The sequence below is a fragment of the Bos taurus genome, chromosome 10, assembly GCF_002263795.3.
Source record: "Bos taurus isolate L1 Dominette 01449 registration number 42190680 breed Hereford chromosome 10, ARS-UCD2.0, whole genome shotgun sequence".
NCBI classification, from domain to species: Eukaryota; Metazoa; Chordata; class Mammalia; order Artiodactyla; family Bovidae; genus Bos; species Bos taurus.
In genome coordinates this window covers 98920995-99065173 of record NC_037337.1, presented here as the reverse complement: position 1 = coordinate 99065173, position 144179 = coordinate 98920995, and positions in this window count along the sequence as shown.

Below are 144179 nucleotides of genomic sequence, written 5' to 3'. Positions count from 1 at the left end.
CCTAGACAGTATATTCAAAAGCAGAGACATTACTTGCCAACGAAGGTCCATCTAGTCAAGGCTATGGTTTTTCCAGTAGTTATGTATGGATGTGAGAGTTGGACTGTAAAGAAAGCTGAGCATCGAAGAATTGATGCTTTTGAACTGTGGTGTTGAAGAAGACTCTTGTGGTGTTGAAGAGTCCCTTGGACTGCAGAGAGATCCAACCAGTCCATCCTAAAGGAGATCAGTCCTGGGTGTTCATTGGAAGGACTGATGTTGAAGCTGAAACTCTAATACTTTGGCCACCTGATGCAGAGAGCTGACTCATTTGAAAAGACCCTGATGCTGGGAAAGATTGAGGGCAGGAGGAGAAGGGGACAACAGAAGATAACATGATTGGATGGCATCACTGACTCAATGGACATGGGTTTGGGTAAACTCTGGTAGTTGATGATGGACAGGGAGACCTGGCATGCTGTGGTTCATGGAGTCGCAAAGAGTCAGAAACGACTGAGCAACTGAACTGAACTGAACTGACACTTGTTGGGCTTCCCTCGTGACTCAGATGTAGAGAATCTGTGCCTGCAACGCAGGAGACCTGGGTTCATGACTCAGATGTAGAGAATCTGTGCCTGCAACGCAGGAGACCTGGGTTCATGACTCAGATGTAGAGACTCTGTGCCTGCAACGCAGGAGACCTGGGTTCATGACTCAGATGTAGAGACTCTGTGCCTGCAACACAGGAGACCTGGGTTCATGACTCAGATGTAGAGACTCTGTGCCTGCAATGCAGGAGACCTGGGTTCAATCCTGGGGTAGGGAAGATCCCCTGGAGAAAGAAATGACTACCTGCTCCAGTATTCTTGTTTGAAGAATCCCATGGACAGTGGAACCTGGTGAGCTACAGTCCATGGGCTCACAAAGAGTGGGACATGACTGAGAGACTAGCACACACACACACACACACACACACACACACACACAATAGCCTTGTTTTGTTCAAATAACACTTGAGTAACAACAACCAGCTGATTCAAGATGCCATTCAAGAAACATTCAAGATGTTTCTGTTTCCTCATTCAAAGGATCCTCTTATATATGTGTTTTGGGCATTTGAGGGTTGGGTCTGTCTCATATTTTTTCTTTTTGGCCTTTTTTTTTTTTTTTTTTTTAATAAAAATGTGTTTGGAACTTGGAAACATGTATTTGCCCCTCTGTGAACTTGTAACATACTTTAAACAAGAAACAAATGTCATTTTTTCAGAGAATTAAATGGGTCTGGATAGCAAAAACTTTATTCTGTAAAATTTTCATTGGTTCCTTAATTTTATCAGATGTGTAGAGAATCTCCTACTTTAGAGTCTTTAGGGAAGGCTGATATTCTTCCCTTTAGGGAAGAATGATAATTTTTGAAAAATGATATAAAATTTAAAAATAATGCAACACAAAATACACTAGAAAAAGTGCATGCACTATCTTGCTCTTAAAGGGGCAAGAAAAGAATTAACTTTGACTGTGTGGCTCACAACAAACTCTGGAAAATTCTTCGAGATGGGAATACCAGACCACCTGACCTGCCTCCTGAGAAATCTGTATACAGGTCAAGAAGCAACAGTTAGAACCAAACATGGAACAGCAGACTGGTTTCAAATTGGCAAAGTAGTACATCAGGGCTGTATATTGTCACCCTGCTTTTTTAACTTATATGCAGAGTATATCATGTGAAATCCTGGGTTGAATGAAGCACAAGCTGGAATCAAGGTTTACAGGAGAAACATCAATAACCTTAGATATGCAGATGACACCACCCTTATGGCGGAAGTGAAGAGGAACTAAAAAGCCTCTTGATGAAAGAGAAAGAGGAGGGTGAAAAAACTGGCTTAAAACTCAACATTCAGAAAACTAAGATCGTGGCATCCAGTCCCATCACTTCATGGCAAATAGATGGGGTAAAAATAGAAACATGGAGAGATTTTATTTTGGGGGGGCTCCAAAATCACTGCAGATGGTGACTGCAGCCGTGAAATAAAAAGATGCTTATTCCTTGGAAGAAAAGCTATGACCAACCTAGATAGCATATTGAAAAGCAGAGAGATTACTTTACCAACAGAGGTCCGTCTTGTCAAAGCTATGTTTTTCCAGTAGTCAGCACGGATGTGAGAGTTGGACTCTAAAGAAAGCTGAGCTCTGAAGAATTGATGCTTTTGAACTGTGGTGTTGGAGAAGAACTTGAGAGTCCCTTGGACTGCAAGCAGATCCAACCAGTCCATCCTAAAGGACATAAGTCCTGAATATTCAGTGGAAGGACTGATGCTGAAGCCGAACCTGCAATACTTTGGCCACCTGATGTGAAGAACTGAATCATTGGAAAAGACCCTGATGCTGGGAAAGATTGAAGGCAGGAGGAGAAGGGGATGACAGAGGATGAGCTGGTTGGATGGCATCACTAACTCGATGGACATCAGCTTGAGTAAGCTCTGGGAGTTGGTGGTGGACAGGGAATCCTGGCATGCTGCAGTCCAAGGGGTCAAGAGTTGGACATGACTGAGCAACTAAACTGAGCCTAAGAACTAAAATGAGGTGTAATGTGGTGGGTCTCACCCCTGTAGTACACTAGTCTAAGACAGTAGGGACACAATGTAGAGTTACCCTAAAGCCAACTTCTTTCTATCTGTACAGTTTCCTTCTGAAGCTACATCAGTCCTTGCAGCATTGTGGCATGTCAAGAAATCTATTTTTAGTGTAGGATTTTCAGTATATCACATATCCAAGTGTCCTTCCAAGATGACTCAACCAATCTGCTATCACATGTTAATAGTAGCTTAGAGATTTGAAATATTACTTCCATTCTACCAATATGAATCTTGCCATTAGTCTAATAGTAAAAACTGTTAAGGACTGAATAGAGACTGCTCGGAGAAGGCAATGGCACCCCACTCCAGTACTCTTGCCTGGAAAATCCCATGGATGGAGGATCCTGGTAGGCTGCAGTCCATGAAGTCGCGAAGAGTTGGACATGACTAAGCGACTTCACTTTCACTTTTTACTTTCATGCATTGGAGAAGGAAATGGCAACCCACTCCAGTGTTCTTGCCTGGAGAATCTCAGGGATGGGGGAGCCTGGTGGGCTGCCGTCTCTGGGGTCGCACAGAGTCGGACACGACTGAAGTGACTTAGCAGCAGCAGCAGCAGCAGCAGAGACTGCTAGTGACAAAGGCCTGAGGGAGGCTAGCTTAAACCAAAGGCTTTCCTGGTGGCTCAGACAGTAGAGAATCCACCTTCAATGCAGGAGACCTGGGTTCGATCTGGGTCTGGCTCCAAAAGATCCCCTGGAGAAGGGAATGGTAACCCACTCCAGTAGTCTGGCCTCAACTAAGCACTAAAGCGAAAGTGTTAGTGTCTCAGTTGTGTCGGACTCTTTGCGATCCCATAGATTGTAGCCTTCAAGGCTCTGTCCATGAAATTCCCCAGGCAAGAATATTGGAGTGGGTTGCCATTCCTTTCACCAAGGGATCTTCTTGATCCAGGGATTGAACCTGGGTGTCCCGCATTTGCAGGAGAATTCTTTCCTGTCTGACCCACCAAGAAAGCCCAAGGAATGACTAGCACTAAGCTAAAGCCAAACAAAGGAATTCATGGTTCCAAATATGCAAAGTTGTCTTCCAATAGAACTGGAGTTCTGAGTTTACTGTTTCCTTTGCTGTTCTTTGCTCTAGGTGGGCTGGGTAGGAACACTTTCTGCAGGATGTAGCAAAGCAGCCTCTGGAAACTCAGGCCTAGTGGCTTTTGCATCCAGGACCTAGAAGGAGAAAGGGCCTCTTTACTGATTGTTCAAACAATAGATTAGTAATTGGCTGATTGGCTAGACTTGGTTCAAACATGCACCCATGGGCCCCCAGATTTCAGTAGGGATGATGACTCAGGAGGTGAAATCATCCTTTGTTGCTGACCCTCAAGGTTACTGATGAGAAAAGTTGCCCCAAACAAAGAGAAGTTGTGTTACAGAAAGAATAGTAACAATGCAGCCAATAAATTACTACTAAGCCTTTACTTGATTCAGGATAAACAGTGTAATATACACTTGATGTTCATTATTTCACAAGGTCCCCAACACCGCAAACATGATTGATATTATCATTATTATTGCTAATATCTTCATTTTGCAAATAAGGGACCTGAAGCTAAGTGGGGTTAAGAAACTTAAGTTACTAAGTAGAAGAACTGGAAATTGATTTTATGTCTCTTTTGTTCCTGAGCTCAGATGAAGCTCTATGCTATATAAAATTGCTTGAGCTTTTAATTTCAAAAGTATATCTGGAATTTTTTTTTCACTTGCTTCTGAATCATGAGTTATTCCAAAGACCATTCATCTGGATCCTGCTATTTGTTCCTCTTTATCTTTCAAAAAATATTTTTCCAAGATCACTAGAAACCAAAAGTATAACTTAACATTTAATTACTATGAAATATCTTTTTCATTTACTTACTTTGATTTCTGGGATCTTGTAATAACTTCTATTTTACTTTCAGGCATAGGAATAAGCACTAGTTTGCTTTAATCCAAGGATCTCAAAAAGAGTTTGTCCCAGACTATTGGTTAACTTCCTCTACCAAGATTTTTCTCACTTAGCTGAGAAGACTTGTATAAAATTAAAACCTGCACATTCCACCTCTCCCTGAGCTTCATGAGTTTCTACAATTAAGTAGTTGTCTTAACACCTGAATAATATCACATAGTCTGCAACTGAAAACTAGTTATATAGACTATGAAGAAAAAAAATATAAAAGTTCATTGAACAGAATTTTTTAGGACATGAAACTACAATTATAAATAAATGGACTTAAAAGATTAAAATGTATTTTCCCCTGAGAATGGAGACCCGTTAAATGAGAGTTTCATGTGCCACTGGATTTTGTTAGAAAATTTGAATTGCTGGAATGACGTTCGGCCTTCTTCCCCCTAAATATGAAATGAAAACTGATATATTGAAATTTCTCTATTACTCTAGCCATTGACCTGTCAAAAATATTATAGGTTGGTTTACTTCAAAAATTGGCATTAATAGGAAAATGACAAGAAACTTGCTGCTCAAATGCTACTATTTCTGGAATTGTTAAAATTGCTTCAGCGTTTATTTCGGTTTCTAATTTAGAGTATCAGGGGAGAGAGGATTGAAATCAAACGCATCCTCTGGTTGGTAAATGGATTTGCATTCACACTGCTTGGTTCTGGGAGACGTGTGGACACCAGGGTGCCCGTTTCCAGCCTGTGTTATTTGCGTCTTGCGATTCTTCCAGGTGCTTCAGGTCCGTCTTGAGATATATTCTTAATAAGAGAATTACTGAGGTGATTTTCGTATTTCCTCAAACAACTATCATTATGTAGCTCATGATTATGCAATCATTGCATCTCCTAATTTTCTAGCCTTTGAGCAACGGCTTACTTAATAAAGTCCAGTAAAAGTAGCTCAAAAGCAATATTTTCCCAATCAGCATTTTGACAAAAAGAGAAGGAAAAGGGAGATCGATTTCCAGTTAACAAAGAAGAAAGGATGCTTTCCAATTTATGAAGGACTTTAGTGTATTTTATCCCATTTTCATATGAATCCTTCCAATATCTTCATGAGGTTGATGGTTACATTACTATCTACAGAGAGGGTTTTTTTTTTTTTTCAACTATAAAAGGAACGTGAAATACATTGGTTTTTCAATAAGTTTTAATTAGTAGTAGTACCATGCCAGTTTTTCAGAGAAGGAGACAGATTTTTCAGAAAAAAAAAAAAATTATCAAGGACATGCAGTCGGGAAGAGACAGAGATGGATCTCAAACGACCTCATGTGGGCCTCTGATTCCTCACATCCTTGCTGCTTTCCCTGTTAAAAGTGAATCCTGCCTCACAGTGTATAAAATGCTCAGTAGTTTTGTTACATTTAAACCTAGCCTCAGCTGGATGGTTTTTGTAACATCGGCTGTTTTGGAAACGTTGGGCGGTAGCTCTCAATTCTAAATACCCATGGGCCTTTGATTCCATACCACACAGTTTGCACAGGGCCACCCTAGATGCGTATTCAAATTCATTCTAGCCAGCTTACTTCCTTTGGCTTGGTCACATCCCTTCTGGTAAACTCTATGCTTTTATCGTATTCCTTCTTCATTCTCCCACAGTGCCGAGGAAAAAGTTAGCAAAATGTACAAAAATATGTGCTTTAATCCATGCTGCAGTAGCACATTTTATTTTACTGAAATCAAACCAACTATTAATATAATCCTAGAACGTAATTGTTTTCCTATTTGTAGAGAAAGAAAAAGCAAAAGTGTATTCACTGCTATTTCAAATGTTCTAGCAGTGTTCATCGGAAAAGGCAATGGCACCCCACTCCAGTACTCTTGCTTGGAAAATCCCATGGATGGAGGAGCCTGGTGGGCTGCAGTCCATGGGGTCACAAAGAGTCGGACACCTACTGAGCGACTTCACTTTCACTTTTCACTTTCATGCATTGGAGAAGGAAATGGCAACCCACTCCAGTGTTCTTGCCTGGAGAATCTCAGGGATGGCGGAGCCTGGTGGGCTGCCGTCTATGCGGTCGCACAGAGCTGGACACAACTAAAGCGACTTAGCAGCAGCAGCAGTGTTCATGATACCAAGTCCTAATTATTTTAAATGCAGCAACTGAAAATTCCTATGAAAAGATAGTACAGGTTAATAAAAATGCAACATAAATGTCTAACAGAAATAAATATTGCCCTAAAATGCAAACCATGTATTTCAAGCACAATTTAGTCAGAATAGTAAAACTTATATTGTTTTCAATAAAAAAAAAAATTATTGTCTCTTTGAAAGGCACCGTTCAGCTTCTAGTTAAAACGCACATTTACCTACATTTTAATATATCACCTTTTATGAATTTCTTTACTCTGTACAAATTCCAGAGCACTGGTCACAGCTGGCATTGAATTCAAACTCTACTTATCAGGCAGACCTGCTCATTGTACCCATTCCTGACGGCTTCCCTCTGTGCCCATCACAGTAAGAGTCTTGGAGGGAGATGCTCCATCAACTCTCACTTCCTCTTCCTGCTGTCTCTTCTTGTAGAAACATTACCTCCATTCAGGTCTGCGATAATAACAACCAGACACTGTACTTGAAAATCCTCTCTATCCCAAGCTATTAATGTTTCATTGTCACAGAGAGGGTAAATTGTTTTACAGACCTTTATGAGCTATGCAAATTTAAAGAATAAATTGGAAGATAATCTTTTGGTGATCCTCTGGACTACTGAGCAATAAGCCTCTCCAAGTTAAAGCAGGTTCAGATATGCATGTTTGTGAGTGTGTAATTAAATCTGCAGGATCAGATATCAAAATCAAAATAAAGTAACATCCTGACATTCCATGATGTAATAAAATTGGCATTCGATGTATACATGTCTCAGTGAGCTTCCCAGGTGGCGTCAGTGGTAAAGAATCAGCCTACAATGCAAGAGACATAAGAGACATGGGTTGGATCCTTGGGTCAGGCAGATCCCCTGGAGGAGGAAATGGCAACATGCTCCAGTATTCTTGCCAGGAATATCCCATGCACAGAGGAGCCTCTTGGGCTGCAATCTCCAAGGGGTCATATGACCTAGTGACTGAACACACATGTTAATTAAAAAAAAGAAAACAGAAAACCAAACAAAGACAAAAGCACCAAATAACAACTCTAAAAACACATAAGTAAAGTAATTAGCCTCTGATTAAAATAAATGAATTTAAATTAAAAAAAAAAAAAACACATAGGTAAATACTTTATTTGGAGAGCAGAAGAATTCCCAGAAGCAATGGATGAAATCCAACATGATTTATTTGTTGATAAAAACTTTTTCAGCACATAAAACATGTTGCAGATATATTAATTTGCAAACTTAGACAACTACTTGGGCTAAAGGATATTTCTTAAGTGAACAAATGAAGGATGGGCCATTCCAGTCCAGGCAGGAACAGGACACCGGGAAGGTGACCCCCAAAGAAGGAAGAGGATGAAAGACTGTGATCATCATAGTAGGAAAGGAATGGATTTTGTCTCTGAGACAAAATAGGGAAAGATACACATTTACCCCTTTCTATTTTTGAGGCAGCTTGCAGCCTGCCGGTATTATTTTCATTTTGCTTATGGTGAAAAGTATAGCTAACAGATGCCAGCAGGCTTTCCTGACCAGCAAGCTCCGAAGCCTTCTTTCTCTCCACTGTATAATCCTGCCTTTGCACTGATCACTGCCATGCTTGTATCAGTGGTAATTTTATTTGTAATAAATCTACCCCTGCTCAAGCACACATTTTATGCCTTTTAGAAAGTTTTGTCTCAAAGAACTCTTTGAATGATGCTGTAGATAAAAGTATGGAAAGAATGGATACCTTGATCTTTTCTGTCAGTGTTTATTCCCAAATGAGTTAAAGGAGCTGGCTGACAAAAGGGGGCTCCTGCAGAGCTTATTCCTGTCTGTGAGAGGTGGTGGCACAGGTGAACATTTTAATTTATTTTTAAAAGATTTGAGAGTGTCTGTGTGTGTGTGCTCAGTGGCTCAGTCTGTGTCAGACTCTTGGAGACCCTGTAGACTCTAGCCTACCAGGCTCCTCCATTCATGGGGTTTTTCAGGGAAGAATACTGGAGTGGGTTACCATTTCCTCCTCCAGGAGATCTTCCCAACCCAGAGATCGAATCTGTGTCTCCTGCATTGCCTTCATTGGTAGGCAGATTCTTTACCATTGTGCCACCCAGGAAGCCTCCACACTATGCTTCATCTTAGGCAAAAGGGTGAGAACTTATTTTTAAAAGACAGGAGTGGTAGCATGAGTCATTAACACTGTCTCCCCTCTATGTCTTGTCCCTTCACTATCATCCTGTTCCTCAAAATCCACATGCGGGGCTAAACCCAATCTCTCTGCTGCTTCTAGGAAATGTATTAGCTAGGTTATTAAGCCCCGTCACCTTAGAGATGGAGAACTCCAGATTATATACAGCCAGGAGACCCTCGTTTTATAGCTGAGTAACTGAGGCTGTGATTGGAAGAGAACAGTAAGACTAGATTCTAGACTCATTTGAAGGTAAGAATAAGTTATGCAGCCACTCTGGGGTGGCCCAGCTTCTGTGATTACTAAACACTCCTCTGGATGCCTCAAAATCCCCTGGGGAGCTGTGGAAAATGCAGATTTTCAGGAAACAACAGCTGGAGACTTTGGGGTGGTGTCTTGAAATCAGTTTTGAAAATAAACCAAACCAAAGCAACTCTCCAAATGACTGTGGTTCTTTCCAGGTAATGAACCACTTTCCTAAGGCAGCATGGTCACTTGGTTTAAAAAGTCACAACCAGACCAGCATTTTCCCACTGTGTCCTTACTTCTGAGTCCTCGATGTGGAAAGGTGTGCTGGACTCTGTTCCATGGGAGGCAGCCTGAAGGGCAAGTGTTGGCTCAGCTTGAGGGTAAGGGGCCTGCATGCAGGGCTGGGGCACCTTCTAGCTCTGTGACTTTAGCTCTGTGACTAAACACTTTAAGCCTTGGTTTCCTCATCTGTCTTCCCTGGTGGCTCAGATGGTAAAGTGTCTGCCTACAATGCGGGAGACCCGGGTTCAATCCCTGGGGTGGGAGGATCCCCTGGAGAAGGAAATGGCAACCCACTCCAGTACTCTTGCTTCGAAAATCCCATGGATAGAGGATCCTGGTAGGCTATAGTTCACGGGGTCACAAAGAGCTGGACATGACTAAGTGACTTCACTTTCACTTGCCTAATTTGTAATACAGGGCTGGTAATAATAACACCCATGTCTAGTCATTGTTAGGAGGGTTAAACATGTTTATTTTTATAAAATACTTACAAAGCTTATCAGCATATAATAAACACTACAGTGATATTTATTAGGAGCCTTCTTTGGTAGCTCAGTTGGTAAAGAGTCTGCCTGCAATGCAGGAGACCCAGGTTCAATTCCTGGGTTGGGAAGATGTGCTGGAGAAGGAAATGGCAACCCACTCCAGTAATCTTGCCTGGAAAATCCCATGGACAGAGGAGCTTCAGTCCATGGGGTTGAAAGAGTTGGACACAACTTACCTACTAAACTACCACCACCATAGTTATATTTATTAAAATGATTCCAGGCCTTTTAAGTCTCAGCTCTCAGGATGCAATAGATTCTTTTCTATCCATTCCACTTAAATTTTTTTTTTCTTTCATCTGACACTATGAATTTATAGTAGCTAAAGGTTTTGCATACGTGTGTGCTTAATCTCTTTAGTCATGTCCGCCTCTTTGGGACTTCATGGTCTGTAATCCGCTAGGCTCCTCTTTCCATGAGATTCTAGCTATAGGCTTTAGTTTTTATCAAAGAAGTAGGAATATGCCTCCTGTTTATATATTTGGATAGTGGTTGGACAGATTTGTGACCTGGGATTGCTCGTCTCTACTTCCTTCCTGGCTCAGATGGTAAAGAGTCTGCCTGCAGTGCAGGAGTCCTGGGTTTGATCCCTGGGTTGGTAATATCCTCTGGAAAAGGGCATGGCAACCCACTCCAGTCTTCTTGCCTGGAGAATCCCATGGACAGAGAAGCCTGATGGGCTATAGGCCATGGGGTTGCAAAGAGCTGGACACGACTGAGCGACTAACATTTCATTTCAGTTTTTCATTGAAGAGACATATTGCAGAGGTCCATCAGATACCTACCTCATCCAGTGGGCTTGTGGTTTGCATCGATCAAGTCTAGGGCCACACCCGTCACTGGAAGTTTTTCTGCTGTCTTATTAATGCCAGCTTTGTGATACTCTGGGAAATTGAATCAACAAAATGCTACCACATGAGGAATTTGATTGAGGTCTTAGATTTTGAACATAGGGTCTCCTTAATACTCTTGTCCCAGTGTAATAAGATGCTAATACTTAGAGAGGATTTGGCTGCATTTTTTTAGGGCCTCAAATGGTTTATCATTGATCTTCCATCAGTGACACACGTAAAGCCTCTGAAACAACGCCAGCTGGTCGGCTGAGCCCACCCAGTAGGAGACGGCCGTGTGCATCTCATACTTTTCTGCTCTGTGGAGGGTGTTTAAATGCAATCCGCTCATTCAGATTCACTGAGAAGAAATTAAAACCCCCAAATAAAATCAATACTTATCTTTTTTGTGCCTACTCAGTGACTGTAGGCTCTGGTTTTCATGGGTAATAGATTCAAGCACCGCTGCTACTGAATGCTGAAATTTATGGACTTCTCCATAGTCATTAATTAATTGTGTGCACACACACAAAAATAACCAGGCGGAACACTTAGAAATGAAATTTTTGCTGAAGCACTGACTACATCGTTTTTAAGTGGTCAGTCATGTGAATAAAATGAATAATTGAATATGCTTTACAAGCAGGCAGTAAGGACAAGCAACCCAACAGGGTTTTAATTCTCTCTGATGAACATGCGTCTTATACGGGATCTGTATCCCTGTATTTTACTCTTATCTACTTTCTAAGCCCTCTCTGCAGCTGCGCGTTCTCTGCAAGGGTTTAGAAGAGCCCTCTATCATTGTGTGCAGTTTCATAAAGTTTCTTTCAGCTGTCCTTTGCAGTATGTAGCTGGAGGTGTAAGTCTGGTCTGAAAATCTGCTTAGAACAAAAGAAGATGGGTTTAACCATGATGGAAAATATGTTGTATCTTAGCCTTCCTTATACATGTTGTAAAATAATTTCCATGGAGAACTTTTCTTTAAAAATGCATGTTTTGTGGGGAGTATTATCAGTTGGACCCTTATTGATTTCTGAGAATAATTCTTGAGGGTATTTTGTTCCATGTCTGAAACTATGGGAAAAAAGGGGGGGCTGGCCAGATGAAGGAGAGTTGGAATTATATTGCACTTTGAAACCAGCTTTGTCTCTGGCTTTCTTTAGTCTTTCCTCTATCAGCAAACTTCCTGTAAAGATCCAGTTAGCAAAGAGTTGTGGCTTGGCGGACCACGCAGCCCTAGTGTTCAACTACTCAACTCTGCCACTGTTGCTTGAAAACAGTCATCAGTTCAGTTCAGTCGCTCAGTCGTGTCCGACTCTTTGCAACCCCATGGACTGCAGCACGCCAGGCCTCCCTGTCCATCACCAACTCCTGGGGTCTACCCAAACTCGTGTCCATGGAGTTGGTGATGCCATCCAACCATCTCATCCTCTGTCGTCCCCTTCTCCTCTTGCCTTCAATCTTTCCCAGCATCAGGGTCTTTTCCACTGTCTATGAAACCAGTCACAGACAGGGTGTAAACAAATGCGTGTGGCTGTGTCCCAATAAAGCTTCATTTATAAAAATAAGTAGTGTGCTGGATTTGGTCCATGGGCTGTAGTTTGCTAGCCTCCAATCTCCAGGAGTTGGTGATGGACAGGGAAGCCTGGTGTGCTGCTGTCCACGGGGTCGCAAAGAGTCGGACATGACTGAGCAACTGAACTGAACTGAGCCTCTAATCTACAGGCTCCACAGCCTCAGTGAGGCACAGCCGAGGCTGGTAATGGTTGGCATGCTGGAAGAGCACAACTGAAGAGCTGATGAGGACCATGAAGAGTGAGCAGCGTTCTCCAGCTCTTCCTTTTCTATCCTCAGCGTGGTTGCTTTCTTCCAACTGTGCAGAGTTCAGCTTCAGGGCTGCACAGCTTGTGCTGCCCAGGGGAGGGCATTGGAGAGTCACTTTACATGGCTCGTCATTTGAATTGGGAAGTGCTTAGTCTAATTCAAGAGCTACAGAGGAACTCCCAATGGAGACGAAGCCAGAGCTCCTATTCCCCAACGTTTTGAAGGTGTTGTTTCTCTTTTATTTCCCTTAAAGTTCAAAATCATTAACTTCAAGACTGGACCCTGGGATGAAAAAGACTTAGTTGCCTAACTGCTTTTTGTCAAATCTCAAAGGAAAGATAGGGAGGAGGGGGGAGAAGGGCTGATATTCCCCAGGCAGAACCTGACAGGAACAGAAGGAAATGTTTTCTTCAGATGACGATCCAAGGATGTGGTAAGTCCAGATCCGAGGGTAGCTGAGAAAGCATGCCAGAGGCTGAAGCAGAGCGCCTCAGGATTGGACAGATTTGCCAGATCCAAAGCTAATTAGGACCAGACAGAAAGAAGCCTGGCATTCCACAGCCTGGCTAGTCCCCTTAAGGTAATACTTCTTTGAAATCTGAGAATACCCCGTTGTTTATTTAAGCTTCAGCTTTTTCCAAAGGAATTTGAAAGAGCTTAAGCATTAATCAAAATACAAACCAAGACTATTAGTAATGAGCCAAAGCCAAGCTTATCCAGATTTTAAAGCATGGAGTAAATGTTGCCAGAGGTAGAAGATAAGCCGATTGCTTCACTGGGTACCAGATTTGGTACAAGTGGGAAACTATTACCTGGCATGTTCCTAGATGAGGGCTGAATCCCAGAACACAGCTACCAGAAGACACTTGGCCAAATTCCAGCCTTGATCACCCTCTCCCCTACCCAGATTCAAATAAGCGTCCTTTCCAGGGACTGGTGATGGTAGGAAAGGCAGATATAACTCTGGATGGTGGATGTGAAAAGGGAGAGCCAGTCTTAAATCTCTGTCCTTAGTGAGACTTGGGACAGATAGATATTTAACGGGATGAGCTTTAGCAACTCCTTTCCACCCGGAAGTAGCAAAAAAGAGCACAGTAGCTTTCTTCTCTTCTGGGAGCCACCTCCCTCAGTCAGTGACTCCCCCAGTGGCCGCTGAGTTGATTCCAGCTCTGTGCTCCTCTGCTCCACCTTCACTTGCACAGGGTGCGAGGCATGCAATCTTTTTCACCCCACTGCAGGCATCGAGAAGGAGATCCTGGAGGGGTGTCATTTAGGACAGAAGAAAATGTGTACTGAATGTGTGTGTATGTGTTGAATGTTTGCAGATATTTCTAAACTTTGGTGCCAGATTTGGGCAATTTCTCAAGTCACTTTTCTCTTGGTTGTAGCCTTCAGGGGAAATTGGATGAGCAAATGCATTTCAAATACTATACACTGTGTGTGTATCCTGTCACTTCAGTCATGTCTGACTCTTTGTAACCCTATGAAGTGCAGTCTGCCAGGCTCCTCTGTCCATGGAATTCTCCAGACAAGAGTGCTGGAGTGGGTAGCCATTCCTTTCTCCAGAGTATCTTCTGGTCTCAGGGATCGAATCCTGGTCTCCTGAATTGCAGGCAGATTCTTTACCATCTGAGCCCCAGGGAAGCCCAAGTTTAAGAGGAAGGCAGCTAACTCATTGATCCGGATCAGATCATGAGACTGAACCAGGCTTTTAGAGTTGTTTATTACCAAACTAGAAAATCAGATGTCAAGGAAGAAGAAGTTTTCATCTACCTTCCTAGGTTCTTCCGGCTAGTCTAGGCTCCTCTGTCCACAGAACTCTCCAGGCAAGAATACTGGACTGGATTGCCATTACCTTCTCCAGAGGATCTTCCTGACCCAGAGATTGAACTTGGTTCTCTTGCATTGGCAGACTTTTTATCCTCTGAGCCACAAGGAAAGCCAAAGAATTAAGTTGATATGAGACAAATTAATTAAAGAAAATCAAAGTTTAAATATCATGTATACATGGGAGAGACCTAGGAAAATTGAGTAACTTTCCAAAATAGAACATCACCTTTAAAACAATCTTCCACTGCAGACAAAAGGGGATTTGGGGGTAGCGATTTGGGACTTCAAAGGGAAAGAAGGCAAGCACTCCCATCAATCCAGAGCTATTATACCATAAATTCTGCCTTAAAATCATCCAGTCTCAGCCCTTTTATAACATCTTCTCTTATTTTCCCTCTTGACCCTATCAAGGTAGTGCTTTTTTTCTTATTGCAACAAATCTGTAAACAGTTGAGGTCTTTAGGGAAGTCATTACACTGCAAAACAAAAAAAAAGTAAAACTGTTAGGGAATTCAGGTTCAGCTCCTGACTGCCCAGAAACCAATACTCAAGAGACAAGTGTTGGTAGAAAGGAAAGTTTGCTTTAATCAGAGGGCTGGCAATCTGGGGAGGATGGAGGCTCATGTCACCAAAACCAACTCTGAAGATCCTGCTCAGTCATGACAGTTTTCAAAGGGAAAAAGGGGAGAGCATCGCAGTGAGTCATTAAGGCGGGAGGTCAAACTCTGTGTCATTTACCGTCGTGTGCAGGCTGGAGGACTCCTCACAGTCTTTCTTCCAATGAGACCTGTCTGCTTTGTCTGCCTGCGGGATTGCTGAGGGAGACCCTTGGGGTAGAGAGCACCAGTCTTTTAACTGCTAGATTCTTTATTCCTTCTCTTCACCTAGGGAAAGAACAAACAGGCTAGGGAAAGTGCTATGGGCATTTAGTAGAATATAAGTCAAGAATTAGGTTAAATGCTCCCTAGTGACCTTATTTTTATAATGAATGTCTAGGAGGAACAGAAATAGGCAAACAGGAAGAAGGCAAAAGAGCTGCTTACACATCCCTAGTCTTAGACATCCTACTATTTCTATGTGATTAGCAACAAAGGTCCATCTTCTGTAGCTTCTTCATGCTGACATAGGGCACCTTACTCTTAGAGAGGAAGATGTCAACATGAGTCTTTAGGATCTCTTTGCTGATAATTTTGATTGCTTGCTTATATATAGGGACAGTCTTATCTGGTAAGTCATGTCAACTCTTTGCAATCCCATGGACTGAAGCCCACCAGGCTCTTCTGTCTGTGGGATTTCCCAGGCAAGTGTACAGGAGTGGATTTACATTCCCTTCTCCAGGGGATCTTCCTGACCCAGGGATGAAACCCACGTCTTCTGCTTTGGCAGGTGGATTTGTTCCCATTGAGCTGTTAGGGAAGCCCTAAAGGGACAGAGCAAGCTACACTTATTCTGATGCCCACAAAGATGTAGATTATTATGAGAAATAATGCGAATCCCATTCTCTGGAGGCTGGTTCCTGGAATTGTGCTTGTCATAGATCCAGTACTACTCAAGGTGCAGCAGCTTGTGCCATGGGTGCAGTCTGGTCTTCATGCAGTTAGCCTTTCCCCTCTGGTGTTGAAGTGTCTGGAAAACAACTCAGGAGCTTGCATCAGCCACTGAAAGATTCTGTGACTCTATCGTCCTAATCATTAACTACTTGAGCTGCTCTTTCATGACTTAGAGAGGCTTGGAAAATATCATAGTTTCTATAGATAAGAGTAGACATGGAAGGGCCTTGTACTGAGGGCTCCAGGCAGGATTCTGTTTGGCTTCAAAACCAGCCATTGTTTTGGATGTTTATATGGAAAGACGAAACACACTCAGGCCATAATTGAAAATTCTACCAGTTCTAGGCTTGTCAAATATATCAGTCATCTTGGGCTTTTCATAGGAAAAGTAAAAGAAAGTATAACTCTGGAAAAAGAACAAAAATATGTGATTATTAAGAACGAGTACTGCCATATTTGTATAACTAGGTAGTTAGCTTGAAATGTTTTAACCTAAAAAGGCAGAATGAGAACTCTGAAACAAGGATTTCTCCTTTAATGCTTTTAGTTGAAGAGCAAAGTTACCAACTGCGTATGTGATGAATCTGCCTCTTCCCTCTAAGGGAATCATTTGGTTAGCTATGTTTTCGCTCTACACTTATTTACATGCCTCTGCCTTCGTGCATTAAATTCAGCAATACAACCTGTGCAACTTCATTGTCGTATGCCTTATTACCTGAACTGCCAACTCTTTGGGGGCTGGAGAGATAACGGTGTTGACATCTGAACGGTGGTCATCATGTTTGGGGCAATAGCAGCTTTAGGGAAGACTACAGCCAGATGACCTGATTAGCAGGTAATGAGACTATCCAAAGCCTCTCACCTTCTTTTTCAACATGACCTTTTTAGAGGTGTGTGATAGAACACTGGCTTCATTTTAAAAATGGCTCCGACACTGCTATTTCCTGAATTGTTATGCTGCATTTATCATTTCAACCAGATGCACTGTGAGAATCCTTCCTGTATGTGCTCCTTATTAATGATAATTTTTGTGTTGCAGTTCCCACCTTCCCGTCTAACTAATGTCTAACTGTCAAAGTTCTGTTGTTAGGGAGGAAAAATGTTTTCCTATCCTTCCTGTTTCTTCTGGCTGGTCTAATAATCAAATCACCACATAACAGATTAACAGAAGAAAAAGAAAAGTTAAACCTTGTAGAAAAAAGGGCTCCATAAAGAGGCCCAAGACAGTTGAGCAGTTGAGGCTTAAATGCCATTCTGAGCCGAAAAGAAAATGGTAGGGGCCTTTCTATTAACTTGTGTATATCAATAAGGGACATAAACATTGGTCTGCAAAATATTCACTGTGTTTTTTTTTTTTTTCCCCCTGAACTCAAGTGAAGCTCACATGTATTATCTTTTTCTTTGCTTTGAGGGTTTTCTTTCTTTTTTAAATTTTACCTCAGAGTATAGTTGATTTATAATGTGCCAGGTGTACAACAAAGTGATTTAGTTATACATATATATATATATATATATATATCGGAGAAGGCAATGGCACCCCACTCCACTACTCTTGCCTGGAAAATCCCATGGACGGAGGAGCCTGGTAGGCTGCAGTCCATGGGGTCCCTGAGGGTCGGACATGACTGAGCGGCTTCACTTTCACTTTTCACTTTCATGCATTGGAGAAGGAAATGGCAACCCACTCCAGTGTTCTTGCCTGGAGAATCCCAGGGACGGGGGAGCCTGGTGGGCTGCCGTCTATAGGGTTGCACAGAGTCGGACACGACTGAAGCGACTTAGCAGCAGCAGCAGCAGCATATATATATATATATATATGTATTTTTTCAGATTCTTTCCCCATATAGGTTACTACAGAGTGTTGAGTGGAGTTCCATGTGCTGTACAGTAAGTCCTTGTTGATTATCTATTTTACATATAGTAGTTTGTGTATGTTAATTACAACCTCCTAATTTATCGCTCCCCTTTCACCTTTCCTCTTTGGTAACCATAAGTTTATATTTAAGTCTATGAGTCTGTTTCTTTTTTTTTTTCTGCTTTATAATTAAAAGCATTTGTGTCATTCTTTTAGATTCATATATAAGCAAATCGTATATTTATCTTTGTCTGACTGGTAATCTCTAGGTCCATTCATGTTGCGGCAAATGGCGTTACTTCATTGCTTCATATGGCTGTTATTCCATTGTATAAATGTACCACATCTTTATCCATTCTTCTGTCAATGGACATTTAGGTTACTTCCAGGTCTTAGTTATTGTAAAGTGTTACAATAAACATTGGGGTGCATGTATCTTTTTGAATTATGGCTTTCTCCAGATACATGCCCAGCAGCGGAATTGCTCGATCATATAATAGATTTATTTTTAGATTTTTGAAGAATCTCCATACTGGCTGTATCAATTTACATTCTTACCAACAGGGCAGAAAGGTTACCTTTTCTCCACACTCTCCCCATCATTCACAGTTTTCAGAGTTTTTGATAATGGCCATTCTGATCAATGTGAGGTGACACCTTAGTGATTTTTGACCATCCATGTGCCTCCCTTGGAGAAATGGCTATTTAGATCTTCTGCCTTTTTTTTTTTTTTCTTGATTGGGTTTCTTTTTTTGACATTTATCTCTAACATTGTACATAAAAACAAACTGAAAATGGATTAGCAATCTAAATGTAAGATCAGATACTATAAAACTCTTAGCATAAAACATAGGCAGAAGGTTCTTAGATATAAATCCCAGCAATATCTTTCTGGATCCACTTCCTAGAGTAATGAAAATAAAATTAGAAATGGAACAATTAAATATAAAGCTTTTGTACAGCAAAGAAAACCATAAACAGAACAGTACAATAACCTACAGATTGAGAGAGGATATTTGCAAATTACTCGACTGACAAAGGGTTGATGTTGTTCAGTGCTCAGTCATGTCCCAACTTTTTGTGACCCCATGGACTGCACCATGTCAGGGTTTCCTGTCCTTCACCGTCTCCCAGAGTTTGTTCAAACTCATCTCCATTGAGTCAGTGATGCCATCCAACCATCTCATCCTCTGTCATCCCTTCTCCTCCTGCCCTCAATCTTTCCCAGGATCAGAGTCTTTCCCATTGAGTCAGCTCTTCTTATCAAGTAGCCAAAGTATTGGAGCTTCAACTTAAGTATCAGTTCTTCCAATGAATATTCAGGGTTGATTTCCTTTAGGATTGACTGGTTTGATCTGTTTGATGTCAAAGGGACTCTCAAGCATTTCCTCCAAAAGCACAGTTCAAAAGCATCAATTCTTCAAACTTCTTTATGGCCCAACTCTCACATCCATACATGATTGCTGGAAAAACCATAGCTTTGACTATACCAACCTTTGTCGACAAAGTGATGTCTCTGCTCTTTAACATGCTGTCTAGGTTTGTTATAGCTTTTCTTCCAAGGAGCAAGTGTCTTAATTTCATGGCTGCAGTCACCATCCACCATGATTTTGGAACCCAAGGAAATAAAGCCTATTATTGTTTTCATTGTTTCTCCATCTATTTGCCATGAAGTGATGGGACCAGATGCCATGATCTTTGTTTTTTGAATGTTGAGTTTAAGCCAGCGTTTTCTTTCTCCTCTTTCACCTTCTTCAAGAGGCCCCTCAGTTCCTTTTTGCTTTCTTCCAGTAAGGTGGTGCCTCTGCATATCTGAGGTTATTGATATTTTCCCCAGAAATCTTGATTCCAGCTTGAGATTTATCCAGCCCAGCATTTTGCATGATGTACTCTGTATATATAAGTTAAATAAACAGGGTGACAATATACAACCTTAACAACTTATGCAGCTCAATGTCAAGATTTTTCTTAACAAAGTAGCATGCAGAAATAGGCGATGGTCCAAGGGGTATCATCTGAATGGAAGAGGGAAGTTGGGCAGTGGGGAGAAAGATCAAACAGTGGAACAATTTGTTTATCATTCAAGAAATATGTATTCATAGGTCAGTTTATCATTTCATTTTTCCATGATGAACATCTAGATATTTTATTGGTGATTATATTACTGTGTTTTGGTCACCAGCGTCTTCACTTTCTTCTATTCATGCCATGGATTCACTGATACCTGGCCCATAGAACATTTTGCTTTCTTCAAAGCAACGCTGTTAACAACAAGGAGGCTCAGGTGTTCTAGGAGCTGTAAAGGGGAGAGCTGGTCAATCAAAGAAGCAAGATGCTCCAGACAAGGGAGTGGGAGTGTCATCAAAGAAGTGACTGATGGCCCAGGGGCCAGCTCTCCCCTTGTAATTATTCTCTTTCCTCCTTATCATCTCCATCTTCAGCATATTTCTATATCAACACCTGCACAAACCATAGGATATTAACTGTGTGATGATAAGGTTTCTATTGTTGTAATATGTGCTGTGCTTGCTTAGTCATTCAGTCGTGTTTGACTCTTTGTGACCGTCCAGGCTCCTCTGTCTATGGGGACTCTCCAGGCAGGAATACTGGAGCTGGTTGTCATGACCTCCTCCAGAGGGTAATATGTGCTATATATGATCAATTTTATGAATGAATTTAAGTTGAAGGTTTTATTAGCTGTTTTATAATAATCCAGAGTAGACCCTATAGCTGTGGTTTCTGTGAAAGAAATGAACACATAGAAGAGGGCAGTACTCAGAGGTCATTTCAAATGGAATGAAATAAAGTAGAAGGCCAGTTTCTTCTGTTAAGCATCATTTGATGTGTTTGTTGGAGAAGGTAATGGCAACCCACTCCAGTGTTCTTGCCTGGGGAATTCCATAGCATAGGAGCCTGGCGGGCTATAGTCCATGGGGCCACACAGAGTCAGACACAACTGAGCGCCTGAACAACAGCAATTTGTTTGTATTTAATATTGCGTGTGTGAAAGCATGCAAACACTTAAGCATGACAGGTGGGGTGTAGACTGCAGTTAGTGATATGGGGAGATACTTGCTCTTTTAGTTAGGGCTTCATAACAAAGTACAATGGAAATTTATTCTCTTACAGCTCTGAAGTCTAGAATTCTGAAATCTAGGTGCTAGCAAACCCGTGCATGGCCTGACTGCTTGAGGGGATAATCTTCCCTTGCTTTCTGTAGCTTCAGGCGTTTGCCAGCCACCCTCAGCACTCCCTGGTGTGGACATTCATCACACCAGTCACGCGGCTGTTCCCTCCCTGTGTGTCTTCACCTGTGTGTGACTGTCTTTCTGTCCAAGCTTCTCGTTTTATAACACGAGTCATATTAGATTAGAGTTCACACTAATACCCTCATTTCTACTCTCTACAATCCATTATTCCAAATAAAGTCACATACTGAGGTACTGGCAATTAGAACTCCAATTTATTTTCAAGTGGACACAGATCAATCTATATCACTTGCATACTGCCTTTTGGAAAGGAAGTCTAGTCTAGAGATAAACTCCCAGTTTTACTGGTTTCACCACTCACTGTCATTTCTTTAGTACCAAATATGCATGCATGCATGCTATATTCTCAAATTCTGCCTGTTTTATTTCTCAGATGGCTGGCTGTAGCAATTTTAGGAAGTATAATAAGGGGCGGTATTATAGCCAAATTCTTTTCTTGTTTGAATTTTATAAATTTTCCACACAAAAAAGAGCCAGATAATTTTGAGGAATAAATTAGGGTGTCAGCCTGATATCTGCTGCCAAAATCATAGCAGGAGAACTTAAAAAAAAATCAGAATAGAAAACAGTAGGGTTTTTTTTTTTTTTTTCATATGAAAAGATTGATACCCTCTAAGGTTAAGTGACTAGATCAAGGTCACATACAGAGTCAGAGATAGAAAAAAAGAGAGATTAACGTAGATGAAGCAAATGCCATTGCTTGCAGCCTCCAAATACAGTTCAGTGACAGGATGCAGGCTCATTTAAAAAATCCTGTTTAAGCTAGACACTACACTCTCCTAAGTGCTGAGTTTAGAAGTCAAGCCCTTTTCCATCCACACTGTCTCACTGATCAAAGATTCTTCTCTTCCACTGTCCCTTTCAAACACCCTGTGCTTCCATTTTAAAACCAAAACCCACAGCAAAACAAAATACAAACAGAAGCCAGGAGCCTTACCAGGATCAAGAAATAGAAATATCAAAACATGGTTTGAGAAGCTTGCTGCTTTCATGTAAAGCATATTTCTTGGCAGATATTTGACTTGGGCTTCCACTAAAACTGGGAGCTCGGAGTAAATTCATGTGACGTGAACTACATTCAGTTGGAACATATGAAGTTATGTGGAAACCCGTGCATTTAAGACTTGCTTTGGCCTCATGCTACCTGTGTGATTTTGGAAACACTACTGAGCTCATCCAAGGTAAAATTAGGAAAAAAAAATTATCATCAACATAATGTGACATTCAGCAAGCATTCAGTAAATGTTTCTGTCTTAATTCATGTTTCTGGAAGTACTCCAAGAAATAATTATTTCATAATGATATTTCTCTATGTAGACAGTGTTCAAACAGAACATGGTTAAATTCCAGATTTTGTTGTTATTAGCTGTGTGACCCTAGGCATGTTTCTTTACTCTTTTCATGCCTTTTGGCCTGAAACAAATGGGAAGAAAAATAATCCCTACCTTGCAGGGATATTATAAATGTTATATGCAATAGTCCATGTAAGTGCTTGGTGTGAAATCCCACCATTTAGCATATGTTTCATTTGTGACAGTTACTGATTTCATTGTTATTCTTATCTACTAATAACACTATATTTAGGGCTTGTCTACTTAGATTTTAAATTTTTACTTGAGGTGTTATTTATTAAAGCTATGAATTATTCCAATCACTTTCTTATATTCCATTGACAAAAGACTGAAAGTAGAATCTTAAGAAGTTTCATGATTAAAATTCCAAATAGCTCCTGATTACTTTGAGAAATATTTTGCCTCTATCCTTTACCTTACTTATATTATCAGGCATCAAGCAGAAATTGGAGAGTGGATTTTTCGATGAGTGATGAAGTTTCTATGTTATGTGTATTATTATCCTTGACCTGAGGTGTCCATCTATAAATTACTATACTGAAGGTCCTCAGGGCCTCTCTTTTTCATCTTTAAAAGAATAAGAATAAAAAATAAAAAGGAGAAGGAGAAGAAAGAGATGAAGAAGTGAGAACTATTACTATTATCTTATAGGATAATTAAATAACGATTTTCTTGAAAATGAATCACTTACAGTGCAATAAAAACATTAACACTGAGTTGTCTATTAAAAGTACCAAAACTATACCTCCTTGGCTGGGTACCAGTATACCACAATTAGGACAGAGGAGAAATAAAAGAAAGGAGAAGACAATACACACACACACACACACACACACACACACATAAAGGTTTTTAAAAATGCTTCAGATACAGTACTTTTAATTATGTAAGTGTTTATTAGTCTGCATAACAGATATTGAGTGTTATGATTACTAACATTTCACACCTGGGCAAAATGAAGCATAGGTTAGGGAAAATCAGTGAAGATTACACTGCTGTTCAATAGAGGTTTGAGTCCTGTCTACTTCTTTCAAAATGGTAGGCTCAGCACAAAACTACTTCATCGCTTTCCCAACATGTCAAAAGCAAATTCAAGGTAAAAGTGAGATATCACTTTTTTGGTTTTCATATGTTGACAAAATAAAGGCATTTTCTTAGATTGTAGCTCAATATGTAGGTTTGAATGTGCAATTTGGTAATCATTATTAGAATTAAAATGTGTAAATTATTTGATCCAATAGTCTTACCTTTAGAATATCTATTTTAAAAACAACATTTATGAGCATATATTAATTTAGTTATTTTGATTATAACAAATTTAAGTGTGTATGACTTAATTATCTCTACTCTTTTTTTCTAATTCATTCTATCTCATTATCTATTTGATTATGGACTCTCCTGTGTCTCTCTACAATTTCTACAAATGAACCAATTAAGCTTAATAGTGAATTAATTATAACTTTCTTCATTTTAATCAAGGATCTTGTAAATTTAATTATCTCTTCAGGTTATTTTGTCTACCTGAGGCAAAAAATGTAGTTTTCTCCTAGTTTACCTGCAGTTTCTTTTCTTTTTTTAAAATATCATTGACATAAAGTATTATGTTAGTTTCAGGTGTACTATGTAATGGTTTAACATTTCCATACATTATAAAATAATCACCACAATAAATCTAGTTACTATCTGTCCCTGAAAGAGATGGGAATACCAGACCACCTGACCTGCCTCTTGAGAAATCTGTATGCAGGCCAGGAAGCAACAGTTAGAACTGGACATGGAACAACAGACTGGTTCCAAATAGGAAAAGGAGTACGTCAAGGCTGTATATTGTCACCCTGCTTATTTAACTTCTATGCAGAGTACATTATGAGAAACGCTGGACTGGAAGAAGCACAAGCTGAAATCAAGATTGCTGGGAGAAATATCAATAACCTCAGATATACAGATGGCAACACCCTTATGGCAGAAAGTGAAGAGGAACTCAAAAGCCTCTTGATGAAAGTGAAAGAGGAGAGTGAAAAAGTTGGCTTAAAGCTCAACATTCAGAAAACGAAGCTCATGGCATCTGGTCCCATCACTTCATGGGAAATAGATGGGGAAACAGTGGAAACAGTGTCAGACTTTATTTTTCTGGGCTCCAAAATCACTACAGATGGTGACTGCAGCCATGAAATTAAAAGACGCTTACTCCTTGGACCAACCTAGATAGCATATTCAAAAGCAGAGACATTACTTTGCCAACAAAGGTCCGTCTAGTCAAGGCTATGGTTTTTCCTGTGGTCATGTATGGATGTGAGAGTTGGACTCTGAAGAAGGCTGAGTGCCAAAGAATTGATGCTTTTGAACTGTGGTGTTGGAGAAGACTCTTGAGAGTCCCTTGGACTGCAAGGAGATCCAACGAGTCCATTTTGAAGGAGATCAGCCCTGGGATTTCTTTGGAAGGAATGATGCTAAAGCTGAAACTCCAGTACTTTGGCCACCTGATGCGAAGAGTTGACTCATTGGAAAAGACTCTGATGCTGGGAGGGATTGGGGGCAGAAGGAGAAGGGACAACAGAGGATGAGATGGCTGGATGGCCTCACTGACTTGATGGACGTGAGTCTGAGTGAACTCCGGGAGTTGGTGATGGACGGGGAGGCCTGGCATGCTGCGATTCATGGGATCACAAAGAGTCAGACATGACTGAGCGACTGAACTGAACTGATACCCACTTTGTTGAAAGCTTTTATAGTAAATGGATGTTGGATTTAGTCAAAAGCTTTTTCTGCATCTATTGAGATGATTGTACACTTTCAATTCTTCAGTTTGCTAATATAACATATCATGTTAATAGACATGTGGCTATTGAATCATCCTTGCGAAAGTTGGGCAATTCTTATTTGATCATGATGTAGGGTATAGTGGAATTCAGTGTGCTAATATTTTGTTGAGAATTTTTGCGTCTTTATTCATTAGTGCGACATTGGCCTGTTCTTTTCTGTGTTATCTTTGTCTGGTTTTGGTGGAGATGCAGGACACTTGGGTTCAATTCCTGAGTCAGGAGGATGCCCTGGAGGAGGAACTGACAACCTATTCCAGTATTCTTGCCTGGAAATTCCCATGGACAGAGGTGCCTGCTGGGTTACAGCCCATAGCATTGAAAGAGTCTTACATGTCTGAGCAACTAAGCACACACACACAGCTATATGTACACGTGTGTATTATATACATATGTGTAGTTTGTTTCAACGTGAGATTTATTTGAAGAAATGATCCCAGTGTTTTCTAAAAAATCTTTTTTTACAGAAATTTTCAAAACTATTTGAAAGTAGCAAAAATAATACAATGATTATTTTGTCTTTATTTTATCTCTCTTCTGATCATTTTTCTTTATAACATTTAATTACAGTTAATTTACAATGTTATGCCAATCTGTGCCATATAGCAAAATGACTTCATTATAGATACATATTTTTTTATTTTTTAGATTTATTTATTTATTTTTAAACTTTACAATATTGTATTGGTTTTGCCATATATCAAAATGAATCCACCACAGGTATACATGTGTTCCCCATCCTGAACCCTCCTCCCTCTTCCCTCCCTATACCATCCTTCTGGGTCATCCCAGTGCACCAGCCCCAAGCATTCAGCGTCATGCATCGAACCTGGACTGGCGATTTGTTTCACAAATGATATTATACAAGTATCAATGACATTCTCTCAAATCATCCTGCCCTCACCCTCTCTCACAGAGTCCAAGACTGTTCTATCCATCTGTGTCTCTTGCTGTCTTGTATACAGGGTTATTGTTACCATCTTTCTAAATTCCATATATATACGTTAGTATACTGTATTGGTGTTTTTCTTGTAAAATATTCTTTTTCATTACTGTTTATCTCAGGAGAGTGGATATAGTTTCCATGCTACAGTATGATCTGGTTGTTTATGCATTCTATTTTTTTTAATATAAATTTATTTATTTTAATTGGAGGCTAATTACTTTACAATATTGTATTGGTTTTGCCGTACATCAACATGAATCCGCCACGGGTGTACACGTGTTCCCCATTCTGAACCCCCTCTCACCTCCCTCTTCATACCATCCCTCTGGGTCGTCCCAGTGCACCAGCCCCAAGCATCCTCTATCCTGCATCAAACCTGGACTGGCGATTTGTTTCACAAACGATATTATACAAATTTCAATGACATTCTCTCAAATCATCCCGCCCTCACCCTCTCCCACAGAATCCAAGACTGTTCTATCCATCTGTGTCTCTTGCTGCCTTGCATACAGGATTGTTTACGCATTCTAAATGTGATAGTTTTCATCTGTGCCAAACCCTTCTATACCGAAACTTGACTTTCTTAGAAAAAATTCAAAACCTGGTGGCAGAAGCACCCTGAAACTTCATAAATAAAAGGGTATTACTTAGGGTTCTTGGTTTCAGTCAAAAATCAACTCTGATTTGAAAACAAGATGATTTATGAAAAAGTTACCAGGCACTTCATGAAATCAATATACCAAATTTGAGAGTGAAATCACACCATGATTCTTTAGCAAGAACTTGGAATCGGGAAACATAGCAACCTCTTATATCTGAAAGATCCTGGTCAATTGCTATAGCCAATCTGACATCAGCCTGCACTATAAGTGGCTCCCCAGGTGGCTCACTGGTAAAGATCTGCCTGTCAGTGCAGGAGACCCATGAGATGTGTGTTCAACCCCTAGGTTGCAAAGATCCTTTGGAGGAGGAAATGGCAAATCACTCCAGTATTCTTCCCTAGGAAATTCCATGGACAGAGGAGCCTGGAGGGCTACAACCTATGGGATCGCAAAGAGTCGGACACGACTGAGCACACACACTCTGCCTGGAACACCGGAGCATAAATGACTCCAGTCCTTGTTCCCTCCATCAGAGACTCAGGAATCAAATATCCCCAGAAAGCTGCCTGCTAGGCCAAGGTTAGGTCATGCCCTGACTGTCAACCTGTATTGGAAAGGAGTGGAAGTTCTGAACTTAGCGTCTGAAACTGGAATTTCCATCTCTCATACACAATGGGAAAGGGAACACTCTGCAGTAGAAATCAGCAGAGGAGAAAGAATGTTTGGTGTCAAAAAAAAAAAAAAAAAAAAACAGCAACTAAGCATGTAAAGCCTCTGCCAAGACTGAACAACCACAGTAAGGGCATTTGTCATCTGTCTCCTCAAATGACAGCTTTCCAGGTGGTGCTCGTGGTAAAGAACCTGTTTGCCAATACAGGTAATGTAAGAGACACGGGTTCCATCCCTGGGTCTGGAAGATCCCCTGGAGGAGAGCATGGCAGCCCACTCCAGTATTCTTGGATGGAGAATCTCATGAACAGAGGAGCCTGGCGGGCTACAGTGCATGGGGGTAACATGCCACTGAAGTGACAGAGCACCCAAGCATGCATGCATCCTCAGTTGAATCCTATGCTGCTGTAGCTGCTGACTTTTGAAACACATTGAAAGGAACTCAGAGGGGAGAATGAGGCACTCTTTGCTCTAGAGGAACTGATGGGAGAGGTCTTTAAAATAGTTGGATATTTTCAGGAACTGATGATGCTCTGAAAGTGCTGCACTCAATATGCCAGCAAATTTGGAAAACTCAGCAGTGGCCACAGGACTGGAAAAGGTCAGTTTTCATTCCAATCCCAAAGAAAGGCAATGCCAAAGAATGCTCAAACTACCACACAATTGCACTCATCTCACACGCTAGCAAAGAAACGCTCAAAATTCTTCACGTGAGGCTTCAACAGTATGTGAACCGTGAACTTCCAGATGTTCAAGCTGGATTTAGGAAAGGGAAAGGAACCAGAGATCAAATTGCCTACATCCGTTGGATCGTAGAAAACGAGAGTTTTAGAAAACCAACCACTTCTGCTTTATGGACTATGCCAAAGCCTTTGACTGTGTGGATCACAATAAACTGTGGGAAATTCTGAAAGAGATGGGAATACCAGACCACCTTACCTGCCTCCTGAGACATCTGTATGCAGGTCAAGAACTGTTAGAACCAGACGTGGAACAACGGACTGCATCCATATTGGGAAAGGAGTATGTCAAGGCTGTATATTGTCACCCTGCTTATTTACTTATATGCAGAATACATCATGCAAAATGCTGGCTGGATGAAGCACAAGATGGAATCAAGATTTCTGGGAGAAATATCAATAACCTCAGATATGCAGATGACACCACCCTTACTGCAGAAAGCGAAGAGGAACTGAGGAGTCTCTTGATGAAAGTGAAAGAGGAGACTGAAAAAACTGGCCTAAAAGTCAACATTCAAAAAACAAAGATTATGGCATCCAGTCCCATCAGGTCATGACAAATAGATGGGGAAACAATGGAAACAGCTAGAGACTTTATCTTCTTGGGCTCCAAAATCACTGCAGATGGTGACTGCAGCAATGAAATTAAAAGACGCTTGTTCCTTGGAATAAAAGTTATGACCAACCTAGACAGCATATTCAAAAGCAGAGGCATTACCTTGGCTACAAAGGTCCATCTAGTCAAAGCTACGGTTTTTCCAGTGGTCATGTATGGATGTGAGAGTTGGACCATAAAGAAAGCGGAGCACCAAAGAATTGATGCTTTTGAACTGTGGTGCTGGAGAAGACTCTTGAGAATCCCTTGGACAGCAAGGAGATGGAACCAGTTTATTCTAAAGGAAATCAGTCCTGGGTGTTCATTGGAAAGACTGATGCTGAGGCTGAAACTCCAATACTTTGGCCACCTGATGTGAAAACTGATTCATTGTAAAAGACCCTGATGTTGGGAAAGATTGAAGGTGGGAGGAGAAGGGGATGACAGAGGATGAGATGCTAGATTGCATCACCGACTCAATGGGCATGAGCTTGTGTAAGCTCTGGTAGTTGGTGATGGACAGAGAAGCCTGACATGCCGCAGTCCATGGGGTCTCAAAGAGTCGGACACGACGGCACAACTGAACTGAACTGAACTGCATCCTTGCACCTCCTCATATCTAGAAGAGCACTAAATCCCTTCATGATGACATCAGCTCCTGTGACTAGCAGTAAAATGAGTATTTGATTGCACTGGACTCCCCCTTCACCAAAATCTTATATATTGACCTTCTTCCAATACCTCTTTGAAGCAGTTTCTCAGAGCTACCTGAGGTGCTGTCTCCTGGGCTACAGTCGCCATGTTATCCTGAATAAAACTCAACTTGCAACTCTCATGTTATGCATTTTTTTTTAAAGTCAACACCCCATTATATTTTTCCCTTCCTTGATTTTCAATTTTCTTATCAACAAGAGACAACCCCCCACAGAACAGAGGGAGCAATCGCAACCTTGGGAACTGAAGCTCTATATCCATCCCTGAGAAGTCCACCTGAGTATAAGTCATCCTCTCTGTTAGAGTCTTTCTGTGTATCTGGTTTATGCTTTGCCTTCAGGAACTTAACTTTTCTCCCATCCCCTCCCTAAAAGCTCTATTTCAATCAATTGAGGAGAAGACTAGATTCAAAGCTTGTGATATTATCCCATACCGAGCCTTTCTGAATAACATCTCACTGCCTTTCTTGCACACATTTATAATCAATGTCACCTAGATTAGGGGTTTTTAGTTTGGAATGCATGAGTGGATTAAAAGAAGCCCGAAAAAAAAATTGGATAAGATTTTGTGTGCATATTCCTGTAGAGAGGATCCACAGTTCTAAAAAAGTTATATTCTCAAAGGGGCGTGTTATGAAAAACAAGGTTCAATGACAAATGAAACAAGGGCTATTAAATGCATTGCCAATTGCAAATTGCTTGTTAGTAGCAGAATCGAAACATCTAGTTCCCAATATAGTTCAGAAAATTATTTGATTTTTGTACCAATTACATGTGCATTTTTAAAAGCAAAAACCAAGTCCCATTTCTTTAATTAACCCATCCTTCATTCTGGCAGTCCCACAGCAAGTCTCCGTTTGACCCCAGTCTCCATGTTCTAGTGATCCTGGCAGAAAACCAATTGGCCAAGTAGATAACTGGGACCAAGCCTTCTCTGTGTGCTTACATACTATGTGGAAAGAGCCGTATATTCTTTCTAGTGTGTTAGCAACCGGTTTTCAGAAATGGTTGAAGGATTTAAAAGCTTTTACCTTTTAAACACCCTTCTAGATTTAAAACATGACTGGGAGTATATCTTGAAGTCTAACTGGTGGTGACTTTAACAAGGTTGTCTAGAAAACAGAACCTGAGGCAAGGATGAGTGGAGTAATGCTTTATTAGGGAAATGCAAACATAGGGCAGTCAAGTTCAAGAGGAAGGGAAGTGAGCCGCGAAGGGTGTGATGTAAAGTGAAACGCGGCCGTGCTGGCCACCACTTCATGGTAAGCTGTGATGAGGAACAGCAAGTCCTTCAGCAGGTGTGCTCTGGGCAGACTGGACTTCTCAAAGTATGCTCAAAGTACAAACCATGACACAGTCCATGGGTGAGAGGAACGTAGGAATGCATTTACCCAGGTCCATCCTAGCTCCTATTTCTCAGTGATTAAAGCATGCCACTCGGAGAGGTCGTGCCTCACACTGCCGTCTGGCCTTCCTGGCAGCTGCTCTCCAGATGACAGCCCCGAGCTCTGCATTCTGAAATGCAGCTTTCATCCCCACCTAGAAGCCATGGGAGGGAACAAACACGTGCTGTTGGCTGCGTCTTGGCCACACAGCCCGGGCCGGCAGGAGGCGATGGCATTCTCAGGGCCAGCCTGGAAGACTCACCCAGGCAGGAAAATGGCCAAGTCCAAGAGGCAATCACAGCTGAGGGGATCTGATGAGGTGCACTGTCGTGCTTGATAGGAGCAGAATTGGAAGGTGTGTTACTCCCCTGAGCTGTCTGTGGGATGTTGGGAAAGGCATTTATTCTCTCTGAGTCTCAGAATTATCTAAAAAATGAGAGACTGAAGGAAATCTTTATGGTTCAAAATTCTATGATTGCATACATCAACCATGAAACACTTTGAATTTGGGATTTATCACTCATCGAAAAACAAAGTTCCCAGGGTGGATCTGGTGGAAACAACCATTCAAATCTTCTGGATTAGACATTTATCTTTAATGCAACCCCTAATATTGGCCTTCTAATTATTAATGAAATGTTTTCACAACTTCAAGATTTAAAGAAAAAAAAAGCACAAAAACATTTAGAAGAGTTGGAATGAACATAGATGTTTCTTTGGCTGTGGAGAAAGATATGTAGTAGAATATTCAGCTCTTTAGAATACTCTGAGTCAGTTAAATAATTTTTTTAATATTTAGAGGAAGTACATCGAATCATATGTTGTTGAATGGAATCTGACATGTAGACAAAAATCGATGTCCCCATGGCTTGACATAATACATCCATGCCAAAGGGAACTCTGGGCATGAGGTGCTTAATCTTTACAAAAGTGATTGCTCATATCTTTTGATATTATCAGACACATATTTCCCGAGGGGCTTCCCTGGTGTCTCAGCAATAAAGAATCCGCCTCCAGTGCAGGAACCACAGGAGACATGGGTTTGATCCCTGGGTCAGGAAGATACCCTGGAAGAGGGCTTGGTGTCAACTACAAATTGGCACTTAAGAGCTTTGCCAGTGACTGAACATCAAAGGCATTTGCTGTCTGCCTCTATGGAGATTGAACCCCATGCTGCTATAGCTGTTGACCTTCAACAACCCCTGAGGGAGTTCAGGGTGGAGGGAGGTACTCTGTGCTCCAGAGAATCTGGTGGGACAGGTCTTTAGATAAATTGGATGTTTTTAGGAACAGATTTTATGATCTCAATCCTTGTATCTCCTTATATCTAGAGAAGCACTAAATCCCTTCCTGGTGACATCAGACCCTCATGACTAACAAAAAATCTTTTGTAAAATGAGTGCTTCAAGGTACTGAACTCCCCCTTCACCAAAACCTTATATACTGACCTTCCCCCACTGCCACTTTGTAACAGTCTCTCAGAGCTATTTGAGATGCTGCCTCCCAAGCTGCAGTCCTCATTTTGCCCCAAATAAAACTTAACTCACAACTCTCAAGTTGTACATCTTTTTTGAGTCCACAATGGCAACCCACTCCAGTATTTGGCATGGAGAATCCCCAATGGACAGAAGAGCCTGGAGGGCTACAGTCCAAAGGGTCACAAAGAGGTGGACAGGACTGAAGTGACTTAGCACGCGTGCATGTATTTCGTGAGAAATGGAAACCAGAGAGGTAACTTACAAGAAGAATCTTTTATCTTAAATGATCTCACAGGTGGAGAATTGTTAGGTGGGACATAGAAAGGGAGGATTTGTCCTCAACAGAATCTCTCACCCAAGCTCGTGATTCTTAAGAGTTCTGGGAGTACACTCAGCCCATGGGATTGTGCTGCTTCCATTTTTTACTTTCCCGTTGCTAGCTTCTTTTTCATGGTTGTGCCTCCCTTTTAATTGGGCTTCATCTGTTGCTATATATCTGTCAGATCTCAAATGCTGTCCCATAATTCTTAGACACCAGTTAAATGGTAACCAATTCATCATTATCTTGGAGGCAATTTAAAGCCTTACGAGTTGGATTTTTGTTCACATACACCTGGGGATGGGGTTTCTGTGATGGAGGGTGTACGTCTCCCTCAGAAAGGGAGTACATCGTTCTGGTGAAGGGCATAGACTCTGGAATAGGAGGAGGGAATTCCCTGGTGGTTCAGTGGCTAAGGACTCTGTGTTCTCATTGCTGAAAGTCCAGGCTCAATCCCTGGTCATGAGATGGGCCCGCAACCGGGGACCCTTTGCTGCAGTGCTGCAAAGCTTGCACCTGGACACACCTCTCCTGGAGCTGCAAAATGCAAAGAAACTACATGGTACTAAAAATAACTACATGCACGCAGCAGTTGGGATAAACTTTGGACCAAAAGATACAAAGACAAAAAAAAAACACAAAACAACAAAACCAGTTGCTATTTCTCAAGAGCTGGGAGCATTTATGTTTTTAAGTTTTAACAGTGTTAGGAGCAAAAGCAATGCACTGGGCATGTACCCCTGCCCTCAGCACCACAGAGGGGTGGGCAAAACACCCAAGCCATGCCTCCAACCTGACCCCTGGACACACCTCTACCCTCCCCCCATATAAAGACAGATCTCCACCCACTGGGAGAGCACACAAGCAAGGAAACCTCTTGTGTGTTCTCACCCTCTCCTCACCCTGGCTGCAGCAGGGGCCCCTGGAAATCCTTGCCTGAATTTCTTGTCTGGCCTCTGCTACTGTTAAGTCACTTCAGTCGTGTCCAACTCTGTGCAACCCCAGGGACAGCCTCCCACCAGGCTCCCCCGTCCCTGGGATTCTCCAGGCAAGAACACTGGAGTGGGTTGCCATTTCCTTCTCCAATGCATGAAAGTGAAAAGTGAAAGTGAAGTCGCTCAGTCGTGTCTGACTCTTAGCGACCCCATGGACTGCAGCCCACCAGGCTCCTCCATCCATGGGATTTTCCAGGCAAAGTACTGGAGTAGGGTACCATTGTCTGGTCTCTAGCCAATCACTATTGACTGGGGAAGGCTAAGAACCCTAGTTGGTATCAGCTGGGGAACTAAGATCCCACAAGACATATGGCATGGCCAAAATAAAAAGTAGAGAGTCCTTTGGACAGCAAGGAGATCAAACCCATTAATCTTAAAGGAAATCAACCTTGGATATTCATTGGAAGGATTGATGCTGAGGCTCCAATACTTTGGTCATCTGATGAGAAAAGCCAACTCATTGGAAAAGACCTGATGCCAGGAAAGATTGAGGGCAGGTGGAGAAGAAGGTGACAGAGGATGAGATGGTTGGATGGCATCACCGACTCAATGGACATGAGTTTTGGCAAACTCCAGGAGATAGTGAAGGACAGTGAAGCAGTCCATGGGGTTACAAAGAATTGGACACAACTTAGCAACTGAACAACAACAATTTGTTCATTTACTCATTCATCCAAGAAATGTTTATTGAATTACTTCTATGTTCTAAGCACTGTTCTGGGTGCTCGGATGAAACAGGAAAAAAAAAAAAAATGCTCTCTGTAATTTGCCATTTCAATGGAAGAATTTTCAAAAACAAAACAAATTGATAAAATTATAGTATATTAGATTGTGTCAAGTGCTAAGGAGACAAAAAAATATCAAAAATAAGGCATAGGAAGGTTGAAATTTTAGAGTAGTTTTGGGATGTCACGAGAAGACCCACATTTTGTGTTATCTGACATATCACCATGGGAGCTCTGCTGGGGCTTTTGCCAGTTTCTGGAAGGGCACTATGAAGGTGAGGCATCTTAAGCTTTATTCCCTTTGTGGTAAATTGCACATCTGTACCTGACACTTGTTTCCTGGATGATTTTGGCCAGGTAACTTAACCTCTATAGGAAGTTTTCCCAACTGTAAAATGGAGATAATAAAAGAATTTGTCTACTTTATTGGAATGTTATAAGGTTCAGACAAGGTAATGCACATAAAGCTTTTATCACTGTGGTCAGCAAATAATCAATGCCAAATTCCTAAAATATTAAACAAATAAATGTGTCCTGTTGGTTCTGCTTGCTTGCTTATTTTGTTTATGTGGCAAGTTTATTTGTGTTCATCTTTTTCTTTTTTTAATCAGCATTCATGTTAGATTAAAATATCTTGATTTAGATAAACTTTTTATTGTTTTCAAGTCTGGGAAGGTGGAAAGAAATGACACGTATTGGACACCTATCTTTCATAGGTATTTTAATTTATTGTTTATTGTAGAGCAGAAGCTTAATTTGTTTTTTATTATTATTTAAATGAATTAAAAAGTTTATTAGCCATAGAAAAAAATTGATTCTTTAATTCTCATTAAGTTCCCTGTAAAACAGTAAGTTGCAGAAAATTTTTTCCTCATGAACAGAAAATCACTATATTTTAAGTCCAAAATATGTTGGGATTCTTTCCTTTCTTCTTCAGGTGACAGACAGATGGATGTAGCCGAATCTATGCACAAGTGTACTTGCACCAAATGTGCAACATAAATATAGAAGCAATGAACAAAAGACTCATAACCAATACTGGAGCTGGGCCCACTTTGAGCTCTGGTAAATCCTCTGTATAGAATCGCCCCATCCCTCCAGTGCCCACTGAGGTCGTATGGCCTGTGCTCCTTGTTCCACAGCTGGCATTCTTCCTCTGTTGGACGGTGGATCCCGCCGCCCGGGCCGCCACTGCTTTGCTGGGAGAGCGCCATGAGGACCCACGTTAGTGGCACTGGGGCCGGGCCAGGCATGTTGAAGACAGGAGGGTGGCAGGGAGCTGAAGCGAACTGCAGAGGAACGGCAGAGCCTCGCAGCCAGAGAGTGTTGTTATTATTATTTTTTAATTGGAGTGTGATTGTATTTATTTTTTAAAACTTCCTACAAGCTAAGGGAATGTGAAGTACACATTTTTAAACTCGTCTTTTAAACAGAGACACAGAAGCTCAGAAAGATTAGGTAAATTACCCAGAGTCACTCAGTTCATAAGGGCAGAACTGGGACAGGATCACAGAGAGTATACTTAAAAGTTTGTGTGATTCCCAGGAAGTTTGAACGAATATAGATTTCAGAAGAAATGAATTATTCATAAAGTGAAGGTAGCATTCAGTCAGTCTTGACCTTAAGGAAATTAATTACCAACACAAGGCATGATATTTACATATCCGTACCTGGCCCATTAAGGACTCAGTAGAAGAGGAAATTGGCAAAGATAAGAGAAGAGCAAAAATTGATTTTCAGCCAGAATTATTGTTTAGCAGGTTTGTAAGTGCAGATAGGCTAAGAGCATTCACTGAAAAGCACTTAGGAAGGAAAGCCATATAATGCCACCCAGGGCTTTTTACAAAATCACCATTCTCCCCTTAGTCTGCACATCAGTCTGGCAGTCTTGCCCTGGGGTTGGTGTCTGCAAGCCTTGTGGGAAGACTATACTCATAAGATCAGCCTGCCCATTGCAAAAAGTCTACATCGCCTACGGCAGCTGGTCCAGTTCTTCTGATTCCCATGGGGGATCCATCTGTCCAGTCTCTAATGCCAGCCTTGTCCTGTGGGCGCCACTGGAACTGGCAATGACCTTGCTGAGTCCTGGTCTTCCTAATTCGGTGATTAGGCTTGATGTGGAAGGTTGCTCTTCTGAAGTTTGACTGGAGAACACAAGTACAAAATAAACATCTCTGAATGGACGCTATCAACACACACTTGCCTGACAAGTGTCAGATTATTTTGCTTGAATTGGGACCAAAGGGTAAGAAAATATTGACTAAGATTTTCTTGTTTTAAACTAATAAATAGATTTCATTCAAAATTATGAAATAAGCCATTAGTTTATTTTTAAACTCAACTCTTCCCACAATTTGCTTTTACGACTTCATGTCTCTCAAATTCTCAAATCTAACCTAGAACCTGAAATAAATGAGTTAAAACATCATGTTAACAAAAAGGACAAACCATATGGGCTTTGGTTTTATCAATTATAAAATGAGAACAAAAATGCCCTTAAGTAGTATTGTTGCAATGAAAAACAGATGCTACTCTGTTACAGTGAAGGCATGTTCTGTTAATTCCTTTCTTCTCCCTATTCCCTCCATTGCTCCAGCTACTGGGGTTATTTAATCTGACTCTTAGGCTTCCCAAGTGGTGCTAGTGATAAAGAACCCAGCTGTCAATGCAGGAGACACCAGAGACATGAGTTCTATCCCTAGGTCAGGAAGATCCCCTGGAGGAGGGCGTGGCAACCCATTCCAGTATTCTTGCCTGGAGAATCCCATGGACAGAGGAGCCTGGTGAGCTACCATCCATAGGGTCACACAGAGTTGGGCACCACTGAAGTGACTTACACGCATGCATGCAAGCTGATTCTTAGACAGACGGATGGCAATGCCCTCTGCCTTACATGCTCCTGCACATCCTGGACTGATAGTTTCATGATCCTGCCAGAAGAGGTTTTTTTTTTTTTTTAATTTTTATTGGAGTACTCTTGCTTTATAATGTTGTGTTAGTTTCTATTGTACAGCAAAGTGAATCAGCTCTACCAGAGATTTTTTTATTATTATCTTTTTTTAGGGTGAAGAGGAAAAGGGCTTGTTTGTTTTCATTCAACAACCCATTAACTGTTGTTCCACAGCTCTCATATAGTCAGTTCTGGATTCTACTCCTTTGCTTTGATAGGTCTTCTGGGTAAATGACATGCCTAGAACATTAACCACAGATGCACAAGTATTTGCATAGGGGAAAAGTGGACCGCCTTCTATCATTTAAAGAGAAACTGGCCTGGAAGTAGAGTGTGGTGGTTGAGAGATTGGGATCCTGGCCAATTAACTAAAATCTAACTCAGAAAATAATCCTTTTGTAGGATTAGTTAACCTCATTAGAGATGATCTCCAATGTTTGAGTTCACTCAGGTTTTGCTGCTGACAAGACTCTTTTCAAACCAGCATGGCTGACTTCTGCAATGCCCTTCAGTTTTGAGAATGGATGGGCTATTTCTTAAAGGTTCTGTGTTCTCTTGCAGATTTACACCTTTTCTGAAAGCTGTCTGCTCTAGTGCTAACCACGTACGTCCTGTGTTTGATAGTTTTTGGCAAATTAGTCATTATTGAATTAATATTTGGCAAATTGACTCTCAGTGAAGAGGTTTTGATGAACTGATGATGATCCAAGAGTTTGCCTTTGACATTGACTTCTGGGTTTTGATAACTAGCAGGGCCCTGTGGGGCTCCTGGGCACAAAAGCCTTTCTTTGTCTCCTATTTCTTTAATTATAGGAAATAGGCTTCATTCAGCTTCCATGACCTTCCGTGAGGTCCAACAAGCAGGTTCAAGCAAGCAGGTTCAAGCAGTTATTAATTAGGGAAGGAAGGGGATGCAAGACTGGGAGGAATAGTCAAGAGAAACAGTAGTGCAGCCTTGGGGCAAAGTCCTGGCTTCCCTTCAAGGAATCAGGTCAGTTCAGTCGCTCGGTTTATGTCCGACTCTTTGCAACCCCATGGACTGCAGCATGCCAGGTTTCCCTGTCCATCACCAATTCCCAGAGTTTACTCAAACTCATGCCATCAAACCATCTCATCCTCTGTCATCCCCTTCTCCTCCTGCCTTCAATCTTGCCTAGCATCAGGGTCTTTTCAAATGGCTCAGTTCTTCACATCAGGTGGCCAAAGTATTGGAGTTTCAGCTTCATCATCAGTCCTTCCAATGAGTATTCAGGACTGATTTCCTTTAGGATGGACTGGTTGGATCTCCTTGCTGTCCAAGGGACTCTCAAGAGTCTTCTCCAACACCACAGTTCAAAAGCATCAATTCTGCGGCACTCAACTTTCTTTATAGTCCAACTCTCACATCCATACATGACTACTGGAAAAATCATATCTTTTACTAGACACACCTTTGTTGGCAAAGTAATGTCTCTACTTTTTAATATGCTGTCTAGGTTGATCATAGCTTTTCTTTGAGCTATTTGGTCATAGCTTTTCTTTGAGCTATTTGGCAGATATTGAAACACCCACCAAGTGGGAGAAGTTATTGGTTAATAACAGCATGCTGCCCATAGACACATAGACCCCAGACTGGTTGGGACCCAAAGGCTGACTATGCTGACTTCCCGTTTACCTCATTACCAACTAGTCAGAAGAATGTTTAGGAGCTGATCACAGCTTCTTTGAACCACTGCCCCATTTCAGGTTGGAATACATAGTTTTAAGGACATTAACCCATTGTGGCTGGATTCAGCTTCCGTTTTGCTCTTTAGGTTCACTATTTGGCACCTGGGTAACCCTGGCAAGTGAACCTTTATGACCTTTAATCTTTGCATCCATAAAATTGTAATGAAGGAATTGTCTGCACACAAGTTGCATGAATCAATGAGGTAGCTCATGCAATGGGCTTAACACAGTGAAATACAGAGTACATGCTCAAAGTACTTTGAAACTTAATTATCTTGCAAGTATGGCTTCCCAGGTGATGCTAGTGGTAAAGAATCTGCCTGCTAATGCAGGAGACAGAAGAGATGTGGGTTCTGTCCCTGGGTTGGGAAGATCCCCTGGAGAAGGGAATGGTAACCTGCTCTACTATTCTTGCCTGAAGAATCGGATGGACAGAGTAGCCTGGTGGGCTACAGTTTTTGAGGTTGCAAAGAGTTGGACATGACTGAAGCAACTTAGCACACACATACAAGTATCAGATCACCATGACCTACTTTCCCCTCCTATTACTGGGGAGAGAGGAAAGTAGGGGTTATACTCCCATTTTTTTGTGTGCCAACTATGCTCAGATCAGATCAGGTCAGTTGCTCAGTCATGTCCGACTCTTTGCGAACCCATGAATTGTAGCACACCAGGCCTCCCTGTCCATCACCAAGTCCCAGAGTTCACTCAGACTCACATCCATAGAGTCAGTGATGCCATCCAGCCATCTCATCCTCTGTCATCCCCTTCTCCTCCTGCCCCCAATCCCTCCCAACATCAGAGTCTTTTCCAATGAGTCAACTCTTCCCATGAGGTGGCCAAAGTACTGGAGTTTCAGCTTTAGCATCATTCCTTCCAAAGAAATCCCAGGGCTGATCTCCTTCAGAATGGACTCGTTGGATCTCCTTGCAGTCCAAGGGACTCTCAAGAATCTTCTCCAACACCATAGTTCAAAAGCATCAATTCTTCGGTGCTCAGCCTTCTTCACAGTCCAACTCTCACATGCATACCTGACCACAGGAAAAACAATAGCCTTGACTAGATGAAACTTTGTTGGCAAAGTAATGTCTCTGCTTTTGAATATGCTATCTAGGTTGGTCATAACTCCTTCCAAGACACTGTAATTAGGAGTTATAAATAGATTACATCACTTAATTTTTTAAAGAATCCTTAACATGATATACCAATAAAAATGGGAAAATTCAGTCTGATAAATCTATAGAATTGCTCAAGATTTCACAGATATTTCATGGAGGAGTTGGAACTCTTGTCTAATTCTTAAACTCTATTAATGTACCATGTTCTGACTACTATTTATAACCTCCTGTTTGCTTGCCTTTTAGCAAATAAACCTTCCCCCTTCATCAGGATCTTTCCTATGAGTTTCCTCTTCTTCGTGTCAGGTGGCCAGCGTATTGGAGCTTTAGCTTCAGCATCGGTTCTTCCAAAGCATATTCAGGGTTGATTTCCTTTGGGATTGAGCCATTTGATCTTGCAGTCCAAGGGACTCCCAAGAGTCTTCTTCAGCACCACAATTTCAAAGACTGAAGGCCAAAGGAAAAGGGAGCGTCAGAAGATGAGATGGTTAGATAGCATCACTGACTCAAAGGACTGACTCAAAGGACATGAATTTGAGCAAACTCTGGGATGTACTGAAGCACAGGGAAGCCTGGAGGGGTGTAGTCCATGGGGTCACAAAGAGTTGGACACGACTTAGCGACTGAACAACAACAACAAATAAACCTACCCCCTTACTTTCTATCAATTATTTTTGGTATTTAAAACACTGACACTCATTAACCACATCATGTTTGTTTGTTTTTTTTTAATTAGAGTGAGTTTATCAAATAATACAAATATTTCTCATGTTTGAAAATGTTATTGATATAAAAATGCTTTAGAGTCAAGGTTGTATATACTTGGAAAAAAGTATTCACAGATTAGTAGGTGCATGTTGAAAGGAAGGTGGGTGGACGGGGCATACTATTTGAGACAACTACAAAGATGATGATGAGGCATCATCCTGTATTCATACAGCACAGACGCTGACAGTTCATAGGGCATTTTACTGTACATTTATTTAATTAAATCCTTTGAGGATGAAAGAGGATAAATTATTAGCCTAATTTTACACATGAGAAAACTACATCTCAAAGAGGTTAAATGATTTAACGAAGGTCACGCACTTACTTAGTACATAGGAGACCTGAGAACAGAACTTATCTTCCCAGAACAATTTTGTAATGCTGGAAATTAATGAGATTAAGTATTAAGTGGAAAACTCGCTATTGTGATAGAGGGACCTAGGTGTCTCCCAATATCCATTCTCCCCTTTTCTCTTAGAATTAGAACGTCTGTTGCCAAAGTATGTGACCCCCTATGACAGTGAAAATATCTCCCAGCTTCCCCTTAGCTGCAGTGTCTTCTGAGAACTCATCTAATAAGGTAGCTGATACAGACCCCTTGTTTCATTTCTTCCTGTTTTCTTCTTTCTTCCTGAAACAAGAAGCTCCATCTTGGACCATGACCTTGAAGACCACATATGGGGATGTTGGGGGAAAATGATTGAAAGATCCTGAATCCCAAACAACTGGAAAGGCATCATACCAAACATGGAGAGTTCATTTCTGAAGTTCTCTATTAGAAAAATAATAAATTCCCATCACTTTTATGCTGTTGCTTGGCTGAGGTCTCTACCATAAGCAAACCTCACCCTAGGTAATACAGCACCTATTAGAGGTTTTGTCTCTGAGATGACACATAGTAAATCTGAAGATCGGAAGAGAGAGACTGGCCAAATGGAATCAAGACCAGAAGACCACTCACATTGGTAAAGAAGCGTATTTAGACAGCTTCCCAGAGTGAGGGGGCACGTGAGAGCTATCAAACCTGCATGAGAGTGAAGGAGCTGCGGTCAACAGACAGTGAAGGGCAGATTTCCCACACTGAGCAGGTACTTAGAGATTCGTAAAGACACCCCAGGTTGACTGTGGGACCCTTTCTCAGTGGGGTTCTGTGGCTCTATCCATACTGGAAAGAAGAGATGCGGAAGTTAGACAGGTTTGGAGAAAGATACTGCTCATTGCTTATTACTTTCCCATTCCCTCTTCCTGGGAGTTGCTTGCCTCGTTTAAAGAGAGATTTCACATCAGAACACCTGACCTAGAGGCACTGCAATGAGCACTGTTTTTAGCTTAGATTTCATGGTTTTCAGAACAACTTTCTGAACCAACTTAGTTATAGAATATGTCTGCTCTCTTAGGAAACACCCCCTGTTATCTACTTGCACTGAGATACAGAAAACACATTTTTGTTGCACTTCATAGCTTGCAAACCCTATAAGATACAGCATCACACTCAAATTTAAAATAATTTTAGATTTATAGAAAAGTTATGACAATAGTTTACATATACCCCACCCTCAGTTTTTCCTATTATTATTATCCTACATGACAATCGTTTGCTATAAATCGATGCATTACTATTGATTCTTATTAACTAAAGCCCATATTTTATTCAGATTTCCCTAGCTTTTACTTACTGCTGTTTCTTTTTTCCAGGATCTCATCCAGGATACCACATTATATTTAGTCATCAAGTCTTTTTAAACTCCTCTTGGCCATGACACTTTCTCAGACTTCCCTCGCTTTTAATGTCCTTACTCGTCAGGCGTGTTGTGGAGTGCCCCACAGTTTGTTTTGTCTGTGTAAATAGACTATTGTGACTATTATGTCTACTCAGTCTATCATATCTACATAAATAGACTGAAGTTATGGATCTGGGGGCAGAGGACCACAGAAGTAAAATGCCATTCTCATCACGTCATATTGTGAGGGAATATACATTCAATCGGACAAGGCAATGGCACCCCACTCCAGTACTCTTGCCTGGAAAATCTCATGGACAGAGGAGGCTGGTAGGCTGCAGTCCATGGGGTCGCTAAGAGTCAGACACGACTGAGTGACTTCACTTTCCCTTTTCACTTTCATGCATCGTAGAAGGAAATGGAAACCCACTCCAGTGTTCTTGCCTGGAGAGTCCCAGGGACGGGGGAGCCCAGAGGGCTGCCGTCTATAGGGTTGCACAGAGTCGGACATGACTGACGCGACTTAGCAGCAGCAGCAGCATACATTCAACAGGATGTATCACTAATATGGTACCCTGGTCACCTGGCTGAGGTTGATTTTGTCAAGCTTCTCTACTGTAGTTTTACTCAGATATGACATTTTAATGGTTGCTTTTATAAATTGCTGAAATAAGTGGAGGTACTTATATTGGCAATATGATAGGATAAAGTAGGCAGGGAAAGGAGGTAGAATCTGAGAGTGAGTATAAGAAAGTAAGAAGAAGCAGGGCAGAGTGAATACACAGACATGCCCACCAGTGCAAGCTGTACCATCACTGGACCTAGATTGTAAATTAACTCTTGGAACAAAAGCATAAAAGTGGAAATATGATGTATTAGGGCATTCATGTTTTCCATAAATTACTGTCCATAAGTTTGTCCTAGTGCTTAGCTGCCAAAATTTCTGATATTGGTTCCCTCAGAAGGGTAACATGATGCAGTAGTCAATATTTTAGCATTCTATATTTCTTCCTTGGATAAGAAAATGACAACTCACTCAAGTACTCTTGCCTGGGAAATCCCATGGACAGAGGAGCCTAGGATCGTAAAGAATCAGACACGACTTAGTGGCTGAACAATAGCAACAATTTCTACCTATCTATATAGCTATTTATCATTATCATCTATCTAAATATCATTTTCATGCAAGTTAAAGGCATGATAATTAAGCAGAGTGCAATACAGAACACTGGGTTCATTCATGCAGCTCTTTAAATCTGGCTAATTCAAGGTCAAAATTTGTAGTTTTAGTAATGAATAAACTGCTTATGTTTCAGGCAATATACATTACTACTATTCTTTAAATGAGTTTTTGATGGTGATTAGGTATGGCAGAAAGTGAAGAAGAACTAAAGAGCGTCTTGATGAAAGTGAAAGAGGAGAGTGAAAAAGTTGGCTTAAAACTCAACATTCAAAAAACTAAGATCATGGCACCCAGTCCCATTACTTCATGACAAATAGATGGAGAAACAGTGGAAACAGTTACAGACTATTTTGGGTGGCTCCAAAATCACTGCAGATGGTAACTAAAGCCATGAATTTAAAAGATGCTTTCTCCTTAGAAGAAAAGCTCTGACAAACCTAGATAGCATATTAAAAAGCAGAGACATTACTTTACCAACAAGGGTCTGTCTGGTCAAAGCTATGGTTTTTCCAGTAGTCATGTATGGATGTGAGCATTGGACTATAAAGAAAGCTGAGTGCCAAAGAACTGATGCTTTTGAACTGTGGTGTTGGAGAAGACTCTTGAGAGTTCCTTGGACTGCAAGGAGATTCAACCAGTCCATCCTAAAGGAAATCAGTCCTGGGTGTTCATTGGAAGGACTGATGCTGAAGCTGAAACACCAATGCTTTGGACACCTGATGTGAAGAACTGACTCATTGAAAAAGACCCTGATGCTGGGAAAGACTGAAGGCTGGAGGAGAAGGGGACAACAGAGGATGAGATTGGTTGGCAGAGGATGGTTGGATGGCATCACCGACTTGATGGCCATGAGTTTGAGCAAGCTCTGGGGGTTGATGATGGACTGGTGTGCTGCAGTCCTTGGGGTCGCAAAGAGTTGGACACAACTGAGCAACTGAACTGACTAAACGAGGTATCCAGAAACTCAGGCTATATTTTCTGCAGAAAAGAAATAAACAGAAAAAAAAAACAAAGAAACAGAGAGTGAAGTTATTTCTGTGATACTGTTACCTTCTAAAAAGGAAGGCAGAGCCTACACTCTCTTATGAAAAGCAGTGGCTCTAACTAGAACACATGACCATCAGGCGAATTTATAGATCTGAATAGTATCTTGAAGGGTATATGGATACACCCAGCATTTGGTAATCAATGAAGCAAGGCCAGGGCTCAAAAACTGATTGTCTTCAGATTTCTCTTTGGGGGGATAATTGCATACCATGCCAAATCAGCAGATATTATCCTCCTGATTATTTCATTGGTGAATGTCTCATTTAGAGCAATTATACACCTTCATTTAAACTTGGTTCTAAAGATAGCATAGCTTCATAGCCTGTGCTTTGGATCGGCCATTTGAATCTGTGACCATTACTTTTCACCATTCTCTTTACTGTCTTAGCTTAGTGGTTAGCCCATAATGAATACTCAATGTTCATTCATGAGTGAACACTGATGTTCATGAGCATTCATGTTTTATCAGTGTCATTATTGCTGTTATTTATATTGCAAGTGCTGAAAATGGATGTAGATTGATGTTGATTACATCAACAAGTTAATAATTAATGGGTCAATGAATGAATGAATTCAGACTTTAACATTTTCCAGTCCTTTGCTACTCAGCCAAGTGAGGATGATAATAATAGCCATCCATTTGTGGGGAAGACTATATGAGATCAGTCATGTGAAAGCACATGACACCTCATTTGATGTATACTAAGGTTTATAATGACAAGAACAAACTGTCCAGCTTATTAGACAAGCCCCATGGAGTTGAAGCATTATGTATAAATTTTTGTCTCTAAGATCTAATCCATTTTAGCATACTTCCATCTTTTAACCAAATCCTTTGAAGGGAAGAAATGGAGACTGTAAGAGGCATTCCAATTTTGGATATGGTAGAACATGAAAAAAAAAAGTCAATTTTCTCAGGGACAAATTATCCTTGAACAAACAGACCTTGAGGTTTAAGCCCTGAGGTGAAAATCTAATTTTTGCTCTTCCGAGAAGTAGTGGTGCCCTTAAGACCTTGTCCAGTTATCAGCCGGTCCCTGGTTATAGCATCAGGCACCAGGGGCACGAAAGTGAAGAAGCCCTGAGATTTCTTGTAACACTCACTCCCAAGGGCACACAAGCACAATAGGGCCTATTTGTGCTAAGCACGTGCCGAAGTCGTGCCAAACCTGCAGTTTGCATAATGGTGGAATAAAGACCACTTAAATTAATGGATATTTGAAATCCATCCTTTCAATACAATTATTGCAGCAAGAGATGTTAATTGTTCCCATTACTTTGCTTCACGCCTCCCCACAGTCTGCTCCTCTGACTCCTGAGTGCAACTGTCTGCTTTGTTCCGAGTGAACCTGGAGTTCACTTAATTCATCAGGTGGGTCTACTCCCAGGCTCTTAGCGCCTCACATATAACGCTTCAATTAAATTGAGAAGAGTAATTACTTAAAGTGACAAACATAGGAATGCTAATTAACTAAAAAGTTCATTTCAGGGCACTCAGACTAGAGTAATGCAAAGTAAAAGGTCATGATTTAATGTATTTGCTTGACTTGTTTTTGTAAAACACTGCTCTTCATTATAATAATGCCAAGAGAGCAAAAGTGTGCTGCATTAACAAAGAATGAGTGATTCTTGATTATGAGGAGATCTGTGCTTTTTATTTACAAAGTGTTAGGTCTATAATAGAGAATAAAGCTAATGATCTCACATTTTCTTTTTGTTATAAATATTTCAAATACATCTTAATGCTACTGATGTACAGGCTTGAACATCAAGTCAACTGTATTAAAATAATTCCCTAAAATCTAATTGATTAAAACTCAATAATATAAATATTTACACAATTTTTGTTAAGGTTATACATTTGAAAAGAACACATAACATTATGAATAAAGGTCCTATAAACATCTGTTTTTGTGTAGACATACGTTTTCAACTCTTCTAAGAAATACTACGGCACACAGTTGGTGGAAGGTGTGGTAAGAGTATGTTTGGTTTAGCAAGAAACCTGCACATAGCCTTCCAAAGTTGCTGTACCATTTTACATTCCCATGAGAAATGAACAATACTTTCTGTTGTACCTTATCCTTGTGAATTTAACTCATTGTCTCCCATCCTAATTTTGTTCCTCCAAATGGGTTTCCTTCCTGTGGAAATTTGCTTCTCTATCATAACCAGGAAAATTCAATGGACAGAGGAGCTTGGTGGTCTACAGCCCATGAGGTTGCAAAGAGTCGGACAGGACTGAGTGGCTGAGCACAGATGAGTCATAACCAGATAAGCCAGCAGGAAGCCCAGAGTTCAAACTCAGTATCTTTCTTTCCTTTATCTGTATGGCCTGAGTCTAAGTTCTAAATAGCTACTGAATTCATGTCGTTTATTTGTTCTTACTACCTGAGTTCTGGTTCTCATAATAGCTCTGAAGTGGACTGTCTTCCTTCAGATCAACCTCTCCATTCAGTACTCTGAGAGCCACTAGAATTATAATTGAAATGTTTAAATAATATTATGGAGATTTTTAGGCTTCACAGGAGACTAGGTGGGTAAAGAACCTGCCTGCAAGGCAGGAGACACCAGAGATATGGGATCAATTCCTTGGTCTGGAAGATCCCCTGGAGGAGGCACAGCAACCCTCTCCAGTATTCTTGCCTGGAAACTCTCATGGACAGAGGATCCTGGAGGGCCACAGTCCATAGGTTGCAAAGAGTCAGACACGCCTGAAGTAACTGAGCATAGCATGGCACAACATGGAGATTTTACTTCTTTTTAAAGATCAGTTCAGTTCAGTTCAGTTACTCAGTTGTGTCTGATTCTGTGACCCCATGGACTGCAGCTTGCCAGGCTTCCCTGTCCATCACCAACTCCTGGAGCTTGCTCAAACTCATGTCGATCGAATTGGCGATGCCATCCAACCATCTCATCTTCTGTCATACCCTTCTCCTCCCGCCTTCAATCTTTACCAGCATCAGGGTCTTTTCATGAGTCAGTTCTTCGCATCAGGTGGCCAAAGTACTGGAGTTTCAGCTTCAGCATCAGTCCTTTCAATAAATGTTAAGGACTGTTTTCCTTTAGGATTGACTAGTTGGATCTCTTTGCTGTCCAAGAGTCTTCTCCAACACCACAGTTCAAAAATATCAGTTCAAAAGCATTAATTCAAAAGCATCAATTCTTTGACACTCAGCTTTCTTTATAGTCCAACACTCACATCCACACTTGACTATTGGACAAACCATAGCTTTGACTAGATGGACATTTGTGGGCAAAGTAATGTCTCTGCTTTATAATGTGCTGTCTAGGTTGGTCATAGCTTTTCTTCCAAGAAGTAAGCATCTTTTAATTTCATGGCTGCAGTTAGCTTCTTCAGTGATTTTGGAGCCCCCCAAAATAAAGTTTGCCATGGTTTCCACTGTTTCCCCATCTATTTTCTATGAAGTGATGGGACCAGATGCCATGATCTTAGTTTTCTGAATGTTGAGCTTTAAGCCAACATTTTCACTCTCCTCTTTCACTTTCATCAAGAGGCTCTTTAGTTCTTTGCTTTCTGCCATAAGAGTGGTGTCATCTGCATATCTGAGGTTATTGATATTTCTCCTGGCAATCTGGATTCCAGCTTGTGATTCATCCAGCCCAGCATTTCACATGATGTACTCTGCATGTAAGTTAAATAAGCAGGCTGACAATATACAGCCTTGATGTACTCCTTTCCCAACTTGGAACCAGTCTATTGTTCCATGTCCAGTGTTAACTGTTGCTTCTTGACCTGCATACAGATTTCTCAGAAGGCAGGTCAGGTGGTCTGGTATTCCCATCTCTTCAAGAATTTTCCAGAGTTTCTTGTGGTCCACATAGTCAAAGGCTTTGGCATAGTCAATAAAGCAGAAATAGATGTTTTTGTGGAGCTCTTGTGCTTTTTCAATGATCCAGCGGATGTTGGCAACTTGATCTCTGGTTCCTCTGCCTTTTCTAAACCCAGCTTGAACATCTGGAAGTTTATGGTTCATGTACTATTGAAGCCTGGTTTGGAGAATTTTGAGCTTTACTTTGCTAGCATCTGAGATGAGTTCAGTTGTGTAGCAGTTTGAGCATTTTTTGGCATTTCCTTTCTTTGAGATCAGAATGAAAACAGACCTTTTCCAGTCCTGTGGCCACTGTTGAGTTTTCCAAATTTGCTGGCATATTGAGTGCAGCACTTTCACAGCATCATCTTCCAGGATTTGAAATAGCTCAACTGGAACTCCATCTCCTCCACTAGCTTTGTTTGTAGTGATGCTTCCTAAGGCCCACTTGACTTCACATTCCAGGATGTCTGGCTCTAGGTCAGTGATCACACCATCATGGTTATCTGGTTCATGAAGATCTTTTTGGTATAGTTCTGCGTATTCTTGCGACATCTTCTTAATATCTTCTGCTTCTGTTAGGTCCATCCCATTTCTGTCCTTTATTGAGTCCATCTTTGCATGAAATGTTCCCTTGGTATCTCTAATTTTCTTGAAGATATCTCTAGTATTTCCCATTCTATTGTTTTTCTCTATTTCTTTGCACTGATCATTGAGGAAGGCTTTCTTATCTCTCCTTGCTATTCTTTGGAACTCTGCATTCAAATGGGTTTATCTTTCCTTTTCTGCTTTGCCTTTTGCTTCTTTAAAAGAAGTGAAGCGAAGTGAAGTCGCTCAGTCGTTTCCGACTCTTTGCAACCCCGTGGACTGTAGCCCGCCAAGCTCCTCTGTCCATGGCATTCTCCAGGCAAGAATACTAGAGTGGATTGCCATTTCCTTCTCCAGGGGAATCTTCCCAACCCAAGGATAGGACTCGGGTCTCCTGCTTTGCAGGCAGACGCTTTATCCTCTGAGCCATCAGGGAAGCTTTAAAAGAAGATACTGCTAAAACAAAACCAAACAAGACTAGCAAAAACAAAAAAACACTGGGCGGATAATCAAGCATTCTTCCTAAGTCCTCCATTCCAGGATTCCAAAATGCAAATCCATATCAGTAATAAAGAAATTGACAACATAGTGTATAATGTAACCGTGGATTCTTTCTAGAGTCAAACTTCAGTCTATACAGTCACACCTGTTCCTTTTTCTCCCTTTTGTGGTTTTCATGCCTATCAAGAAACTTTCTGGCTTGACATTAAAATTTAAAACCATCACCATTCAGTTATCACGTTAGAATCATTAGTTCTTATGTAGGTGGCAATGTGCCAGATCTTTTTCGGGTATACACACATTTATCTAAAACAATCTTTAGCTAAAGTAGCTATGTTCTTGTATAACTTGAGTCATTGTCCTCCCTTACTGGTAATAATAACAATGATTTTGTGATATTTCAAGAAGGTACCTTGGAGCCATGCTTTAAGAGTGCCTCTTCTGTTCTTAGAATATATCTATAATGAATTCCTCCTACAAGAGTGGGCGGCCTCGAAGTGCTTATTATATAACTGAAAGGATTATGCAAGTTTTTGTTGTTAAATGGGCTATTTTCTTTCTAACACAAGTCAAATACTTTTTGAATCCCTTGCTTGGTATTTAAGTGGTTATGGACATCTAAAGTATTATACTAGACAATACCTCATATCTAGCATATAATGTACCTAAAATTCTACCATTAATAAATATGGCCCTTAGATCTTTGGGAGTGATTATCCCTTTCTAGATCTCAATATATTTTGTGCTAAGGGATTACGTATCTTGAAGCCTAGAATTCTGCAAACCAACGAAGCTGAGAAAATATTAGTTAAGCTAGATGACAGTCATTTTAATCAAGAAAGTCCAAGTGTACATGCACACTGCGTATTTGTCTATATACACGTACATTCATATATATTTAACATCTTTCCTCTCAAGCATATGCTTTCACTTACTCTGAATGGAATACATTTTGAGAGACCATCTTCTAAGGAGAAATTATTCATCTGGACTTCATTTTTGCTTTTTGAAAAAGACCATCTTGGTGAATTCCCACAGGCCAGCTGATAACATGGTGGTCATTGTGTCTACTTTAAAATACTTTAGCATGAAAAGTGTGATACAAATCTCTGTGTCCATTTCAACCTACCTCCTAGGGTCAGTCAGTCGCCTTTCTTCAGTATTCATACCCCACTAAAGACCCTCTCCCATGAATCAGAATTAATTTCCCATGCCCAGGAGTAGCTACTTAAAATTCCTTTACATCAGTTAATTCAAAGAGACTTTAATAACTAGCACATGAATGTTAGAAATAAGTGACCTAAGTGAAAATTAGTGTTGTTAAAAATATATGGAGGCTTCCCGATGGCTCAGGCAGTAAAGAATCTCCCTGTGATGCAGGAGAAACAGGAGATGCGAGAACGATCCCTGGGTCAGGAAGATCCCCTGGAGAAGGACATGGCAATCCACTCCAGTATTCTTGCTGGGAAAATCCCATGGACAGAGGGCCTGGTGGGCTACAGTCCGTAAGTCTCAGAGAGTCAGACATGACTGAAGTGACTGAGCATGCATGCAAAAATATGTGGATTGATAAAACTATATTAGAAAACCTTCATGCCTTTTCGTGGATGGATGGGGTACAGAATCTAGCAGACATTTTACTTTTGTTCCCTGACTTGTCCCTGGATGATCCTGAGTCCTGTCATAGGAGTGGGAGGATCATAGCTGCCTGGCTCCAAAAATGGTTAGCTTAATTCTGTGTTTGACCTGGCGATTCATCATGTATGCAAAGTATTTTGACATCTGTAAAGAGAACAGAGAGGTGAAACTTTGTCGAGCTACCATGAGAGATTATATGACTATTTCTGCCTACTAAAAAAAACAATGTCGAGATGCTTTGCAGGCTATGGTCTAAGGCTGTATTTCATGGAAACCTAGTAATAGGCTTTGTGAAAAAGTAATTAGCCTATAATTATTGGTGGCTACTAAGATTCACCAAACAAAACCTAAGAGATGGGTGCAGTCAAATTGGTTCAAACTGGTTCGTGATAAGTCTTTTCAGTGTTGATTATGTGACATTCTTTAAGCAATAACACTCTTGGCCCAAATAGTATTTATTAAATACTTTATTCATTTAATTGTTCAGTTAAAATATTTGATTTATTTAACAGTTCAAATTAAACCATTCACAAATGTGCTTCCCAGTTGGGGCTAATGGTAAAGGATCTGCCTGCCAATGCAGGAGACACATGAGACTTGAATTCAACCCAAGGAACAGGAAGATCCCCTGGAACAGGAAGTGGCAACCCACTCCAATATCCTTGCCTGGAAAATTCCATGGACAGAGGAGCCTGGCAGGCTACTGTCCCTGTGGCCACAAAGAGTCAGACATTACTGAGAAATACACAAATATACAAAGAGACCTTAGTAATTGAAATAGAGTGGTCCTCATTTTCAATTCACAAAATGTCAGAGACATTCTCTTTATCTTTTTGGTGTGGCTGGGTGGAATTCAAACTTTAGTGGACATTTGTGAAGTTGGTTCTTAAAAGGAATTATGTGATATAGTGAAGGAAATGAAAATTGAAATTGAGTCTAAGTTTTTATATAGGTTCCATCTCCCAAAACTTGGGCAGGGAACATTGCTTACTTTTAATTTCCTCCTTTGTTAATGAAAGAGTAAAACTGACTATTGATTGATTGATTCTTTCTTTCTCTTATTCAATTCATCACTGATTCAATAAATGATAACATTAATAATGGTAAATAGTACTCACCAGGTGTTTGTTTTGCACTCCTCATATTCATCAATAGATTTCATCATTAAAAGAATCTTATAAAGTAGATATTTTGTAACCCACAAAGACATTGAGCCATAAAGACAATAGGTGGATTTCCCAAGGATTGTGAACTGGCCCAACCCAACTTAAACGTGCACAGCTCTTAAAGTGAAGTCACTCAGTTGTGTCCAGCTCTTTGTGACCCCATGGACTGTAGCCTACCAGGCTCCTCTGTTATGGGATTTTCCAGGCAAGAATACCGGAATGGGCTGCCATTTCCTTCTCCAGGAGATCTTTCCAACCCAGGGTCTGAACCCGGGTTTCTCGCACTGTAGGCAGATGCTTTACCATCTGGGCCACCAGGGAAGTCCTTAGGTTCTTGTTAAATTGTAGTACTGGCCAAAAAGTTCAAGGTACTAAAAGTTACTTATTCTCTTAATCTCCCTAGTGGTATGGGATGAAAACAGGTTGCTGTGGGCTGAGCTGTGTCTTGTCAAAATTCATCTCAAAATTCCTACCTCCAGTACCTCACAATGTAACTGTATGTTGAGATAGGGACTACAAACAAGTCAGCTAGTTAAAACGAGGTCATTAGGGTGGAGTCTATCTCAACATGACTGGTGTTCTTTTTAGTGGTGGTGGTTTAGTCGCTAAGTCATGTCAGACTCTTATGACCACACGCACTGTATCCCACAAAGCTGCTCTGTCCATGGGTTTTCTCAGGCAAGAATGTTGGAGTGGGCTGCTATTTCCTTTTCCAAGCGGCCTTCCCAACCCAGAGATTGAACCCAGGTATGCTGCATTGCAGTGGTTTCCTGCATTGAAGGCAGATTCTTTACTGACTGAGCCACCAGGGAAGCCCAGTGTTCTTATTAGAAGAGGAAATTTGGAAACAGATATGCACAGAAGGAAGACAGCATGAGGACGCAGTAGGTGACAGCCACCTTCAAGCCAAGGAACGAGGGCTCAAGAAGAAACCAACCCTGTTTATATCTTAATCTCAGATTTCTAGACTCCAGAATTATAAAAAAGTGAATTTTTGTTCCTTGAGCTGTCCAATCTGTAGGACTTTGTTATAGCAGCTCCAGCAAACCAATGCACAGGTCTTAGATCATATTTTGTTATAGATATGTCACAGTTCAGTTCAGTTGCTCAGTCACGTCTGACTCTTTGCGACCCCATGAATCGCAGCACGCCAGGCCTCCTTGTCCATCACCAACTCCCGGAGTCCACCCAAACCCATGTCCATCAAGTCGGTGATCCCATCCAACCATCTCATCCTCTGTTGTCCCCTTCTCCTGCCCTCAATCTTTCCCAGCATCAGGGTCTTTTCCAGTAAGTCAGCTCTCTTCATCAGGTGGCCAAAGTACTAGAGTTCTAGCTTCAGCATCAGTCGTTCCAATGAACACCTAGGACTGATCTCCTTTGGGATGGACTGGTTGATCTCCTTGCAGTCCAAGGAACTCTCAAGAGTCTTCTCCAACAGCACAGTTCAAAAGCATCAATTCTTCAGCACTCAGCTTTCTTCACAGTCCAACTCTCATATTCATACATGACCACTGGAAAAACCATAGCCTTGACGAGATGGACCTTTGTTGGCAAGGTAACGTCTCTGCTTTTGAATATGCTGTCTAGGTTGGTCATAACTTTCCTTCCAAGGAGCAAGTGTCTTTTAATTTCACAAGTCAACTCAATATTTCTTCACATACATTAAAATAATTAATTCCTATGATCTTTCCTATTGACTCAAGTATGTCCCAATGTTTTTACATTTCCCCACTGTTACTTTTCAGGAATGGTTTCCTGAAGCAAACAGCAAAAGAGCACAGGAAGACTATATCACACATACAGTCCCAAACTCTGGAGTTTGTAGCTGGCCACCACATGGGGGGGGGGTTTAGTCGCTCAGTTGTGTCTGACTCTTGCGGCCCCGTGGACTGTAGCCCACCAGGCTCCTGTGTCCATGGGATTCTCCAGGCAAGGAGACTGGAGTGGGTTGCCATGCCCTTTTCCAGAGAATATTACCAACCCAGGGATGGAACCTGGGTCTCCTGCATTTGAGGCAGATTCTTTACCAACTGAGCTACAAGGGAAGGCCTACCATGTAGTTAAGGGATATAGCCTAATGTACCATCTCTAAGTCTGTGGGTTGCACTGGATTTTTATATCCTGATCATCAAGAGTGGTGAGTATTCCTAAATTTTTTTAAGGCAATCCAACTATCCTGAGTCCATTTAATTTCACCCAAGAGTGGCCATGTCTAATTTTCATCAAGTTGATTGCATGTCATTATTTTTAATAATTAAATTGATATACAGTATCAGTAGTCAGCAAAGCAGTAGCTATTAATAAAAGATGGGCATAAAAGGAATGTTTCTAGTGGCCACTAGGAAAATGTTTTTTTTTTTTTTTTTCTGAAACAAACCTAGCTGACTTCTGGACTGTGCATTCATAATAATGTGTTGGCTGACTATTTCTCAAATGCACTTTTTTGGATAGCACCTGGGCATTGGTTTAATTTAACTAACATATGCATATGCTATCTTGTTATATAGGCCAAAGTCTGTAATTTAAAATAAATGAAGCAATTTAAAGTATACAGCAAGTGTCATGGTCTCCAGTTTTCCTAACTAACAAGAACCAGAATTGGGATTTGAAGTTGTACCCATAACCACCGGCACATCAAGCACTTATTATGAGTGGTAATTCACAACAAATATAAAAAATTACAAGCATAATTTAACTCTACAGCAAAATTGTGGAGGATGTCTTATAAGATGGATCCTTAGTAGATGTTTGTCCCAAGAGTAGATATGCAGTGCTGATAGTGAAGAGGCAAGGTTATCTTAAGTAAACTAGCGCAATCCCACAGGACCCTCTGTTCAGAAGCAGGCACCATGTTTGTGGTTAAATGCTCAGTGTTGCCGTCTTGAAGCCCTTGGTAATTGTATATTGGAAGTTGCACTTTTTAAGTGGAGGGAGACTGATGGGGCAATGGAGTGTGGCAGGGTATGTGTGATCCCACCTCCTACCTTTTTCTCAGCTCTCGAGAACCGATTCTCAGGTTGTGGCTTCCCTGATTTTACCCAGTAACCACCACAGCCCTCAGTCCCTGGCAGAGGTCTGGCCGCAGGTACTGGGGACCTGGGCTGGGTGTATGCCCTCAGTGCCGTCTGTAAGACTGCAGTCACTCTGAGAGTGGCCTTAGACCTCGGGTGGTACGGCACTAAATAGATCTGCCTTTGGTGGGCTGAGATCATGGGAAAAAAGGAAAAGCTTTTCCCTGTGTTTTGATCAAAGGGTAAAATGATTTCACTTGCAGTTTTCATTGGTCATTGAAATTACGTAGCCAATTCTGTGAAGAGGAACAAAAATCAGGTCTTCTAGACTAAAAGCAAGGTCAGTATTCTTTCCAATATCCCCTGTTATAAAATTTCCCAACAAAGAGAGATACTGTCAAATTGTACATCCAGCTCATATCATCCCACTTGGAAAAGGAAAAAAAAAAAAAAAAAAATTAGGTGGGACCAGAGTAGGTTACTAGGTTAATGGTGAATGGATCATCTAGGCAAGAGAATGGAGGCTACAAGGCAGAGGGCATGCCTGGTCGTTGTGAGCAGAATTAAAGTACTCTAAAAAGGTTTTAAAATGTTATGAAAACATAAAATATTATGGAGGTAAGGTCAGCATAAGCTGTTGTTAGAAATTAACTAAAGTAAATTGGAAAAGAAGAAAGGGCCAAAGATTCACCGCCATTTTCATTCATTCAATATGCAGCTGTGGAAAGCCTGTGATACGTGTTCATGAAAAGATCCACTGGAGCTTTGTTTGGAGTTTGAGGGAGTCAATGAGAAAAGAGTGCGATTGGATGGCAGGTGCCATCTGTATCCACAGCATTTCCTCTGCGCTGCAGGCAGCAGCAGGTAATGATGGGCAGCATGTCCATTCATACAGCAAACACTAAGTATTTCATGCCAGTTCGTTCCTGACCAATAGCACTACCCAAAGGGAAAAGACTCGTATTATGTTATGCGACTTTGCATAGAAGGCAGTCTTAGAAATAAATAATGAAAATTCAAGTGCTATGTTGGGGGCATCCTGCTGGCTGGAGAATTGGAAGAGGGAATCACCAGCACTGCTTGAGAAGGATAAACTGATTCGTCAAGGATTCACCAAGTTTTTCAAGGTACTCGAAGGGTAGCAATGAGCACAGGGTGGAGAAGCCACTGAGGGCTTTGCCAGCATTGTTTGTAATCACTTCCTGGTCACTCTCCCCTGGTTGATGGAATATTCACATTCTCTCTAACTTGCTAGCAGTTGGACTGGGCAGTGGGAAATCTTCAGACATGTTTTAAGAAAGGGAATATTGTGACCAGAATTGCAACCAGGCAGAGGTCAGACAGACTTCAAGTGTTGGAAGACTGGAGACAGGGAACCTTGGAGGCATCACTGCAAATGATAATGAAGTCTAACACCCACAATGGCTGCTCAGAGAGGCATTTTATTTGAGGGATATTTAATCATCAATGACAACTTTAGTTCTTAATATAGTATCAATATAACTTCATCAACAATAGTATTCCATTCTTCTATAGCATATTATTCTTTATTAAGTGGCATCCTGCATTGTTCAATTTGATTCTTACAAGCCCTTGTGATAACTGGTAGATAAAATAGCCATTATCATGGCCATTGAATTCAGGGGATGAAGCTAAGTTAAAGTCTTTCCTGGGTCAGAAGCTTAGACTTCTTGATTGTCATGAGACTTTACAACTTAAGTTTTCACACTTTGTGTGCTAATAATCTGTGAACTATATTATTCTACATTCTGTGCACTATTAAATATTTCAGTATTGTATTCCTGTATGTCTCTCCAAATTCTGAAAAGACACATTATCTAAGGAAGTCTTTGGGAATCACAGCTCCTAGTTTCAGTGGTAAAAATTCAAAGATATGATGAGGTATTCCCAATGCCATGAACTGGGCCCTTAACCCAGATTAGATTTTTAAATCAAGTATGAGTATGTTCTTATTAATACCATAGCTATTTTGAGTTTCTCATAGGTAAAAATCTTAGTGTTATTTTCTTTTTGGCTGAATAAACAGTTTCTCAAGGAATGATTTTTAATTTAATCAGTATTTTAAGCACTCCCATATGCATTAACTCAGGAACAGTACAAGTCTGCAAAGGGAAAAACAACATTGCCCACAGTGGTTCTGTTTGTGAGCAAAACCCATAACTGCAAGGAAAGGGGATTGAGATTGAACCACAAATACTTGTTCAGATTGTAATTGTTGTTCAGTCCTTATGTCATGTCCAACTCTTTTATGGCCCCGTGGACTGTAGCCCACCAGCCTGCCTTGTCCATGGGGATTCTCCAGCCAAGAGTACTAAAGTGGGTTGCCATTCCCTTCCCCAGGAGATCTTCTCGACCTGGGGATAGAACCCTGGTCTCCTGCTTGACAGGCAGATTCCTTACCACAGAGTCATCTGGGAGGCCAGTTAGTATACAAATTGTCTTCCCTAAAACCTCAGCTTAAATGAATTTGGACAAGTTAAGTGATTCTCCATTTTTCCTTCCTAAGGGAAGTTCATCTCTTTCTGTGGTTATCACAAGGCAATGCACACTGAATTACAGAGCTCCTCACTCTGCTAATTGCTGGTGTGTATAATGATGCACCTGTTAGTCAAGAAATCCCCTGGACACAAAACTGTTCAGCGAAATAGACATCCTCAAACAGACGGAAAGTCCTTCAGAATACTCTTGCTGAATTATGCAGGACTTCCTGGTTCCTGGTCATTAAAGGCAGTGATAAAGCAGCTGTCACTGAGTAGGATGTTGTCAAATAGCCCCACAAAGAATAGAGATGATCACCTGAGTGCTTTGTGCTCCGTCTTCCCCTTATAAATCCCTCTTTTGATAAGATTATAATTTGCCTGACTAAATATTTGCTCCAGGCATCACCTTGACATTAAAGATCTAAAACAGGATAAAAGTGTAATAAGTGTCTATGAATTCTAGTTTTCTTTCTACTTCTTCTTCTTTTTTTTTAATGGATTTTCAGAAGGAAAACCTTGAAAGAAATGCTGCAAATCCTGGGTTGATTTATCAATGAAAAAAAAAAAAAAGAATTGAGCTGCTTCTTATAAATGAGTTTATTCTATTTCTATTTAATCTACTTAACAAGTGAACTGGTTTGAACTGGTTTGCAAGGGATGGGGAAAGAAACTAAAATAACCGAATGTTGAAACCATTCACATCTTTTCTGTTTCAATAATGACACCGGCCTGGGCTTTCAAAGATTATTTGTGCGTGTGAAGTATGACAGTTGGGAGAGGGAAGTAGGTATGAACACAGGGAGACACATCACCCAGCTGTGAGGCAGGCCTGGTGCCAGTGGGCACCCCACAGGGACGGGGCAGTGCGTTCAATAAATAATGATTACGGGCGACGATGGTGGAACAAATATTTGAACACTTCTGAGGGGAGAACCACACACAGAGGTAAATGTTTATTGATACAAAAAAAAAAAAAGATAAAATCCAAAGAATGGATTTTAGCATCACAGAAAACCGAGTGGAGAGCTGAAGACTGAATACTATAGCCTCACAAACTGGCCATCACCTCTAATAGGTACAAAGGAGTGCATTTGACTGACACTTTGTTTGAGTGAACGGAGGTTTTGTCTTTGCGGACATCAGTGAACTTTGTCATATCGTGGGATAATGAAAGAATATCCCTAGAGAGCAACTCCATTATGTTGTTGTTCCGTCTCTAGGTCGTGTCCGACTCCCTCCGACCCCGAGGACTGCAGCACACCAGGCTTCCCTGTCCTTCACTGTCTCTTGGAGTTTGCCCAAGTTTATGTCTGTTGAGTTGGTGATGCCATCCGACCATCTCATCCTTTGTCATCCCCTTCTCCTCCTGCCTTCAATCTTTCCCAGCATCAGGGTCTTTCCCCGCGAGTCAACTCTTTGCGTCAAGTGGCAACATGAAGGTCCAAATGATAGGAACGTTCTCTCCTTTTAGAGGGTATGGAGATTTAAAGGGGTGCGCTGGGATGACCCAGAGGGATGGTATGGGGAGGGAGGTGGGAGGGGGGTTCAGGGTGGGGAACATGTGTACAGCTGTGGCAGATGCGTGTTGATGTATGGCAAAACCAATACAATATTGTAAAGTAAAATAAATAAATAAATAAAGTTCAGTGTCAGGCTCATGCTTCCAGGGACATTGATTCTTAAGCCAATTAAAAGGTAAAAATGCAAGTATTTTAAAACATAATTTGCTTATTTATTCATCTTTAGTTATGGCTGCACAGCAAGCAGGATCTTAGTTTCCCAGCCAGGAGTTGAACCTGTGCCTCCTGCAGTGGAATGGTGCAGTCTTAACCACTGGATCACAAGGGAATTCCTTCATATTTTTATGTTTTCAAGTAATTTAATAGGTCATATTTTTTATTTGTTAAAGCATAGAAGCCTAGAGACATCATAAAATGAATCTTTGAGAGCATAGCATTTTAAAAGAAGGAACTGTCTGCAGTTTTGTGACAAGTATTTAGTACTTATTTATGAATAAGACCATGCTATTTCCAAAATGGCTTTGTCTAAGCATATAATGGGGGGAGAGAGAGAGAGAGACATGTGAAAAAATCCACCTATTTCTAGCAGACCATCTATATAGAATATTTTAATTCTTTCAACACTTTTATTTGTTTCTGTCTTTTAGATAGTAAATCATGCTTGCTACTGTGTTCTCGTGTGGTTTGCATTCTGCACTGTATACTGTGGGTACTCAATCAATATTTATGTGTGGACTAGATGCAAGATCTGAATAAAGAAAGGGAAGCAGTAGTATATGCAAATGCAAGGACCTGATCCTGCCTCATGATCATCTCAAGAAATATAGGAAGGGAAAAAGGAGTTTAGGAAGAAAAGTCATTTCCTTCGAGGCCAGCTGAGTCACAGTGAGAACCTTGTGTCCTGGAGGTCTTGGAAATTCAGTTCCAAAGTTCATTTTCTGCAATTCAGGAGTACAAAGAGATTGCAGACATAGGGACAAGCTTTTTCAGTGGTAACACCTGATCTGATTCCTCTGAATTGATTTTAAAATTTATTTCATCTCTTGTAAATATTCCAGAAATTTTCAGTAGATACGTTTATGTGTTTGACTACTAAGTACTGTACTCGTCCCTAACTGGGGATATTATTAATATTAAAATACACTGTACATATATGTGCCTTACTATATTTCTAAAATAAAAATGATTTTGAATTTTTAAACACTTTCTCACCCCATGTAAGATAAGGAATTGTGGACATGTTGAAGTTCACAACAGGATGTAGACTTTAAGTAGATTTGGAGAATTGATTAAAAGACTTGCTCAGGTCAAGCAACTCTTCATCTGGGAACCCAAGGTTTGCATCTAGATCTTTCTGTCTTCAGCCTTGTGAGAATTCCGTCTCTTCAAAGAATTATAGTAACAAAAAAGAAAGAAGTCAACATATCTCTGATTATGTTTAGTGTTTGTTAGCAATTGCTCTAATTTTAATTATTCATTTGATCCTTTATAGTCTTATGATGTAGATAATATTTTTATCTGAATTTTATAGATGAGCAAAAATCCAAAGAAATTAAGCAACGTGTGCACAGCCACAGAGTTGGTAATTGGGAAAGCTGGAACTGTAAACCCAGGTAGATCTCCATACCAGTGGTCATAACCCTCACAGAGTACACTTAAGACAGGAACATGTCTAGGGCAATAAGTATAAAGCAAATCAATGCAAAGCTTCTCGAAAAAAAATATATATATAAAATAAAGAGAATGAGAAGAACACATGTGAAAACAAGGATGAGAAATAGCAGAATTTTTTTTTTGAACAGAAGGCTGAAGAGACCTTAACTGAATTCCTAAAAAAAGAAAGGCTTAGTGGTTAAAGCCCAGTGAAAGCTGTGTGGATTAGATACACATAACTTTGAAAAGCTTGAAGTTATCTGTTTTGCATAATTGTTTTATACATTATCAAGGGCATGAGTTAGCCATTCTTTTTTTTTTTTCCCAAAAAACCTTATATTAAGCATTTCAATGAAATATTATTCTGAAAGTACTTTTATAAATTATAAAACCATAGAAACATCAAATAGATATAATTAATACAACATAGAAATGTCTCAGTAAGCCTCGATTTCACAGAAAACAGAGCCTGAAGCAAGTGTTGTGTTCTATTGCTTGGTTAGGGAGCATGACCCAAGGGAGCAGGCCTGAGGGACAAAGAAAATGAGGCCAAGAATGAGGGAGGCCAGAGGAGGTAGCTGATTGCTGGGTCTTGAGGACTGTCTTTTGGACAAACATCTCAGTTTAGTGGAGTGGGTGGGTGAAGAAGTAATCTGTTCCCAACTTCCAGTGGTTAAACTTTTATCCTTTGGGATGTCAACTCCCTACCATTTCTAGGTTGAGTTTGTGTAGATATCAACAGGGACTTGTTTGTTGATGCCCACACCTTGGAATCAACAGGAGGAAAGGAGGTTATGCAGCTTGAGCAGGAAGTGAGGTGGGGTCAGTCCTGACACTTGTTGGAGCTCACGTAGAGCAGGGCGTCCAATGGGAGCTGGGGCCATGGATGGACGAGAGGCACACAGGATCTGAAGTGGCTGGCATGTGAGACAGGGGTGGCTCACGCTTTAATGGGCTGCTGCAGCATTCCAAGTGGTGCTTTCCAGACTGTGGCCTGTAGAACTACACAGGGTGCAAACTTAGGCCACTTGTCAATGCAGCTGGGAAGGTATTTTGAGACAGAATCATTACCTTTCTTTCTTTCAAATAAGTAGGTGTTTATTCTGTACAACTTTTAACTTTAGGTAAATAACCTTTTTTATTTTCCCCTAGACAAACATGAACTAATAAAACTTTTATAATAAACATTATAAATAAAATGCTTTTAAAGATGGATTTTTATTAGTTAATCTATCTTTTATTCTTTCTATTCCTTGTTTTTTTTTCCTTAAACTTTGTTTCCTTATTATTTATGAAGTGACTGTTATAAACAAAGGAAAGTATATATTGAAAAGATAAAAGAAACATAAATGGCTACTAATTAGTACCTTTGTGTTTTAGCACTCTGACATACCAGATTATATTTTTTAAAGGGGCTTATTTTATTTCCTCTGGATCTTAATTTCTTTTATGATGATTTTTCTATTTGTCACCACATCAAGGGCATCAGAATTAAAGAACAAGGGTCATTTGAGTGCCTGAAAGTAAATATTTAAAATACATCTTATTTCTCCTCCAAAAGAAATCAGAAATTATGGTGAGCCCTAGGATATCACTTCCAATCTTTACCATACCTGGATTTCACTGGTTCTCTTTGCTTGGCTTTTCCCAGCAGTCCTGGTTCAGTTCAGTTCAGTCATTCAGTCATGTCCAGCTCTTCACAACCCCATGGACTGCAGCACACCAGGCCTCCCTGTCCATCATCAACTCTCAGAGCTTGCTCAAACTCATGTTCATTGAGTCAGTGATGCCATCCAACCATCTCATCCCCTGTCATCCCCTTCTCTTCCTGCCCTCAATCTTTCCCAACATCATGGTCTTTTCTAATGAGTCAGTTCTTTGCATCAGGTGGTCAAAGTATTGGAGTTTTAGCTTCAGCATCAGTCCTTCCAGTGAATATTCAGGACTGATTTCCTTTAGGATGGACTGGTTGGATCTCTTTGCAGTCCAAGGGACTCTCAAGAGTCTTCTCCAGCACCACAGTTCAAAAGCATCAATTCTTCAGTGTTCAACTTTCTTTATAGTCCAAATCTCTCATCCATCCATGACTACTGGAAAAACCATAGCTTTGACTTTTGTGGGCAAAGTAATGTCTCTGCTTTCAATATGCTGTCTAGGTTTGTCATAGCTTTTCTTCCAAGGAGCAAGTGCATTTTAATTTCATGGCTGCAGTCACCTTCTGCAGAGATTTTTTAAAGAATTATATAAGTAGATAATAATAGGAGTACATTACTGTACTAAGGGTAATTCCTTTTTTCTCCCTTTTTTTATATATAGAAGAAGAAGTGAAGTTGCTCAGTTGTGTCTGACTATTTGTGACCCCGTGGACTGTAGCCCATCAGATTCCTCTGTCCATGGGATTCTCCAGGCAAAAATACTGGAGTGGGTTGCCATTTCCTTCTCCAGATCTTCCTGACCCAGGGACTGAACCTGGGTCTCCCGCATTGTAGGCAGATGCTTTACCATCTGGGCCACCAGGGGAGTTTGTTATACGTAAGCAAAATTAAATCATTAGGATTTAATTAAATCCTAAATAAAAATTTATCTAATTTATTAATGCTAAGATATTTTAAAGAATCAAAGTATACACTTCTTAATAAAATTTCCTTAAGAGATTACAACTCCTATTTGGAATCAGATATAGATAGGCAGTCTAGTGTATATACCACTGCATTAAGTTTACAATCATTCTGATCACCTTTCCTTATCTGTGCAGCAAGGAAAAATAATTTCTACCTGACTTGGTTGTGGTGAGCATGAGATACTCTTTATAAAGTGGTTATCACAAGATATATATGATTTATAAAGTTTGAGAATTAGAAAGATTGCCTAGGAAGAAAAGGGCAGATAGAGAACACCAAGCTCAGGATGGAATCCTGAAGAATAAACATTTTGAGGTCACATGAGAAGCGTTCAGAGATAACACAGGAGGAAAGCCAAGCCAAGAGAGGATTATTTCTTGAAAGAGGGAATGGTTAATTATGTCACATGTTGCTGATTGGCATAGCAAGAGGAGTACATCATAAGAAGTGAAGGGAGACGTTAGGAGGGGTTTCAGTGGAGTAGTGAGAACAGAAGGAAGAATGAGAGTGAACTGCAGAATGAGTTGGAGTTAAGTACAGCCTGTGAGCATTGACAAGTTGTTTGACAGCTTCTGCTATGAAGCAAATGCTGAAATTGGGCAACAGTTGGCCAGTGTGGGAAAGAAGACCTAGAGGTTTGATGAGCCTCAAGAGGGTGAGATGATTGAGGGAGGCAAGAAGGGATGGGATACAGCATAAGTGGAGGGTTTTTTTTTTTCCTTTAAATAGCTGAGATATTTAATCTATTTTAGCTGGAGACAGGGAGATAGATTTTTGCATCGTAGTAGAATGAGATGGGAGGATATTGCATCTAACTGCTTCTATTTTCTCAACAAAATACGAATGATAGTCATCAACTGCATATTACAGGCTGGAATGGGAGTATTATGTATAAGATGAGAAAGGTTTGTGGGAACAGAAGAGTAAGACAGTTACATTAGGGAATGAAAATTTGAACTGATAGGGAGGTACCAGTTAATATTTGTTGTATACAAGGTGAAATCCTTCTGATTGATTATGTGATATTTTTCCCCCATGACTTCTTTGACCCAACATTGTTATTTATTTATTTTTTTCCGATGCTAAAGTAAATGATTTAAGCCTGGATTTATTGCATACCACTCGTACAACTTTTTGAAACAACGTGAATTTTAATGACGTTATATCAATGATATTATTGAAGATGCAAACTTTCATGAATATCTATGATATCTATTCTTCTTAATTTGTAGATTGTTAGCTCACATTATTTTGTTTTTTTCATCTTGACACTGATCTATTAAAATATCCCATTCAGTGTTCTTCATGTGAGTGCCCCTTTTTATTTCTAGCACTTTTGAACTGTAAGTGAAACAAGATAGTCACTGCACAGAATGTTGGTGCTTTTGTATAGTGTTGTAAGATTTAAGAAATAAAATATATTTTAAATGTTTTTGTGAAATAACACGTGATGCAATATATGTAAAAAGTGATCAAATTCTTTTGCACTCAAATTTTATCTTATATTAATATTGTGTGGTTTGTTTTGTTTAGATTTAAGAAAAATAATTTTATTTTTGGCTGTGCTGAGTCTTTGTTGCTGCATGGGCTTTTTTCTAGGTGTGGTGAGCAGGGGTACTCTGCAGCTGGAGTAGGTGGGCTGCTCATTGAAGGTGGTGTCTTGTTGGGAACACAGGCTCTCGGGCACCCAGGCCTCAGTAGCTTCAGCCCCCAGGCTCTAGAGCACAGGCTCTAGGTGTGGAGCAAGGACTGAGTTGTTCTGCAGTCCTAGTAAACAGAGCCTGTTCATCTGTGTGGAAGGGACTGTAGCTCATACAGGAAATTAGATGATGCTTTCAAAGGCTCAAATGACAGGCCATGCTCGACACTGGAAAGAACCAGTGAAATTAAATATTGCAAGAGTGGGGTGGCGCGAAACTGTGCTATGTCCTTACAAATACCCTCTCCATGTGTTCTGAATTGTGCTAGACGATTCCCAACTGTGAGGATTTTTGCTTGTTTTTTTCTGAATGATGGAATATGTTGTGTACAGAGCAGGGCCAGGGAATGGGGGAGAAGGTCTTGACTCTATGACATGGTGGTTAAGAGTCTGGGTTTTGGTGTCAGGCTGAGCTGGGTTAGTACTCCAAATTCACCCACTTAGTAGCTCTTCATCTTGGGTAGCCTATTTCACTCTCATGACGCTTTATAACAAGTTGTCATTTGAAATCGTGCATCCACCTGTATGGACTTCCCAGGTTTCTCAGTGGTAAAGAATCTACCAGCCAATTCAGGAGACACAGGCAAGGTGGGTTTGATCCTGAGTTGGGAATATCCTCTGGAGTAGGAAATGGCAATCCACTCCAAGGTTCTTGTCTGGGAAATCCTGCAGACAGAGGAGCCTGATAGGCTACAGTCCGTGGGATCAGAGAGAGTATAAACGACTGAGCAGCCGAGCACGGACATGCGCACATCCACCCGTGTAGTTGCAAATGTGGTAATGCATTCAAAGTTTTTCGTGATCCTCAGCAAGTGGTTGTGAGCATAAGGTTGTTATAACTCCCAACTTTATTTAGATGCCTCAAAAGCAAACCTCAAAATTCGTCTTTAGTGGTTTTCAAGATTTTGATTCAATTCTTCCCTTCTTATAATAAATAAAAAAAAACAACATTATAGCAAACAGGCAATGATCAGTTTCACAACATTGAGGGATGATTTTTAATTTACCTTTTCCCACTTAGACTGAGAATGTGTAACATAATGAAAAAGCCTGTAAAACAATTCATTTCCTTTTTGGAAAATAGCAAATACAATGATGCTCTCCAACCCAGCTTCAACTCTCCTGAAAAATACTTTAAAATGTATTATGAATCCACAGTTTACAGAACATGTATATGAAATCGAGAAATACAAAATTCTTCAAAGTAAACCTGTGCCTTACCATCTGCTATCAATTTTTTCCTCTTCCCCAATGAACCTCAGATTTTATTCTAGATGGCACTTATATGAAAATATAAAATTATTTTGAAACACAGTCATCCCCCCCCCACCCTCCTCAAATGTATCCTGAAACCACTCAGTGGATCCCTACTCCACCTAGGATGGAATCTGAACTTTTTTACCTGATCTCAAGACTGTGCATGGTGACGCCCTGCCCACTTTGTCAGCCTCTACAGCAGAGGACCGGATACCTAGGAGGTGTTCAGTAGGTATCTCAGTTCAATTCAGTCGCTCAGTCATATCTGACTCTTTGTGACCCCATGGACTGCAGCACGCCAGGCCTCCCTGTCCATCACCAAATCTTGGAGCTTACCCAAACCCATGGCCATTGAGTCAGTGATGCCATCCAACCATCTCATCCTCTGTCATCCCCTTCTCCTCCTGCCCTCAATCTTTCCCAGTATCAGGGACTTTTCAAATGAGTCAGCTCTTCACATCAGGTGGCCAAAGTATTGGAGTTTCAGCTTCAGCATCAGTCCTTCCAATGAACACCCAGGACTGATCTCCTTTAGGATGGACTGGCTACATCTCCTGGCAGTCCAAGGGATTCTCAAGAGTCTTCTCAAATACCACAGTTTGAAAGCATCAATTCTTTGGTGCTCAGCTTTCTTTATAGTCCAACTCTCACATCCATATATGACTCTGGAAAAACCATAGCTTTGACAAGATGGACCTTTGTCAGAAAAGTAATGTCTCTGCTTGTAATATGCTATCTAGGTTGGTTATAACTTTCCTTCCAAGGAGTGTCTTTTAATTTCATGGCTGCAGTCACCATCTGCAGTGATTTTGGAGCCAAAGAAAATAAAGTCTGTTACTGTTCCCATTGTTTCTCCATCTATTTGACATGGAGTAATGGGACTGGATACCATGATCTTCGTTTTCTGAATGTTGAGTTTTAAGCCAGCTTTTTCACTCTCATCTTTGACTTTCATCAAGAGGCTCCTTAGTTCCTATTCACTTTCTGCCATAAGGGTGGTGTCATCTGCATATCCGAGGTTATCAATATTTCTCCCGGCAATCTTGATTCCATCTTGTGCTTTACCCAGACCAGCATTTCTTTTGATGTACTCTGCACATAAGTTAAATAAACAGGGTGACAATATACAGCCTTGACATATTCCTTTCCCAGTTAGGAACCAGTCTGCTGTTCTGTGTCCAGTCCTAACTGTTGTTTCTTGAACTGCATACTGATTTCTCAAGAGGCAGGTAAGGTGTCTGTTATTCCCATCTCTTGAGGAATTTTCCACAGTTGTGATCCACACAGTTAAAGGCTTTGGTGTAATCAACAAAGCAGAAGTAGATGCTTTTTCTGGAACTCTCTTGATTTTTCTATGATCCAATGGATGCTGGCAATTTGATCACTTGTTCCTCTGCCTTTTCTACATCTAGCTCGAACATCTGGAAGTTCATGGTTTACATACTATTCAAGCCTGGCTTAGAGAATTTTGAGCTTAGCTTTACTGGCATGTGAAATGAGTGCAATTGTGTGGTAGTCTGAACATTCTTTGGCATTGCTGTTCTTTGGGATTGGAATAAAATATCAGTAGATATCTGGTGTCTGTCCAATTGTCTTTCTCTTCAAACCCTTCCGTGCTGTGCACCCCATTCATAACAAACCCCCTTTGACACTGAACTTCTCAGAGATAGTTTTGAATCTAAGTTGTAACATGTGCTGTGAGCTCTGCCTTCCCCTCTATTCATTCCCTATTCTACCTTTGCCTCTTACAACTCTTGGGACTCAGTTTATACGGTATTTCAAGGAAGCGTTCTGTTTTCTGGTCTAGATCAGGTCCTCCTCTATAAATTCCATATAGAATTCCCTACCATTCTCACTGTTGTATTTTATGGCAATTACTGGTTTATCTATCCTCTGACTCTCTGTTAGGCAGCAAAATCCTTGCAAATAGATGTGTAAACTATGTCTTGTTTGTTTTTTATTCCTTCCTGCTTTGACATATAGTACTTTGCCAACACTGAAGGCTTCCTCTCTTAAGGGTTGTTGTTGTTGTTCAGTGGGTCAGGCGTGTGTGGCTCTTTGTGACCCCACGTACTGCAGCACGCCAGGCCTCCCTGTCCGTCACCAACTCCCAGAGCTTGCTCAAACTCATGTCCATCGAGTCGGTGATGCCATCCAACCATCTCAGCCTCTGTCGTCCCCTTCTCCTCCTCCTAAGTGTTAGGCAGCTCCTAGAGGTAGTAGACAATTCCTGTGAGTGCGCCTTTTGTATGCTAACCCACCATTCCAGGGCAGTCCCTCAGCACTTCATCAGGCTCTCAAACTCAGGGCAGCTATTCCTCTGCACTCACCGCCCACGACCAGGTACCAGAGAGTTAAGATTTGTTCTCACAGTCTGCTGAGTTTGTTTCAACTAACCAATCCTAAACCTACTTACTCTACCTCATCCATTCTGTTTCACATGGAAACTATAAACACAGGTTTGTGTCTGTTTTCTTCCCAATTCCTCTGCTTCCTGACTGACTCTGATGCTTTCCCTTGTGGCCCTGCATAGCACGGCATGCCCCCTTCTCCTGGAATATGCGAGTATAACAATCTGTCTTTTCAATTGCACTTGTCTCCAGATCTGTTGGCCTTGTTATGCCCATATATTAATACAACATATATTAAAACAATAGAGACCAAGTGTTTTTTGTTCACATCGAGTTTTCAGCTCCTATCATGGTATGTGGAATGCATTAAATGCTATATGTACATATTAGTGAGTGACATGTGAATATTGACACGGATTTAGTACTATATTATTGGAATCTGGTTCCTGCTGCTTCATTTCTATTAAGTATTAAAAAAAAAAAAACAGTGGATAGGATATTTTGTTTGACAGTAGAATTAAGTTTTTGCGTTTTCTTCAAAATTACCAACATCAAATATTATAACTTGCTTTTAATAAAAATCGTTCCCTGGTTAAAAATTTATTTTTTCTACTTAGTTTGATGTCTCCTAAGAGCTTCATCCTGTAACAAAACATTTGGTTGTGAATAAAATGTATTTCCTGCTGACATATCTTTCTAAATCCCGCTCATTGTGATTATATCTAAATATAATTAAATGTAACTTCAACTGGCTTGTGATCTGACATAGTTGTGGGTGACTTACATGCTCAAATATTTTAGGATATGAGAAAAAGCAGGGGTATCTATTTTGGACTTTGGGTTGGCAACACTCTCCTCTGCTGGTCACACCTGCCATATGTTGCCTTCTCGTTTCCAGCAACTGTTCTTCTCAAAAAATGACTTCAAGGCAAGAGACATCACTCCCAACTTCTAGATCAGAGAAGTGCTTGTGTTTGCATATCAATCAGTTTGCTTTTTCCTGAAGCATCTCAATGCTCTGTTTTGGATCAGGGTGTTTTCTTGAGGAAAGTGAAGTGTTCATCCTCCAAGACACTTTTCCAAGTATCCCAAAACAAGTCTCTTTGTTCCTGAGAAAGGTTGACATGAGAGAAGAGGAGGATTGGGGTTGCTTTGAAAAGCAAAATGAAACTCTGAAAGCCATGTTGTAAACAAAACGAGAGCTCTATAGCAACGACCCAATAAAATGAGCTATGTTTCTATAGGAGCAGACACAGAACAGAGGTGAGTGATTGATTAAGGCAGTTAGAAGCAGGGATAAAAGAGTAATATTAGAGTTCCTTTCCCTGTTTTTTTTTTTTTTTGGTTCAAACATTGTCAATGACCTAATTTTTCACAAACTCAAAGTAAAGCTATAGTTACAGACTAAGATTTTCCTCAGAATGATTTTCCTTGATCCTTTTCATTTTCTGTATGACTCTAGTTTTCCCATTCTTGTGACTTCTCTTTTGACTCTCTGCTTGGTACTTGTCAATAAGTATAATATAATTTCCCCTAACACTTTAGCTACTCTGAGTAACAATGAGATCTATATTGTCTGTGCTTTGCACAATTGACTGAGAGAGCTCATACCATGTAAGTGAAATCTCAGTTCATTTACCTATAAGATAATAATATTGCACCTCACACATGCTCTATGAATCAGGACTATTACTGAGAACTAATAATAATGCCAAAAAAAAATCACACCTTAATAGAGACTGATAGTGATCCAGATAAGGTCTTCCACACAATGAGTATTCATTGGTATAAGCAATGTTAAAGAATGACACATATAAGAATGTAAACATTTTCATAAATCTTCGGAAAGCTAGATGGAAAAATGGAAATTCAAGCTCAGGTTAGAATTTAAGAATCATAAGCATTTCTCCATTTGCTTTCCTTACATATATCTTTTAAGATTGATTTATATAATGTTGGAGGGAAAATGGTTTAGGGAAACTTTTTAAGGGCAGCAAATAGAATAGATCAATAGACTTAGAGATATACAGGATGATTAAAAGGATGTAAAAATGTAGTGGAAATGATATGAACTTGAATTATTAAGGAGAAAGGAGAACATTATGGTTTTGTATGACTTATTAAAACAAAATGAGGCTAGGGGAAGGGGCTGACTGCACTACCACAACTTCTAGGAGCTGTAAGAAAAGTCTTCATACTACAAAAAGGATCAATAAATCAAACAGATATAGGTGGTCTAAAGTGGCTTTAAAGTTGAGTAGTCAATGTTCTAAAGAAAAGATGCAGAAAGGACTTTTTAAAAATAAAATTAACCATTTTATTTTTATTTACTTTTTAAACGTAACTTTTATTTTATTTTTTGGCTGCACTGTGTGACATTTGGGGTCTTAATTTTCCTGACCAGGGATCAAACGCATGCTCCCTGAAATGAGAGCATGGACTCTTAACCACTGGACCACCAGGGAAGGCCCAGAAAGGATTTTTCAAAACCTCTTTTAAATACCTACTAAAAAGAAGTTCAAATAAGAATATCCTAAATATTTTCCCAAAGAGAAACCTTCAGAAAGGAAGACCTCTAGTTGCAAAATTGATGGGGATTTTGGATTCCCAAGTGGCACAGCAGTCTGTAAGGACAGCCTCTGAGAACCTACTGATGCTCTTGGATAAAAGGATCTTGTTTGAATGGCTGGGATGGTGGGGATCTGATTGTTGCTGGTGGAGAAGATGTGGCCTCAGTTCAAGATGTTCCAACTCATTTCTACATTGAGAACAGTTGTAGCTGAAATGTTATTAAACATCTTGGCAGAGTTTGAAGAGCAAACAGATACTAAACAGAGACAATGACAGGAGGAATCTGTCCACTTACTGAATTTGATTCTTATACTTCTTGAACTTTCATGGGATTATTGTTGAAGAAATTGGGTAACTGTCCTTTACTTTATTTTATTTTATTTTTTTAATTTTTATTTATTTATTTTTTATTTTATTTTTAAACTTTACATAATTGTATTAGTTTTGCCAAATATCAAAATGAATCCACCACAGGTATACATGTGTCCTTTACTTTAAGTTGTGTGCTCTTGATATTGTTTAACTTGTTCCTCTTGGCCGTACACTTTGTAGCCTGGTGTTTACATGTAACACTTGCTTTTAGAAAAAAAAAATTAAATATGGTGCTATGTCTTTATATTCATAACTCATTACTTTCAGAAGCACATAATGGTTGAAATTTAAATGTCAATGGGCCCAGGTGGATAAAAGCCAATACAAAGTCTCTATTATTATAGAGGTCCCTGTTAAGTTTGACCTAGTAGTTTTGCCATCTGTTTATGACTGTTGACTGAATTAGTTATTTCACCAAGGAGGAAAGCAGGATTGTCTCTTTTTTTCTAATTCTAAAATTTTGTTGTGTTATTAGCTGGAATTCTATACAGAAGTTTGTTTTTTTAATACACTGAAGATCGCTTAGAGTAGGAAGTGGTAACCGGCTCCAGTATTCTTGCTTGGAAAATTCCATGGAGAGAGAAACTTGGTAGGCCAAAATCCATGGGGTTGCAAAAAAACTTTGGACACAACTGAGCAACTGAACACATGCACAGACATACATTTAGTTACCTTGAAATACAGTTCAAACCAGAAAGTAAAAATAAACATCTGTATTATTTTCCTTTAATTCATCAAATTTCAGAGTATTAAGTAGGTACCCTAGTGATCTTCAATAATCAGAGTTTTGTTTCATTTTCTTCTTTAAAATTTTTTTATGAATTTATGAGTTTTAATAAATCACATGTATTTAAATTTGTTGCCATCATTATTCTTTAGTCATGAAAGTTTTAAACATATAAAATATGTAAAGAAGACTACAAAGGATATACATTCCCCAGAATCTAGTTTCAACAATTGTTGACTCATGTTTGACTTTATGTCATTTCTGTAATCCTCACTGCCTCCCCAATGCTCCATTTCAGCAATTCAAAGGACCACAGCATTTTAATCTACAAATATTTTTATTCGATCAGGCCTCCATCAAAAAATACAGCATTATTATCCCACATAAAATTTAGCTATTGTTCTTTAATAACATCAAATAATTAAATTAGTGTCACATTTCCTAAATAGTCTCATCAGTTCAGTTCATTTCAGTAGCTCAGTTGTGTCTGACTCTTTGTGACCCCATGAGTCGCAGCACGCCAGGCCTCCCTGTCCATCACCAACTCCCGGAGTTCACTCAAACTCACATCCATCAAGTCGGTGATGCCATCTAGCCATCTCATCCTCTGTCATCCCCTTCTCCTCCTGCCCCCAATCCCTCCCAGCATCAGAGTCTTTTCCAATGAGTCAACTCTTCGCATCAGGTGGCCAAAGTACTGGAGTTTCAGCTTTAGCATCATTCCTTCCAAAGAAATCCCAGGGCTGATCTCCTTCAGAATGGACTGGTTGGATCTCCTTGCAGTCCAAGGGACTCTCAAGAGTCTTCTCCAACACCACAGCTCAAAAGCATCAATTCTTTGGCACTCAGCCTTCTTCACAGTCCAACTCTCACATCCATACATGACCACAGGAAAAACCATAGCCTTGACTAGAGAGACCTTTGTTGGCAAAGTAATGTCTCTGCTTTTGAATATGCTATCTAGGTTGGTCATAACTTTCCTTCCAAGGAGTAAGTGTCTTTTAATTTCATGGCTGCAATCACCATCTGTAGTGATTTTGGAGCCCCCCCAAAATAAAGTCTGACACTGTTTCCACTGTTTCCCCATCTATTTCCCATGAAGTGATGGGACCAGATGCCATGATCTTCGTTTTCTGAATGTTGAGTTTTAAGCCAACTTTTTCACTCTCCTCTTTGACTTTCATCAAGAGGCTCTTTAGTTCTTCTTCACTTTCTGCCATAAGGGTGGTGTCATCTGCATACACCCAAGAAAATCAACAATTTCACAATAACTTTAAAATATCTGATGCATATTCAAATTATCCCAATTGTTCCCCAAATATTTGCTTATATCAGTGTGTTTAAAGTGGAGTCTTAATGAAATTGACATAATTTGATTGTTGTGTTACTTTTGTCACTTTTTAAAAATTAATTTATTCCTTTTAATTGGAGGCTAACTACTTTACAATATTGAAGTGGTTTTTACCATACTTTGACATGATTCAGCCATGGGTGTACACGTGTCCCCCCTCCTGAACCCCCCTCCCACCTCCATCCCCATCCCATCCCTCAGGGTCGTCCCAGTGCACCAGTTTTACTTGCCCTGTTTTATGTATTGAACTTGAACTGGCGATCTATTTCACATATGGTAATATACATGTTTCAAAGATGTTCTCTCAAATCATCCCACCCTCACCTTCTCCCGCAGAGTCCAAAAGTCTGTTCTTTACATCTGTGTCTTTTTTGCTGTCTCATATATAGGGTCATCATTACCATCTTTCTAAATTCCACATATACGCATTCATATATCGTATTGGTGTTTTTCTTTCTGACATGCTTCACTCTGTGTAATAGGCTCCAGTTTCATCCATCTCATTAGAACTGATTCAAATGTATTCTTTTTAATGGCTGAGTAATACTCCATTGTGTATATGTACCACAGCTTTCTTATCCATTCATCTGCTGATGGACATCTAGGTTGCTTCCATGTCTTGGCTATTATAAACAGTGCTGCGATGAACATTGGGGTACACGTGTCTCTTTCCCTTCTGGTTTCCTCAGTGTGTATGCTCAGCAGTGGGATTGCTGGATCATAAGGCAGTTCTATTTCCAGTTTTTTAAGGAATCTCCACACTGTTCTCCATAGTGGTTGTACTAGTTTGCATTCCCACCAACAGGGTAAGAGTTGCTTTTCTCCACACCCTCTCCAGCATTTATTGTTTGTGTACTTTTGTATAGTCTTTTCTTAATTTTTTTCCCATAGCAATCTATTTGTTCAAAAACCCGAGTCATTTGTCCTGAAAAATTTGCTTGTATAAGGATTTTGGGGTCTATGTCTTCATTGTCTTTTTTTTAAATCACCTGTAAATATTTCATTATATAACTTTATAGAAGTATTTCTCTTCAAGGTTAAGCTTCAATAACACAACCATACCTAAGAAAATTTAGAGTAATTCTAAAATATCATCAAATATTTAGACATTGCTGATATCTTCTTAGTTGTTTATAATCTGTACATTTTAAAAAGCAGAATCCAAATAAGTTATATAAATTACAATACGTGATGTGTTTCTTCTTCACATTTTGTCCTGGCATTTAGCTTGTTGGAGATTCAAGATTGCTGTCCTTTAAAGTTTTCCATAGTCTCTAAATGGGTCATTGCATGTCTGTGGTGTCAGTTAACATGTAACCTTGTCTCCTGTATTTCCTATTAATTTCAAGTAGGAATTACAGGTTTGATCAGATTCAAATGTAATTTTAGTGCTTTTCTTCCTTGCAATAAAAATTCATTGGTAGGATTTTATACTTATGCTTGGAAGCATATAATGCCTTCTTTCCTCAAGTTCTTAGAGTAAGACTAGAAAAATATCCAAAAACAAACCTAAAAGGCAGGAGGAAAATGAGGGAGCAATAAAGTTCACAAGTAATATGTGACCAGACAGATGAGAGGGAAGCCAGAAGACAGGGGGTCCTAGAATATAAGGGAATGAAAGGAGTGTGTCCAAAAGAGAGGGGAATGGTAGATGCATTTATTTTTATCTTTTTATTCCATCTTAATTTTTTGAAAGTGGCAGAATTTCTTCAATTACCTTCAAAATTTTATTTATTTATTTTGGCCATCCTGTGCAGCAGCACGCAGGATCTTAGTTTCCCAATCAGGGATTGAACCCATGTACACTGCAATAGAAGCATGGATTAACAACTGGACCAAATCAGGGAAGTCCTAGGCAGGTAACTTTTAAATGCTTCAGAAAATGCAGCTCAGTTGAGACCTTCTGCTTATATAGGGAAGATGGTTTAACTGTGGTTTTCTTCCTGTGCTATCTGGGTATAGAAATCTAATTGGGGATTATTTTAGTTTATCATATCACTGCATATGTTTTAGAAAAGTGGATCCCCTCATGATTCAAATTTTAGTTCAGTCTTTTTAAGTAACTACCTATGTGGCCTTTGAGAAGTTTCTTAGCCCCTCTGTATTTTCTTTATATAAAGAGGGAGTTGGTCAAATTACCTCTCAACTTCTTGGCTCTAAAAGCCTGCAAATCTATAGTATATTTCTCAAAACAAATGGAAGAAGAATGTCACTGTACTAGTACCAGATTGCGTGTTCATCCTTTTCTTTCCTGTTTCCTAAATTAAGGGCACAGCTATGCCAGTAAAAGTAAAATGACGAAAACATTTATAGAATGCCAACTATACGTTTGAAAGCATACTAGTTGCTTTATGGAATTAAATGCATTTTCAGGCCTGTGCATCCTGATATCTTTAAATACAGGTTTAAGAACAAGACATTTAATTAGAAAATGCATTGCAACAAAGTTATCCCATGGATATTCATAGAACGGACATCAGGTTCAATCATACCATGTGTCACTTCCTAAACTTTTATCATCTGTATTCTTCCTGTTGGCTGTTTTCCTTATCTTCATACTAATATGTTCTATCATGGTGGTTTCATGATTTCTTTTGACAAGATGTTTTTTTATAATTACATTTATTTTGAAGGAAATCTTTCCTCACTTTAATAAATATACATCAGTGCCACTTTCCCTAATTCATTGTTGTTGTATTACAACAAAGTTGTAACACATACAATGCATATATTCATATATAAAATAGCTAGAAATATTATGAAAATAAAGCAATATAATTAAATTCTAGACAGATCTTCTTTACCTATTCTCTCTCTCTTTTTTTTTTTAACAGAAAGAGATCAGAGCTGAGCCGAATCCTGTTAGGCCAGTTTAGAGAGAATTCATCCACCCTTCATAGCCAGTCAAGTTTCCCTTTCTCCACTCTTGATATGTAGCCAAGTTCCCCGTAAGAGGAACAGCTCTCTCTGTTATATTCAAATCTGAGTTCAAGCTGTCTCCCCTATTGCAGTAGTTTTGAATTAAATCTTTCTTGTCTATTAAAAAAAAAAAAGATGAATAAGTGTTGGAAAAGTAGTGCTTCTAAAAATAATGGTACTATTTTTTATAATGGCACCAGCTGAGACTTTCTAATATCTTGAGAGGGACTATGAAGGGAAAATGTGCTCACTGTGTTCAATATTGACTAACGTCTGTTCCTATATCACAAAGTGCCAGCTTTTCTGAATGGTGTATATCCCAATGTGTTGGATCCGTTTATGCACCACCCCAGGGCCACTCAACCCTCTCTTCCCATGGTACTAAATCCCCAGCACCCTTTGCCTTGAGTTCAGGGATCAGCAATGGCAGAAACTCCCTATGAGGCCAAATTGAAAGTCTCTCAGTGTGTCTGACTCTTTGCTACCCCATGGGCTATAGCCTGCCAGATTCCTCTGTCCATGGAATTCTCCAGGAGAGAATACTGGAGTGAGTAGCCATTCCCTTCTCCAGGGGATCTTCCCAACCCAGGGGTAGAACCCAGCTCTCCCACATTGCAGATGGATTCTTTTCCATCTGAGCCACCAGAGAGGCCCAAGAATACTGGCGTGAGAAGCCTATCCTTCCTCTGGGGATCTTCCTGACCCGGGGATCGAATCTGTGTCTTCTGCACTTTAGGCAGATTCTTTACCAGCTGAGCAACCAGGGAAGGCCAAAGACTGGGATAACAAGATCATAGTAGCTCTGCTTCCCCAAAGTCTGCCATAAGGGGGTTGACTGCACCACAAAAAAACCGTGAGAGCTAATACTCCACGAGGAAGACTAAATATCAAGAGGCAGCTGGAAAAAAAAGAAAAAGAAGAAAAAAGAAATAAGACAAGAAAAAAAAAAGGAAGATAAAGACGAAAGAAAGATTTGTTGCCAGGTATAGGAGGAAGTTCTGGGTGGTCTATCTCATAGAACCAAATAATGTGTTATATTTATTTTTGTTGAAAGGTAGAGACCAACTTGATAATGTACCACCTCTACTTGCTTTTCCTCGTTTCTGTTCTCAGCTTTTTTATTTTTTGCCTCACTCTGGCTGCCTTGGGTTTGCACCTCTCAATGAACTGTTTACTCATTAGATTTGCATCAGCTCTCTTTTTCAATCTGGAGGAAGACATGGCAACCCACTCCACTATTCTTTTTCTATATTATTTCCTACTCTTTGGGACTCAAAGAGATTCCACACAGCTTTGTGAAACTTAATTCAGAATTTATGTTATAGAAATGTCTCTGGTGAATATTAGTTGGTTAATACAACGAAGAGAAAAACAGCGTAGTTTTCACTAAAGGTGATTTATGGTCAGTTATGTGCTCCCAATTCTCCATACTCCACAGTGAATTCCATAGGAAGAGTCTCTTCACACTCATAACCCCAGAGATTGGCACAGTCCCTACCACACAGTGACCAAAAATATTTTGAATAAAAAAAAATGTTTGTTGAATGATTGGACTCTCGGAGGACTGTCTACCTGAAGCATAGGATATTTCACTCTACTTGTACACACTGATTTGTACACTGTCATTGTGTTGCCACTGTCTTCAGGCACACAGCCATATGCCAGTAGAATGACTTGTATTTTATTTTAATGCATGTTTTGCATAATTTTCTTTTTTTTTCCCTTTAATTGAATTGTTATTGGGGCTGATGGGTAACATGATAGAGATCTATTCACCTGTGCTTCTCTCTAAGAGACAATGTTCTTTCCCCTCAATTCTAATACTAGTCAACTGCCTCCCTTTACAACTCGGTGAACAGATTCATCCAAGCGTCCACTCTCCCTTCCCTACACCTCTAACACTGGTGTGGAACCTGCTGTAGGGCACCAGGCTTATATGACATTTTTTACAATATTTCAAATGCAAACCCAAGTTTTCACATGATTCATCATGCTATTTGTTTGACAAGAATCTCAAATGCTTGGATAATTTTAACATTTTAGCAATTTGCAGAAACTCTGACTAGGAGATACATCTTTGTATTGAAATAAAAAGTAGAGGCATCATAAACCATTATGAAACTCCGATAGATTGTCTTTTTACTAAAAATATGGATTCTGTCCAATGCATGATCTCAGATGATTTGAACCCTGTAAAGATAACATTCATCTTAAAAATATACTACAGAGAGCTTAGAGTAAGCCAAGCATTATTGCATTAGAAGATTTTGTTAGAAACCAGGAATGTGAAGATGAGTCAGCCCTGCCCTCACGCAGTTTTCATTATCATAAGGGAAATAGACTTGAAATTTCAATATAGTGAAGCAATCTTTCTCTTATCCATCTGGACTAGGTGTTATGGGAATGCAGGAAGGGAAAATAAGTCAGACTACAGAAGAAGATGAGAGAATTTCCTGGAGGTCAACATGATTATAAGTTAGCCAAGTGAAGAATGGGGTAGATTGGAAAGTCAAGCAGAAGGAAAACATGAACAAGGGTCCAGTGGAATGAAATAGCGTGATGCGAGGGAAACCAGCAGGTGTTTGTCATGGCTGGAGGATAAAGACCAAAGAATAAAAATGAGTTAAAGAGAAATGAATTAACATTAAAATTGCAGGTAAATAACTTGCCTGCAATGCAGGAGACCTGGGTTTGATCCCTGGGTCAGGAAGATCCTCTGGAGAAAGGAATGGTAATCCACTCCAGTGTTCTTGCCTGGAGAATCCCATGGACAGAGGAGACTGGAGGGCTACAGTCTGTGGGGTCACAAAGAGTCAGACATGACTGAGCAACTAAAACTACATTAAAGAGAAATTTGAGAGTCAGTTCATCACGGAAATCCCTGCTTTTCAGGATAAGTAGCATGGACTTTATTTTGAAGGAAAAACCTGAAATTGTATAAATGAAGGGATCTATAGATGATAAAATTAGGAAAGAAGCAAATACACTATGATGAGCCTCTTTTCCCTGCTGAAAATTCTAAACTTCATCCTATGGGAAACAGACATTGAAGGCTTTTAAATAGGCAAACAAGATATGTTTTGTTTTTTATATAGGCAACTCTGATCACATTTTAAAGGAATGATTTCAGGAAGAAAAAGAGCAGAAATAGGAACACTAGTTAGAAGACTGCTTTAAAAATTCACATGAATTATAGTTTGATTGGGTCCAAATAACATATGGTATTGATTTAAAAAAATATAACACTAATTATTATTTTAAAAATTATTCTTTACTAAGGAGGTGTGAAAGAAAAAGAGAAAGTCACTCAGTTGTGTCTGGCTCTTTGCCACCTCATAGGCTATATAGTCCATGGAACTCTCCAGGCCAGAACACTGGAGTGGGTAGCCTTTCCCTTCTCCAGGGGATCTTCCCAACTCAGAGATTGAACCCAGGTCTCTGGCATTGCAGGTAGATTCTTTACCAGCTGAGCCACAAGGGAAGCCCAAGAATACTGGAGTGGGTAACCTACCCCTTCTCCAGTGGGTCTTCCTGACCCAGGAATTGAACCAGGGTTTCCTGCATCACAGGTGGATTATTTACTAACTGAGCTATCAGGGAAACTGTGCATCAGTTTAATATTATTCACATTATTTTGTTCTTTATAAAATAGATCATCATTCTCCATGCCTCTGTTCCAACATATTTCATGAAAATATAGTTTTTTCATCACAAAATTCTGCAGTAGAACATTTGTTTCCACTAAATAAAATTTAAGATTATGATTCCTTTGCATCACATGAAATTCAGGTGTATTGGAAATAGTTTTGGATAGAGCATTATTTACAATGGCACAATTTATATTGATTGTTTTAAACCATACCTCAATCTATGTTTCCTCTTAGCATATTTTGAAATTCAATCCATTTCTTAATGATACTGAGTTTACAATGTAATCCATTATTCATTAAAAAATTCTTCCCTCTCTTATTTTTAAATTAAGAATATTTCTGATAGTGTCAAAAATGAACAGTCCTTTTTGGTATAAATCAACCAAAACTTATTTCAGTTTCTAATTTGTTAAAATTGATTTCTCTTTCTACAATGTTTTGGCATATAGGAACAGATTAACGGAAAAGCAAAGGGTCCATAACTTCAGTTTTGTTCTTCAGATGATTATTTCAAAGACTCACACTGCGTGGGGACAGAATCTAACTTTCTTAAAATAGCATGTTTTCAAGTGTTACCTTGAATTCCTCTACAGTTTATAATCTCAGATTTGAGGACTGTGTGGGCCCATTCCAGAGGCTAATTTACTGTTCCAGCTCAAAACTGTGTGTAGCAATACTCTACCATGGTTGGCAATCATCCGTGCTTTGGCATCAATATTACTTATTAAGATAAAAATCATTCTGAGTCTGTCATTGCATTTTCTGTGAAGATGTCTTGTCATGTACATTAAGCCAGAAAGAAAAGTGTCTGAAAATAGCCTACTGACCTACTTTGAGTAAAGGTATCTAAAAATATGACAAATCTTTGTCAGCCAGATATATGTTCACAGTTGAAATCAGAAAGCTCTTATAAACAATCTGAATAGTTCCAGAATAAATTTTCTCAAGATATTCCAAGGCCAAATCATCGCTATTGTAATTAGAAAAAACTGTGAAACTCTTGCATATAAGAAGTTAGCCTTCATTTCTAACGATGACGTAACAGGCATGATTCTTTTTCAGATGAGGGGAAGCAATCGTTGTTTGCTTCTTATAGGAATACCTCAGCTCTCCCAAAAGATGGCACACATTTTCATCACAGAGTAGAAGCCAGCAACCAATCATGGAAAGGGAAAGGAAATATACTGTTCTAAGGAAACAGCTCTAAAAGAATGTACATTAGGGAGGAACAAAATGAATTCTGTTGTATGAATTTTCCTAATTCATAATGGGAATTCCTCACGTCAAAAGCAGTTGCCAAGAAAAAAATTTCCAAAAGAAACTCTTGTCGTAAATCAATTCCTCCAATGTTTAACTTGGAATGTCTGCTTTGTTCAGTCAGTGTAACTGGCAAATGAGGCATGAGTGCGAGACTGATGTTGCATTTGACTTGTGATTCCCATTCCATGAAAGTATCTGCTTATGCCTTTCTACTTCTGGTGAGAGAAAACTTCATGGAACAGGTGTCATATCATAGGCACTTTTGTAGATCCCCACAGCTCCCTTCACAGTTGGGGGAAGGCCATTCTAAGTCACAGATCACAAATGCTATCAGATGAATATGTAAATGAATGAATGGGCATTTGTGATATTTACAAAAAATGAAAAACCCCACACACCATAGTTTCAACATTTTTCTCAGTCATTGTACCTATTAAAACTAAAATTCTTTGATGGGACCTCTTCCTAAATTTTCATAATTATGAATCAAATTCATGAACTATGCAAGATCTAAAATTTTCTGTCTGCTACCATTGTCCTCTCCCACCACGGCCACTCCAAAGTGGCATTTGCTGACTTATCCTTGTGCTATGTTTATGCATAGACAGTAGGAAAAAAGAGCAGGAAAATAGATGCTGAGTCTTTGCTGAGGTTCTCCAAGGTTGCATAGAGAGAAAGAAAAATGTAAGGCTTAGGGTTAGCAACTTATTACTAATAATAGTTATAACACCAAATCACATGATTAGTGAATTATATACCTCTAATTTAACTATCTTGCTTTTCAATAACGAAAAGAATGGAAATTGCATACTACCAGGGAAAACAAGATGGAGAAAATGATTATGAAACAGAAGCACGAATCTGTCTTTATTTAGAGACATCAGAATACATCTTTTTTTCAAAAGAAAAAATCATACTCTACCCTTATCATGTGCAGGACCTTGAGGTGTCATTTCTACTAACAAACACATAGACATAATTTGAGAGTATATTTGATTATTATTTTCAGTTCAGTTCAGTCTTTCAGTCACGTCTGACTCTTTGTGACCCCATGGACAGCAGCACGCCAGGCTTCCCTGTCCATCACCAACTCCCGGAGTTTGCTCAAACTTATGTTCATCTTGGTGATGCCATCCAATCATCTAATCCTCTGTTGTCCCCTTCTCCTGCCTTTGATCTTTCCCAGCATCAGGGTCTTTTCTAATGAGTCAGTTCTTTGCATCAGGTGGCCAAAGTATTGGAGTTTCAGCTTCAGCATCAGTCCTTCCAATGAACACTCAGGACTGATTTCCTTTAGGATGGACCGGTTGGATCTCCTTGCAATCCAAGGGACTCTCAAGAGTCTTCTCCAACACCACAGTTTAAAAGCACCAGTCCTTCCGTGCTCAGCTTTCTTATAGTCCAGCTCTCACATCCATACATGAGTACTGGAAGAGCCATAGCTTTGACTAGATGGACCTTTGTTGGCAAGGTGATATCTCTGCTTTTTAATATGCTGTCTAGATTGGTCATAGCTTTTCTCCCAAGGAGCAAGCATCTTTTAATTGCATGGCTACAGTCACCATATGCAGTGATTTTGGAACCCATTAAAATAAAGTCTCTCACTGTTTTCATTGTTTCCCCATATATTTGCTGTGAAGTGATGGGACCAGATGCCAGGATCTTAGTTTTCTGAACACTGAGTTTTAAGTCAACTTTTTCACTCTCCTCTTTCACTTTCAACAAGAGGCTATTTAGTTCTTCTTTGCTTTTTGCCATAAGGGTGGTGTCATCTACGTATCTGAGGTTATTGATATTTCTCCTGGCAATCTTGATTCCAGCTTGTGCTTCATGAATCCCGGCATTTTGCATAATGTACTCTGCATATATAAGTTAAATAAGCAGGGTGACAATATACAGTCTTGACATGCTCCTTTCCCAATTTGGAACCAGTCTGTTGTCTTTTCAATCCACCTATAATTTGAATACCCTGTGAGTAACTAGACACTTTGTGAGGGTTATAAACACCTTGGGAAGATTAATAAACACAGTACAATTAAGAGACAATGCCTTATATTAAACCACTACAATATTGTAATTAGCTTCCAATTAAAATAAATAAATTAATTTAGTTAAGAAAAAGAGAAAAAGTACAAAGTCTATAGTACAGACAGTAAGAGCAATAGGTAATCAGAAGATTGCGGAGATTAGGCTTAAGGAGAGGGAGGAAATTTGGTAATAGATCTCTTTACTTAAATTTGTAAGGATGAGTAGGATATAGTGGGTAGAAAGGCTGTGATGGAGAACATCATACAAAAAGCTTTCAGTAGCTTTCACAGACTCAGAGAGGATGGAATGCCAGTGAGAATTTGGGGGAGCAGTTCAGATCAGATCAGATCAGATCAGTCACTCAATCGTGTCTGACTCTTTGCGATCCCATGAATCAGAGCATGCCAGGCCTCCCTGTCCATCACCAACTCCTGGAGTTCACCCAGACTCACATCCATCGAGTCAGTGATGCCATCCAGCCATCTCATCCTCTGTCGTCCCCTTCTCCTCTTGCCCCCAATCCCTCCCAGCATCAGAGTCTTTTCCAATGAGTCAACTCTTCGCATGAGGTGGCCAAAGTACTGGAGTTTCAGCTTTAGCATCATTCCTTCCAAAGAAATCCCAGGGCTGATCTCCTTCAGAATGGACTGGTTGGATCTCCTTGCAGTCCAAGGGACTCTCAAGAGTCTTCTCCAGCACCACAGTTCAAAAGCATCAATTCTTCAGTGCTCAGCCTTCTTCACAATCCAACTCTCACATCCATACATGACCACAGGAAAAACCATAGCCTTGACTAGATGGACCTTTGTTGGCAAAGTAATGTCTCTGCTTTTGAATATGTTATCTAGGTTATCTATGTTATCTATCTATCCTTTCCTTCCAAGGAGTAAGTGTCTTTTACTTTCATGGCTGCAGTCACCATCTGTAGTCTGATGCCATAAGGGTGGTGTCATCTGCATATCTGAGGTTATTGATATTTCTCCCGGCAATCTTGATTCCAGTTTGTGTTTCTTCCAGTCCAGCGTTTCTCATGATGTACTCTGCATATAAGTTAAATAAACAGGGGGACAATATACAGCCTTGACGAACTCCTTTTCCTCTTTGGAACCAGTCTGTTGTTCCATGTCCAGTTCTAACTGTTGCTTCCTGACCTGCATACAAATTTCTCAAGAGGCAGGTCAGGTGGTTTGGTATTCCCATCTCTTTCAGAATTCTCCACAGTTTATTGTGATCCACACAGTCAAAGGCTTTGGCATAGTCAGTAAAGCAGAAATAGATGTTTTTCTGGAACTCTCTTCCTTTTTTTATGATCCAGCGGATGTTGGCAATTTGATCTCTGGTTCCTCTGCCTTTTCTAAAACCAGCTTGAACATTAGGAAGTTCACGGTTCACATATTGCTGAAGCCTGGCTTGGAGAATTTTGAGCATTACTTTAGGCAACTGATTATCTGAGGCAGTAACCTCATGTGGTAAAAGGGGACTCAAATCCATGGAACAGATTTCCAAAATATACCTACTTTAGAAAAAATATTTTAGAAAACTTCCTTCTCTGTGTGTCTTTTTATCTATCATCTATCTACCCATCTAAGAGTACACTAATATTCCAAGTCTAATGGCAGACAGAAAAGGGTTTAAGAAGGAAATGTGAAGGCAGTGGCCTTTAAGGTGTCCTTGAGGGCAAATATTTGTAATTTTTTCCACAAGGCCAGTCATTCAGTCCTGAGATTTCTGTACCCAGGATTTATTCTTAGTCACAGAGGAAGTCCAAGAGAAAGCTGGGTGAAAATAAAAGCCTCCAAAAAAAGACATAGATGAATTCTAGTGAAAGCCACATGGTAAAACCAATAGAAAAGAAGCCAAATTTCTAACCCCATGAGGTTGAAAAGCATGTGTGCTTGGGCTCTATTCTAAAAAGCATCCCATGAGAATACTCTGAATGAAATGATATCCCGTGAAATTATTTCCTGCAGATTAGTTTAGCAAAGTTATAAAAATGATTAAATTTGTTGCCTTTAACAAGTTAGAAGAAAATTAATGAAGAATTTCATGTATATACTTTAAAAATTCCCACTTTACCATTAATAAGTAAAAGGAAACCAGTGTGAGGACTTTCAACTAAAGGTCCATTAAGAAGACTTCATGTGTCATAACAAGTAGAATCTTGACATCTCCTGACTTATTCCACCAAATCAATGCCAGAAGAAAAGTTCCAGAGCAAGATGGATTATGCAGCCCTCGTGAGCAAAAGCAGCCATCTCAGGGAGGTTGCAGTTTTTGGACTCAAGCTCTCCTGTAGCCCTACTGGCACACCAAGGCGGAAACCTGATGGCCCATGAGAGTAATGGCCAAGTCTCTCTCTCCTCCAGTGAATCAGAAAAATAAGCTCTCTGGCTCAGAAATGAGGACTGAAACATTTACCTGGAATCTTTTTCCTTCTTGTAGAATTCCAACTTGTCAGCAAAATTGACTGAATCAGGACTGAGGGGGAGAAAATCTCACTCTGTGGTCAAATGAACTGGGGAATAATTTCAGCTCTTCTTGAGTTTGACATTGATCAGAGAGATAGGTTACTATTGCTGCCTATTCTTCTTTTTTCCCGTTTTGTTTTGGTAGGGGATAAAAAAAGATTCAGTGCTAAGACTCTTGAGAGTCCCTTGGACAGCAAGGAGATCAAACCAGTCCATCCTAAAGGAAATCAGTCCTGAATATTCTTTGGAAGGACTGATGCTGAACCTGAAACTCCAATACTTTGGCCACCTGATGTGAAGAACTGACTCATTGAAAAAGCCCCCGATGTTGGGAAAGACTGAGGGCAGGAGGAGAGAGGGTGGGAGAGGATGCCATTGTGAGAAGCCATCACTGACTCAGTGCACATGAAACCGGGCAAAATCCGGGAGAGAGTAAAGGACAGGGAAGCCTAGCGTGCTGCAGTCCATGGGGTCATGAAGAGTCGGACGTGACTTAACAGCTGAACAACAACAACAAAGAGATTCTAAACCTTGAATGTAACGACTTGACATATTAAATAACCAAATCTATCTGTATGTGTAAATCTATGTGTGTGTGGAGGGGTAATATGTGTGTGTATATGTGTGTGAATAATATTAAAAACCATCATGAAAATCTGTTGGAATTTGCTCTTTGGATTCATCTGGTCATTTTTCCATGAAGATAAATAGAACTACACACATCCAACCTCTGGCCTTGCTTTCCACGTAAAGTGTCAGTGTGAACTGTGGGTCTGTGAGCTCTCTGTCCAGAAAAGATCTTATGATGAGCACAATTCGATGAGCAGGCTCATGTGCTATTACCGAGAATGATGGTTAACTGTCCACACTGACTCGGCCAAGCCACTGCAGCCAGGTGTTTGATCATAGTGTAGATGACGTTGTGAGATTATTTTTTGAATGAGATTAATGTTTGCATCAGTATACTTTGTGTTAAGCCAGTTATCCTCCCTAATGTTGGTGGGGTTCATCCAATCAGTTGCAGGTCTTTAACAAAAGACTGACTTTGCCTGAGGAAGAAATTCTGTGTACAGACCGGCTTTATACTTAAGCTGCATCATCAATTTTTCCTTCAGTCTCCAGCCTCCAGCCTCCAAGCAGATGTTTGACTTACCAGCCCCCACAATGGCATAAGCCAGTTCCTTAAAATAAACCTCTCTCTCTATTTTTCCCTTCCTCTTTCTCTCTATGCCTGCATCCTATTGGTTCTGTTTCTGTGGAGAACCCTGACTAATACATTAAAGGTGGAAAGACATTGGTATATATTTCTGTGTCTGTTGTATGGCGGAGGGGGAAAATAGGGCCTGAGATTTTACTCTCGTCCCTGGATAGTCTGGGCACAGCTATTAGACTGCAGTAATCATCCCAACATGGAAGTAGGGAACAAAGTGGTTTTCTGAGCCTCACATCCAAAGATTCTACTTTAATAGTTCTGAGGTGGGGCCTCTGCCCTTCCTATCAAAGACCCTGAGATTGTTCCCATACATTTCTTTCACACAATTTAGTTAGAAACAATATCCATAAGAGTGTCACTTCCCAAGACAGGTGCTATGGTCTGTATGATTGGGTCCTCTCAAAATCAACAAGTTGGACTTCTAGTCCCCAGTGTGATATATCAGGAGGTGGGGCTTTGGGGAAGTGATTAAGTTATGAGTGTGGACAGTCTTGAAAGGGTTAGTGCTTTATAGCAGTGTGTGCTAAGTCACTCAGTCATGTCCAATTCTTTTCGACCCTATGGACTATAGCCCACCAGCCTCCTCTGACCATGGGATTTTTCAGGCAGGAATACTGGAGTGGGTTGCTATGTCCTCCTCCAGGGATCTTCCTGACCCAGGGAATGAACTCGTGTCTCCTGTGTGTCCTACATTGGCAAGTGAATTCTTTACTACTGAACCAGTCTTACAGAAGAAGCCTCACCAAGTTCCAGCCCCTCCCATCACTTGAGGATAAAGTGAGAAGTTAGGAATTCATAACCCAGAAGAGAGCCTTCACCAGAATCTGAGCATTCTGGCACCCTGCTCATGGACTTCTGTTGTTTATAAGCCATCCAGTCTGTGGTATTTTGTTATAGTAGCTCAAACAAACTAAAACAATAGGGTGGGAGATTATACTTCATTGAAGTAGGGTTTTTGGAACAGAAAAAGATTCTCTGAATTTTGAAAGAGTAATGGGACGATAGCATGGATTTTTTTTCCCTCTCAGATTCATATTTATACTTTTTAGGGTAAGAAAAGTTACTTGAGGATAACATAAATAAAATTCTAAATCTCTTGACACTTGTAGAAACAAGATGACAATAATTTCATTTGCACAAATTTTTTACATCATCATCCAGGACAAAACTGTGCATCATCCATGACTTAGTAATTCTTTCTAAGTCATCCATGACAGATGACCACACAGCTTCGGCCTGAGCAGTTCTAACAGGGAGAGACTGAGATTTCACAAGCAGTGTGTTCTTGCTATGTATTTCTTCTGGAATCATTCACTCACTGTCTCACCAAATATCTATCAAACAGGATTTCTATCTCAAACATTGGGGAAAAAATTAGGATATATGAATTAAACACTTCTCATTCTTATGGAGTTTGTCACTAACTAAAAATATAAAGTACTTTACAGAAACTCATATAAATCGCAGTAGAATTCTTATAATCAGGGCTTTAAAAGTACTGATGCTTTTAAAGTGGTGAACATGCTTAATTTAGTAGTAAAACAGTAGCATAGATTTTGAGATAAGACAGACATGGATTACTCGTTATCATCCTGGATGAGTGACTTACTTCTGTAAACTAAAAAATGGGGAGACTCATCGTCCTTGTCTCACATGGAATGGATGGGGATTAACCAGATTAATGCCTGTAAAGCACTCAGACAATGTAGGAGATAAACTGAGTGCTTCATAAATAACTATTAAAATTCATAAGCATATTATCATTTTTAAGTGTTATGGGGAGGAAAGAAATGGACCTCTATCAAGAGTTTACTACAGTCTAAGCGTTATGTGCAAGGCATTTTACATGCATAACACAATCAAAGTAAAGATTCCATAAGACTTTAGAAATAGACACTTTTTTTTCTAGAGTGACAATGGAATAAATGAAGTAGGCTTCCTTGCAGAGTTTCATGAAGGCTAAAACATATTGAAAGTTTTTAACTTACCACAGTTATTTTACCATACAGAATAAAATAGTGGTGTCCTTAAATTCATCTTTACAGCATTGATTTCCTACATGTCAGGGTAACAGTGAACAAAGAACTGTCCCCAGGCTGTGATAAAGCTTTTCATGTTCCCTTTCGGTTTTCAGTTTCATGCATCAGAGAAGGCAATGTCAACCCACTCCAGTACTCTTGCCTGGAAAATCCCATGGACAGAGGAGCCTGGTGGGCTGCAGTCCATGGGGGTCTGGAAGAGTCGGACATGGCTGAATGACTTCACTTTCACTTTTCACTTTCATGCACTGGATAAGGAAATGGCAACCCACTCCAGTGTTCTTGCCTGGAGAACCCCAGGGATGGGGGAGCCTGGTGGGCTGTCATCTATGGGGTCACACAGAGTCAGACATGACTGAAGTGACTTAGCAGCAGCAGCAACAGTGTCTCTTTTGGAAAAGGCGATGGCACACCACTCCAGTACTCTTGCCTGGAAAATCCCATGGGCGGAGGAGCCTGGTAGGTAGGCTACAGTCCATGGGGTCTCGAAGAGTTGGACACGACTGAGCGACTTCACTTTCACTTTTCACTTTCATGCATTGGAGAAGGAAATGGCAACCCACTCCAGTGTTCTTGCCTGGAGAATCCCAGGGACGGGGGAGCCTGGTGGGCTGCCATCTATTGGGGTTGCACAGAGTCAGACACGACTGAAGCGACTTAGCAGCAGTAGCAGTGGCCTGCCCCTTCTAGTACTGCTTGTAGCAAAAATATCTCAATTTTGTGTGAACAATGTGGGTAGAATATGGAGCTACGGAGCTGACTGATGTTAACTGGGTTAAAAAATTCCAACCTCCACTTTCAACATTAAAGAAACCATCTGCTTGTTAAATTCCCAGCCAGAGACTTTACTCCCTGTTAATAAATATTAATTAAAACCTGCCATATTCAGAGCAAGATCATTTTCTTACTTGTATTTTGGTTATTTGATACATAGCCCAAAGAAAATCCCTTGATTCTGTGCATTATTATATAACTCTTAATTTTACATTCATTTATGTAATCGTCTAATCATTCAAATATCTATGCAATAAATAATACCAATAGCTTGTTATATCTAAAACAGTGTACTGTGTGATGCTAAAAAATGGAGATGTTCCTTGGATAGCAATACTCATTAAGTTGTATAAACAGCAAAAAACTTCTGCCATTCATTTGCATGGTAATTCAAAAATCAGAAGAAAACCAGACTACTTGGCACAAAGTCAGATTCCTAAGATCCCTTTGGATGTACTTTTTCTTTGTGAATGAAGGAAAGAAAAGACCTATGTGATATCTAGTAATATTTGCCTGAGGGCTTCAAAAGAAAACTTCAGGAAATATTTCAAATCCTCATTTGCTTGTTCAATTATTAAGTGTTTTCCATTGGTCCGTTCTCTGATGATGCAGTGGCAAATGAAGGAGACTTTTGAAATTAACAGCGTGGAAAGACAGGCAGGAAATAAACATAGAGATAAGTAAATGAATATAAATATTTGGTAAGCATTCTGGGCTTCCCAGGTGGCTCAGTGGTAAAGAATCTGCCTACAGTGTAGGAAACATTTGGGTTTGATCCCTGAGTTGGGAAGATCCCCTGAAGAAGGAAATGATAACCCACTCCAGTATTCTTGCCTGGAAAATTCCATGGACAGAGGAGCTTGGTAAGCTACAGTCCACGGGGTCATAAAAGAGCTGGACACTGCTGAGCGATTAAATAGTAAACAACAACAACAAAATTTTTCTAGAGGAAATAAGATTCTATGATAGAAAGAGCCAACCTGTATTAGCTGGACAGGTCAGGGAAGCGTCTCTCAGAAGGCGCCATTAAAATCAAGACTTGAAAACTAGAAAGAAGCTGGCGCTGTGCGGGACCACTGAGAGCGCACATGAAGGGGATGGAGGTGGTACAGACCGTGGGGTGGAGGTGGCGGTGAGCAGCGGATGCCCACACGACACAAGAGCAAAGAAGGTGTGAAAATGGAAGGAGAAGTTAACGTTGTCTGAAATTTACGGCTGTTTATCCGCCTTTCAACAAGCTCATATTGGTTTGCAACTGTGCAGCCCAGCAGCAAAGGACTTCTGATAAGTGAGGATATTTATGTCTAGTTAATCATAAAGGAATGCAAGCTTTCCCTGCAGAAGATGTAGGGAATTCAATACTCCTCCCAGTGTCATCGGTCCAACAAGGCGTGTCCTTTCCCAGGTGACCTCCCTGATGTCTTTAGATTTGAATTACTGCACACGTTTCTAAGATTCAGCCTTGCTGGAGAATTTGTGTTACAGCTCTTTATTGAAGCATCGTTCTTGGCTTTACTTCATTTTGCTCCAAGGCCACTCACAATGTTTTCATAAGGTCAAAGCCAGTGTAAATGGAACTCTAGCCTGAAGCAACAGAACACAGGGTTTGGATGTGTTTGTATTTCAGACCTGTCACAAGTGACTTTCACCCAAAGCCGCCCATTCTCTTTCGTCAGTCAACAGCCTCCTCTCTGGGTCGATAACAAGAGCATATCTTGGCCGGAAATACAGCTTCCCATTTTCTTCATGTGTATTTATAATCACTGCAGGCTTGCATTCAATTGTTTCCTCCAGAAAGAGGATCCCTTCAAACTGAAAAACTTGGCAGTTAGCTCCTGACTTCCTATAATCCTATCTATTATTCTGATGACTGGATTTTGGTTTATAGGTAAAGAGCAGCAGCTACAATGATTAGCTCTTTTGTTTCCTTAATGGCATCATGCATTTAATCCAGAAAGTTCTGCATTAAAATCTGATGGATTTGTGCCTACAAACACTGTTGCATAAGCAAATCCTCCCTTGCCTAAAATATTATCCCCTGTATATCCGGATCCCAGCCATCCTCCCTGTAAGTTTTCTGGAATATCTCATCTCACACAATTCTGTCCCAAACTTTAACAACCATAGCTCTTTCAGCACTGACACTCACTGGGCAATGAGTAAACTCTTTTTTTTTTTTTTTCTAAGCATGATTTCTAATAGACCATAAATTCTAAGAATATAAGAGTGCAATCCCCTACTCTATCTTGCTTAGCATCTTCTTATTCTGTATATACGTTCAACAGGAGACCTACTCATACCATGTTGCTCTAAAAATTATGCACTTTCTATAACGAAACTTCCTGTAGAATTTATTGCCACTGACTGAGTTCCATGTAAAGATTGTGTAGCTCTGATTCAGACAAGACCTGAGCCTGAAAAACCTCTGCTCACTAGTCCTGACATCTTGACAATGATGTCCATTTCCATGCTCATGAGCATCTGAAATCTTTTCTAAATTGGGGTGGATATCCAATTCTTAAGAGTCTATGTGGGAGGCATGAAGCTTCTTTCTATTGGAGAGCTGAAGAAGAGCTAATACTCTCTTTCTCCTTATTCTGGGCCAACAACCCATGGATTATCAAACACTCTCACCTATCATTCTGGATCCTCAGTGGGTGCCAATGAGATGAAGGAACAGTTGGTGATGAATTCATTGCATAGTGTTCAGGGGCAGCTGGGGTGATTGTCCAGAGCTTAGGGGCATGAAAGTGAAAGAAGAGAAAGAAAGTGAAGTTTGCTCAATCGTGTCCAACTCTTTGCGATCCCATGGACTGTAGCCTACTAGACTCCTCTGTCCATGGGATTTTCCAGGCAAGAGTACTGGAGTGGGTTGCCATTTCCTTCTCCAGGAGATCTTCCCAACCCAGGGATTGAACCCTGGTCTCCTGCATTGTAGGCAGACGCTTTACCGTCTGAGCCACCAGGGAAGTTTGGAAATGTCTCTAGGGGCCTGAGTGTTGAGCAAAGGGGCATGCTTACCCTGTGGGGTAAACTTTGCTTTGGGTCTTACATCTAGACTTTCTTGATTTCCATCCACTTTTTACAGTAAGTTCTCCCAACTTTCTTGCCAACTGCTTTGCTGTTTAAGTTAACCAGATTTGGCTTTCTGGGCTGGCACTGACAAACATGCCTGCACATCCATTTAGTAAAATGAGATGATCACGTCTACCTCCTTTCCATCTAAATGAAATACTATTTATAAAATACCTAGCAGGCACCTGCATCACAACAGCAAATCGGTTTTGTTATTATTTGCGTTTTCATGTCCTTATTCACAATAGCTACCTTCTAAGCATCAACCTGCTCCTTTAGGAGTCAGCAGATAATTTTCCTAATTGTTTAATCATTTCCTTATAACGCTACCCCCAGCCCTGCTCACGATTGGGTCGAGCCAGCTTGTTTTATGGGAGCTGTTTGGCTGCACTCGCTGCTGGCCAAACACACTTCCTTAGCCCGGTGGGGTCCTGAAGCTTCCCTTCATGGCACTGTTGTCACAGTTCTGGCCATGAATATTCATCATAGCCTAGAAGCGATGCTAATGAAACAATGAGATCTGGACTACGTGTGACTATTGCAGGAAGTCAGATCAAAGAATTCCCCAAACCCTTATCTGACAGTTACCATCTTCCTGCCAATGTTCACGCTACTTTCTCTGTGCCCCTCAGAGACCATGAGGCATCCTCTACTTTACATTTTAGTTATTTGAAATTATTTGTTAATCTGTTTTTAATTGAACTCTAATTTCTTTAGGGTTGAATCTTTAGCTGTATCACATTATAATACATACAGTGCTTATAATCAATGATATATTTGCTTGGCTGAATATGTTAATAATTACTTATGAATTAATGTGATTGGAAATTACAGAGGATTATGTTGAAATATTGCTGCAATGCTCAGAATATTTCCCCTTAATATTATATTGGTCAGAAATCTGAATATGTCTCTTTGTGGCCAATAAACAGAAAATTTTAAGGAAATATTCAAATTCCTAGAAAAATATATCATATAAAAATTGAATCAAGTAAAAAAAAAAAGAATGCCTGGATTCTGGACCTAATCTATGAAGAATAGGCTATATAATAAAACCAATTAAAGTGCTTAAAAAAGCTAACAAAATATGTGTGTGTGCAGCCAATTAACTGCAAAAGGTAAAAATGACAAATGAGAGCTTTATCATGATCATGTGTAAACATGGGCTGATAAAATGTATTAATAATTGTCCTTTCTCCCTCAATAACTTCATAGATTTCATTCAATTTCAATAGAAATCAGTCATGGTTTTGAGGATAAGCTGAATATAAAAGATATTGAAAAGAACAAACCGCAACAATCAGTTCAGTTCAGTTGCTCAATTGTGTCCAACTCTTTGTGACCCCATGGATTGCAGCATGCCAGGTTTCTCTGTCAGTCACCAACTCCCAGAGCTTATTCAAACTCATGTCCACTGAGTCGGTGATGTCATCCACCATCTCACCCTTTGGCGTCCCCTTCTCCTCCTGCCTTCAATCTTGCCCAGCATCGTGTCTTCTCCAAAGAGTCAGTTCTTTGCATCAGGTGGCCAAAGTATCAGAGCTTCAGCTTCAGCATCATTCCTTCCAATGAATATTCAGGACTGATTTACTTTAGGATGGACTGGCTACATCTCCTTGCAGTCCAAGGGACTCTCAAGAGTCTTCTCCAACACCACAGTTCAATAGCATCAATTCTTTGGCAATCAGCTTTCTCTATAGTCCAACTCTCACATCCATACGTGACTACTGGAAAAACCATACCTTTGACTAGATAAACCTTTGTTGGCAAAGTAATGTCTCTGCTTTTTAATGTGCTGTCTGGGTTTGTCATGGCTTTTCTTCCAAGGAGCAAGCATCTTTTAATTTCATGGCTGCAGTCACCATCAGTTGTGATTTTGGAGCCCAAGAAAATAAAGTCTGTCACTGTTTCCACTGTTAGGTTGCATATAATATGGTACCAGTATTATGTCTCAAAACAAGCCCATCATGAGATATATATGGAAATACTGTGAACATAAAACAAGTGAATAGCAGATTCTTGTTAAGTTTTTTCTCCTCAAGAAAATGAAAAGTGGTGGGATATGAATGTAGCACTCAAGTGTGTATATATGAAAGTAATTGATAGCAGTCTAATTCCACAGAAGAGTGTTGCTTATATGACATTCATTTTGTCACTATGACTTAATATTGACATATAGATGTATACACACACACAAATAATGTACAAAGCACAAATTATTATTATTTTTTTTTAATAAGAGCTTTTAATGATTGTAATGTATACAGTTCAGGCTGTTTGGCAAAACCGTGCAATGTGCATTAATGATGCTTTATTAAAAAAGCAAAATCTAAAACAAACAAAAAACCCCAAAAACAGTCCCCAGGGGGGTACATGTGTTCCGCATCCTGAACCTCCCTCCCACCTCCCTCCCCATCCCATCCCTCTGGGTCATCCCAGTGAAGCACAAATTCTTAAAAATAAATTAAAAAAAAAAAACAAAAAACACCTAAAACTAAGAATTGCTTCCTGAAAGACACTGAAGTGGGCGTCCTGTGAAGCATACGGTGACCTTTTGGCTGTGTCTTTCTAATCCTCCTGGCCTCCTCCCAGTGTTGACTGCTAAGCCAGGTCTACAGTTTGGGCATCACACTTTGAGAAAGATCCCCAGAAAAAGGAAAGGCAACTCACTCCAGTATTATTGCCTGGAGAATTCCTTGCTACAGTCCTTGTGGTTGCAAAGAGTTGGACACGACTGAACCATTAACACTAGTGTTATGATCGCTCTTGTATGCTTTGAACTGGTTACTTGGGAAGTCTATATAATAATGCAATTTTATGCCTCTTGTGTTCCCTATCTCAACAGAGAGTGCAAAGACTTTCCAAGTTGCATGAGGGAGAAACATGGATACTATCCATAACTCTCAAAACACCCTCCCTATGTACTTGTACTAAATCACAAACTGCTCTCACTAAAACCTATTCAATATGCACTGAATATATTCATTTTTCTCCATCCTCCACATTATTATTTAAGACAAGATAGCCATCATATTTATTCTTCTGTATTATTATAACATAATTGCTCTCATCATCTGCCCCCCTATACTACAAACAGAGTAGCAGATGCCATATTCCAAAAATCACAAATTACTACAAATATTTCCCACTGGTCTCAGGATACAGTACAACTTCCACAAAGTATAGCACACATCCTTGATTATTTATCTGGCCCCTGTGCACTCTTTGGTCTCATATGTCAATATTGCTATTTTATTACTGCCCAGATATTAAAAGCTTAGGACTTTCCCCATCTTTCTTTTGCTTGCCAATGCTGCTCTCCCTAGAATGCCCTTTTACAAATTTTGGACTGACTGCTCTCTTTCTCTCTTTTCTTTAGAATAACATAACTTCTATTTATCTCCTAACAGTGGCCTTTTTATAGTGGTTAGTATTCCCATCTGTCACATAGGAGACTGGGGTTCAATTCCAAGATGAGGAGGTTGGCAGCTTCTTTGAGCTTCCCTATTGGCTCAGAGGATAAAGTGTCTGCCTGCAATGTGGGAGACCTGGGTTCAATCCCTGGATCAGGAAGATCCTCTGGAGAAGGAAATGGCAACCCACTCCAGTACCCTTGCCCAGAAAATCCCATGGACCGAGGACCCATGTGATCGCAAAGAGCTGGACATGACTGAACGACTTCGCTTTCACTTCTTACACATCTTTGCTCCATGATGTGTACTTATTCTTATCACATACTTATTTCTGGATTTGGATCTTAGAAGCCCCAAGCACTAGAAAGCATACAGTTCCATGCTAACTCATCATGTATAATTTAAAAATGAAAATGATGTTGAATCTACAGTAGGTGTATGGGAGTCTAAAAGAGTGCTGATTTCTCCCAGTGTGATTATGTCTGGCTTATGTTGAAATATCAACTGCACAATCTAAAAAATTCATGTCCCTCGATTGCTGCGACTCTAATGAAAACTGTTCTTTATACTGAGTGGTTCAGTGACATGTACTTACTGTGGTGTTTCAAAATTGCCTTTCTATATCTCTCTACCTTGAGGACAAGGATTATGCCTTGTTAACTATTAGACCCTCAGTGTCAGCTCCAAAATGGTGCGTCATACTCATCCATTAACAGAAAGAAGGAATAAATGAGTCAATGAGGGGCCACAAATCCACTCTTCTTGCCTTGCTTCTAATTACAAAAAGTGGCCTCTTGCACGTCTCTATTCCACTTTACTCTTCTTGACTACATACCTGATTTACTGGACTGGGTCACCAAACTAAATGAATAGACAATTATTCCATGGCTGCTTTTTAAATAGTCATGAGACAGAAGTCTCCTAAGTGGCATTTATTTCAGCCATTAATTCACAAATGAGTTTGAGTTCTCCAAAATTCACAAAAAGCCATCAGAGATGGGAAAACATCAGATAGCAAATACATCTCATCTTTCCATTTTATTTTCCAAATAGAAAATCTAAAGCCATTATTTTTCCATTTACTAGAAATTAGTTATCTACTGATGCATAATAAATTGCTCCAAACATTAGCAGCTTAAAAAGCTTAAAACAATAGGTACTTTTTCTTTTGTGATTTCACAGTTGAGTCATGAATCAGGGCAGTTATTTAGATGGTCTTCTCTCAGGATCTCTCATGTAGCAGCAATCAAAGTTTCAGCCAGGGTTGCAGTCATCTGAGATTTCACTGGATCTGGATGATCAATTTCTGAACTCACATGGCTGTTAACAGAAGGTTATGATTCCTTAATATCTGTGCCTCTGCCTAGGGCTTCTGTCTATGGCCTGGCTCCCCTCAGATGGGTGATGTGAGAGAGGTGAAGGGAAGCGGGGAGCAGGAGGGAAAAAGAGAGAATCCATAGTCTTTTATCAAACAGAATCCATAGTCTTTTATCAATATAATCTTATTTTGGATGTGATGTACCATCAGCCGTATTCTAATGGTCACATGAACCAGACCCTGATGCAACGTGAGAAGGAATCCGACAAAGGGGCGAAGACTAGGGTGTGAAATTATTGGAGACCACTGCAGGGGTGCACAGAAAGAATTTTGAGCAAGTGTATAGGGTGAGCTGACTTCCATACACGTGATAATTCTACTGGTTTGTAAAACATAAAATGGGGACGATCAAGAGTGGAAACAAGTAGATCAAATCCAAGGCTGCTGAAATTGAAGAAATAGATAATAAATTGTTACTTGAACAGGGGCTGTAGAAATTATGGTGTTAAAAACTGATCAAAGAAAATGAAGTCGCTCAGTCATGTCTGACTCTTTGTGACCCCATGAACTATAGCCTACCAGGCTCCTCCATCCATGGAATTTTCCAGGCAAGAATACTGGAGTAGGTTACCATTTCCTTCTCCAGGGGATCTTTCCAACCCAGGGATCAAACCCAGGTCTCCTGCATTGCAGGCAGACGCTTTACCATCTGAGCCACCAGGGAAGTGATAAGTGATCAAGCTATATGCATATTTTGAAGGCGTAACCTGATGGATCAGATGCGAACTGTGAGAATTAGAGGAATTAAAGACAGGCTTAAGTTTGGCCTAAGAAACCAAATAGATGGTGGTAACACTAAGAAAGAGAAGACTGGTAGAGGGGCCAATCTGGAGCAAGAGGAATCTAGTATTCTGGATGAAATATATAAAGTTTATGCATCCAAGTAGAGAAGTCAGATAGATTGTTGAATTACAAGTGTGGGTTTTAGGAGAAGGGTTGAGGCTGTGGATACAAAAATAGGAGTCATAAAATTATAAATGGAGTCATCTCAGTAAAAACAGCATTTAGAATCGTGAGTTGGCTGAGATAATCTAGAACAAGAGTGTAGAGAGAGAAAAAGATGAAGATCAAAGAAGTGAAGTACCTATATTTGGAGATAAGGAAAAAGTGAAAGATACAATGATGTAGAAGAATTGCAAGGGAAAATATTGTTCTAAGAGCCAGTGAAAGTGAAAGTCACTCAGTCCGACTGTATGTGACCCCATGTACTATGCAGTCCATGGAATTCACCAGGCCAGAATACTGGAGTGGGTAGCCGTTCCCTTCTCCAGGCGATCTTCCCAACTCAGGGATTGAATCCAGGCCTCCCGCAATGCAGGCAGATTCTTTACAAGCAGAGCCAGCAGGGAAGCCCAAGTATACTGGAGTGGGTAGCCTATCCCTTCTCCATCATATTTTCCCAACCCAGGAACCGAACCTAGTTCTTCAGCATTGCGGGTGGATTCTTTACCAGCTGAGCTACCAGGGAAGTCCGAGAGAAGATATATTCTCTAAAAGGAGGATGATCAGGTAAGTCAGTCACAGCTGATGAGTCATATAAGATGAAGATAAAAATGGACCACTGGATTTGGGAATGTTGAGGTCATTGCTGAGCTTTTGTGCAATGAAGGTGGAGAGGTAAGGGCGAATCCAAAATGGTATGAATTTCAGAGATATTGGTAAGAAAGGAAGAGGAAAAAATGAGTGTAGAAACACTGTTGAAACGTTTGTGAAAATATTGTAATAAGGAAACAAAGCATTTGGGTGATAACTGAAGGAGGTTGTGGAGGCGAGGAAGAATATCTAAAGGCTGGAGAATATTGTAGCACATTTGAATCTCAATCTAACCAGCTAATTGGGAAACAGATGATGAATAACCAAATCCAACTGTTGTTGTCTGATCTCACAGATTATATGCAGCTTTCTCTCTTTATTCCTTTCCTGACAACATTATATCTACTTGTAGTGAATTTCTTCATTTTTTCCCACATGAAAAGCATCCATTCTTCAAGATCCAATTCAAAATTTCTATCCAAAAAGAAATGTGCCTGATGTTGTTCTGAAAAATGAGTCTTCAAATATGTTTACATCTTAATCTCCAGAACCTGGAAATGTTATGATGTGACTTTGCAGAAGTCAAGGATCTTGGGATGAAGAGATTACCCCAGGTGGGTTTAATGTGATTAAAGCTGTCCTGATAAGAAAGATGCAGAAAGATTCATAGAGAAGGAGATATAATGAGGGAAGCAGATATTGGTGATGCAACTTGAGGAAGGATGTAGGGGTCACCTACTAAAGAATAGAGTCAGTCACGAGAAGCTGAGAAAGGCAAGAAGTCAGTTCTCCCCTCAGAGCCTCTGGAGGGAATCAACTCTATCAATATCTTGACTTTAGGCCAATGACACTGATTTCAGGTTCTGAGCACCAGCAGTGGAAGTGAATACATTTATGTTGTTTTATGAAACCAAATTTGTGTTAATCTGTTCCCACAACACTATGAAAATGATGCAGATGTCCTCTTCCCCTACCTCGTGTGGAAATTTACTTTACAACAGCTTTCAGTTCAGTTCAGTTCAGTCTCTAAGTCCACAGCATGCCAGGCCTCCCTGTCCATCACCAACTCCGGAGTTACTCAAACTCATGTCCATCGATTCGGTGATGCCATCCAGCCATCTGATCCTCTGTCATCCCCTTTTCCTCCTGCCCCCAATCCCTCCCAGCATCAGGGTCTTTTCCAATGAGTCAGCTCTTCGCATCCGGTGGCCAAAGTACTGGAGTTTCAGCTCCAGCATTAGTCCTTCCAATGAACACCCAGGACTGATCTCCTTTAGGATAGACTGGTTGGATCTCCTTGCGGTCCACGGGACTCTCAAGAGTCTTCTCCAACACCACAGTTTAAAAGTATTAATTCTTCAGTGCTCAGCTTTCTTTATAGTCCAACTCTCACATCCATACGTGACTACTGGAAAAATCATAGCCTCGACTAGACAGACCTTTGTTGGCAAAGTAATGTCTACAACAGCTTTACTGACATGTAATTTATATATTATAAAATTGAGTATTTGTGTGTAATTAAATGACTATTAGTAAATCTACAAAGTTATGCAATATCATTGTAAACTAGTTTTGGATGATTCTGATCACTCCCAGGGAATTCCCACTCCCAGCCTCAGCCACAGACAATTAGCAGTCTACTTCCTGTTCTTGTGGGTTTGCCTTTTCTGGACACTTCATGTACGTGAAATCACACTCTACACTTTCTTCTGTGTCTGGCTTCTTTCACTTACCACAGTGTTTTTGAGGTTCATCCATGCCGTGGTATGTATTAGTACTTTGTTCCTTTTCATCACTGAGTATTATCCCATCGGGGGGATATGTCACATTTTCTGCAATTAAATGTGTATAGACATTTGGGTTGTCTTTCATAATAACTTAATATTCATTTTTTTTTCATATAACATTTATACCTACTTCCTTATAGCATGTGGCATAGTCGTGAATCGTGAACAGGGAAAGACGTGTATCCGATTCACTTTTCTATGCCCATAGCCTACACTTGTATCTGGCAAACTGTAGCTGTTCATGGCGGTCAGTTGCAGTCTTGCATTGTGTCCCTAACCCAACCTCTAGTTCTCCAGGTCATCAGTGTTTACAGTCCGTGTGTGTGCGCATGCTCAGTCACTCAGGTGTGTCAGACTCTTTGTAGCCCCATGGACTGTAGTCCTCCAGGATCCTCTGTCCAAGGAATTTTTAGGCAAGAATATTGAGTGGGTTGCCGTTTCCTCCTCTAGGAATTGAACCTGCGTCTCTTTCTGTTCATGCGTTGGCAGGTGGATTCGTTACCCACGCACCGCCTGGGAAGCCGCCAGACTTCTAAACAGGCCACGTTTCCGTTTTTTTGCACCGATTCTTGCCACTTGCACTTTTTTTAATGCTGCACTTACCACTGGCAGATTTTGAAGTCACAGTCTGCTCAAAACTCACCCTTTACAATTCCTAGTGCAAAAGCCACACGCTTTGCAGAGGTGAGGTCTAGATATGGGTTTTTTGGGGTTTTGGAGAAAGAGCAGTTATTTGAGTAAAATTTTACCTATGTTTGTCTTGTTCTTTTGCCAGACAACATTGTATTAATACATAAAAGTAGAGACAAACGACAGTGAAGACATAAAACTAAATGGAAACCCCTCAGCCTCAATAACTCTAAGCATTTAAGGAAAGGAAAATAAAAATCTTTGTGAGGTGCAGTTAAATTCCTTTGGATGTTTCCAATGTTCCGCTTTGAATCCCAATAATCAGCAAAGAATATTGGCATATGATTCCTAGGAGCCTTCGACGAATGCCTCTTTTTAAGGATTTAGTTTCTCTTTCATAGCATTTTAGTAATCACTCATGCTGCTGTGAAAATCGGATAATGGCCCACAGTACATCCTGGAATGAAGAAGAATGCAAAGGGAAATAAAGCGAGAAAACCCACAACACGCAGGCATTATCAATTCAGGCTCAATCAGGCTTCGCAGGTGGAATCAGTCTTAATTCAAAGGGCCGTCTCCTCAGAGATGGAGGCAAGTGATACTTTTCTTTGTGGCCTTTCAGAGCTTTTCATTCCACACAATCATAGCATACACCAACTTTGAAAGGCGAGCTTTCAGAAATATGTAACAGGATGTTGAAATGAGAAAAGGGAAAGAGGCAGAGAGACATTTTATTGAAAAGCATAGTGTAGAGCTTAGCTTAAAATTGGACACTTGCCTTTGATGGGTCTGCTTTTAAAATAGGAAATTGATTTTCAGTTAACCAACTGAAAGAAAAATGCACAGCTACACTCTGCTCTTAATTCTGCAGGCAGTCCTTCCTTCCTAACTGACTTTCCTGGTAAAGGCATTTGAATACTTTGCAAATAGAAGGTGCATAGGGTTTAGCATGCTGTGTCCTGAGCAGTTCAGGCTAAGTTTATGTTGCTGTGCCTTCTGTTTTCCCCAGGACTGAAAAAGGAGCACTTGCATTAAGACGGGGTACAGCTGAGTGGAAACTGCATGTGCAGGCAGCTCTTTGAATCGTGACGTGTAATAAGTGAATTGCATTCTAGTATATGAAGTGTGACATGTGCGAATTAATTACTGTTACTAAATTGATTTACATTAAATTGCCAGTGATTTGTCATTTTAAATTATCTATGGAAAAATTATTTTGGTTTATGGTCCATTTCAAATGAGGAACTTTAAGTAGGCAAGATAAGGTAGTATTGTGGAGTGGAGAAACCCAGGGGAGGTTCAGCCCCTCATCCTGCCGCTATGAATTTTAAGACCACAGGGACAACGTCTTCCTTCTCAATTTCTTCAGTGCCTAGCAGAGTGTGTTACACATACTAGACCCTCAAAAAATATTTGTTGAGTGTAATTGAATGAACGCTCAGTTGTGTCTGATTCTTTGCGACCCCATGGAATATAACCTACCAGGCTCCTCTGTCCACCGGATTTTCCAGGCAATAGTACTGGAGTGGGGTGCCATTGCCTTCTCCATTCACCTATTCAGGACTTGTAATGGAGTGGCTGCAAACTAGCTCCTCATTCACAACGTGGCAGCACAAACAAGTATTAATAATGCACTGGAAGAAAGTGAAGAGATTGTAGACTGAGGATGCTTTCCTGCAAGTTTGCAGAAAATTATGCTTGTTATTTTCTTTTTGCCACTTCAAGTCGAGTAAGTGGGGTTTTAAAAGAACTGAATGCTTGACATGCTTTCCCTGGAGTTTGGAAGACAGAGAATCTGGCATCTAACATTTGTCCGAGAAGTTTACTGGTAGGAAGGTGTGGCTAAAGAACCTAGTTTGGAAACAGCAGAGAGAAGGGCTTCATTGAGAATGGTACCAGGATTCTGAATACCGCACTGGTCTCCGGGAAGGCAGACGTGGCCATCACAGCAAAGAGTGTGTCTACTGAGAGGGTCTCTTCCTTAGAATAACACCTAGGAATTAGGATGCCTCTAAAATAAAAGGAAACCAAGAACTGGAGAGGACAAAAGAGGCAAGGTGGAAGTGACAAGACCCCCATCACAAGATGCGGAACTGCAATACATCATGCCCACAGCATCCAACCCCTGATTCCAGCTCTTATCAGTCAGGCGCACCTCTTCTTCCTTGAGCTTCCTTGCCTTCAACACGTAGGACCCAAATCATCACTACCGAATACAAGAGTAGGAGGAGCAGAAAATAGAGGCAAAACTGATCACTTTCTGTTTCTTTTCCAGAGATTTCCAACTCAAAATCAGGCCTGATACAGGAAAGGGAAAAGCATTTATTTTGATGACATTTAGACATTTCATGATGTCTGAATCTAGATTTTATTACCAGGAGAAGAAAGAGTCTTCAGATTGCCTGACAGTCATTGGTAAAGCTTCCATCCATAGTTGGGAAGGAGGAAGGATAGATTTAAAAAGTAAACTAAAAGAAGAAGTAGTGGAAAAGAATAGTTGTTTCCTGATAACATATTAGTAAATCCAACTCACTCAAAAATATGTTTACTCATGGAATATAAAATTCCTTTTCTAGGCAGCCAATGTTCAAATATTTATTTGTACATAAGACTTTTGCTATATGTAAATTTTTATTTCCTTTTGTGAAGGAGGTGACTCACTGAGGCAAGAGTTTAATTAATTGTGCATCAGGAATAAATGTAGAAGACTTTGAAGTGGGCAAAAGAGATTATTGCATCTCCCTTTACTTCAGTGCTGGGTGTTGTTTAGAAGACAGTGCTGGAATGATCTGATTCTACAGCTGTCTTTGCCTTTGACTGTGTGACCAGGTTATCCCACCACTCTGTAGGGAGAAGAGGTAACTTCTGAAAACTGATGGCTATGCAAGTGTTTGCTGCCCGTAGCTCTGTAAATAATTGCTACTCATAGAAGTACAGAAAGATCTTTTCTGATCGACAAGGTAAAACTGTCTAAGTCAGATCCTCATTTGCACGGTTCTAACGTTTACCAGTGCCCTCATTAGTGAGTGGGTTATGCAAAATCTTTGACAACAGTTCATTTTATATTTGTGTGAAAAGCATGTTCATATTCTCTTTTAAAAAATTCCCTCTGACAGAAGGCTGGGGGAGTTGGCAGAAGGTATGTTACTCAGAGGTCTGGATTCTCTGAAAATTGCCCAAAGTAATGAAGTCTACCTAGCTGGGAGCTGAGTGGGGAAACAAAGTTGCTAATTCAGAGTGCAGTCCAGTGACCTACACAAACTGAGTACTCAGGAGTACTCAGGGGCAGACCCACTGGGCAGAAGGCTAGTATATCCAAGACACGGCAATATTGCAGGCAAAGAGTAGGCAGCAGACAGCAAGCTTTTATAAAATTCTGGTAAAATTTATGAGAGAGAACCTATCTATCTGTGGCTGGTACTTACATTCTTACTATGGTATGGAGCTCAAGGAAGCTGACTGTATTAAAGGCAAGTAATTGGATAGACAGACCCAATGAAAGCTTGTGGATTGCACTGGTTGTGTCTCATTCATTTTTATAGCCTCAGCTTTTATCTTTTAGACATTTTCATATGATAAATGCTTGCTGTATACAGACATATATATATATACATCATATCATATGAGAAAATATATATGTATATATATGTATTCCATTTGATATAATAAAACACAATAGCAAATAACACATACACGTACTCGGGAAGTTCTGTTTCCTAATCTCTTACCCTAAAACTGCGGGTTCCTGAAGCATTTGCTTCTGAAGTTGTTGCAGGCCACACTTTTCTCATGCTTTGCCAAGGTATTACATGGATCATCATTATTCCAGCATGCGTTTCCTGTCAGTTTCCTCTCCATGTCCATCATGCCAATGCTACATATTTTAATGTTTGTCATGGTTCCATGTCTTTCTCATCATGCTGATTTCTATATTCGTTAAGAGAGACTAGTCATGTTGCAGTTACTAACAAAATGTCAGTGGCAACAAAAAATGTATTTCATTCACATCAATTTCCAGGCGACTCTCTACAGCAACTGACCACTAGGAAGGGGTGCAACATTTGATGTTTCTTTAATCTTATACCTCTCCTATTGCTGCATGGAGCATTTTCACTGCAGCATGTCACTGCAGCAAGGAATAAGACTGGAAAATTCTGTTCAATTAAGTCACTCAGTTGTGTTCAACTCTTTGCGATCCCATGGGATGCAGCATGCCAGTCTTCCCTGTCCATCACCAGCTCCTGGAGTTTACTCAAACTCATGTCCATTGAGTCAGTGATGCCATCCAACCATTTCATCCTCTTTCATGCTCTACTCCTGCCTTCAATCTTGCCCAGCATCAGAAGCTCTTCCAGAGAGTTAGCTCTTCACATCAGGTGGCCAAAGTATTGGAGTTTCAGCATCAGCCTTTCCAGTGAATATTCAGGACTGATTTCCTTTAGGAGGGACTGGTTTGATGTTGCAGTCCAAGGGACTCTCAAGAGTCTTCTCCAACATTACAGTTCAAAAGCATCAATTCTTCTGCGCTCAGCTTTCTTTAGAGTCCAACTCTCACATCTTTACATGACTACTGGAAAAACCATAGCTTTGACTAGATGGACCTTTATTGGCAAAGTAATGTCCCTGCTTTTTAATATATTGTCTAGATGGATCATAACTTTCCTTCCAAGGAGCAAGCAGCTTTTAATTTCATGGCTGCAGTCACCATCTACAGTGCCTTGGAGCCCCCCAAAATGAAGTTTCTCATTGTTTCCACTATTTCCCCATCTGTTTGCCAAGAAGTGATCACCGTCTACAGTACCTTGGAGCCCCCAAAAATGAAGTTTCTCACTGTTTCCACTATTTCTCCATCTATTTGCCAAGAAGTGATGGGACCAGATGCCATGATCTTCGTTTTCCAAATGCTGAGTTTTAAGCCAATGTTTTCACTCTCTTCTTTCATTTTCATCATGAGACTCTTTAATTCTTCTTTGCTGTCTGCCATAAAGTTGGTGTCATCTGCATATCTGAGGTTATTGGTATTTCTCCTGGCAATCTTGATTCCAGCTTGTGCTTCTTCCAGCCCAGCGTTTCTCATGATGTACTCTGCATATAAGTTAAATAAGCAGGGTGACAATATACAGCCTTGACATACTCCATTCCCAATTTGGAACCAGTCTGTTGTTCCATGTCCATTTCTAGCTGTTGCTTTTTGACCTGCATACAGATTTCTCAGAAGGCAGGTCAGGTGGTCTGATATTCCAGTCTCTTTCAGAATTTTCCACAGTTTGTTGTGACGCACACAGTCAAAGGCTTTGGTATAGTCAATAAAGCAGAAATAGATGTTTTTCTGGAACTCTCCTGCTTTTTCAATGATCCACAAGATGTTAGCAATTTGGTCTCTGGTTCCTCTGCCTTTTCTAGATCCAGCTTGAACATCGCGAAGTTCATGGTTCACATACTGTTGAAGCCTGGCTTGGAGAATTTTGAGCATTATTTGCTAACGTGTGAGATGAGTGCAATTGTGTGGTACTTTGAGCATTCTTTGGCATTGCCTTTTTTGGGATTGGAATGAAAACTGACCTTTTCCAGTCCTGTGGCCACTGCTGAGTTTTCCATATTTGCTGGCATATTGAGTACAGCACTTTCATAACATCATTTTTTAGGATTTGAAAGAGCTCAACTGGAATTCCATCACCTCCACTAGCTTTGTTTGTAGTGATGCTTTCTAAGGCCCACTTGACTTCACATTCCAGGATGTCTGCTCTAGGTGAGTGATCACACCATGGTGATTATCTGGGTCATACAGATCTTTTTTGTATAGTTCTTCTGTGTATTCTTGCCACCTCTTCTTAATATCTTCTTCTTCTGTTAGGTCCATACTATTTCTGTCCTTTATTGAGTCCATCTTTGCATAAAATGTTCCCTTGGTATCTCTAATTTTCTTGAAGAGATCTCTAGTATTTCCCATTCTATTGTTTTCCTGTATTTCTTTGCATTGACCACCGAGGAAGGCTTTCTTATCTCTCCTTGCTATTCTTTGGAACTCTGCATTCAAATGGGTATATCTTTCCTTCTCTCCTTTGCCTTTTGCTTCTCTTCTTTTCTCAGCTTTTGTAAAGCCTCTTCAGACAACCATTTTGTCTTTTTGCATTTCTTTTTCTTGCAGATGGTCTTGATCAATGTCTCTTGTACAATGTCATGAACCTCTTTCCATATTTCTTCAGGCACTCTGTCTATCATATCTAATCCCTAGAATCTATTTGTCACTTCCATTGTTTAATCATAAGGGATTTGTTTTTGATCTAGTGATTTTTCCCTACTTTATTCAATTTAAGTCTGAATTTGGTAATAAGGAGTTCATGATCTGAGCCACCGTCATCTCCTGGTCTTGTGTTTTCTGACTGTATAGAGTTTTCTATTTTTGGCTGCAAAGAATATAATCAATCTGATTTCAGTATTGACCATCTGGTGACGTCCATGTGTAGAGTCTTCTCCTGTGTTGTTGGAAGTGGGTGTTTGCTATCACCAGTGCGTCTCTTGGCAAAACTCTGTTAGCCTTTGGCCTGCTTCATTCTGTACTCGAAGGCCAAACTTGCCTGTTACTCCAGGTATCTCTTGACTTCCTACTGTCGTATTCCAGTCCTCATCATGAAAAAGATATCTTTCTGGTTTGTTAGTTCTAGAAGGTTTTGTAGGTCTTTATAGAACCATTGAACTTCAGCTTCTTCAACATTACTGGTCAGGGCATAGACTTGGATTACTGTGATATTGAATGGTTTTCCTTGGAAATGAACAGAGATCATTCTGTCATTTTTGAGATTGCATCCAAGTACTGCATTTCTGTACTGGCAATTATGAGGTATGTCTCATGAGTGATTTAAGTAATTTCTTTTTTGAACCCATTACCTCAACTAGGCACTTGTTCCACTGAATGGGGAGTCACTAGGACCTATATGTTTAGACGAAAATTTCTTGAGTTTTCAGACCTCTGGGAAGGAGGTGCTACTTATCTCTATGTGGTATTTTAGGATCTGAATAGAGGGCCTTATAAAGCATGTTATCAAGTTTTGAGCAGGGAGCTCTGTCTGACTCTTTTGGTATGACTTGAGACACAGTGAGGCTGGTTACAGAAGCACCAGAAGAAGCTGGCGGTTGAAGCCAATGGCCACTGATGGAGGATCACTGATGGGAATGATGACCGCAAAATGCATGTATATGTGTGTACATTAGCAAGGATGTCCTTTCCCCCCACTTTTCTCCTATATTCTGTTTTTCTGCTGGAAAAATCTAAAAGTGAACCAGTTAGCAACCATATCTGGCATGCATAGCTTACAGAATTCTAGCTTTAGTTTTGTAAAGGAGAGTCAGTTCAGTTCAGTCGCTCAGTCATATCCAACTCTTTGTGACCCCATGGACTGTAGCTCTCCAAGTTTCCTTGTCCACAACCAGCTTCTGGAACTTGCTTAAACTCATGTCCATTGAGTCAGTGAATTTGGGCATCAAAGGTCATAGGTAAGTATACCAGCACAGTCTACCTTCGTGGCTGCTCAGAAAACTTACAGGTCATACTATACATATTTGACTCTTCATACAAGAAAATAAACCAGTCAGTCCTAAAGGAAATCAGTCCTAAATATTAATTGGAAGGACTGATGCTGAAGCTGAAGCTCCAACACTTTGGCCACTTGATATGAAGAGCCAACTCATTGGAAAAGACCCTGATGCTGGGAAAGATTGAAGGCAGGAGGAGAAGGGGACAACTGAGGATGAGATGGTTGGATGACATCACCGACTCAGTGGACATGAGTTTGAGCAAGCTCTGCAAGTTGGTGATGGACAGGGAGGCCTGGCATGCTGCAGTCCATGGGGACGCAAAGAGTTGTACGTGACTGAGCAACTGAACTGAACTGAACAACAAAATAAAAATGACTTCCTCTGCCAAATAAGATGCAAATCTCTTTGGATACATGGAGATGCTCTCATCACATATCTAACCAAGGTAGGAACCAAATCACAAAGTGAGGTCAATTTTTCTTTTAATTCAGTCACAAAATTATTTGGCTATTCTTTATCACAAACATTCAGTTATGAAGGTATCACCAACTATTCTTATATAAAATAATATGCAAAAAAATTGAAAAGGGAGGAATCATATTATCTATGTCAATCAATATAAGGCACCCTCCACAATTTCTGTGACAATTATATGCATATAATTGCTATAATCTTCATATTTTTATCATTTCTGTAGCTAATCATAAGGCTATATTATGTGTTTATTTCTATTTTTCCTGGGTACTGTATCCAGTAAATTTCCTGGATTTTACTATACAGTAAAACAGGCACATCACCTTTATCCTTTGTCTTTAGCTTCCATTTTTATTGATTTTATATGTGGCAAAATGGCCAAACCATCAGTCCTAGAGTGTCTAATTCTTATAACTTTAGTTTTTTATCGGGTTTCTCCAGTTTTTCACTAGATTTTACTATGGAGACATTGTGATACTAAGAGACACCCTAGGGAATCCTCTGGACCCTGGACACATATTTTCCCAACCTCTCAGAGTGGTAACAACCCAGCTTTCTCTTGCTACAAATGGTCAATCCTTCAGCAAATACTGTAACCTTATTGGTGCTGTGGCATAAGAAACACAAAATTATCAACTGTCAAATTCAATTTTCAACTCATATAAACTGTTATATCACCTGTTGGCAGCATTCTGCCCATAAGAACTAAGTGAAGTCAACCCATAGAATCCAAAGATTCTAGAAAATAAAAGAAAAATTTGCAAGGGGATTATTGTTGTATGTGTGTGTTTTGCTTTCCACCACCATCAAGCAATTCTCCAATACTCAGTGGAACTGACTTTGGCTGCCACTAAGTCGCTCAGTCGTGTCCAACTCTTGGCGACCCCATGGACTGCAGCCTACCAGGCTCCTCCACCCATGGGATTTTCCAGGCAAGAGTACTGGAGTGGGTTGCTATTGCCTTCTCCGGGAACTGACTGGGTATCCTATAATTTAACAGATAGACCTGGAGATAGTGTTAAACGCTACAGGTAAAGGGTTCAGTCTTACAAGAATAATCTCCACACCCAAATTCAGACACCAATTTCAAGTCCAGATTGTCATCTGTGCTTCTGATCAAGTGGCTATAGTTGGGGTTTCCATGACCTCCTCAGGTTTGATTAATTTGATTGAGTGTCTCATAGAACTCAGAGAAACATTTCATTTTCTCCATTACCATCTTATTTTAAAAGGCTGTAGTCAAGGAATGGCAAGATGAAAGAGAAACATAGGGCAAGGTGTGTGAGGACAAGTCTTGCTCTCCTGCTTACTCTGGGCTGACAACTCTCACCTGATCTTCATGACTTCACTAACCCAGAATATGGAGGTTTCATTACTTAGATGTTAATGTTTAAACCACTGGCAACTAATTCAACTCAAGCCCCTCTCTGGGGATGGAAATGAAAATTCCAACCTTCTAAGCACATGATTAGTTCTCCTGGAAACCACTTTCCACCCTTAAATATTATCAAGCTCATTTATGTAAACTCAGTTGTAGTTGAAAGGGGTTTAGAATGAATATCAAGACATATGTATTGCTCTTATCACTTGGGAAATCCCAAGATATTAAGAAATCTGTGCCAAGAATAGGGGTAAAAACACATATTTCTTATTGTAAAGTCACAGTTATTAAGTAAAAGAGTGAAAGAAGTCGCTCCTATTTCCATCCCTTGTTTCCGCTACTTATGGATTCTGGCTATGAGAGAAATCGCACCATTACTGAGTTTGTTGTTGTTCAGTCACTCATTTGTGTCCGACTCTTTGCGACCCTACGGACTGCAGCACACCAGGCCTCCCTGTCCATCACCAACTCCCAGAGCTCACTCAAACTCATGTCCATTGAGTCGGTGATGCCACCCAGCTATCTCATCCTCTGTCGTCCCCTTCTCCTGCCTTCAATCCTTCCCAGCATCAGGGTCTTTTCCAATGAGTCAGCTCTTTGTATCAGGTGGCCAAAGTATTGGAACTTCAGCTTCAGCATCAGTCCTTCCAACAAATATTCAGGACTGATTTCCTTTAGGATGTACTGGTTTGATCCCCTTATTGTGGTGGTTTATGCAAACACATAACCCATTCTTTAAAATACTCTGCTAATATTTCAGGGCTTTTTATCCCCATTAGCAGTGCATCTAAATCTTCACTAGGCTGTTTCATTATTGTGCCAGTCCAGCTTCTTCTGTGTAAGGAGATACCTGATAGGTAATTAGAGTAAACTCTTTGGGCATGAGCCCGTTGTCATGTGTCTTTGTTGCTCTGAGTCCTTTTGCTAGAGGCAACGTTGATGGGAATGTCCTGATAATGAGTAAAATAATCTTAGAAGTCTACAGGACAGCAGAAACATTATAGGCATGGAAAGCCAATGCTTATCCAGAATGCATGTCTATTCTACTAATAAAGAGTTGTTGCTGCCTCCATGAAGAAAGAATAAATACAGCAATCAGTGTGCCACCAGGGGGCTGGCTCCTCCCGCAGAGGAATGATCTCATCGGGGGGCTTCTCTGCTGAGGCCAGGATGTTGTGTGTGCTCAGTCACGCCCAACTCTGTGACCTCATGGACTGTAGCTCACTGTTCTCCTCTGTCCATGGAATTTTCTGGGCAAGAATACTGAAACAGGTTGTTATTTTCTCCTCTAGGGGATCTTCCTGACTTGGAATGAACCCACGTCTCCTGCATCTCCTGAATTGGCAGGCGGATTCTTTTTTTTTTTTTTTTTTACGTATTTACCATTTATATATACTCTTTTTTTTTTGTTTTTTTAACTTTACAATATTGTATTGGTTTTGCCATATATCAACATGAATCCACCAATGGAGTATTACTTAGGTGGATTCTTTACTACTGAGGCATTCACCAAAACTCGTGGCTAAATTAGCCTTGATGAAGATATGTCAAGATTTCTGATCCTATTATATCCTTATTATTCACTTACTGATATATTGTGGACAATTTTTTTTTTTTTCCTTCTGTGTCTTAATTCTATAAATGGGCTTTTCTGATAGTTCAGATGGTAAAGAAGCTGCCTGCAATGCAGGAGACCTGGGTTTTATCCCTGGGTTGGGAAGATCCCCTGGAGAAAGAAATAGCAACCCACTCCAGTATTCTTGCCTGGAGAATTCCATGGACAGAGGAACCTGGCAGGCTACAGTCCCTGGGGTGGCAAAGAGTCAGACACAGCTGAGTGACTAACACACACAATTCTATAAAACCTATTGAAAATTTTATTTTTAATGAGCACTTTTTTCTTTGACATGCTTTATTTGTGGCTACAGAACAACATCTTTTTGAGTAAGTTGTAAACTTGAGTCCCAATCAAATGAGTTTTATTTTTGAATTTAGTATAAGACTAAATCACTCTCTCTTTACAGTCTGGGCTTCTAGAGAAACAACAGCCCTGGAAGTCTTAATTATTGGCTGCTGTGTGCCTTTACCTCTTACAGTTTTATTCACTTGTATTGAATTGGGTTTGCAATTTTTATTCTATTTTGCCCCTTTCATTAGAAACACTATGACTGAGGTTTAACTAAAGTAGCTTCAGGCTGTACTAGGCAAAGTCGAATTGACTTTGCACAGCTTGGAATCTTCAAGTCTTTGGATAATTAGCTATGAACAGCTAGTTCCTGGGGCCTGTGGTCCATCAGGCTATTTTTAAAGGTATTCACGTGTCAAAAGAAAACTCATGGGGTAGAGCCCATGCGTTGCCTTCCACCATTTCACGTTTCCTCAGGCCTTTAAAATAAACTCCAAATCCATCTTCTAAGAAAACACTCCCTAAAGAAACTTCTACTAGTCAAGGCATTTTGTGTTCTTACCTGTAACCAATTTAGACATTTGTATTGATCCACTGGGTATGTTTGCTCTGTTTTATTTTGTTTTTCATTGCTATTGCTGTTTATTTGCTCCTCCTACTCTTCTCCTAATTTTGGATTCTTTATTTATTCATTTGACTCTCTATTTTTATATGAACGCTTATATGCTGGGTTTGGCCTAGTAAAAGTGGTGTCGGAGCAAAAAAACCACCAGCTTCAAAATCAGTCCTATTTTCATTGTAGACCTTCATTTACGTTATATCAGATGATTAATATTTATCAGAAGAAATAAACCTTTAAGAGTGGGCTGTCATATATTAGCATTTTTTATGTAGGAGGGGTATACATGTTGTAAAGGGGAGCTTTCAGCAACGTATCACCGCAGATTTGTGGCTATTTAGTCAATGGATAAGCTTCTCTGCCACTCACGTTTGACCTTTATATTTCTCCTCTTATTCATTGTCCTCCTCAGTGCATCAGATGGACATTTTTTTTTTCATAGTAGTCACTCATGCAACACTTCTCAAATATACACGAACTTACACAATTTTCTAAAGCTTTTTTTATTAAAAAATACATTGATAGACTTTACGTTCTTCCTAACAGATTTCCCAGTATCAGTTCAGTTCAGTCACTCAGTCGTGTCCGACTCTTTGCGACCCCATGAATCGCAGCACGCCAGGCCTCCCTGTCCGTCACCAACTTCCGGAGTCCACACAAACCCACGTCCATCGAGTCAGTGATGCCATCCAGCCATCTCATCCTCTGTCGTCCCCTTCTCCTCCTGCCCCCAATCCCTCCCAGCATCAGAGTCTTTTCCAATGAGTCAACTCTTCACGTGAGGTGGCCAAAGTACTGGAGTTTCAGCTTTAGCATCATTCCTTCCAAAGAACACCCAAGGCTGATCTCCTTTAGAATGGACTGGTTAGATCTCCTTGCAGTCCAAGAGACTCTCAGGAGTCTTCTCCAACACCACAGTTCAAAAGTATCAATTCTTCAGCACTCAGCTTTCTTCACAGTCCAACTCTCACATCCATACATGACCACTGGAAAAACCATAGCCTTGACTAGATGGACCTTTGTTGGCAAAGTAATGTCTCTGCTTTTTAATATGCCATCTAGGTTGGTCATAACTTTCCTTCCAAGGAGTAAGTGTCTTTTAATTTCATGGCTGCAATCACCATCTGCAGTGACTTTGGAGCCCCCCAAAATGAAGTCTGACACTGTTTCCACTGTTTCCCCATCTATTTTCCATGAAGTGATGGGACCAGATGCCATGATCTTTGTTTTCTGAATGTTGAGCTTTAAGCCAACTTTTTCACTCTCCACTTTCACCTTCATCAAGAGGCTTTTTAGTTCCTCTTCACTTTCTGCCATAAGGGTGGTGTCATCTGCATGTCTGAGGTTATTGATATTTCTCCTGGCAATGTTGATTCCAGCTTGTGCTTCTTCCAGCCCAGCGTTTCTCATGATGTACTCTGCATATAAGTTAAATAAGTAGGGTGACAATATACAGCCTTGATGGACTCCTTTTCCTATTTGGAACCAGTCTGTTGTTCCATGTCCAGTTCTAACTGTTGCTTCCTGACCTGCATATAGGTTTCTCAAGAGGCAGGTCAGGTGGTCTGGTATTCCCATCTCTTTCAGAATTTTCCACAGTTTATTGTGATCCACACAGTCAAAGGCTTTGGCATAGTCAATAAAGCAGAAAGAGATGTTTTTCTGGAACTCTCTTGCTTTTTCAATGAGCCAGTCTCAAAGCAAGCAAACAAGCAAGATAACAAAGAAACACAATGTCTTTTCAGTGAATTCTTCCTATATAAGAAGGGAAGAAACAAAACATTGTCAGGGTAATTTCAAGACAAGATTATATCTAGAAACAAAGAATGCATGCTATCCTGTGCTGATTTAACAACACAAAAGAAAATTTAAGTAGGAGAGAAGTGTCTGCCCAGTTTTCAAACTCATATCTTTAAGCTATTTGCCAACAAAATGTTGATATGCTTTTGGAGGGATAATCTCACTTAGGCAGACTCCCAAGAACCTTGCCTGGTTCATACAGTATGGAATTGAAATGCCTGGCTAAGGCAGACTCTTGAGAGTCCCTTGGATTGCAAGGAGATCAAACCAGTCCATCCTAAAGGAAATCAGTCCTGAATATTCATTGGAGGGACTGATGCTGAAACTGAAGCTCCAATCCTTTGGCCACCTGATGCTAAGAGTCAACTCATTGGAAAAGACCCTGATGCTAGGAAAGATTGAGGGTAGGAGAAGAAAGGGATGACAGAGAATGAGATGGTTGGATGGCATCCCTGACTCAATAGCCGTGAATCTGAGCAAACTCCAGGAGATAGTGAAGGACAAGGGAGCCTGTTGTGCTGCAGTCCAAGGGGTCACAAGTAGTTGGACATTACTTAGAGACTGAACAGTGGCAAAGGCAGTCTATTAAACAGCTCAAGGAGTCTTAGAAGACCAGCTGTCACAGGTTTCCATCTTAAAGCAGATGACCACCATCCCAGCTACTCTTGAAATCTCATTCCCTCTCACGCTGCCAATGGTTATTTCAGGTGGACCCGGAAAGTAGACAAAAAGTTTTCTAATGACAGAAGAGAAGTCTGAGTTTTCATATAGATTACTATGGATTTTCATATAGATTTTATTTCAGCATTTTGTCATACACTGCTGTATTTCTTTCACTCTTATTTTATTGATAGGACTACAAGCTGATTGGATATACAGCACTTGATTTATATATCTTTTGATGGCTTCTTATTTCTCCACCTTTGATATCTGAGTTATTATGAACTGGTTTGAACTGTTATTGTGGAAAAAATGGCATTTCAGTTCATTTTCTTCAGCCTAAGTGCTCTAAGGGAAGATGTAATTTATCTTTCTATCTCGAGAACCTATCATGGTCCTCCTGCATATTAAGTACTCTACACATACTCTTTGAATGAAAGGAAAAAAGTAAGCAAGTGGCTAGATGTATGTACAAAGGGAAGATAAATAAGCCTAAAACAATACTATTTTGGGTTATCAAAGACAGTGATGAAAATAAATGCATGGCAGTGACAGTTACAGAGGGTCTAGCTCTCCAGGACCCTGCTTTGCTAAACTTGAATCTTGTCTCCTCTGCTTGGAATACAGGCAATTGATGATGGGCTCTGTTTCTCTTAATGTCTGGTTACAATCGTGGCCTTGGTCTATTGGGATTAGAGAAGAGCAGGAAGGATTTAGGTCTTTGCCTTAAACATAAGGCTCAAGATGAACAGAGAAAGACATGTCCATGCTTAAACTGAAACTGTGGAACAGGCAAGGAGCTGCCTCTTTTTGCACAGAGGTGTGGACTTGGGCAGTTCAGGACGATTTATAGGAAATAGTAGGTGGGCTTTATCATCAGAATTGGCTGCCACAGCATTGAGCTGGTGGCTTTGCTGCTCTCATTTGGACTTTTTCCTGTAAGTCATGGAGATCCTTTCAGCGTATACATGTCTGTGTTACAGGGGAATGGTTTCCAATGAATGTTTTGGTCACATGCATGATAGTAGTAGGCTTCACTGATTTTTTTCATGCCATATTTTAAGACAATATATTCACCTTTTAAGATAATATATTCAGAATGTCTAAGCAATTCTGAGATATTGTTAACCCTGGCTGAGTGGCCATGTTAATAAGACTAGAATATTAACAATGATTTTGGCTGCTTATTCATATTAGGTGGCATGCTCAGAGTCACCCTAGAGTTTGGAAAAACTACAAGTTCCATTCTGACTTTGACACACCAAGATGTAGTATTCAATGCACACAAAAAATTTTATGCCAGTGGGCAATACTATAAAATGCCTTTGACAACAATTTTAGTATACACTACCTATTTTCAGCTTTCCTCGTTTGTTTTCCTTCTATTTATATAGAGCTGTAATCTCCAACAAGCAGTACTGGCCTCCTACATTATTTATTGTTTCAATATAGGGGACAATTACATATAATTAGCTGGATGACATTACTCGTTTGCTGGTGGAATTTGCTGTGAGTGTATTTGCTTCTTCTGGGAGTTGCTTTCTATTTCCTGCACCACTGCTCTGATGCTGTTTAGAGAAACCTATCTCTTTTTTTTTCCTGTTTATTTATTGCTTCACTGGTCCAAGGCAGGAAGAAAGCATATGAAAATCGGTATGGAACAGCCTGTGAATAACCATCACAGGAGGCAGAGAGAGTTGCATACCAATTAGAAAACACTCAAATAGGCACAAGGTAAGTTTTCAATACCAGGTTTATTGTAGGTGAAGAAATCCAGATGAATGTGTCAATTCCTTGTGAAATTTATGAAAACAATCATTTGGTGCCATGGAAGATGTAATTCACCTAGTATTTTATTTCTCCTCCATGATATGTTCTGCATAATTTGATTTTCTGAATGCTGAAGGTCACTCCCTTGGTATGAAACCCTAAAGTAATTAGCATTTTTTAAAAAGACAGTTTTCTCAACTATATTAATCTTTTTCCTATCTTCTTAGAGTTTGCAGAATATAACTGAACCTACTGAAAATTCTGCAATACATGACCTTATGCCAGACTATCTCACATGACCCACTGAAGACTGAGGAACTGTGATAAATGATGCAGTATTTCTGAGTCCTATACATGTGACAGGCTCTGAGTGCAAGGAAAGCTCTTTAAAAGGTTAGAGCTTAGACATCTGCTGCCAGTGGTGTGCTGTAGGCCACAGCTGTCCATCTTGCCATCCTACATGTGCACACAAGAAATCTTACTTATGTTGAACTCTCCAAAGCGCTTGTCTTGGTTCCCTTTCCACCCATCCCAGATTCCGACCTTTGGTTTTCCTTATCTAAAGTTCCTTTAGATTGTAGTCATATTCATTTTTGGCCTCCTGAATTGACTTCTTGACTCAGACACAGTAATCTCACTGACTGTCTTTATAAATTGGGGCTCTGCTGCTACTGCTAAGTCGCTTCAGTCATGTCCGACTCTGTGCGACCCCATAGACGGCAGCCCACCAGGCTCCCCCGTCCCTGGGATTCTCCAGGCAAGAACACTGGAGTGGGTTGCCATTTCCTTCTCCAGTGCATGAAAGTGAAAAGTGAAAGTGAAGTCGCTCAGTCATGTCCGACTCCTAGTGATCCCATGGACTGGAGCCTACCAGGCTCCTCCGTCCATGGGATTTTCCAGGCAAGAATACTGGAGTGGGGTGCCATTGTCTTCTCCAAATTGGGGCTCTAGTACACATTAAAGGAGCTCATTCCAGTTGCTGATCTTCCTCGTGGTACTAGAGGTAAAGAACCTGCTTACCAATGCAGAAGACATAAGAGACGCAGGTTTAATTCCTGGCTTGGGAAGATGCCCTAAAGGACGAAATGGCAGCCCACTCCAGTATTCTTGCCTGGAGAATCCCATGGACAGAGGAGCCTGGTGTGCTACAGTTCCTAGGGTCACAGTCAGACATGACTAAAGCAATTTAGCCATCAGCAGCAGCATTCCAGTTGCTTATGATTAGGGTATGATGACTTACCATCCATTCCATGCTTATATAAGCAAGGAGATAGCTTTTTAAAAAATCACAAGGAGCTTATTCCTACTTAAATGAGTGTACTTCATTCTCTTTTCCTCCATTAGGACATTTAGTGCTATTGATCCCTCCTACTCATAAGATGTCATTTATGAAAGAGTTGGAAGAAGTCACAGAAATTATACAATCTTACAATCCCATTTTGTTGATAGAAAACGTATCCCAGGGAAATAAAGTATTCAGCCCAGAGATACAACAGGTATCTGGGATTAGATTCCATAGTTCCTAATTCATGTTGATGCTCTTTGCACATTTTGTTTTTTTTAAACCTTTGTCCCCTAATATCTGTGTCCTTGGCTCCTACTCTTATACCTCTCCTGTGACTCCTTTGCGGTTTCTCTTGTGAGCCTTACCTTTCACACATACATACACACATACACTCATGTCTCTGAGAGCCATTCACAAGCAGAGAATCTGCTATGTAGGCTTTAATGTTAACAAATGTGTTTTTACAGGTTCACTCACTTTTTGTGTCTCCTCTCTTGAACTGGGGGCTTCCCAGGTTTCACGAGTGGGAGAGAAATGCGGATTGCCAATGCGGGAGACATAAGAGAGGCTGGTTGGATGCCTGGGTTGGGAAGACCCCCAGAGGAGAGCATGGTGACCCACTCAGTATTCTTACCTGGAGAACACCACGGACAGAGAAGTCTGGTGGGCTAGAGTCCATAGGGTGGCAAAGAGTCAGACACGAGTGAAGTAACTTCGCACACACTCCTGCATTGACTGCTAGGACTTTACTCAAATGTCCTTGAGATTTAAACACAAATTGTAAGGGAATTCAGTCTTCTACACTGGTTTTCCCAGTATTTGTCATTGGTATTTATGTTTTTAAAGGTTATACATATTGCACAAGTTTAACAAATACCTAATGATAATTGTGGGTATGCTGTTTTTATCTGCATTTTTTAAATTGTAGCTGCATAGGTGATTCTATAGGAAATAAGAATGAGTAAGTTGGTTAGTTGTATGTGACTCTTCCAATGTTTTAGATCTATTCCTATTTAGGTAGATTAATATTTCCTGGGTGAATTCTTTTTTTTTTTCCCCCAAAATGTAGAAAAAGGGTACACTAAATCCCATCCAATATTCTAGTATATTAATTTAATATCTATAATGTCAGTTGGCTAGATAGTAAATGGCTAGACATGCTTTTTAAATGTATCAACAAATATATTCTGCTAAGTGATCTCTTCAACTTTTCACATCATGAACAAGAAACTCCAAACTACTCAGCATATTTTGATAACCCTCTCAACTACAGAGTTAAAGACAGCTGACTCAAATCCCAACTTTGCCCTTCACTAGTTGTATAACCTCAAAAATCTAAATAATGTCTTAGTGACTTCTATTTGTAAAATGTGGGCAATATTGGTACCTAATTTATTGTGGGATTAACTGAGGAGATGTCGGTAAAATGCTTAGAACAAGTTTTGCTTACACATGAGAAAGAACAGCTTTTTATTTCCTTTAATGTTAGACTTCTTTAAGAAGTATGCAATTCTTAACAATAATAAGCTCTGATTAAATTTGATATAAATATGGCAAAATGTGCAAAGCACTGTGGGAAGAAAAACACCAAAAACGTGGCCTGGATCTTTAAGAAACTTAAAAGTAAAACTATTTCTCTATTTTCCTAACGATTTTGCTTTTTAAAATAGACCTCAGAAACAGTTGATTTTATTATTTTGATTTCAGCTTCGCACTAGAACCATATTATTTTTCATCATTAATTTATTACTTTTTCCTTCCTATTTCTCTTCCAGTCCACGGCCACTTGGCACCATCACAAAATCACTTCTCACAGACACTGCTTAATTTCCTTGTATGATTTCAGTCTGCACACCTTTCCCTTGGCCAGGAGTCTTACCTTTGCATCTGTCCCTGGGAATTAGAAATGGAGTGTGGATGGCAGAAGACATGCCTTCACTTCTAACAACCAAATGACTCAAATGCCCTGTGCTTTTAATGGTAAACCCAGCATTTACCATTACCCAGCTATTACCCATAGCTATTAATGACAGTCCTTTATTTGAAGGTAGGGCAAAGCAAAATATTTAATAATATATCTCTCGTGCCCATGAATACCAGTCTAAAAGCTGAAAGAATTTAAATACTTCATTCAAGCATTTATTAAAATGAAAGCAGCATCCAGGGTCTACTGGAGCATGGAGAGCCATTGCCACGTTCCGTGTATTTTTAGCTGTTGTCAGTGGTACATGAAAAACATCCTAGTGTGCAGTCCTGTCCTGCTGACATTTCCACTAGGTAATTTACCTTTTGCTTCACTCTCTCTGGAAAACCCTCCAGTTATTCTGTGAGATAAACAATAGGTGCCTTTTCTTCAGTGAACTTTTGCTTGAACTTAACGACCTGCTCTGACTAAATGCAGTGGCCTCACTCCTGTAAAAAAGAAAATGTTTTTACCAACACCCCTTTGCCTAGCAATTGCTTCTCAGTGCTCAGTGTATTTTAGCATTGGGACAGTTCTCTGCATTGGTTTCTCTGATTTTTCCCTTGCAGTGGGTCACAGGCACCCACATCTGGAAGGTTTTAGTGGTAGTCAGTGTAGCATTGGGATAAGCTCAAGGAGTACAGAGTAGGGCAGTCTACATTTCAAATCATGGTTCTGCTAGGTTTATGATTATGAACTGGTGGTTTATTCAACCTAAGACTCAGCTTCTCCACCTGGAAATGAGAAAAATAATTTTGCCTACATAATATGACTTAGAATAGGGGGATTTAGTGAGACAATCTAAGCCACCAGGGAAGCCCCAGTTTCTCATATATTCTTGGTATGAGTTCTATTTTGGCCTATGGATTGCATAATAGTGGGGCTTCCCTGGTGGCTCAATTGGTAAAGAGGCTGCCTGTAATGCAAGAGACCGGGGTTTGATCCCTGGGTCAGGAAGATCCCCTGGAGAAGGAAATGGAAAACCAATCCAGTATTCTTACTTGGGAAATCCCATGGACAGAGGAGCCTGGCAGGCTACAGTCCATGGGGTCACAAGAGTTGGACGTGACTTAGCAACTAAGCCATCCCCACTATCAATGCATAATATCTTTTACCTGCTGAAGTTTCCTTTTCACCATCTTAATGTTACTTTTTAATATTTGGAAGTTAACATAAAGCAATCTATCCATATTTTAATTTTTGTTAGTATATTTGTGGCATAATTTAAAAAATCTTTCCCACCTTAAGGCTATGAAGATATTTTCCTATTTTCTAGTTTTGCTTTATTTTTTCTCATTTTTATCTATGATTCACTGGAATTGATTTTTGTGTTCATTGAGAGGGAGGGGTAAATGTAATTTTTCTCTATCTGGATATCCAATTAACCAATACCACACACGATTTATTTCATATCAGTCTTTTCTCTGCTGCTCTATGGAACTATTTTTTGCATATAATAATTGCTTGCATTTAGAGGGACTGTTTCTTGATATGTTTATCTTTACATTAATATCACACTGTTTTAATTAGTTATCTTTACTAGTTTTCCTATCCAATGTAATGAATCCTAAAACATTATTCTTAGAGATTTTCTTTGCTCTTTTGCCTCCTGCATTTCCATAGTTATTTAAGTGTATATATTATGAAAACTTTTAAGCATAGGCAAAAGTAAAAAAATAGCATAGTGAACTCTTATGTAACAATTCCTTAGCTTTATGAATGTTTGGTCATTCTTGTTCTTGGAAGACCAGAACAATTTGGAAGCTAATTCCATCTGTAAATATTTCCATATGAACCTCTGAGAGAAAAGGAAAGTTTTTTTTTTTTGACACCAACATGTCATGCTTAACATTTTCTTTAGCATCATCAAATATTCACTCAACATTAAAATTTATCTTAATTTTAAAATTTTGTAGTGTGCTTGAATTAAGATCTAATAAAATTGATCTATTTGTAATTGGTTGATGTAAGGTTTTTCCAGTGGTCATGTATGGATGTGAGAGTTGGACTGTTAAGAAAGCTGAGCTCCGAAGAATTGATGCTTTTGAACTGTGGTGTTGGAGAAGACTCTTGAGAGTCCCTTGGACTGCAAGGAGATCCAACCAGTCCATCCTAAAGGAGACCAGTCCTGGGTGTTCATTGGAAGGACTGATGCTGAGGCTGAAACTCCAATACTTTGGCCACCTCACGCGAAGAGTTGACTCTTTGGAAAAGACCCTGATTCTGGGAGGGATTGGGGGCAGGAGGAGAAGGGGACTACAGAGGATGAGATGGCTGGATGGCATCACTGACTCAAAGCACATGAGTTTGGGTGAACTCCGGGAGTTGGTGGTGGGCAGGGAGGCCTGGCATGCTGTGATTCATGGGGTCGCGAAGAGTCGGACACAACTGAGCGACTGAACTGAACTAATGTAAGGTTATAGGACTTAAACTACTTTTTTTTTTTTCTCTCTCTCTTTTTTTAAATTTTATTTTATTTTTAAACTTTACATAATTGTATTAGTTTTGCCAAGTATCAAAATGAATCCGCCACAGGTATACATGTGTTCCCCATTCTGAACCCTCCTCCCTCCTCCCTCCCCATACCATCCCTCTGGGTCGTCCCAGTGCACTAGCCCCAAGCATCCAGTATCGTGCATCGAACCTGGACTGGCAACTCGTTTCTTACATGATATTTTACATGTTTCAATGTCATTCTCCCATAATAGCTTCCCCCACCATCAAATTTTTCCTTGTGATTTATTTTTAAAAGAAATCTTGTTATTCTCCCTTTAGGATTTTCCATTATTTAAAACAAAATGGTTTATTTAAGAATAATTTTAGACGTGCCAGAGAGTTGTAAAACTAAGAAATTCCTGTATTCCCTTCACCCAGATTCCCTACTTGTAAACATTTACAATGCCATTATTATTCTTTCATTCTCTCTTACTTTTTATTTTCCCTTCTTTTCATATTTTTCTGAGACTTTTGAGAATAAGTTGCAGACATGATTCCTCTTTACTACAAAATACATTTGTGTACTTGAATACAACATGAAACAATGATCACATTCAGAAAATGATCATTGATACTATTATCTAGTTGACTTACTCTTGCCCAGTTTCACCAAGGGCTTCACTAACATTTCCTATGTTCCAAGACACAATCAAAGAGGATATACTGTATTTAGCTGTTAGGTCTCTTTAGTCTCTTTTCATCTGAAACGTGTTTTCAAAATGAGTCTTTCATAATCTTAGTATTTATTTTAAAAGAGCTGAATATCAAGAATTATGAGAGTTTACTGTACTTGCAAGCTATCTTGCCACAGTTCATGGATTCGAATAGAAGAGACAAGATTACTGGAGCAGAGAAAACAGACCATATTACTGACAGCACAGCAAGCAGCCTCGACTCCGTGTTTGTGTCAGTTTCTCTGGTCCCTATGTCTAGTGGGCAATGCAAAAGGACAGTGGTGAATGATGTTTGTGTAAAAGATGAGGGACCCCCAAATTAAGGAAACCAAATCTTTTTAAACAGACTACAAGTAAATCGATCCATTGAACCAAAGGGAAACATAGTATTTATTATGCTGAGCACTAAAAAAATCTCTTGCCTGAATCTTGAATGAGACATTGTCGCTATCTTCCAAAGCTTTTTTATAAAACATTTTTGAAAATATCATTCACAACAACAAGAACAAAAATGTGTGCTTTGCTTGAACACTGTGCAGAATTTCAAGTAACACATATAAATTTGTGTCCCTGAGAAATCCACATCTATCTTCTTGACTGTTTTTGCTCTCAGCAAACCTTCCCATGAGTATATGTTACTCTGTTAGCCACTTGAATTATTTTTTTAATTTAAGTTTATTTATTTTAATTGGAGGCTAATTACTTTACAATATTGTATTGGTTTTGCCATACATCAACATGAATCCGCCACGGATCTACACGTGTTCCCCGTCCTGAACCCCCCTCCTACCCCCCTCCCTGTACCCTCACTCTGGATCATCCCAGTGCAGCAGCCCCAAGCATCCTGTATCCTGCATCGAACCTGGACTGGTGATTCGTTTCTTATATGATATTACACATGTTATGTAGTTAACAAAGTTTGGCTACAAATCCATTCATGTTGTCTCATACAGTGTTAATTAAGACTACAATCAACAGGGTTCCAACAAGGAACCCTGCTTGGAAAAACCAGTCTGCAGTATTGCCCTCAACTATGCCAATCAGGGTCATGGGCTGACCCAGTGGCTAAACAAACCCCTAAAACCGTCAGTCTATCTTGAGAAGTCAAGTTGAATTTTCCTTACATTTCTTTATTGATTTTTCCACTTGGTTCAAGGCATTAATTGAGGTACCATAATATGTATTAGTCAGAGAAGGCAATGGCACCCTACTCCAGTACTCTTGCCTGGAAAATTTCACGGATGGAGGAGCCTGGTAGGCTGCAGTCCATGGGATTGCAGAGAGTCAGACACGACTGAAGTGACTTAACAGCAGCAGCAGCAGCAGGATGTATTAGCAATTACATAGACTACACCTTGGGCTTCACAGGTGGCTCAGACAGTAAAGAATCCACCTGCAACATGGGAGACCTGGGTTCGATCCCTGGGTTGGGAAGTTCCCTGGAGAAGAGAATGGCTACCCTTTCCAGTATTCTTGCTGGAGAATTCCATGGACAGAGGAGCCTGGCAGGCTACAGTCCATGGGGTCACAAAGAGTCAGACACAACAGCAATCAACACACACAGACTACACTGTGACCCACCAGGAGGAAGTCTAGATTCATTCTGTCAGCCATAACAATATTGGCCAGTGAGTTGAAGTTGACCTGAATGCCTTTCAGGAGTGGTTTCATTGATGGCTTCATCTAAAATCAACAACATATTTTTGTATCATTTTTTTCTAATTGGATTATTATTCATTGTAGAAGCAATTCCCCAGAGACTGTTCATAAATAAAAATTCTATTTAAACTTAGACATAAAATATTTAAAAAATCAATTTGTTGACAGTTATTCCACCAGTCTTTGTACTTGAACATGATTTTACTTCTATCCAACTTGAAAAGCACATGTTTGTGTAAATACATGCCTATTGATATGATATCACTTGTATATAATTAACCTGCAGAGACTGAGTTTCTCTTTTGATTTTTCTAGCTCTTCTCACATTGTGGGTTTGATGAATAGGACAGCTCTCACAATAATGTTGAGTAAATTAAAAACATGAAAAGATGCCAAACATATCTACATATTCCTATCCTTTTCATTTTGTAAGATGAGCAAACTTATCTTTGGCATTGCTTGGAGATAATTTGGGAAACTCTAAGGTTAAGTTGAGGGTACAAGATAGCTAATTACTGTGATTTGGGGGTCTTAATTTGAAAAAGGTAATATCAAAGCACTTATGAAAGCAGTAAAAAATGGGATATGTCATAGGTGTATAAAGAACAAGTTTAAGGTAATATTTAAGATAAACATGTTTTATTGAAGATAAACACTTGCTTACTTTCCACCAAGCAACAAAGAATTTTAAGGTTTCTAAAGTGAAAATGTTAGTGACTCAGTCCTGTCCGACTCTTTGCGACCCCATGGACTATATAGTCTGCCAGGCTCCTCTGCCCATGGAATTCTCCAGGCAAGAATACTGGAGTGGGTTGCCTTGCCCTTCTCTAGGGGATCTTCCTTACTAGGGAGCGAACCTGGGTCTCTTACATTGCAGGCAAGTTCTTTACTGTCTGAGGTTTCTAGTTTTTCCAGAAATGACTTGTTAAAATACTGTTCAAGAGCATGCAAAAAAAGTCACAAAAATTGTAAAAAGCTCTCATCATATAAAGAATGTTTATTATCCAAGGAAAATATACAGAAGACACAAATTAGAAAAAAAGAAAAATCCATTTTAATGGAAAGTAAACTGAATTCCAGTTTTACCCACTTTTTTACAACTGCTATAACATTTTCCCCACTGTATTAGCAAGCCAGTTCTTCATCTTATGAAAAAAGTCATAAAAACTGAACCAATTTTGCAAAAATTTTACACATTGTAATGCTTCTTTCAAGCTCATTATTTGCAAGTACTTTAAATCAAGGTGAATAAATGTCACAACTCTTAAAATCTTCTACAACATAACTATGCTATTTACTGTCTTTTCTTTTTTACCTACTGCCACAATAACATAATCATTTTATTTTTATTCATATATTTATTGCAAATTGAAGAAGCAAGTTCCATTCAGACATAATGGCTACAACTTTTAACCAATGTAATTAACTTCTGTTTGCCTACAGAACAGAAAATATCTGGGAGGCAGGTAGGTGAACACTCTGTCATATTTAAGTACTGATCAGAGTAACAGAACTTCAAGGAAGACTATTTGAAACTCTATGGTTTTTCCAGTGGTCATGTATGGATGTGAGAGTTGGACTGTGAAGAAAGCTGAGCGCCAAAGAATTGATGCTTTTGAACTGCGGTGTTGGAGAAGACTCTTGAGAGTCCCTTGGACTGCAAGGAGATCCAACCAGTCCATTCTGAAAGAGATCAGCCTTGGGATTTCTTTGGAGGGAATGATGCTAAAGCTGAAACTCCAGTACTTTGGCCACCGCATGCGAAGAGTTGACTCATTGGAAAGGACCCTGATGTTGGGAGGGATTGGGGGCAGGAGGAGAAGGGGATGACAGAGGATGAGATGGCTGGATGGCATCATTGACTCGATGGATGTGAGTCTGAGTGAACTCCGGGAGTTGGTGATGGACAGGGAGGCCTGGTGTGCTATGATTCATGGGGTCGCAAAGAGTCGGACATGACTGAGCGACTGAACTGAACTGAACTGAGCACACATATTATGAAAAGGCAAAAATATATGACACTGAAAGATGAACTCCCCAGTTCGGAAGGTGCCCAATATGCTACTGGAGAAGAGTGGAGAAATAACTCCAGAAAGAATGAAGAGACAGAGCCAAAGCAAAGACAATGCCCAGTGGTGGATGTGACTGGTGATGGAAGTAAAGTCTGATGCTGTAAAGAACAATATTGCATAGGAGCCTGGAATGTTGGGTCCACAGATCAAGATAAATTGTAAGTAGTCAAACAGGAGATGGCAAGAGTGAACATCGACATTCTAGGAATCAGAGAACTAAAATGGACTGGAATGGGTGAATTTAACTCAGATGACCATTATATCTACTATTGTGGGCAGGAATCCCTTAGAAGAAATGAAGTAGCCCCATAGTCAACAAAAGAGTCCAAAATGCAGTACTTGGACACAATTTCAAAAATGACAGAATGATCTCTGTTCGTTTCCAAGGCAAACCATTCAATATCATGGTAATTCAAGTCTATGCCCCAACCACTAATGCCAAAGAAGCTGGAGTCTTATATGATGACATATAAGACTATATAGAACTAAGGCAAAAAAAGATGCCATTTTTATCATAGGAAACTGGAATGAAAAGTAGGATGTCAAGAGATACCTGGAGTAAGACAAGTTTGGCCCTGGAGTACAAACTGAAGCAGGGCAAAGGCTAAGAGTTTTGCCAAGAGAAAACACTGGTCATAGTAAACACCTTTTACAAAAACGCAAGAGATGACTCTACACAAGGACATCACCAGATGGTCAAACCAAAATCAGATTGATTATATTCTTTGCAGCCAAAGATGGAGAAGCTCTATATAGTCAGAAAAAACAAGACCGGGAGCTGACTGTGGCTCAGATCATGAATTTTATTGCCAAATTCAGACTAACCTAAACCAAATCCCTTACAGTTATACAGTGGAAGTGAGAAATAGATTCAAGGGACTAGATCTGAAAGGCAGTGCCAGAAAAACTATGATAGAGGTTCATGACATCGTTTAAGAGGCAGTGCTCAATACAGGCATCAAGACCATCCTCAAGAGAAAGAAATGCAAAACAGGCAAAATGGTTGTCTGAGGAGGCCTTACAAATAACTGTGAAAAGAAGAGAAGCTAAAGGCAAAGGAGGAAAAAGAAAGGTATACCAATCTGATTGTAGAGTTTGGAACAATAGCAAGGAGAGATAGGAAAGCTTTCCTCAGTGATCAGTGCAAAGAAACAGAGGAAAACAATAGAATGGGAAAGACTAGAGATCTCTTCAAGAAAATCAGAGATACCAAGGGAATATTTCATGAAAATATGGGCACAATAAAGGGCAGAAACATTATGGACCTAACAGAAGGAGACAATATTAAGAAGAGGTGGCAAGAATACACAGAAGAACTATACAGAAAAGGTCTTCATGACCCAATAACCAACATAGTGTGATCACTTACCTAGAGCCAGACATCCTGGAATGAGAAGTCAAATGGGCCTTAGGTAGCATCTCTATGAACAAAGCTAGTGGAGGTGATAGAATTCCAGTTGAGCTATTTCAAATCCTAAAAAATGATGCTGTGAAAGTGCCTCACACAAAATGCCAGCAAATTTGGAAAACTCATCCCTGGCCACAGGACTGGAAAAGGTCAGTTCTCATTCTAATCCCCAAAAAAGACAATGTCAAAGAATGTTCAAAATATGGCACAGTTGCACTCATCCCACAAGCTAGCAAAGTAATGCTCAAAATTCTCCAAGCCAGGCTTCAACAGTATGTGAATCAAGAACCTTCAGATGTTCAATCTGGATTTAGAAAAGGCACAGGAACCAGAGATCAAATTGCCAACATCTTGTGGATCATCAAAAAAGCAAAAGAGTTTTAGAAAAATATCTATTTCTGCTTTATTACATATGCCAAAGCCTTTGATTGTGTGGATCACAACAAACTGTGGAAAATTCTTAAAGAGAGGAGAATACCAGACCATCTGACCTGACTCCTGAGAATCTGTATGCAGGTCAAGAAGCAACAGTTTAAACTGGACATGGAACAACTGACTAGTTCCAAATTGGGAAAGGAGTAGGTCAAAGCTATATATTGTTACCCTGTTTATTTAACTTCTGTGGCAGAGTACATCATGAGAAATGCTGGGATAGATGAAGCACAAGTTGGAATAAAGATTGCCTGGAGAAATATCAATAACTTCAGATACACAGAGGATATGACCCTTATGGAAGAAAGCGAAGTGGAACTAAGACGCTTGATGAAAGTGAGAGAGGAGAGTGAAAAAGCTTTGAATGTTAAAACTCAGCATTCAAAAAACTAAGTTCATGGCATCCAGTCCCATCACTTTATGGCAAATAGATGGGGAAACAATGGAAATAGTAAAAGACTTTATTTTGAGGGGCTCCAAAATTACTGCAGATGGTGACAGCAGCCATGAAATTAAAAGACACTTGCTCCTTGTAAGAAAAGCTCTGACCAACCAAGACAGCATATTAAAGAGCAGGGACATTACTTTACCAACAAAGGTCTGTCTAGTCAAAGCTATGGTTTTTCCAGTAGTCATCTATGGGTGTAAGAGTTGGACTATAAAGAAAGCTGAGTGCCGAAGAATTGATGCTTTTGAACTGTGGTGTTGGAGAAGACCCTTGAGAGTCCCTTGGACAGCAAGGAGATCAAACCAGTCAATCGTAAAGGAAATTAGTCCTGATTATTCATTGGAAGGAGTCAGGGTCCATCTCAGGGGAAATGGTTACTCCTAAAACATATTGCTCCCTTGGGAGCCATGGCAGGATTTATGTCTTTTTCTTCTCATCAAGTCATAGGCTAATCTTTTCCTCAACATTCTCGCGTAGGCATCGTTGACCTATTTCAAGGAATTTTTTGGGTACAACAACTCAGCTCCTTTCAACCTTTAATGTACATAGGAATCACTTGGACATTTTTTGCAGAGGCAGATTCTGATTCAGGATGTCTTGGGTGGGGCCTGAGGTTCTGCATTTCTAACAAGCTCCCAAATGGCACTAACGATACTGGTCTACAGGTCAAACTTGGAGCAGCAAGGTCCAAACCCAGGTGATCTCCAGAGTCATCTGAGAACTTCTGAGGGATTTATACATTTTCAGCAAAATGCCCAGATCAACTAAATCAGATGTGCTAGCAGTAGAGTCTGGGCATTCTTACTCTCAAAAGCTCTCCTGTTTGAAATTTGCAAGGGTCTAAGATAATGCTAAAAATAACCAACCAATGGGGCATGTCAAGAGACCAATGAGAAAACGTGCCAACTGTAGCCCTAGTTCCAGGTCCTGAAGACTGCTGTTCTCCCAGGAATTTTTATTTTAGTTCCTGGATATGGGGTGGCGGAGGATATTCCTGCATAGATCTTGGGGAACCAGGGTGGTCATTTCTTAGCACTGGCATTCAGAGCATGGGGTGTGGCAAGCTGTCATTTACTATGCATTTTAGTAATTTAGTAACTGGTTCAATCAGCTTTGTTCTCTCTAGCATACTGTCAACTTAGGAGTAGAAAGCTTTCAAAATTCAGCCGAGGAGATACCTGTATCAATAAAAAAGTGAGTACTTGGGAAAAATAGCAGATTTAAGCCAGTGTCACACAATCACTTGAATCAGAGTCTTGGTAGGTGGAGCCTATGAATCTGTACTTGAGCAAACATTAAAGGTGGACTTGGGGCACGGAGATGTTTGAGGACCACTGGCTTAGTCCTCAAACTACTTTGCTCCAGTCCTCCTGCTCTGCCAAATCTCTCCTGACATCCGGATGGCCAGTGCTTACCAAACCCAGTGGATACTTCTTCTCCCACCACCCTGCTCACAGAGCACTCACTTTCTTGACCACCGTGGAAAGAATGGCTGTGCCATTCAAATTCATGCATTGTAGAATTGAAATAAGAGGGGACTCTGGCAAAATAAGTACTTACCCTTCTTCCCACCTCAAGGAATCCTTTATAAAGCAAGTATAACGTGACTGGTAGGGCTTCATGATTGCTGAAAAGAGTTCACTGTGATTTTCTTCAAATTTAACAACACTCATACAGCTTTGTCACAGAACTGCTTCTCTTACCTCAGCCTTGTTTGCTGGGTCTTCCTCTCTGTCTGGTGGCTCAGACGGGAAAGCGTCTGCCTGCAATGCGGGGGACTCCGGTTCGATCGCTGAGTTGGGAAGATCCCATGCAGAAGGAAATGGAAACCCACTCCAGTACTCTTGCCTGGAAGAGCCTCATAGGTTACGGTCCATGGGGTCCCAAAGAGTCAGACACGACTGAGCGACTTCACTTTCCTTTCCTCTATGTCTGATCACCGAAGCACAGACATTCCTTCTAATTTTAACCTCCCTTGGGAGTTCAGCAATTAGAGAAAAAGATCATTATTTTTCTAGAAGTTTCCTCCCATGGCCCTCTTACCATTACTTCCTTCCTCTCTCAAGGTTCTGAACTCCAGCTTGAAATTAAGATAGCATGAAATCTCTTGTTTCCTCCAAGGAAAAATGTCACAACTCTTTCTCATTGTCCCTGGACTTATATTACCTGGTCTTGACTTTTAAACTTTGGCTCCATGCATGATTTATTCCCATTCTGTGCCTCTTATTTTTCTCATCAGTTGTATAAGTCTTGAGGAAAGTAGACTACATTCTATGAAGACTGCATGTCTGCACATCTTTATTATTTTAAACTTTATTTCTATGAAATTCTCTGAAATATTGGTATATTTGGGCCACATGCTCACCTTGTGTTTTTCAGCTTTGCTTTTGTTCCCTTGTATCACGTTCTAATTCCTCTGCCTTTCTGGTATCTTGCTTGCCCTGAGCACATTCTACAAAGGAATCAATGGCTTTATGATTAAAGCTGGGATGGTTTCAGATCTCCCCAGAATATTCCAAATATACACATTTCATCTCACTGCAAGATCTAATATTTTCTCAAATGTTCGGTTACTTATTTTAAGGTCTTTATGATTTCTTGGTGTGTGCTTGTGTTATTTCTCTCTCTGCCTAGACTTCCCACTTGCATTGCCTGAAACCTGTATTCACAGCTCAAAACAAAGAGACACTTTTCTTTCCCTGCCTGAGAGAAGAAGTAGCAGCTTTCATCAGGCTGAGAATTAATTACTCCTGAGTGTGACCGGTGCCTAGCAATGGATTCAGAAGTAAATGACTGCCGTAAATTGTTATCGTTAAGTGATGTTTCCATGAGTTGTTCTGAGGCATGTGATGATCACAACTGAATACTAAGTCTTTTAAAAAGCCTCATAAGGTCTGGTGCAGCAGTTCTTATGGAAGAGATTTCTGTCTGTATGTCTGTGGATAAATGTCTCAAAAAATCAGTCCTCAGCACATCTTTGACATGCAACAAGAAAGTTTACAAAAAAAGAAAAAGAAAAAAGAAACTACTCTATCCTAGTTCATAAAAACTAAATATTCAAAGCTGTCATCAAGAACAAAATGATAACACTTTGGTCTGATCAGTGAAAAAAATTATGTGTGACATTGTTTCCCTGCCCTTCTACCCAGAAATGCAAAACCTAAATATGTTTCGGGTAAACTGATAAGTTCTAAAATGGACTTTGCCCCCACTGGGCAGTGGGAGTGGGTAGAGAGGATGGAGAGCAGAGAAGAGTGACTTGCTTGCTTTTCAATTCACATTCAGAATGCTTTTCATCATGTGGTGTAGGATTTAGAACATAATATCTTTTCACTTTTTCTTATCTTAAAACCTACCTAACTCTGCTTTTAAAGGGCAGCATAAGAAATCTTGAAACATTTTAATTCCCAGACTGCATTGCCTTTTACTTTTTATTTTGAAGGATGAAAAGGTCTCAGCTAGGAGGCACCTGGAGAATTTTGGAGGAACCCTCACGCAGAACAGTGTTTAACATATTACTCCTTTAACATGCTGGGTGTGCTTTCGTGCCATAGAAAATACTACCTTTGAGAGGTCATCTGCGCTTACTGTTCACTCACACAGATTTTCAACTGGGCAGCAGCTTTTCATGCTGTTTGGAACTTACAGCCCGCTTCTATACTGTAAAGGGCGGGTTTTGAATACTTAGTGCCAGACCTGCAGAACAGAGCAGAGAATAAGGAGCATGCAAGGAAAAAGTTGGAGAAGGAAATGGCAACCCACTCCAGTATTTTTGTCTGGAGAATCCCATGGATAGAGGAGCCTGGTCGGCTATAGTTGATGGGGTCGCAAGAGTCGGATATGACTTATTAGATCAGGGAGAAAATAGCGGGCCAAAAGGCAATCGGCTCCCTGTAGCCCTGAGCTACCTTGATCGTCCTCCTCATCCCTGTGTTCCATCAAGTCTGTCTTTACATTTCTCACCTGTACCCTCCTCTGTTTCTACAGCCACCACCTCTAATAAAATCTGCCATATAGTCCGCGGGTACTGCTTCTCAGTTTATCGAAGGGAAGCCCCGCTCTAAGCAGGGCACTCCTGCTTCGCATGGCTTCCATTTACTTCCAATCTGAGGCTACCTCTCCACCGATTTTAGTGCAAAGAAATCCTCCCTTCCATGTTCCTCTTATGCTCTGTATGTGTGTGTGTGAGTCGCTCAGTTGTGTCTGACTCTTTGCAAGCCCATGCACTGTGGCCCACCAGGCTCCTCCATCCATGGGATTCTCCAGGCAAGAATACTGGAGTGGGTTGCTATTTCCTTCTCCAGGGGACCTTCCCAGACCAGGGATGCAACCATGGTCTCCCACATTGCAGGCAGATGGTTTACCATCTGGGCTACTAGGGAAACCTCTATTCTTCAGTAAAACTCAGTGACTCCAGGCACCATGACATGGGCTGCCTTTGGGGTGGCCAATTCTGCAGTGATTAATAGTGGCCCTTTCATTCTGAAGGACTCACCTTAGAGAATAAATTACATGGTTGCTGTATATATCCTCTATATATGATACTACATACTCCAGGAACAGTTTTCTAAAAACAGACTCTCATCTAAACAGCCACAGAAATTTGTCTATGTTTTTTTTCTCATACTATTATTTTATATTTTTTTGTTTTTCCTCTTTTGTGTTTATCTTGTTTGTCCCTAATTATTATACGATAGGGACCCAATCCTTTAAGATCAGTATCCTTATAAGAAGAGATACTAGAGAGGTCTCTTTCTCTCATGTTGTGAAGACACAGCAAGAAGAGGTCCACTTGCAAACTAGGAAGAGGACACTTTCCAGAACCTGACAACGCTGGCGTGCCAACCAGCTCCTAGCTTCTAGGACCTAAAAGCTCCTGGCCTGCAGAGCTGTAAGAAAACAACATTATCTTAGCCACTCAGCCGGTGACATTTAGTTATGGAAGCCCAAGTTAACTAATGCAGTAGTCTAGATTAAATTTTTTGTGGGAGAGAATTGGTTTTCTATAAGTGTGTTTACATACTTAAAATATCAAGTACATATTTGTTCCTTGATATAATAGTAGGCTAACTACACACACACACACACACACACACACCACTCCCACACACCATTCACCCACCCATTGACATGCACGCGTGTGCGCACACACACACTATGCTGATCAAATTAAAAGATTTTCAGGTAGCTTTAGTAAAACTGGAGTAGTTGATTTACAATGCCAAGCTAGTCGCAAGTGTACAGCACAGTGTTTCAGATATGTGTGTATACTCTTTTTCAGATTCTTTTCCCTTATAGGTTGAGTATCGTTCCCTGTGCTACACAGTAAGTCCTCACTGGTTATCTCTTTTATACATAGTTGCATATATCTTTTAATCCCAACATCCTCATTTTCTTTCCTCTGCCACTGGAAACATAATGTCTATGAGTCTATTTCTCTTTTGTAAATAACAGCATGACACATTACATAAGGAATCTTTAAAAAAATGCAAATGAACTTATTTAAAACTGTCATAATTTAATAATTCACTTGAATTGATTGGACTCGATCACCTTATTTGCTGTCCTGAGGGGCTTCCCTGGGGGCTCAGATGGTAAACAATCCGCCTGCAGTGTTGGAGATGCAGGAGACCCGGGTTTGATCCCTGGGTTGGGAGGAATGGTTAACCACTCCAGTATTCTTGCCTGGAGGATTCTAAGGACAGAGGATCCTGGCAGGCTGCGTCCATGGGGTCACAGAGTCACACACAACTGAGCGACTAACATTTTCATTCTGCTGTCTTGATGAAGAGATGCCTTCTTTTCAAAGCAGTGCCAGTTAAAATTTATATCCTTATGTAGAAGTGTGACATGAGAGACTGAATGGATTAGTTTCTTAAGATACAAACGTAAAGACATGCATTTATCAGAGTCAGTTACATGGATAAAAGAGAAGCATTCTTTTTATTCCCTCCCAACACTTACCAATTTTTAATCTCAATGTTTTAAACCTCTGGGGAAGAACACTGCTGAGACACTAGTTCTGCCCCTTTTGTTTGTATCCAACTATTTGCGACCCCATGGACTGTAGCCCACCGAGCTTCTGTGTCCATCAGATTTTCCAGGCAAGAATACTGGAGTGGGTTTTCCTTTTCTTCTCCAGGGGATCTTCCCAACCCAGGGATCAATTCCAGGTTTCCTGCGTCTCCTGCATTGACAGGCAGGTTCTTTAACTACTGAGCCCCCAGGGAAGGCCAGATGTGGCCCTACTCTTCATTAAATCCCTAATAATTTCTGTTTGTCATAGGAATATTTCAAGGTAACTTAGTCTGGAAAGTGCACGTTAGATTCAGCTTTTGCTGTCCCTGGAATGGCATTTGCTTTGCCTCTTGCTGTATCATTATGGACATTCCATCAAGATGCCACTGCCCAGTGACCACCTGAGACCAAGTCAAGCCACTTTAGACACCACTAAACTGTTTCAGCACATCTTAGGAACGTTAATACCTGATTAAAAAAAAAAAAAAAAAAAAAGATCTTAAGGTGCATCAGATTTCCCAGAAACTAAGCATTTAATTCTCCAGATTTCCCATCAAGTTCTGTCTTCATAGTGATGTCCTCAATTCATGGATTTTGATTTAGCAATAGGAAGATTCAAATACTGGCTTTGTGCGTATTCACATTTATACTCCAACTTTTGAACTTGTTGTATAATAGAATCACTGGCCTAATAATAGAAGATACAATTTCAATAGATTGTCCATGAGTTACTAATAATAGTAACTATGTGCAGCAAAATATGCTGTTAACACTACAAACTACAATTTATAAACATTCTCTGATGATTGGGAAAGCAGTTGTGTGCTACCATAGAGAATCTCAAGGTCACGATTTTGACTATATTTCTTCCTGTGCTATAGGCGTGAATCCATAGTTTTCCTTTAATATGGAGTTTTTCTTAATTCAGCCTATAGAACTTTATAGACATTAATCAGGATTATGCTAAAATGGCATTGCTTTCAAATATCTTTCTATCACTGATGCCTAATATGTTATCTAATTGATGAGGAGAAGAAAGATAGTTTCAGTAGAATAAGAACATTTTCCCCCAAGTAATTCTATCTAAATCTGGCATAATGTGAACTATATATCTTTAGTATTACTGCAAAAGATTATAGTAACCTTTTCTTTAAAATGTTCTTTGCATTTTCATGTGGGTTCACACTGCCAGTTCCTTGGACCTGATTCAAAATGTCAATACTCTCCTTGTGTTTCAGTCCTGGACTTAAGATAAATTGTTTCTTAGAGAAACCTTTCTTATAGGTACTAAAATTTTTGTCTAAGTTTCTAAAAATCAGAGTGTGATTTTAAGTGAAACATAAAGACCATTAGCTTATTGACACAGATTTTACTAATAAATCAGAATGTCAAGGCTATGATTAGGATGAGGTTAAAATTAGATTGCTTAAATTGTAACATACTATATTTATTACAAAATAATTATTCTAATTTTCAAATTATATTATCACAAAAGAAAAAAATTAGGGTTTTTCAGCACACTGTGTTATCTTGGATACAATTTTATAATTTCCCACAATTTCTTAAAATACTAATATCAGTTCAGTTCAGTCATGTCTGACTCTTTGTGATCCCATGGAATGCAGGACGCCAGGCCTCCCTGTCCATCACTAACTTCCAGAGTTTACTCAAATTCATGTCCATTGAGTTGATGATGCCATCCAACCAGCTCATCCTCTGTCGTCCCCTTCCCCTCCTGTGCTCAATCTTGCCCAGCTTCAGTGTCTTTTCCAATGAGTTGGTTCTTCATATCAGATGGCCAAAGTATTAGAACTTCAGCTTCAGCATCAGTCCTTCCAATGAATATTTAGGGCTGATTTCCTTTAGGATGGATTGGTTGAATCTCCTTGCAGTCCAAGGGACTCTCAAGAGTCTTCTCCAACACCTCAATTCAAAAACATCAATTCTTTGGCACTCAGCCTTCTTTATGGTCCAACTCTCACATCCATACATGACTACTGGGAAAACCATAGCTTTGACTATACAGACCTTTGTCAGCAAAATAATGTCTCTGCTTTTAATGCACTATCTAGGTTTGTCATTGCTTTTCTTCCAAGGAGCAAGTGTCTTTTAATTTCATGGCTGCTGTCACCATCTGTAGTGATTTTGGAGCCCCCAAAAATAAAGTCTGACACTGTTTCCCCATCTATTTCCCATGAAGTGATGGGACTGGATGCCATGATCTTCGTTTTCTGAATGTTGAGCTTTAAGCCAACTTTTTCACTCTCCACTTTCACTTTCATCAAGAGGCTTTTGAGTTCCTCTTCACTTTCTGCCATAATGGTGGTGTCATCTGCATATCTGAGGTTATTGATATTTCTCCCAGAAATCATGATTCCAGCATGTGCTTCATCCATCATGATGTACTCTGCATATGAGTTACATAAGCAAGGTGACTATATATAGCCTTGATGTATTTCTTTCTCAATTTGGAACCAGTCAATAGTTTGAAGTACAGTTCTAACTGTTGCTTCCTGACCTGCATGGAGATTTCTCAGGAGGCAGGTAACGTGGTCTGGTATTCCCATCTCTCAGAATTTTCCACAGTTTGTTGTGATCCACACAGTCAAAAGCTTTGAAGCAGAGGTAGATGTTTTTCTGGTATTCTCTTGCTTTTTCTATGATTGCTGCAATGGATATTGGCAATTTGACCTCTGATGCCTCTGTTTTTTCTAAATCCAGCTTGAACATCTGGAAGTTCTCAGTTTATGTACTGTTGAAACCTAGCTTGGAGAATTTTGAGCATTACTTTGCTAGCGTGTGAGATGAGTGTAATTGTGTGGTAGTTTGAACATTTTTGGGCATCACCTTTCTTTGAGATTGGAGTGAAAATTGACATTTTCTTGTCCTGGGGCCACTACTGTGTTTTCCAAATTTGCTGGCAGACTGAGTGTAGCACTTTCACAGCATCATCTTTTAGGATTTAAAATAACTCAGCTGGAATTCCTCAGTGTCCAGGAGTCTCCAGCATACATGTGGGTCACTGAATGCAACAGTCCTCACATAAGCCCTTTTGAAGGAGGTTGTCATGACTGCCATGACCCCTACCATAGTTTGTCCTCAGGCCAGATTGCAGGGAGGGAACACAGTCCCATCCATCAATAAACAATCGGATTAAAGATTTACTGAGCATGGCCCTGGCCATCAGAGCAAGACTCAGATTCCTCCATAGCCAGTCCCTCCCATCAGCAAGCTTCCACAAGCCTTTTATCCTTGTCATCAGAGGGCAGACAGAATGGACACCACAATCACAGAAAACTAACCAATCTGATCACATGGACCACAGTCTTGTCCATGTTCAACCACAGTGCAACTATGAACCATGCCGTGTAGGGCCGTCCAAGATGGACGGGTCACAGTAGAGAGTTCTGACAAAACGCGGTCCACTGGAGAAGGGAAGCGCAAACCACTTCAGTATGCTTGCCTGGAGAACCCCGTGAACAGTATGGAAAGGCAAAATACTCATACGAATATGAGCAAAAGAAAAATTAGTGATATTTTAAGTTATCCTGCTCAAGGGGATAGAATAAGCCCTTATAGAAAAAATGGATTAGTCATTCATCAATGGAAAAATGTGTTTCCAGCCATTAGAAACAGACCCAAGAGAAAAAAACAAATTTGTTGGATTTAAGAACATTTTCACGGAGTCTCTGAATTGACAAGACCACACGTTTCAAAGGTTGCTAGAAGAGTCCTTCCTCCAGGTATGGTGACTGGAATGTGTTACTATACTGCAAAGACTCTCCATAGTCTCATTTTTTTTAAGGTGAAAAATATATTTACTTCATCTAAGGTTTTAAAAAAAGGCTAGCATTTTCTTGGACCAATAATAGTATGGCATCAAAATAGTTTTTTTTTTTTTTTTTTAAGTCTTAAAAGGGAATATGTAAAATGTTGATTACACCATGCTTGCAATCTATGACAAGCAATTTTTCTCTACAATAACATTTACATTTTGTGACTATTTCATCAAGGTATTTACCAATCCATTCCTCAGTCTCAGTAGCAAGAGAAGAAATATTCTAATGTGGGTAATTCAATTTAATCTGTTTTGTCAGACCATGCTTAACATTGGAATAATAGCCCCTGAAATTATTTTCTCCTAATTCTGTAGAAAGCTTCTTATTTTCCTAGGCAGTGGTGAGTCTGAAATACTGTTCTCAAGGCAGCCTTTTTTTTTTTTAAATAAATGTCTATTTCCATAGGTTAATTAAGAAAATGCTCTTGCAGCAAAAACAGGCAGCAGAGATTACAAATTAATTGCTAAGAAACTTCTAGAAAAAAATGATGGAGTGAATTAAATGGTCAGAGACCTTGTCTTCAAAGTTTCCAATGATGTGGCCATAAAATCATGTACAAAAGGAAAAAAAAAAGCTTCAGCAGCCACAGTTGATAAGAATAATTTAGTGTATGCCAACCATTAGACTTTCCTATAAATTTCTACAGCAATGGTAAAGAAGGATTAAGAGACAATACTTATGAGAAATATGAAGAATGCCAGAAAGAACGCCATTTGGTCAGGACTCCATTGAAAGATGACAAGAGTACCCCGAATGACATCTCCTGAACTAGACAGTGGGAGGACTCTGTGGTCAGCCCTAAAGTCTAATTCCAAATGCACTTTCAACATCTCTACTTTTTATGAGAGAAACATGTGCGTTCAAGACTTGAGGTGACTTACCCTGAGGAATTATACTATTAATGTCTTTACTAATCCAAGACTTTTGTTAAAAATCCAGTAGATCTTTCTCCTTTCGTCGGGGGTGAAAAAACACATCTTTCCCCCTACATTTTGCGTGTTCAGTTTGCAGTGGAGAGCTAAAAATTGATGCCAAAACTGCCCTAGTTGCAAAGCTGCTGAAGAAGGCAGAGCTCCCTCTGCAGAAACTTGTCATTGGCCAAGGCCTTTGGATTCTTGAAATGAAGCTGAAAGAGTGGTAAAAGATCCTTGTAAACTTCAGTCGTGCTTGAGTAGGAACTGATAACAAATGATGTTTAGCAGGGAAAGACTGTGTTCTGACATCCCAAAGAGTTTCTACTTTGAAGTAAATGGCTCACATTCAAACCCAACCTTGCCAGTTACAAGCTGTATGAGACTTGCATAAATTATTCAGTTTCTTTGAGCCTCCAGTTTAATATTGGTAGAGTCGCGAATCCCTTAAGATTATGGCCAAAAACAAAGTGAATACATTTGTAAGGGACCAGTATGATGTCTGAAGCACAGTAGGCACTCAATCTGTATAAATATTTTCATGTATCTAATCAGGTGTTCATTTAAATCCTGTCATAAATTTGTTATGCAGGTCTTCAATAGCAGCTGTGGACTGGTTTTATAATTATTAAAGACATGTATAAAACTTCAAAGCTTACATTTCATGGGAGTTTTGGAGGAAAGATGATAAATGTAACTTTATTTGTCTGAAATAAATCGATTTCCTCTCCATCTTAAACTCTTACTTCTTTTAGGATGAAAACAGCCACTCCAATGTTTTCTTTTGCTTCAGAAGGAAAACTCAAGCAATATATTCTACTCTTCTATCATTTCTCATTGCAGAAGCATTAAATTGGAGGTTTGGAAGAGTGCATATCATCCTCTCCTCACGCTTTGCATCTGATCATTGACTTGAACTACGTTATGGCAATATCTGCAGAAATACTTTGCCGTTTCATCTCTGGCATATGGCCTTTACTCTATTTACCAGGAAAAAACTACTGTGGCTTGACTGCTTCATAGTGTCTTGTCTGAAACACTTTGACTCAATGAGATGATATGGGTGACAGCTAATGCCCCTTCAACAACATGTGTGAGAACTGCTGCTGCTGCTAAGTCGCTTTAGCCATGTCCGACTCTGTGCGACCCCATAGACGGCAGCCCACTAGGCTCCCCTGTCCCTGGGATTCTCCAGGCAAGAACACTGGAGTGGGTTGCCATTTCCTTCTCCAATTCATGAAAGTGAAAAGTGAAAGTGAAGTCGCTCAGTCGTGTCTGACTCTTAGCGACCCCATGGACTGCAGCCCATCAGGCTCCTCCATCCATGGGGCTTTCCAGGCAAGAGTTCTAGAGTGGGGTGCCATCTTCTTCTCCTGTATGAGAACTAGACAGGCTATTCCAAGCTACCTCTGTGAGATCTCCATGCTGTTGTGTACACTCCACGTATCAATGCCACAGTGGGAAGGAACACTGGGAGGCTTGTCAATACTCAAGGCAGTCAGACAGGATAGGGTATACATTCTTCCATTCTTAATACCCAAATCTCTCTGTGGTTCTATTCCCCCTCTTAGCAAAGAGCTCTGGCTGCAACTTCCCCAACATCTAATAGTCTTGATTCTCCTCTGAGACTTGCTTTTCTTTTTCAGGTTAAAGCATCTTTTCCTAGCCTGGGTGGTGGTGAAGGATTTCGGTTATGTATTCTTTAAGTTGTACTTACACTTGAATGTAGTCCAAAGAAACACAGTAATTTGATGTTAGTAACAGTTCTACATGATAAGATTTCCTTGGAACAAACCAAAGCCTTGTGTGTCTTGGACAAAAATATAACAGGGATTATAAGAGGGTGAAAAAGGAACTGGGGGAATTTAAGTGTCGTATACATAGACTAATACTTCAGAATATTAGCCTTTTCCACTTTTCTCACTAGAAAATAAGTTAAATATATCTTGAATTAGGACAGTTTTATTTCATCTATCAGCAACTGGAAGTCAATTCAGTTCACTCATTCACTCGTGTCCAACTCTTTGGACCCCGTGGACTGCAGCACGCCAAGGCTTCCTTGTCCATCACCAACTCCCGGAGTTTACTCAAACTCATGCCCACTGAGTCGGTGATGCCATCCAACCATCTCATCCCCTGTTGTCCCCTTCTCCTCCTGCCTTCATTCTTTCCCAGCATCAGGGTCTTTTCCAATGAGTCAACTCTTCGCATCAGGTGGCCAAAGTATTGGAGTTTCAGCTTCAACATCAGTCCTTCCAATGAATATTCAGGACTGATCTCCTTTAGGATGGACTTGTTGGATCGCCTTGCAGTCCAAGGGACTCTCAAGAGTCTTCTCCAAAACCTCAGTTCAAAAGCATCAGTTCTTCTGCACTCAGCTTTCTTTGTAATCCAACTCTCACATCCATACATGACCA